General features: G+C 42.7%; 2 protein-coding genes across 2 annotated transcripts; one reads left to right on the top strand and one right to left on the bottom strand.

Moving 5' to 3' along the window:
* The first annotated feature begins 43,799 nt into the window (after positions 1-43,799).
* LOC134347017 (transmembrane protein 215-like) lies at positions 43,800-45,166 on the top strand. Its single transcript, XM_063048997.1, has one exon. The coding sequence runs from the start codon at positions 43,949-43,951 to the stop codon at positions 44,570-44,572; it is 624 nt and encodes a 207-aa protein (XP_062905067.1). The 5' UTR covers positions 43,800-43,948; the 3' UTR covers positions 44,573-45,166.
* A 10,122-nt stretch (positions 45,167-55,288) lies between these two features.
* LOC134347344 (atrial natriuretic peptide receptor 1-like) lies at positions 55,289-125,536 on the bottom strand. Its single transcript, XM_063049738.1, has 24 exons — positions 125,383-125,536; positions 120,948-121,054; positions 118,549-118,654; positions 101,408-101,540; positions 100,253-100,376; positions 98,618-98,722; positions 96,889-96,991; positions 94,646-94,785; positions 94,165-94,237; positions 89,876-90,014; positions 85,855-85,941; positions 83,886-84,029; positions 82,056-82,177; positions 81,547-81,688; positions 79,699-79,747; positions 75,108-75,212; positions 74,444-74,563; positions 72,965-73,058; positions 71,478-71,565; positions 66,186-66,325; positions 64,216-64,368; positions 62,996-63,094; positions 60,996-61,087; positions 55,289-59,627 (listed from the first exon to the last, which is right to left on the bottom strand). Exons 1-24 carry the CDS (start codon positions 125,534-125,536, stop codon positions 59,430-59,432), a joined length of 2,817 nt encoding a protein of 938 aa, XP_062905808.1. The 3' UTR covers positions 55,289-59,429.
* Positions 125,537-129,975: the final 4,439 nt, after the last annotated feature.

Here is a 129,975-nt window from a genome sequence, read left to right as displayed (position 1 = left end):
TCTCTGTATAGTTTTGAATACAGCTTGTTTCTCCAGTTGATCTAGTGAAACAGCGCCCCCAATTACCATACCACCCACGCAGCAATAAAGTTATAAACTCTGTCAGATCCACTCTACACTTCTACTTATTCGTTCATTGTCAATGTCTTGCTGTTGCTGTCCTCAGATCAGTTAAGCTGATCTAAGATCACTTAAGGAGATGATGTCACTCACTCTCACTCACGCGAGAGATTGATAGTATACATCCAGGCGCTGATCCGTGGTCTCGCGAGACTAACGGATGCCCCCCCCCCAAACACACATACTTTGTGCTTTTACAAGCTAGCGTGGGCCTGGCATGTGCATTATTTTGGCAGCGTGAAAAACGGATCGACTTTTAGTGAGAAAACGACCTCATCCAGAGGAATCAGTGGTGTCTCAGCCTGAGACTGTCATAATTGAAAGTGACATGCAGAAAGGAGTAAGTGGGGATGAGGACGACAGCAAATTATCGAAGGAGTGTGAGGGTGAAGTAGAGGAACAAGAAATGGAGCTGGATTTGGAAGAGAATGTGGATGAAGCTGCTCCTAGTGCGAGTGGGAATACTGTCAGCGATGTTAGCCAGCAGCCTGAGGAAGGACCCCGTCGGCCAGCATTGAAAAAGTACCCTTCGCTGCTCGCAACAGTTTGGCAATCAGCAAAGGAGTTTTATTCATGGTTGGTTTGACTTGGCTGGAATATTCGATCACGAAAGATACTACGTTCTGCTTTGCTTGCAGGCATTTCCTGTGTGGAGGACATAGGTTCCATTTTGGGTCTACCTTCACTGTCACCGGTTACCGCAACTGGCGGAAAGCTACAACAGCTTTCAAAACCCACCATGTGAGTGCAGCTCATAAGTTTGTTATGGAGACATGGGCCGAATTCAGTTTGAGAAACAAGACGGTTCAAGATTGGGAAATATGCTTGACAAAGGACATGCAAAGATTGTCCAAGAAAATCATGAGTATACGAGAGCAGTGGTTGAGTCTCTAGAAGGACAGTGAATGACACAGTGGAATTTCTAGCTCGAATGAGACCCTACCGCGATGCATCTATAGATTTATACAAACTAATCTGCATATCACTGACTCTACCTGTGACATCTGCCTCATGCAAACGGAGTTTCTCTTGCCTCAGACACCTCAAAAACTACCTAAGGAATAGCAGCGGCGATGCTCGGAACAGCAACTTGGCCCTGTTGGCCATAAACAGCCGGAGGACCAAAGCACTTGACATCCAGAAAATCATTGATGCTTTCGCCACCAATCACAACAACAGACGGATTGTGCTTCTCTGAAAACATCAATGGTGAGTGCAGTTGATTTTTTAAAAATTTGGGCCAAGACTAATGCTGACTATTATTATTATCTTGTGGTGGATACCCCATAGTCCTTATGATTCCTGCAAATCCCAAACTGTTACATTTACTGCTATTAAGCCTACTGGTTTTGCTTAGACTTCCAAGTGGTGATTCTGTTGATTTTTGTTTTAAATTCAGTAGCCAAATTAATTGAGGTATTGCATGGTCAGAGTATGATTTGTCCAACTCCTGGTAAAGCCTTGCATCTGTTGTTTGCCTTATTTGACTTTAATAATGGTGTATCTTTTGCCACTTTCTGTCTATGTAATGTGAATAGCAGTGGACATTGTGTTGAAAAGCATGCATTTGACGCTGAGTGCGGGATTGGTACGTTGTGCGCTGAGGGTCGGATGCTCTTTTGGTTTGTTTATTTATGCTCTGTGTAGCCCGGGTTGTCTCCAATGCTGTTGAGACTGTCACAGTTCACTTCTATATTAGGTTTATCAATTGCTGTTGCTTGTGAATCAACAGAGGCATTTATAGTAGGCACATAATGCTTGAAACTGACTTTTGAACGCCACACGTCTGGTCTTGCGAATAAATATTACCACAGGGTACGTCCCTCAGCACCATCACTGAATAATTCAGCCCCACTGTAGCACCAGCAAGAAAAAAATCTCTGGCGCTGCCACTGTCCTCTCTTAACGATCTTTTCCTGTACAAATGCTTCCTGTGCTGCCAGATCTTTCAGGATCTCTCTTTGCCACTCTCACTTCTATTTACTTCCTTTCTGAATTATTTGTCACCAATCCAGTTCTCACTTTTGATACTGACCTGACATCTGCCATTTTTTAAAATCTCCTTTTACTCTCTACCTTCTTGAAATTCTTCAGAGCTGTGCTCTAGTTGCCCCACCTTTCCCCCTCATTGGAATGTATCTAGCCTCTACCTGAACTACACTTTCCTTAAAGATCTCGAACTGTTCAAATGCTGTGAGTCTGTTTCCAGCTTACCTCTGTAAAATCTGTTCACACCATGTTGATTTGGCCTTTGCCAACTGACTATTTTTAGTTATTTTTAGACTACTTTTACCTTAGAGCAGGGGGCCCCAACCTTTTTAATGCCATGGACCAATACCATTAAGCGAGGGGTCCGTAGACCCCAGGTTGGGCACACCTGCCTTGGAGTATCTATATCCATTTCCAATTCATTTCTAAATCTCATGATATTTTGATTGCATTTACTTAAATGCTCCTCTAGTGATATTTACTCTACCAGGCCTGCCTCATTCATCAGAACCAACTCCTTCTCCTTTGGGCTAGAAATAAACTCAATGAAGATTTTTCTTCTCAGGGACTCTCACTGTCCAGGCTCTGCTCACTTCCTGATGCTCTCATCAGGCAGGAACTATAGGAGCCAGAAGGCCTGCACCTCCAGGTTCAACAATAGTTTCTTTCCTGGTGACAAGAGGTTTTGAACCAACCTGAGAAACTCTTACACTACATCAGAATACATTTCCTTTTCTCTCAGCTTGCACTAAGGTCATTATTGTTTACTTTGTCATGAAAGTTACATTTAATTTATGCTAATTTAAGTTTATATTAATAGATGCTTCTGTTGGTGTTTATACCTTTTGTACGCATGCCCATGGTGATAAACTTGAACTCCTAAATGCAGTTAAAAGGCCAAGTAGCCAGCCCCTGCTTCAGATGAGTGTGTCTGTGTGCAGGCACTCTGCAGTCGTGCTGGTGAAGGTACTCCTTTCTGGGCTGTGAAACCTGCTCCACTTTCTATTCACTATTGTTTCACTATTCCAGCTTCTGATTTCCCAGAAATGAAATACTTGGAAAAAGCCTTTTGGTTCCTTTAAATCTTCTGTTCTCATGTAAAGCTTTCCTTTTGTTTGCTCTAGAGGAGGCGGAGTTACAGATAAATGGCAAGAGGACCAGAGGGGAGAATTATTTGTGGATGTCAGGGACTTCAGGCCATTACCCTACTCCCCCAGTACATTCCCCACAACGACCCTGTGCAGTGCATGCACCACTGCAGGTGACTTTACTCGACTGCGGGATGAATTCCCAGACCTCACCAAGCCCACATTCTCCACTACAGTCACTAAACACAGGGTCAAGCACCATATTCCCACACCTGGCCTGCCAGTCCATGCCCACGTGCAAAGACTGGACCCAGAAAAGCTGGCAACTGCAAAGGCTGAGTTTGCCAACATGGAAAGACTTGGCATTGTATGCTGGTCGAATACCCCTGGGCTTTGCCCCTCCATATGGTCCCTAAGTCTGATGGTGGTTGCCACCCATGTGGCAATTACTGATACCTCAATGAGGCCAGCACCCCCGATTGTTACCCAGTCCCACACATCCAAGACTTTTTGGCATGTATAGCTGGAAAGTTAGTATTTTCAAAGTTGATCTAGTTAGGGGCTACCATCAGGTGCCTGGGTGCTTGGAGGACATTCCCAACGTAACTGCAATAACCCTGTTTGGCCTCTTCTGTGCATGCTGCTTGGGCTGAAAACACAGCACAGGCTTTCCAACGGCTGATGGACCTTGTATTAAAAGACTTAGATTTTCTTTTTATTTATCTGGATGACATACTTGTCATCAGTGTGTCCAATTCCGAACACATACCTCATCTCAGCACACTTTTCGAGCACTTCAGCCGACACGGGTTGATTATTAACCCTGCTAAATGCCAGTCTGGGTTGTTAACCATTGGCTTTCTCGGCCATCGCACCTCCGCAGAGGGTGTGAAACCTCTCCCATCAAAAGTAGTCGCTAATATGGATTTCTCACCACCTCACACTACTAAAAAACTACCAGTTTTGAGGTATGGTAAATTTCTATCACCAATTAATTCCGCAGACTGCTGAACTTATGCTCCCTTTGCTTCTGGTCGTACTCTTTGTATTGAGGGACTGGGCCCCCAGCACATATGTCAGCTTGCAAGCAGACATTTTGTTTACCTCGGTGAAAGTACTACTATGGTCTCTCCTTTGCCACGTTTGCCAGCGATGGCTCAGATCATGACGGTAAATGCAGAGGAATAGCCTGCATTTCCACATTTCAATGAGGCAAATCTGGGAGTAGGGAAGAGACAGTCGCTCAGCTCTTTACAGACTGTGGGTTTATGGAGAGGGTGTGGAGGAAGATACAGGACCTGTGCCACAGTCCATCCCAAGCAGTTGTGTGACAGAGGTCACTCTGACCTACGGCCTGTTTCCAGGGACACACATGGAGACAAACATCGAGTGCTGCTGGCAGGTCATCAACCCAGTGAAAGACGTCCTCTGGTCTGCCTGGAAGTTGTTGGTCTGTCAGCACATGGAGATGTCCGTGGAGGAGTGCTGCTAAGTGGTGCATTCCAGGCTGCAGGAGTACGTGCTGAGGGACACACCGAATTTTAGCTCAGCCTCTGCAAGGGTTTGCTAGGGAAGAGCCACAGTGTAGGGCTTTTCTGCTATTGGAGAGGGAGGGGCCAGGTTGGGCGATAGACATATCAAAATGGGAATGGGACGTGGAATTAAAATGTGTGGCCGCTGGGAGATCCTGCTTTCTTTGGCAGTCAGAGCATAGGTGTTCTGCGAAACGGTCTCCCAGTCTGCGTCAGGTCTCGCCAATATATAAAAGGCCACATCGGGAGCACCGGACGCAGTATATCACCCCAGCTGACTCACAGGTGAAGTGTCGCCTCACCTGGAAGGACTGTCTGGGGCCCTAAATGGTGTCTATCCATGGCCTCCTCTACTGTCAAGATGAAGCCACACTCAGGTTGGAGGAACAACACCTTATATTCCATCTGGATAGCCTCCAACCTGATGACATGAACACTGACTTCTCTAACTTACATTAATGCCCCTCCTCCCCTTCTTACCCTATCCCTTATTTATTTATTTATTTATTTGCCCCTTTTTTTCTCTCTCTCGTTTTTTCTCTCTCCCCCTCTCACTATAACTTCTTGCCTGCACTTCATCTTCCTCTGGGCTCCCCTCCCTCTTTCTTTCTTCCTAGGCCTCCTGTCCCATGATCCTCTCATATCCCTTTTGCCAATCAACTGTCCAGCTCTTGGCTCCATCCCTCCCCCTCCTGTCTTCTCCTATCATTTCGAATCTCCCCCTCCCCCTCCCACTTTCAAATCTCTTACTAGCTCTTCTTTCAGTTAGTCCTGACGAAGGGTCTCAGCCCGAAACGTCGACTGTACCTCTTCCAATTGATGCTGCCTGCACTGCTGCGTTCCACCAGCATTTTGTGTGTGTTGCTAGAATTTCCAGCATCTGCAGATGTCCTCGTTTGCATTTTTAAATAAATAAAGACATTTTTAAATTACTCCATTCATTCTTAATAGTTCTTAAATGCCTATGAATGTCAGAGACAGAGACGGTTCAGATACTTCAATGCTGGCAAAGCCAAAGGTAGGACTTTATTAATTGTCAGAGTCCAAGACATTTCCATTGCTTGGACTCTAGGTTAGTGAGGTAGGCTTTTTGAATCCAGGTGAATGCGTGTGGGAAGACCATCAGTGGCAATTGAGAGACCTGGCCTCTTGATTTAATAAGTTGGAAGACATGGGTATCCAAAGTAGACTTTTATGATCCAAAGTAGACTTTTATGAGTAATTTAATGGAGGTTAAAAAAAGAGAGGCAACTTAGATAAGTATTTTTGTAAAAAATGTCTAACCTGAAAACGTTGCAGGAAGTGTGTATGAGAGAAAGAATATTTGCTAATAAGCTCTTCAAAAGTCATCAAATAACCATCACAAAATAAATCTGCAAAAAAACAGATCCCCTTATTTCTCCATAAGAGAAAAATGGGATTGGTTATTGAAGGTTTAAATAGAAAATTTCGATATAAAGAGCTAGACAATTTAAATTGTTTGAATTAAAAAAGTTGCAAAACTGAAACCAAGGACTGTTTAATAACAGGGCAGAGATTTAAATTTGGAATTTTAGCAAGTTATAAAGGTAATGGAGTTCCTAATAATGAGGTTAAATGAAATTTTTTGATAGCTTTTAATTCCAAATCAATCCAAGCTGGTTTTTGGCTCTTGTTGAGCCAATATAGCCAAAAATATACTTGTCGATTATTAACGGCCCAGTAATACAATCTTAAATTAGGTAGTGCAAGTCCACCATCTTTTTTAGATTTTTGTAAATGATTCTTATTAATTCTTGGTTTTTTATTATTCCAAATAAAGGACAAAATAATAGAATCAATTTGATCAAAAATTTTTTAGTTAAAAAGATAGGTATATTTTGAAAAATATATAAAAATCTAGGTAAAAACATCATTTTCACGGCATGAATATGACCTATTAAAGAAAGTTGGATACTATTTTGAATATGAATCCTTTAGTGAGAGGTTCCATTGGTAGAATTTATAATTTACTTTTACTACAAAAAGATAACCTCTCACTAAAGATTAAACAAGATTGGGAGAGAGAACTTAATATAACCTTTGCTAATGAAGATCGGTTACAAGTTCTGAAAATGGTCAATTCTTCTTCGATATGTGCCAATCACTGTTTAATTCAATTTAAAATTGTTCACCGTTGTTATTTAACAAAGGAGAGACTATCCAAAATATTTCCGAACAAAGACAACTATTGTGATTGGTGTAAAACTGAAGTAGCCACTTTGTCACTTATGTTCTGGTCATGTTCTTCATTAAAATCTTTTTGGAAATCTTTATTTTCTACAATTTCTAAAGTTCTGAAAATTAATTTAAACCTGATACATTGACTGTTCTATTTGGAATAGATCCGCATCATATTCAGGGTATTTCACCTTCAGAACAACATGTAACTGCATTTGTTACATTGTTGGCAAGAAGGGCTATTTTATTGAAATGGAAAGATACCTCTGTCCCTACATTAATTCAATGGCTTTCCCAAGTAATGTTATGGCTTAGTTTGGAAAAAATTAGTAGAACTTTTGATCCCCGATTCGATTTTGAGAGAAGATAGGGCTCTTTTGCCAAATATTATCATTTAATTTGAATTAATTCATATGATTTCCTTCCAATCTTATTTTATATAAATGTGAATTGGCGGTCGATGATTTTTCTTCTTTATATATATAGATGATTGTAAGATGTATTGCTCTGGGAGTTGGTTCCTAATGTTTTTTTTCTTTTTTCTTTTTCTTTCTCTTTTAGTTTGTGGGTTTTTTCTTTTAGTTAGTTGGGGTTCTCTTTTTTCCTTCTTTTCTTTATTAAATATAATTTTTTTTCATTAACATATGTTATTCTTTTTTGATAAGTTTTTGCTTTCTTCAGCTTTATTAACTATATATCAATTTGTTGAAGTCTTGTATCATTTTATAGCTGTAGAAGATTAGGTATCAATAAAAAGATTTTTAAAATGGAAAATAAGAGAGGCAAAGGTATTTATGGATAGAATCCCTACATCTCGGTAGCTATGGGCAAGGCCACAATGGCAGTTACAACGTAATTAGGAAAATCTATAACTGCACTACTTCATATCAGAATATGACTGGATTTATTCTGCAATACATGTAACTATTTTACCTCGGTTTTAACCATGTTACTCAGAAAATGGCACAAATTCAGCGTAATGTTTGATCAGGTGATCTCTATTGCTTAATAGTGTAAAGTTGTAACTTATTTGTTCCATACAATCTTCCACTTGGAAAGTGGATGGACCGTCTGACTAACATCTGGGCTAAAAGAGAGCACCTCTGACAAAGCCTCCCTACCTCAGTACTACACTGGATTCTCAGCCTCTGCTCAGGTCTTGGGGGGTGGGGGGGAATAATCCATAGCCTTACGACTGTGAGGCAAGAATACAACCACAGTGAATACTTGCTCGTACAGCTTTGATTTGCATTATTTCTGGCAACAAGTATCCTTGTTTGTTTTATGAGTAACTATTGAAACTGTAGCTCATCTTCTACCATTCATTGGGTTCTTCAGAAAACAATTAATTTGATATTAAATTAACTCGATCGTCAATCCTGATGAAGGGTCTCGGCCTGAAGCGCCGACTGTATCTTTTCCAATGATGCTGCCTGGCCTGATGATTTCCTCCTGCATTTTGTGTGTTACTTGAATTTCCAGCATCTGCGGGTTTTGTCATCTTTGATCATTTTTTAATGGTTTTCCATTGCAGCCACTTGGAGCTGGAATGAAATAGACCTCTCATATTCCTCCCAGATTTTTAATTAAGCAGGAGCCTGGAGAGAGGGTATTCAAATTTTTATGCAAGTAATCTTTCCATTAGGCAAGAGTTGGTTACACAGTTCAATTATGCGACAAATGAACCATTTCTGAATCTTGTTTATGCTAATCAGATGCACTATTGTCATCCTCCTTTACTGGCATAAAATCGCTCCCTAACAGTCCTTGGCTTTAAATTAATGACTTTGTTGATTGAACTGTATATGCAATAAAATTGCATATCATTCATCACACAGCCAATAGCCAGTACCACTTGGAGTTGCACTTAAAAACCGATTTTCTAGTAGACGATTTTAGTTCAATCTTCAGAGTTTATGGCAAACATAAATATTTAATTTGAAGTAGATTGGAGATTTTTTTTTACCTACCATCAATAAATTTCTACCTACACAAGGATAAAATGTCCCTGGTTTTTCTGCAGGTTTTCCGACCTTCTTTGATAGAAAATCAGATCAATGACACAGATATGGTTGCTTAGGGGATAAATTACATTTGTACTTTCCTGGTATTTGAAGTGCTGATTTGGAGATATGGTTCAAATCCTACCAAGACTGCTGAGCTGTTCAATTCCAGTTAATTAAATAAAATGGAATTAAAGACTGAGACTGGTAATGTAACCATAAGATGTAGGACAGAATTGGAACTTCTGGCCAATTGAGTCTGCTTTGCCATTCAATCATGGCTGATTTTTTAAACCCTATTCTGTGACCTTTCCCCTATAAACCTTAACCCCTGCACCTATCTCTGCCTTAAGTATACCCAATAACCTGGCCTCCACAATCTTTCATGGCAACAGATCCCACATTTTCACCAGGTTCTGACAAAACATAAGTTCTTCCTCAATGTTCTAAAGGAGCATCTCTTTATTCTGATGGAGATCACAGGTTTGTTGTGAGCACAGATTATTTGCTAATTCCCTTTTGAGAAGGAAAACTGCTCTCCTTACTTAGCCTTGTCAGTTTGTGACTCCATGCCAGTACTTTATGGCATTTCAAATGCCCTATCCAAGACAAACAGTTTAATGGCAATTAGGGGAATACCTGAAATGTTGGTCTGGTCATTATGTAAATGAATAAAGAAATACCTTTTACAATATTGCATTCATGAGATAATTTCACTGGAAACCATCAACACACACAAAATACAGGAGGAGGTGGCATGATAGCATAGTGGTTAGCACAATGCTTTTCAGTGCAGGCAACTTAAGTTCAATCCCTGCTGCTGTCTGTAAGGAATTTGTATGTCCTCCTCGTGACTACATGTGTTTCCTCCGGGTGCTCTGGTTTCCTCCCACGGTCCAAGATGTACTGGTTGGTGAGTTAGTTGTCCTGTGGTCAGGCTAAGGTTAAACTGGGGTTGCCCGGCTGCACGGCTCAATGGGTCAGAAGAGCCTACTCCACACAGTACTGTATCTCGATAAAATAAATAAATTCAGTGGGTCAGGCAGCACCTTTGGAGGAAAATGAACAGTCAGCATTATAGGCTGAGATCCTCGATCAGAACCGTCCATTCAGTCCTATTGCTTTATGCTGGTATTCTCTAGTGACGCTCCTTAGTGATAGGTGAAATCAGATCGGAGGGGATAATGGGTAGATGGAAGCAGGTGAGAAAGATGAAAAACAGATCCTGTAAATCTCAATTTTTTTCAAATAATACTGAGAGTTCCTTTTGTTCCTGCCGACTTAACAGTGATAGAGTTCTTCTGGTCTTTACCTACCACCCCATTAGCATTTGCGTTCAACGCATCATTCTCCACAACTTCCACCATCTGGCCTCTTAACTTTTCTCACCTGCCTATCACTTCCTCTGGTGCCCCTCCTCCTTCCTTTCCTCCTTCACTCTCCTTCTATCACATTCCTCCCTCAATACTGGAACATTATTGCTCCACTGAGTGTATCAGTCTCTATTCAGGTAAATGGTTTATGATTCTCACTTGTACAAAGATACAGCTCAATCTTTGTTTTGCATTGTCATTACTCCAGATAAGAGAATGGCCAGGGTGGATGGGGGGTAGGAGTGTTTTCTTGAAACAGTGAAAAGTGTAGATACAGTCAATGAAAGTTGATTTCTGTGATAAACTAGGCTGTGTTTACAACTCTCTGCAATTTTTTGCAGTCTTTAGCAGAACAGCTGCCACATCAGGCTGTGATGCATAAGGAAAGATGCTTTCTGTGGTGAAGCTATGAAAATTAATGTGGGTCTTCAAAGACATGTCAAATTTTCTTAGCCCTCTGCGGGAATAGAGGTGCAGGTGGGCTTTCTTGGCAGTGTCCTCTATGTGGTTGGACCAGGCAATTTTTCAATCACAAACGAGAAAATCTGCAGATACTGGAAATCCGAGCAACACGCACAAAATGCTGGAGTTCATTTTTCATCCTATTTTCAGGAATGGATCTGAACCAGCTTACATTAAGTCAGGGATGGAACCAAGTGAGCTAAAGTACTCAGCCAAAGTAATTGGTCCTGATGAAAGAGGTTAAGACTGCAACTCAAACAACATGTGTTGTTCAAGATGGGTAAAAGGTGTGATTATAAAAGCATCTATTTCATGATAAGGTACATCAGCAGTTGATCTTAAGTTGTTCTTCCACGTTGCACAGCAAAGCTTGCCCACTGATCAGCTACAAATAAAAAATCATCCATGTATCAACTGGGTACGTCACTCCGAATTCCTCAATGTTTGTCTACACTAGCCAATGCTTTAATGGGCACAAATACCACAGTGCAGTGTACTTTGGACGAGCTGCAATGAGGTGTCCCTGTAATCCCAGTCAGATGGCTCTTAGCATGGTAGTGTAGCTGCTAACACATTGTTTTACAGTGCCTGCTGTAAGATTGAGAATCAATTCTCACTGCTTTCTATAAGGAGTTTGTACATTCTCCTCGTGACTGTGTGGGCTTCCTCAGGAGCTCCAGTTTTTTTAGATTGGATTAGATTATGAGGACACGCAGTCCTCTTTTATTGTCATTTAGTAATGCATGCATTAAGAAATGGTACAATATTCCTCCGGTGTGATATCACAGAAACACAGGACAGACCAAGACTGAAAAACTAACAAAGACCACATAATTATAACATATAGTTATAACAGTGCAACAACACCATAACTTGATGAAGAACAGGCCATGGTCACAGTAAAAAAGTTCAAAGTCCCACATCTCACGCAGGCGGGAGAAGGAAGAAAAACTCTCCCTGCCATGCCCGACCACAGTCCGACTCTGAGTCATCCGAAAACTTCGAGCCTCCGATCAGACCTCTGACACCGAGTACCGAGCACCATCTCTGCCGAATGCTTCGACCTCAGCCTCGGTCGACGGCAGCAGGCAAAGCTGGGGATTTGGGGGCCTTCTCTCCGGAGATTCTCGATCGCACAGTAGCTTTGGCAGCGAACCAGGCATTTCAGAAGTTTTCTCCAGATGTTCCTCCGTGCTTGTCACGTCTGTCTCCATCAAATCAGGATTGTGCACGGCTCCTATTTAACAGATACGATATCATTTCACCGGAGAGCTGCGCGCGCTGCATTGCACCGCCATCTTCTCCTCCCGCCTCATTCCAAATTCCTACGGTTAGGATTAGTAAATTGGGGCATGCTATGTTGGCGCTGGAAAGATGGTGATAGCTCCAGTCTGCTCAGCACAATCCTCGCTGATTTCATACCAGTGACGCATTTCACACGGTACGTTTCAATACACATGTGACAAACGAAGCTTTAAGTACTTTAATCTCATAAGATTGTGATTTTATGTCCCCAGGTCCTTTGCTGAGCATTGAACTATCCTCCTCTCCCTTCTGTTTTCTAGATAAGTTACCCCAGTTTTCCTGGAAAATCTTGCTGTGGTTTGAGTCCACTCTTTTTCAGTAGAATTTTCCTTCGAGAAGCCATTTGCTTCCTAACACACCTCCAGCTCATTTTTAGATGCAGTATTGTCAATAAAGACTTCACTCTTTATGTTCTGGACTCTGATTTTATGGGCAGTTTTAACAACCTATCAACCCATCTACTTTGACACTTGAGATTTGTTTGCTGTACAATGTGATACCATTTTCTGAGCATCAGCAATCATTATGCACAGATCCACTTTTGCTGATTCACCTTATTTAATGTCATACCTTTCAGTTTATGACCACTATTGCTTTTAGAGGGATCTGTGTATTGGCTTACAGCTCTCAATATTAAATGTCATTTGCAATTTATTTGACCAGTTGCTAATGATGCGCTTACTTTGCAGATTTTGTTTCCAGATTAGTGATTGGAAAGTGCAATGTTAAACTGTATGCCATCAGGCAGTACAGAAGAGGCTTTATAAAACTTTGTACCAGTTGCCTAACTCCCATATTCAGCATTCAGGTGATCACCGGATCCTAACTTGAGATCTGACTCACACAAAAACAATTATGCTACATTAGAAGTAGGCATGATGATAACTTTAAAGATTGTACAGTTAACTTAGTTTTCAGATTACTGATGATGATGGTGGTGGTAGCATCCGTCTGCCTCGAAGGACAATGGATAGTGGCAGTAGAGTGATCTCTCCAGGGCACAAACCTGGGTGGAAAGTATGGAGATCCTGGGATGCCCAGGTATCAAGATCCCCCCGTGACCACCCCACCCCCACAGGCCTCACCGTGTAGTCCAAAGGGAAGCAAAGCAACACGCTGATTATTGGCTGTCTGTTGTGCTCCTCTCCTCACGTTCAGCTATATTGACTCCAAAGCAAGCTTCTTCTTGTACTTTTTCCAGGAAGAGAAAGACTTGGTGTATGTGTTTCCCTGAACTGTTTACGTGAGGACTTTGTTACATAGCCGAGTTCCTCCACCATTTTGTGTGTGTTGCTTTGGGTTCCAGCATCTGCAAACTTGTGTTTCTTATTCATCCTTGTACTAATCCTAGTCCTAATGTAAACCTAAACCCACTCAGATAAAATGCCCTTGGTTACTGTTCTCACCTCAATCTTAAACCAGGTTGTTCTTAGAACTGAATAAAAGCAGCAGAAGTGCCCAAGATAAACAAAAGTGACTGTTAACAATGGAACAAGAAAGATAAGCATGCAAACATAAAATTGCTCTGCTGCTTGCAAACTCATTCCCTCTGACATGGTGAGAATATCCGTAAAAGGGGCCAACAATCCTACTTTTAGCATTTCTCTCAGCCTAGCTATAACTGGAACATTTTAACACTAACCATGTTGGAGTTGGAGGTCTGTGCAGCAGGAGGCACCAGCCCCTCTTGGCCGATGAGCCCCAGGGTTGGAGGTCCATCCGGGTCCAGAGGTCAAGACCCAGAGTTTAAAGTCCCATGAAGGGCTAGTCCTGGGTCGAAGCCCGAAGAGTCCTGGGTTGGTGAGTCCTGGGTTCAAATCCGGCTGGTTCCTAGCACACTTTCCATCCATACTAGGTTGAGCATTGAACTCGCAACTCGGCCTCATAAAAATAGACAGAAATGGCAAGGTTGCCAACCGATGCGTAACAAGGCATGGACAGGAACAACAATAACAATGAAAGTCGAGAAGGACATTTTAGCTTCTTAAGCCTCATCTGTGATATAAAAAAAAGACAGTGCATGTTAGATGAAGTAGCAGCATCAACCATTAGTCAAGGACGCTTAGTTTAACGTTCTATCCATTCTCAAAGTATAGCCAACACTCTTGGGGGTTATTGTTAAGAGACATGCAAATAAACGATTAAAATGTTGTCCTTGTAACACACTTCTAAGAGCTGAACTCTAATTATGATCTGAACATTCCTGAATGCAATCGCCCCATTGCATGTAGTCATACCTTCAATTGCCAGGCTCTAGACTTTCAGATTCACTCCTGGAGCTTCCCCATGTCTCTTTCTATTAAACTGCAGTTTGGAGCCAACATCTCTCCAAGATGTTCACTGCTCTACTATTGCCATTGTGTGGCTCATTGTCAAACTTAGCTTGACAGCTCTCCTGTGAAGCCCCTTGAGAGACCTTGGTATATTAAACATACTTTATCAATGGCAGTTTATGATGCTGAATTTCAACTCAACTATGGATTTGACATCTAAGTCAAGATAAAGCTTTAATAATATACAGGACAGTTGTCTTGTTTACATTGAAATTCATGCACTGAATAATGAGATGAGGAATAGTTCGAAGTTAAAAGTACATTTATTGTCGAAGTATGTAACCCTGAAATTCATCTTCCCCACAGTCAAGAAACAAAGAACAACCATGGAACCAACCTGCCCAAAGAAAAATATCAAGCATCAACACCCCTCCCCGCATGCAAAAAAGAATGATGCAAATGGCAACAAAAAACACAGAATATAAAAACACAAAATCAAAAGGCATAGTTCAGTACAATACAGTTTTATTAGGTTTTTCTGCATTGGAGAAAAAATATGGAGGGGGATTTTAGTAAGACTCTTCAAGAATGTGAAAGACTTGGTCACCTAATTGCCTCAACGAGTAGCTTAAATGTATCTTAGGATGAAGATAATTCATTTAAGAGCTTTGAGTTATTAAAGATAGGGTGATAAATACACGTATTTGGTTAGCATGTGATTCTGCACATTTGAATGTATTTAATGCAGAAATAAGTATTGGATTAATTTTCATTATTGATGGAATTTTATAATGATTGGTCACAGTATTTATTGCTGATCAGTGATGCCATACACATAAGCACTTCAGACATTAAGGTTGCACAAAAGAATTTATGGAAATTCAAGTACTCTTTTGATTTAAGGTAATGCAGTTTTTGTGTTGAGAATTCTATACAGCTCCCTGCACCACCTCACCACAATACATTCAATTGAGGGCTGCGTTGTAAAATTGAAAGCTCCATGATTTTGCTTGACCATGGAAATGCAGCAGTACAAATCACAAGTAATGTGATTCCGGAAATAACTGTACTAATTGATCATATTCTAATAATGCCAGGGATGAGATGACAGATGTTGCTCTCATGACTTACGATGTCAGAGTCTCTCAGTAAAATGATGTCTTGCAATTATTCCTGTAGATTCATTGTCAGCAATCAGGCAACTTGATCCAAGGCAGAGCACAGATAAAATGAATATGTAACCTTTATTGGAAAGGCCCTGTCATTCTCAAGTGAGGCATTGTACCAGCATGGCTCAGTAGAAAGGTATTCTGTCTGAATCAGAAATTTATCAGTTCAAATCACAACTGAAGTCTAACCACCATAATCTAGGATGTTTAAACCATTGCTCTGCCTGTTTTTTCAGATGTGTAAAAGATCTCTCAATGTTTTAAAGACGATCCGTTGTGATTTGGTCAATATTTATCCCTAACCAGCAATCAAATGGATGTTCTAGTCTTTACTCAAATTCCTCTGTATGGGAACTTACTATGTGCAAATTGGCTGCCATATTTCTTACATTATAGCAATAGTATTTCATTTTAATGATGAAGAAGATGCAACATAAATGTAATGGAATTGATATGGGCTCAACAACAATAGATAATAATGGATTCTTGAAGTGTTGCCATGGGTGGCAAAGAGTGATAGTTGTTGCATATCCCAGCTAGGATGATGGAAGCCAGGTCAGTGTCACGCATTGGCCATGGGTCTGTACTCACTTAGAATACAGATAAAACCCAGAGCTCTGCTCTTCATTTTGCCAAAGGGTAGAACGGCTTGCCTCTCCCATTAGAACCCCTTCCATCAGATTCCCCACCGCAAGTTGGAAAGACCAATGTTTTTCCATATCCCCTCCTCTTCATCTCATCTCTTCCCCACCCCCATTAAAAATGGAGAGTAAAACTAAAAGGTTGAACATGGTTGGTGGGTCAGGGAGAGTGAAAAACAGAAATAATTTTCAAACAACTCTTGACTAGGTAAGGGTTGGGTTGAACAGTTGGCCATTCAGGACAGAGATAAAATGAAATGATCAAAATTCAAAGTAAATTTATGATCAAAGTTCATATATGTCACCAGATACGTCAATGGGATTTGTTGCAATGTAAAAGGGGGACATAATCAAAAATGGTGATCAATACAGGACTGAAGGTGTTAATATTTAAATGCATGATGTATATGGAATAAAGTAGATGAACCTGTAGCACAGTTAGAAATTGGCATGTACTGTACAACGTGTAGACATCACTGAATCCTGGCTGAAAGATGATCACAACTGGGAGGTTAATGCCTAAGGATACACATTGTATTGAAAGGACAGGGAGGTAGGCAGAAGGAGTGGGGTGGCTCTGCTGGTAAAAAAATGAAATCAAATCATTAGAAAGAGGTGACTCAGGATTAGAAGGTATAGAATCATTGTGAGTAGAGTAGAAGAAACTGCAAGGGTGAAAAGACCCTGATGGGAATTATATACAGACCTCTGAACAATAGCCAGGATGTGGGCTACAAATACAAGGGCAGATAGAAAAAGCATGTCAAAAAGGCAATGTAATGATAGTGATGGGGGGTAGGGGAGAGGGTTAAATATACGGGTAGATTGGGAAAATCAGGTTGGTGCTGGATCCCAAGAGAGAATTTGTAGAATGTCTATCACATGGCTTTTTAGAGCAGCTTGAGCCCACTTGAGGATCCAGCTACTCTGGATTCAGTGTTGTACATTGAACCAAAATTAATTAGGAAGCTTAGGGTAAAGGAACCCTTAGGAGCCAGTGATCATAATATGATAGAATTCACCCTGAAATTTGAGAGGGAGAAACTAAAGTCGGGTGTATCAGTATTGCAGTGGAATAAAGGGAATTACAGAGGCATGAAGTTGATTGGAAAACAACACTGCCAGGGATGAAGGCAGAACAACAATGGCTGGAGTTTCTGGGAGCAATTTGGAAGGCGTAGAATAGATACATCCCGAAGAAGAAGAGGTATTCTAAAGGCAGTGTGATGCAAGTGTAGCCCCCCTGGCCACCCTCAGGGTCGCTCGGCTCGCTGTCGTCTAGGGAAGCAGCCCTCGGCCCCGCCAAACTGGGTAATAGTCTGTGTGGATGCTGTGTGATGTACCCCACCCCGCCCAAATAACAGACAATACACCAGATACAATTAAATGATTTACAGTTTATAGATATTACTGGAACTATATAATTAATAGTGAATAAAATATAAAAGGAAAATAAAAGGCGCCACACTTATCAAAGTTCAATCTCTTCATGCACAAAAAAAGTTGGAGCTCAGGACCCTTCTTCTTCACCCTGCAACCCCTCGGACCACCTCGACCGGTCGCCTGGGACCAGCGACGGTGGTCGACCAGACGCTCCACACGAGTCCATCTCTGTCTCCTTGCCGAACGCTCTGCTCGGGGTCCGACCCCGTTAGCAGACTCACAGCACCTGCTCCATCCTCTGTCTCTCTCTCCTGCCTTCTGCCCCAAAACCCCACGCATACAATATCTTACAGATACACCAAAAACATAACGACTATCGCAATTGGTTCATAACATCTTCTTATCAGTAAAGTGATTCAACAAACTGCCAGCGGGAAGGACTTTCTCAGCGTTTAACATAACAAAGAAGCATTCCCAAGTATAACATAACAAAGAAGCCATTTAATTAGCCTACACAGTAACATAAGAGATGAAACCCCCTTACACAAGCATCACTGACAGGGGAAAGCAAAGCCAACATAAAAGCCAATGAGAGGGCAATAATAGAGTAAAAATAGTGGGAAGTTAGAGGATTGAGAAGCTTTTAAAAATCAAAAGAGAGCAACTAAAAAAAGTCATAAGGAGGGAAAAGATAGAATAGAAAGGTAAGCTAGCCAATAACATTAAAAAGGATACCAAAAATTTCATCATATATACAAAGAGTAAAAGAGAGACAAGAGTAGATATTGGACCACTGGAAAATGATGCCGGAGAGGCAGAAATGGAGGACAAGGAAATAGCAGATGAATGGAATAAGTATTTTCCATCAGTCTTCACTGTGGAAGATACTAGCAGAATGCTGGAAGTTCAAGAGTGTCAAGGGACAGAAGTGAGTTAAGTTGCCATTATGAGGGAGGGTGCTTCAAAATCTGAAAGGTCTGAAGGTAAGTAAATCAGCTGGACCTGATAGTCTACACCCCAGAGTTCTGAAAGAGGCGGCTGAAAGATTGTGGAGGTTTTAGTAATGATCTTTAGAGAATCAATAGATTCTGACCTGGTTCTGGTGGACTGGAAAATTGCAAATGTCACTCCACTTTCAAGAAGTGAGAGAGGCAGAAGAAAGAAAATTGAAGGCCAATTACTCTGATCTTGGTGATTGGGAAGATGTTGGAGTCTATTATTGTTAAAGATCTGGTTTCAGGGTACTGGAAGGCACATGATGAAATAAGCCAAAGTCAGCATGGTTTCCTCAAGGATAAATCTTGCCTGACAAATTTGCTGGAATTCTTTGAAGAAGTAACAAGCAGGATAGAGAAAGGAGAATCAGTGGATGTTGTGTACTTGGATTTTCAGAAGGCCTTTGACAAGGTGCATACTTGAGGCTGCTTAACAAGATAAGAGCCCATGGTATTACAGGAAAGATGGTAACATGGATGGAGCATTGGCTGACTGGCAGGAGGCAAAGAGTGGGAATAAAGCAAGGCTTTTCTCATTGGCTGCTGGTGACTATTGTTGTTTCACGTAGGTCTGTGTTGGGACTGCTTCTTTTTATGTTATATTAGCAATGATTTGGATGATGAAATAGAAACATAGAAACAAAGATAACCTACAGCACAATACAAGCCTTGGGGTTTTCCTTAATCCTGCCCGCCAAGGCCTTCTCATGGCCCCTTCTGGCTCTCCTAATTTCCTTCTTAAACTCCTTCCCATTAGCTCTAGATCTCTAACATTATCTGGCTCTCTGAACCTTGTGTAAGCTTTTCTTTTCTTCTCAACTAGACTTATTACAGCCTTTGTACACTACGGTTCCTGTACCCTACCATAACTTCCCTGTCTCATTGGAACGTACCTATGCAGAACTCCACACAAATATCCCCTGAATATTTGCCACACTTCTTCTGTATTTTTCCCTGAGAACATCTGTTTCCAATTTAAGCTTCCAGTTTCCTGCCTGATAGCCTTATAATTCCCCTTACTCCAATTAAATGCTTTTCTAACTAGTCTGTTCTTATCTCTCTCTAATGCTATTGTAAAGGAGAGAGAATTATGATCATTATCTCCAAAATGCTCTCCCACTGAGAGAACTGACACCTGACCAGGTTCATTTCCCAATACCAAATCAAGTACAGCCTCTCTTCTTGTAGGATTATCTACATATTGTGTCAAGAAACCTTCCTGAACACACCTAACAAACTCCATCCCACCTAAACCCCTTGCTCTAGGGAGATGCCAGTCAATATCTGGGAAATTAAAATCTCCCATCATGACAACTCTTATTATTACAGCTTTCCAGGATCTGTTTCCCTATCTGCTCCTTGATATCCCTGTACTATTGGGCAGCCTATAAAAAACACCCAGTAAAGTTATTGACCCCTTCCTGTCCCTAACCTCCACCCACGGAGACTCAGTAGACAATCCCTCCATGGCATTCACCTTTTCTGCAGCCGTGACACTACCTCTGATCAACAGTGCCATGCCCCCACCTCTTTTGCCTCCCTCCCTGTCCTTTCTGAAACATCTAAAACCTGGCACTTGAAGTAACGATTCCTGTCCCTGAGCCATCCTAGTCTCTGTAATGGCCACCACATCATATCTCCAAGTACTGATTCATGCTCTAAGCTCATCCGCTTTGTTCACAACACTCCTTGCGTTAAAATAGATGCATCTCAAACCTTTGGTCTGAGCGCATCCTGTCTCTATCACCTGCCTATCCTCCCTCTCGCACTGTCTACAAGCTTTCTCTATTTGTGAGCCAACCTCCTCTTCCCCAGTCTCTTCAGTTTGGTTCCCACCCCCCAACAATTCTAGTTTAAACTGTCCCAAGTTGCCCAAGCCCAAGAAGCTTGGCAGCAAACCTCTCTGCCAAGATATTGGTCCCCTGGGATTCAAGTGCAACCCGCCCTTTTTGTACAGGTCACACCTGCCCCAAAAGAGGTCCCAATGATCCAGAAATATGAATCCCTGCCCCCTGCTCCAATCCCTCAGCCACGTATTTATCCCTCACTTTATTCTATTCCTATTGTCACTGTCATGTGGCACAGGCAGTAATCCCGAGATTACTACCTTTGCAGTCCTGCTTCTCAACTTCCTTCCTAACTCCCTGTAGTCTGTTTTCAGGAGCTCTTCCCTTTTCCTACCTATGTCATTGGTAACAATATGTACAACAACCTCTGGCTGTTCTCCCTCCCACTGCAGGATATCTTGAATGCGATCTGAAACATCCCGGACCCTGACACCTGGGAGGCAAACTACCATCTGAGTTTCTTTCCTGCGTCCACAGAATCACCTGTCTGACCCCCTAACTATAGAGTCCCCTATCACTACTGCCTTTCTCTTCCTTTCCCTACCCTCCTGAGCCACAGGGCCAGAATGGTGGGCATTCCTTATCTTAGTATAGCAGTAGTCTAGTGTGTTGGGACCTCTGCTGCAACAGGTTATATGCCGATGGTAATTAGGCAGGGTTTTCTTCGAACAGGCCTGGTTGAAGTTCCCCAACTATAATTTGAAATGCATCAGAATGGACTGTTTCTTGTTTGGAGACGACATCATGTAGTATTGCAAGTGCTTGATCGTAGTCGGCCACTGATGGTATGTAAACTGTGGTCAGGATTATGGAGGGAAGCTCCTTAGGTAAATAGAATGGATGGCCTTTGACCATTAGGCGTTTACGTTCAACTGCTCTCTACTGGAAAATGGTCAATATTTGGGTTCCTCTGCTTAAGCATCCTGTGAGGGCACAGATACTAATTATACTCAAGATGAAGGTCAATAGATTTCTGGATAGTAAGGGAATTAAGGGATATGATGTAATTACGTGACCGTGGCACCAAGTGAATAGAGCAGCCATGATTTTATTGAATGACAGAGCAGACAAAGGGCCGAATAGCCTATTTTGACTTTTATTTTTTATGCTGTTCATGTTTTGTTTTAGCGACCTTTGCAATGGATAAGCAGCCAGCAGCTTCTGCAGTCCCTCTGACATCTATTCACACAGCCTTAGTAGAACGATAGACCAAAGATGTTCGATGGGATAGGTAACCTGGAGACCTGCCAAGGGCCTCATTTCAGGAAAATGACCAAAAGCTTGTTGCACAACCCATTTTAAAGAGTGGATAGAGGTGATCAGCAAAGGAACTCTAAGCCTGTTGAAGAAGCTGTTGCCAGAGCCACCGAAGGAACTGAAGGGAGATGCAAGCCTGATTCCTTTTCTGCCATTTTACTGACGTTTGAAACGGGAGCTGATGTAGGACCAATTAAAACTGACAAGCATGGGAAAAGTACTCTAATGATATCCACATCTTTGATATGGGCTGACAACATTGTTCACTGATGATTCATGAGACAAATGTTGCACCATTTCACCTCTCTCCTCTCTGCAAGGTCCCTCTCCTCTTATGCTAGAAATTTGGCCTTGTAGTCGTGACACAGAGTAAAAAATAAACTGAAATGTAACCACAAGAACTCTCTGTCCTGTGCAATAGGAAAGGCTCATAGCCGAAAGCTGGGACTTGCGCATGCACTTAAAACAGACTTGTAGTTGGCGTGCTGTATAACCTGAGACTTTCAGGATGTGTCACTTGGACTCCACACATGCTAACTAGCTAAGCCAGGCAGCTGGAGACGCCACAAGTCATTTCCTTTTGAAAAAGTCCAGCCTGAAGTAGATACAAGTATTAATGTTTTCTTAAAGGGATATTAGTTTTTTAAAGCATTATTTGACAATACAATTGTAGAACTGGAAGGATAGGTTTAGCAGAAGGTAGGGGAGCACATGTTTGAATTATGTATATCATTATGAGGGGTATAGGTATAGATGGAGTTGACTGTAGGAAACTTCTCCCTTTACTGTATCAGAAGTGAATAAACCTAGAGGACATAGATTACGAATAACAGGTAAGAGCTTTAGAGGGGATCTGAGGAAGACCCCTTCACGTAGAATCCAGTGCCAGAAAGAGTGTTGGAAGCAGAGCTGCTGCCAACGTTTAATGAGTGTCTAAGTTAGCATAAATCACTGGGCATTCTAGGTAACAAAGTCCTGTTGCAGGGTTTCAACAATTCGCTAACTCCCCTCAACCCCTTCCTCAAGATGCTGCTCAACATGCTGAGTTCCATCAGCCAATTGTTTGTTGCTCCAGTTTTTAGCATCTACAGAGTTGCATCTCCCAGGTATAGAAATCCATTGGAAAGTGGTGGAAGATTGAATTAATAGGTCCATGCCCATTGGTCTACAACAGAAGCTTTTCTCCAGGTTGTCTGACTAGGACAACCTGAGTTACCTTGGAATAAGGGTCAAAGGATGAAATGCTACTTCCTGTTTTAAATATCCAGTGATTCAAAAAAAATCAGCAGGACTTTGTGTTATCCTATGTGTACGTAATAAAGAATTTCAGTTTCCAATGTGCAACGTGGGTGGTTCACGTGGAACTGGAAATGACCTTGGTGAGTGAGTCGCATGTGCTCAGTGTGGAGTAGAAGCTGTGTTCTGTTTATAAACATGTTTTAGCATTTACCCACACTGTTTGTCTTTACTAAGAGCAAACATAACATGGTGTTAGAAGTGAGATGAGAACCCTCTCCTCAATTGGAGACCAGAACTTGAGTCTATATTTTTTTTATTACAATTGAAAACCTGTAGAGGTGGCAACACCCTGAAGGGCTAGAGTCTTGAGAAGATCCACTGCACATTGGATTACTGCAAAGCAGAGGATGGGTTAACGTTTTACATATATATTTTGTAAATTTACATTCTGATGATGTGTTTTTGGGCCGATTGAGCGACCTGGTGCTCTGCTGTCTCTGAGGGAGTTCAGGGAGGTTTGGAGTGGACTGTGTGACCTAGAGGCCTGGATGCTTGGAGACAGGGTGTGAGCCCATGATCGACTGCATTGCTTCTCTCTGATTGCGGCACGAGCAAGGTTGAAGTCAACGAGGATGAGAGCCAAGGACGGGCCGGGTGTTCGGCACCATTAGCCCGCACTTGGCCAGTCTTCCTCTCCTTCTCGCTAACCGCTTTCAGAGGAAAAGTGCCGGGAAGCAGCAGGGACAGATGAACCAATGAAAATACTCAAAGAGAAAATACGGAAATGATGACCAAATCACTGAATGACTGTCCCATGAAGAAATGGCACATGTTGATAAGGCTGCAGAAATGATCTACACACCAGGAAAAAGTGCTGCCTTGAGCAGTCAACAAGAAAGAAAAGAGAGACCAAGTGATTAATGTAGATACACAGACCACAGACCACAGATGGATGCCTCTTTTCCGGTATCTCTTCAAAGAACAGAGAAGATCAGGACGGCAGCAGAGACAGATGAAACAGTGAAAGTACTCAAAGAGGCAATGCAGAAAGGATGGTCATCATCTAAGAATGACTGTCAAATGTGTGCTCGGGATTATTAGGCACGCAGAGCTGAAATGTCAGTAGTGGGAGATATGGTCTTCAAAGGGAACAGGTGTGAGATTCCAGTGTCGCTACACAAGGAAATACTCCAGAAGATACATGAAGGGCATCTTGGTGAGGAGAAATGTAAATGCTAGAACATTTTAAATTACAAAACATGACTTCTATTTCACACTGAGTATGCGTGACCTGGTCACCAACATCATTTCCGGTTCCTCCTGAACCACCCGCATTGCCCATTGGGAAATGAAGTTCTTTATAATGTACACACATGATAACACTCCTTCCCCCTTTAAAGAAAAACAAACACAATACTATGTCCTCATAAACCTGCAAGGAATGATAATCCTTTCCAACAAAGATATTTACAATAACCACAATTGAAATGAGCAAATGTGGTCCTTTACTTTCTCATCAACTTTCAATTGGCCTCGGAGGAGGCTTGATATATCCTTTTGGTCTGCTATCTGTTTCCACGGATATATTGCTTGCATTTGGTGCTTTAATATTTGTTTGTTTCTGAGAACTTTGATTAACATGTTCATTTTTTACATCTACTGACCCCTTTGGTGTACTGGCAGGCGACGTGTTGAGTTTGCTAAACCACTTGGCACCTGCAAGCCAGGACAGGTTTCATGAATAAAATATCCTAAATGTGATCTCTAATAGATGTGGGGTATGTGTACCGTAGTTAATGCAGAAGAATGATGGGAAAGGATTGATGAGAGATGAGTGTGTAAATAGTAGATGAACCTCACAGTGATAGGGGCTGGATTATGCTGATGGTGAACCAGCTGAGCGTTTCTCAACCCCCATCAAAGTTGCTGGTGAACGCAGCAGGCCAGGCAGCATCTCTAGGAAGAGGTACAGTCGAAGTTTTGGGCCGAGACCCTTCGTCAGGACTAACTGAAGGAAGAGCTAGTAGGAGATTACAGAGGGGGAGGGGTAGGGGGAGATCCAAAATGATAGGAGAAGACAGGAGGGGGAGGGATGGAGCCAAGAGCTGGACAGTTGATTGGCAAAAGGGATATGAGAGGATCATGGGACAGGAGGCCCAGGGAGAAGGAAAAGGGGGAGTGGGGGGAAAACCCAGAGGATGGGCAAGGGGGTATAGTGAGAGGGACAGACGGAGAAAAAGGAGACAGAGAGAAAGAATGTGTGTATATAAGTAAATAACGGATGGGGTACAAGGGGGAGGTGGGGCATTAGCGGAAGTTAGAGAAGTCAATGTTCATGCCATCAGGTTGGAGGTTACCCAGATGGAATATAAGGTGTTGTTCCTCCAACTTGAGTGTGGCTTCATCTTTACAGTAGAGGAGGCCGTGGATAGACATGTCAGAATAGGAATGGGATGTGGAATTAAAATGTGTGGCCACTGGGAGATCCTGCTTTCTCTGGCGGACAGAGCGTAGGTGTTCAGCAAAGCGATCTCCCAGTTTGTGTCGGGTCTCGCCAATATAGAGAAGGCCACATCGGGAGCACTGGACGCAGTGTATCACCCCAGCCGACTCACAGGTGAGGTGTCGCCTCACCTGGAAGGACTGTCTGGGGCCCTGAATGGTGGTAAGGGAGGAAGTGTAAGGGCATGTGTAGCACTTGTTCCGCTTACAAGGATAAGTGCCAGGAGGGAGATAAGTGGGGAGGGATGGGGGGGTGACGAATGGACAAGGGAGTCACGTAGGGAGCAATCCCCACGGAAAGCAGAGAGATGGGGGGAGGGAAAGATGTGCTTAGTGGTGGGATCCCGTTGGAGGTGGCGGAAGTTACGGAGAATAATATGTTGGACCCGGAGGCTGGTGGGGTGGTAGATGAGGACCAGGGGAACCTTATTCCTAGTGGGGTGACAGGAGGATGGAGTGAGAGCAGATGTGCGTGAAATGGGGGAGATGCATTTGAGAGCAGAGTTGATGGTGGAGGAAGGGAAGCCCCTTTCTTTAAAAAAGGAGGACATCTCCCTCGTCCTGGAAGACTGGGAGATCGCTTTGCTGAAACCCTTCCCCCTTCTCCTTCTCCTTGGGCCTCCTGTCCCATGATCCTCTCATGTCCCTTTTGCCAATCACTCTTCCAGCTCTTGGCTCCATCACTCCCCCTCCTGGCTTCTCCTACCATTTTTTTCATCTCCCCCTCCCCCTCCCACTTTCAAATCTCTTACTAGCTCTTCCTTCAGTTAGTCCTGATGAAGGGTCTCGGCCCGAAACGTCGACTGTACCTCTTCCTAGAGATGCTGCCTGGCCTGCTGTGTTCACCTGCAACTTTGATGTGTGTTGCTTGAATTTCCAGCATCTGCAGAATTCCTCATGTTTACATTTATCAACCCCTACTGCTTCCAAACAATGCATGTGGATCTACAGAACACACAGGAAGTCAGTTGCGGGGAAGGAGCTGAACTCTGACTGTATTTACTACTGAATCCAGGGCATCCTATACCTTATGAGCTAGTTGCTGGGAAACACTTTGCATCTAGCTCCTTGACTATATGTCAGTCATAATAGGCACATCTTGGGCAGTCCCATTCACCTTAAATGGAGTTGTTGGTCTCACAATGATAAGTAGTTGGTTTTCTCAAATTTATTTTAAAAGTTTAACTTGAAATAACTTATGTTACTGCATTTACTATTCATAATACCAATTAGTGATTTGACTTTTAAAATTTCTAATCAGAGATATTTGTAAACAGTGAAAAGCCCTCACTATTAGATGGTAGTGATATCTTAGTTTTGTCCTATCAGTAGCTAGTTGTTTCAGATAAAGGTCACTGCCAACTGGACATTGGAAATGTGCAGTCATAAATGATTAATGTAGCCATGGGGCTAGTACAGCGTAGCAGCTGGTATGGGTGGGAATGAAGGCACCACAAGCCATGGGTAGACTCCTGTGAGTTCTGGCCCATTATACAATGTTCTAGGTGCACAGGAGTCACTATATTGGCTTTTTGGATGAGGATTCCCATTAAAGAAATGCTGAATAGGATTGAGCTGTACTCCAAGAAACTCAAAGGATTAGAGATGATCTTTGAAAATCCTGAGAGATATTGTCAGGGTAGATGCTTAGAGGCCTTTTCTTTAAACATATTCACTGGATAATCAGTCAGCTGTTTGGGTCAGAAATGTGTAGTAATTCCTTTAGGCAGATCAATTACAAGTCTCTGGGATTTAACATCCCAAGTAGCTGTAGACACCTATTTGTTGAGATTAATTGCTATTTAGACACCAAGGACAGGCGGAAATGGGGAAATAGGTTCAATAAATTGGCTTTTTCTGATACAGAAATGAAGAAAATAGATGTATAAATTTTGTGATACAACAAGAGGTACCCTGTTTGAGCAGAAATGAGGCAAATGGAGTCTAATCAAGAGAAGTGTATTTGGGGATATTCAGCAAAGAAGGAACACAGAGACTTCAGAGTATATATCAAGAGTTCCTTAAATATATCAGAGCAGGTCAATAAAATGGTTGAAGGGGCATACAAGGCGCCCTTCTTTCTTAGCCAAAGTTCTGGGTGGTTCTGTTAGAAGCAATACTGGTTAGGCCACAGCTTGAGTCTTAGAGTTCTGCTCACCACATTACAAAACAAACAAAACACCATTGCACTGGAGAGGGTGCAGAGGAGATCTATAAAGATTCTGACAAGACTGGGAAGATTTTCTGTTCTATTTTTGCTTCTGTGGTAATTTGTTCTTGCTGGTTCAGAAGGATTAACACGTTCAGGAAAAGTGTGGGGCAGACTTGGGGTGGGGAGAGTGGAGTAGGGATTTTACATTGAGCGACTTACATACTACTGGGTGTACAGACTGTGTCAGAAGCAAATATTTAAACACTTATATATTGAAAGTTATATTGACAAGAATAGTTCCGAATGAAAACAGGTGCAGTGTTGAATAGCCTTACTGAAGGACTGAAGTTGCTGGTTAATGGGTTAAGGCCATGTGCATTAATTTGAAATTAAATACAGCCAGAGGTGATGAATATAGCCATGATATTTAAAGGAAACTTTTGATTGAAGCTGAGTGGGTTTGATTCCATTGGTTACATGTCCGCTATTTAACTATTGAGATGCCGGAGTAGCTCAAGATGATGTGTCAGTTGTAGCTTTCAGTCAGGGAGCACTCTTTTCCCCTGTGGCGCCTCCAAAGACGTTTCACTTGCACACGTTTTATTTTGGAAGCATCCTTCCCTAGCTTGTGATGTGAAACCGCACTTAGAAACAACAAAGGCTATGGGTGAACAATAGTTTAAATAATGCACGGAGTCACATCCAAGTCCACATGTGCTTCAATGAGTGGGTCATTGGTAGAGTGCCTTGGAAGAAATGATTGCATTGACAGTAAGATCAGTAACCAAGTAGCCAAGACTTAACAGACAAAATTAAAGTGGGCAAATTGAGTAGAGGAAGTATTTTGTATGATTCTTTCACAAACCCAGCATGGGGCAATGGCCCAAATGACTTCTCCCAGTGCTGTAGGTTGACAGGGGCATTTGCTGTATCGATGTTTGTTGGATGGTGCTGCATGCCGATTTCTACACTAAAAACTCTCCCACTAAAATACACGCCCAGTTGAGTTCCCATCATCCTCTAAATATAAATGCCATCCTTTATTTTCCTTATCCCAATTTTGGTGCCACAGTGATTGAAAAGACTTTTTAATTACGGCTTTCATCTCCCCTTTATGCAAAGGCACCACTATATTTATATCCTTAGTTTTAAGTGATTGTTTGGCAAAAAATGTCTGCTGTCTTGTTCCCTTCAATCCCGACATGGGCAGGATCCCATAAGGAATGTACACACAGACCCAGATCCTGCACCCTCAACAGATGTTTTCCAATCTGAAGATGAATGTCTGGCCTACAATTTGAAGTATCTGTTTTAATAGATGTCGAGACCGATAACGAATCTGAGCACAGATGTAGATAAGCAGGATGTACTTCTTCGACCTGTTCCAAGGCTAAAATGATAGCAACCACCTCAGACGTGAATACTGATTCTTTGATCATTTTTTCTTGATAGACGCCTGAACAACCTGTCACTGGATCTTTGTTGGATGGTGTTGCATATATTGTACCATCTATATAGATATGTAAGAAACCATAATGTCTGCCTTGCATATATTGCTGAACTTCCTGTGCAACTGATAAACAATCACTCCTCATCTTGATCTTTTCCTGAAAGCCCAAATCAACCACAGGAAAAGGGAAAAACCATGGAGGAGTGACAGAACTGGGACCACAATCCACACTGAACAGCTCAAAATTTTGTGCCTATTCAGTTTCCATCTACCCAAACCTGAACAGTTTACGAATGCCTGTGTTCCCAACACTCTACTAATGTCTAACGTTGCCAGCATTGGATGTCCTCTTACGCCAATCCAATAAACCAGTGCTAAGTGTAACGTGTGTGGATGTAAAGGTACTTCACCCATTTCTACCAGTGATGCCAGAGCTGGAGATGATTTAATAACACCACAACATAATCTCAATGCTTGAGCTTGAACTTTATCTAGGGGCTTTAAGACAACTGGTGAGCTGATCCATAAGCAACACATCTGTGATGAAAGACAGATTCTGATTAAAGCAATAGATATTTGTTCCAGTCACCTCCTACTCACACCCCAACCACACCCAACTAAGCACCTGTGCACATTAAGGGACATTTCAATAATGGGGCAAGTGAAGTGAAGTTATCTCTTTTGGTTCTAGAGCCTGATGGTTGAGGGATAATAACTGTTCCTGAACTTGGTGGTGTGAGTCCTAAGGTTCCTATATCTTCTTCTTGATGGCAGCAGCGAGAAGGGAGCATGGCCTGGGTGGTGGTGATCATTGATTCCTGCGACAATGCTTTGTGTAGATGTGCTCAATGCTGGGCCCAGGTCAGATCCTCTGAAATGATATCCAAGGAATTTAAGGTTTCTGACCTCCTCCACCTCTGAACCTCTGATGGACCTCTGGTTTCCACCTCCTGAAGTCAACAATCAGCTCCTTGGTCTTGCTGACATTGAGTGAGAGGTTGTTGCTATGGCACAACTCAGCCAGATTTTCAATTTCCCTCCTATATGCAGATTTGTCACCACCTTGGAATTGGCCTAAGACACAGGTGTCATCAGCAAACTTGAATATGGCATTGGAGCTGTGCTTAGCCACACAGTCATAAGTGTCCATCCACATACCTAGAAACTTTACCACTGACTCTTGTTTAAGAGACCTACCATATAATTGAGATCAATTGTGAGTGTAATGTTCCTTTTAGAAAAACAAATAACTTAAATCCTTGCAACAGAAAATTTAAACCCCCATCGACTATTTCATTAATAGCTGCCTGTATTTTCATAACTATATAATTTATATTCCTGCCTCTCTTCGACTTGGCACCATCAGCAGCATAGTGCAATTTAGAAATGTCTGAGCTAATATTTAAGAAAATATTATTGATCATATTAAAAAGGAGTGGGCTACACACACTCTCCTGTGGAGTCCTGTTCTCTATCTCACACTCCCTAGAGAATGTTGTTCCCTCCCTAACTTATATCTTTCTATCATATTAAAAAATTTTGAATCTAGTTGAACATTCTACCAGCTATTCCCATCTTTTCCAATTCAAGCAGCAACCCTTGTGTTCATAACATATCACAAGCTTTCTCTACATCAAAGAAAACTGCTACCACTGATTCTTTATAAATTTGGACCTTACGAAAGTCAGATTCCAGACTTAACACCAACTCTCTGGTCATTCTCCTTTTACGAAATCCAGATCAGTATACAGCTAATTTTCCACTTTCCACAGAATAAGAAAGACTTGCTATAACCCTTCATTCCATTACCTGACATCCATGTGGTTAGCAAAATAGGTCTGTAACTGGAAGGATCTGATTGATCCTAACCAGGTTTCAATATAAGGATAACAACCGCTAATTTCCAGGAAGCAGGAAGTTGCCTTTCAACCCATATTGTATTAAAGAATTTCAAAACCAACACAACTTTCAAATCTGATAATCATGTAAACATATTATAACAAATATTATCTTTCCCAGGTGATGTCTGACCAGCACTATTAGTAGTCCTTTTAAGTTCAGACAATGTAAATTTGCCATCAAAGCAGGAACTGGAACATTCTTCTTCTCGCAGCAATCTGAGGATGCTTGCCAAAACTGTTTTCCTACAAGACCTCTCTTCTTTACTTAAATTGGCTTAACTGTGGACACTAACATATATGATTTTGCTAATAATTCTGTTTTTTCAGGGTCAATAACTGCAATCTTCTCCCTACCATACAAAACTGGTAATGCATCAAGTTTTCTAACTCTCCCAGTTTTCTGTATCAAACCCTGAACTTCCCCTACCTGGATCTCTTTCCCAATGTTATCACAGTACATTCACCAATACATTTTCTTTGCCCTCCTCACTACCTTTCTAACTATAGCTTGAGCTCTTTATATTGTATGCAAGATGAATAGGAGTTCTTCCCCTTCGCAGCTGTTTTACATTCATCCACCGGAGAACAGCTCTCCTTTTATTATCCCCCAACAATCTGGGAATCAATTCCTTAGCTCAACACAGCACAAGGTTATTACTACTCAACTTGATATCCTCCAAAACCAAATGATCAGGTAATCTACTTTCACATAAATCATTAAATCCGTCCCAATTTGCCTTTTTAAAATTCAGTCTGGAGATATGAGAACCTTTACACATCTATTCCTATTGTGCAGATGATGGGTAAATGATCACTCTCCACTGCTGTATCATTATACACTTCCCAGTTACACTCACTTGCTATATCCTCACATACCAGCCTAAGGTCTATTTCAGAAACAATGATGTTAAATAGATTTATCCTTGTACTCCTACCATTATTCAAGCACACCAAACACAATTCTTCCAGAAAATCTTCCACTGCCATCCCATTCACATTTGTGTCACTAAAACCCCACATAGTACCATAAGCATTAAAATCCCCAGATCATAACACCTTATTTTTCCCACTTTACTCTCACTTTCCAATATATCACTTTCACAAGGGTTATATTCTTTCTCCAAATTTAAACCACATAAACAATTCCAACTTCCATTACTCTATTTGCTATCCCATTTTTGACAAAGGTAGCCACTCCTCCTCCATTACCCATTTTCCAATTGTATCTTATATCAACATAACCTTGAATCTTAAAATTTAGACATGATTTCAACCAGGTACACATATAACATCAGATTTATTTGGTAAATCTTTAATTAATTTCTTAAATTCTTGACCATTAGCTAACAGGCTTCTAGCATTGCATTGTAAGATTAGAAAAACAACCCTCCTTTGAAGTCCGAACAATATTTGCCCCTCCTTGTGAGGCATTATTAATAACTCACAGAATTAGGTCTTTGACCTCGAGATGTTTTTCCTGCAGCTTTCAATATAATTTTATTTTTTTCTGTCCTGTTTGTTTGTGCTGTACAATTCACCATATCTGCAATGAAAGTGACAAATGTTAGTTTATCAACTATCACTGAATCCTTTGTTATACAGTTACGCACGTTACACACGGTCTTTAAACTATCTGTAGTCTGGATACGAATAGGTCCTATTGACACTGGTTTTGTACTCTCCAGTGCCTCCTGCATGTGATATGACCACTTCCACCTGACCATACCGCACTTCCACAGCTCTCTTATACAGGACACCCTGCACAAGCAGAGCTATGTTCTTCTTCACAGTTGCTACTATTTAGCTTAACGCCTCCTCCACAACTGCCATAGTCATGTTCTCGACAACACCACATTTTACCCCTACACCCAGCTGCTACATGGCTCAATTTCTGGCATTGAAAACATCTCTGAGGGGGCAGCACATAGACTTGAACCATATCACTCATATAACCTAACTTAACCCTATCCGGCGACTTTTTTCCATTAAATTTAATCAACACTGATAAGCTATCTTTTCCAACTCAAAACCCGTTTAAGCATTTCCTGTCTACAACCTTTCCCCCGACTAAATTATTTTAATTTGATCCATGGATACATCCAGAGGCACTCCAGAATTTACTTCCCAAACGCACTGCCATTTCTTTGTGTTCCTTTTCTTCCTCCCACAGCTTTTAACATCCTAGCTTTCTTGCTTTGCTTGCTATCGTTATGTACCCCTAGGGTTCATATTTTCTGTGGACTGTCAGTTTAAAACGCCGGGAGAATGAGACTGACTTTTGAAGGCGGGTGGGGAGGGGGAGATGGATGGAGGGAGGGAGGGAGGGGGAGAGGGAGAGGGAGAGGGAGAGGGAGAGAAACAGTCTTGTGCACTGAGGAGCTGGCTAATGCAAGAAGAGACTTTAATCTCTCTCTCTCTCTCCCCCTCTCCCCCTCTCTCTCCCCCTCTCCCCCCCTCTCTTTCTCTCATTTTTTCTTTATTTTTTTTCTCCTTTTGGTTAGGTGATTTAAACCAGGACACAATAGTGTGGGATGGTATGCATGTTGAAGTAGTGAAATCTAATATAAACTAATTAAGCTAATAAATCAACCAATTAATTAGAATGGGTGGCTGGGCAGGTTGGATCAGGTCAGCTGTTGTCGTGGCACGCACATGGGAGCCATAATGGCTGCAAGTGTGGCTGCTCGAGGATACCTGACTCAGGGCTGATGAACTGGACTCCAAGCTCTAAACTCTGTAACACATCTGGGAGAGGGAGATTTTACCTAGACACGGTATGTGAGGGGTCAGTCACAACCCTTGGATTAACTATTTCTAAATAGGCAAATGGTCTGGGGCAGGATGCTGTGACTGCAGGAAAGGCAGGTAGAGGGATCCAGAGGATAGTTTCGGAGAAGACTTAGCCTTCTACTCTTTTCCAACAGGTATGAGGTTCTTGCTCTCCGTGTGGTCAAGGGTGGAGGCTGCAGGAAGGATGTACAAACTGTCCATAGCACTATAGCACAGGGAGCTATTCAAGTGGGGCGGGGGGAGAAAGAGGAACATAATAGACATAGGAGACGGTATATTTAGGGGAAGAGACACTGTTCTCTTCCAAAGGCTGTGCTGGCTACTTAGTGCCAGGGTTAAGGACATCTCTTCTAGGCTGAAGAAAAACTTGGAGTGGGAGGGTGAGGATGTGGTTTTGTCATGGTTCACATAGGCACTAATAACATTGGTAAGACTAGGAAGGATGTTCTACTGAGGAGTTTGAGGCAAAACTAAAGAGAAGAGCCACAGTGGTGAAAATCTTCACTTGCAAATGGGCAATGTATGAACAGGAGTAGTGGGATAAATGCATGGCTCAAGGGGCCGAGAGGTAGAAATGGCTTCCAATTCATGGAAAACTGGCATTAGTAAAGGGGAACAAGGGATCTGAGCTTCACTTGAATTGTGCTGGATCAGTGACCCGGCTCATTACATAAAGATGGTTGTAGACAGGGCTTTAAACTAAATGAGAGAGCTCCAAGAATGGGCTGTTTAATTCATCAAGTATTTGCTCATCCTTTTTACTACCTCATTTAGTATTTTGTTTGATTTTGCTCTGAAGAACCCTTGTGTTGTTTACTGGCATGAGTGCTCTAGAAATGCAAACTGTTATTGTTGGGAATGAGAGCAAAATGATTTATGCAATTGGATGAGTCAAAACTTCTCTTATCACGTTCCTCCCCTCTCACCCCTCCCCATTTGAACCCTAGCCAGTGCCTGTGTGAAAATGTGGGTGAATAGAAAGAAGAAATAAATTACAACTCTGCAAAATTCAATAAAAATTTTGAAGCTATGCCATAATGCCTTGCCTTCTATTTGCTACGTGATGCTTTCTGTGAAAAGATGATTGACTCAAGAAATGCCTTTGATTCTAGGAACTGGAAAGAGCTCCTACAAACTCTCGATTCATTTCTCTTGGCAACCCATGTGTCATTGAAGCTACTGCAGCTGAGTGAGAACACATTTTATCACTTGGATGGCACAGCTAGACTACCAAACACAGAAACCCAATACAGTCTTTTCATCTTTCAACCTGTTGGACTTAACTGATCTTAACACATGCCCGTGGGGATTCCAGTCAAAGGAAGTGAAATAGACCCTTGGCAGCAGGGAACTATCCCAGAGGAATATCAGGGTCGAAGAGCGTCCACTTTCTGGTTCCCCATGAATTTGTTCAAACTAACAAAACTTAATGTTTCTCATTTGTGAACATCCTGTGAGCTTATACTCTGTTTGTGGCTATGATTTATAAATCAAAGTCTGCTCTCTGTTTCAGTACTACTGCTCAGACTTTTTTCTCATGATCTTTGGCTATTAAGTCATCATTTATTCTGAATCGCTTTACACCATGATAATGTGTCCAAATATTCAAATGTGAATGTTTCTAGTTTAAGCCTTATATCTAACAGGGGCGGGATAAATTACAGGTTCAAAGGCTCATTTATTGCCAAAGTGTGTATGCAGTATTCAACTCTGAGATTCGTCTTATACTTGATTTTAACATCATTCTGTGAGTTGAAGGATCAAAGTTCAAAGTACATATATGTCACCGTATACTACCCTGACGTTTCTTGCAGGCATTTACAGGAAAATAAAGAAACGTAATAGAAATTATAAAGAGCTATAAGTAACAGACACTGACAAACAACCAATGTGCAAAGGAGGGGAAGTCTTGCAATTATAAAAAAAAGTAAATAGATAGTACTGAGTTGTAGAGTTCTTGAAAGTGAGTCGATAGGTTGCAGAGTCAGTTCAGAGTTGAGGTGAGTGACGTTACCTACCCTGGTTCAGGAGCTTGATAGCTGGAGTGTAATAACTGTTCCTGAACACGGTGGTCAGGGACCGAAGGCTCTTGTGCTCCTGCCCAGTGCTGGGAGTGAGAACAGAGCATTGCTTGGCTGGTGGGGTGCTTGATTACGGATGCTGCTTTCTTGTGGCAGATACTCTTCTTTACTGAAGAAGAGCAGGATACTGGGTTCTACACAGCTCTCAATTAGCATTATGAGTAGGGGGCAGGATGCTGTTCACTACCTCATCAGCCCGACCCTACCTCTGTCACCACACCAGTGATTCCTCAATACTCCTAAGGAAACATTTTGTCTCTCCATGCTGTGGCGGTGGATATTATCCCACATCCTGGAATGTGGGAGACTTTTGCCAAGTCTCCCCTCCTGCACATAGATGACACTGTTCATCTGTTGAACTACCAGGCAGGGGACGAGATTAAGCTGTGCCATTACTGGGGAGAGACTTGCTTTAATTTAGCTCCTTCAAACCAGAGCACTTGGCAGCCTATGAGGTGTGTACACTGCTGTAAGCTAGGAAGTACAGCAGCCAATTTCTGCGTGGTAAGATCCCACACAACCACACCCATGATAACAAGAAGCTCATGAAAGTTTGGTAGCTGTCTTCACAGTGGAGGGGAACGATATTTAAGGAAGAAGAATGTGGAAATGTTGGGTGATAACCAGAGGAAATGTTCATAGATTTAGCATCTCTGAGTATAAATAAATCTCTAGGCCTGGAAATATATCCCAGGTGAATTAAAAGAAAGGATATACATTGTAAAGGCTCTGCCTTTAGTTTTCCATTCCTTTCTCTAAAGCTGGAGAGTTTGGAGTGGCTACTGTTGTTCAAGTGTCTAAATACAGAAGAAGAAATAACCAGAGTCATTACAGTCCAGCTTCAGTGGCTGGGAATTATAGGAATGTATTCTGAGGGACAAGATAGTCCCTCACACAAACCAGCCTTCCCTCCATTGACTCTGTCGACGATTCCCACTGCCTCAGGAAAACAGGCAATATAATCAAGGACTCTTCACACCCCAGTCATTCTCTCCTCCGTAACCCGTTGAAGTAGAGCTGTGCGGCTGTGTGAGTTAAGGCCAAGTGCTCTGCCACATTGTTCATTTTTGTCTTTCCTGATTTCTATAATCTGTGTTTAGTTATGTTGATGGGACAATTAAATAAATAACTTATCTTCTTCAAATACCTTTACATCCACTTGAGAAAGTTCGAAGTATATTTATTATCAAAGTATGTATGCAGTTTACAACTCTGAGATTCTCCCTCCTCACAGACAGTCACAAAACAAAAAAGAACCATGGAACCCTTTCAAAAAAAAAAATCAAACATCAAACCAACCCCCACCTCATGTGCAAATAAAATCATGCAAATGGCAACAAAAAATAGATCAAAAACACAGAATATAAAACACAAAAGGCATGTTTCAGTACAGTTCAGATGGAGCCTTGGAGGATGAGAAGGAGGAATTGATATTGAGTAATGAGGAAATAGCTGAGGCTTTGAATGACTATTTTGTGTTGGTTTTCATGGTGGAAGACATGCCTAACATGCTGAAGAGAGATAATATCGGATGCGATGGGAGGTGAGGACTCGATACAATAAGCTATCACGAAAGAGGTAGTGCTGAGCAAACGTATGGGCCTAAAGATAGACAACTCCCCTGGTCCTGATGGACTGCATCCCAGGGCACTGAAAGAAATGGCGGAGGTTATAGTTGAGGTTTTGGTAATAATTTACCAAAATTCTCTGGACTCTGGGCAGGTCCCGGCAGATTGGAAGAAAGCGAATGTCACACCACTGTTCAAAAAAGGATGTTTGCAAAAGGCAGGTAAATATAGGCCAGTTAATTTAACATCTGTAGTTGGGAAAATGCTTGAAGCTATCATTAAAGAAGAAATAGCGAGGCATCTAGAAAGAAATAGATCCATCAGGCAGACTCAGCATGGATTCAGCAAAGGCAGGTCCTGTTTGACAAACTTACTGGAGTTCTTTGAGGATGTAATGAGTGCAGTGGATAGAGGGGAACAGATGGACGTTATTTACTTGGATTTCCAGAAGACGTTCAATAAGGTGCCACATAAAAGACTTATCCATAAGATAAGGATGCATAGAGTTAGGGGTAAATAGCATGGGTAGAGAATTGGTTAGCCAATAAAAAGCAGAGAGTTGAGATACATGGTCATTTCTCTGGTTGGTAATCAGTAGTGAGAGGTGTGCCACAGGGGTCAGTGCTGGGCGTGCAACTGTTCACGATATACATTAACGATCTGGATGAGGGGACTGAGTGTAGTGTATCTAAGTTTGCCAATGACACTAAATTGAGTGCAAAGGCAAACTTGTGCAGAGGACACGGAGAGTCTGCAGAGAGATATAAATAGGTTAAGTGAGTGGGCAAGGGTCTGGCAGATGGAGTATAATGTTGGTAAATGTGAGGTCATCCACTTTGGAAGGAAAAATAGAAGATCAGATTATTACTTAAATGGTAAAAGACTGCAGCACGCTGCTGTGCAGGCTTGGAAGTGCTTGCGCATGAATCACAAAGCTTTGGTTTTCAGGTGCAGCAGGCTACCAAGAAGGTAAATGGAATGTTGGCCATTGCTAGAGGTATTGAATTTAAGAGCTGAGAGATTATGCTGCAACTGTGTAGGTACTGGTGAGACGGCACCTGGAGTACTGCATGCAGTTCTGGTCTCCTTACTTGAGGAAAGATATACTGGCTTTGGAGGTGGTGCAGAGGAGGTTCACCAGGTTGATTCCAGAGATGGGGAGGGGGTTAGACTATAAGGAAAGATTGAGTCACCTGGGACTGTATTTATAAAATTATGGAAGGGATAGATAAGATATCTAAATATACTTAAGACAAGGTTGGATAGATTTTTGCATAGTAGTGGGGAAAATGTAGGTCGGTGGAAATGAGCCAGTTCAGCCATTATCTTATTGAATAGCGGAGCAGGCTTGACTGGCTGGATAGCCTACTCCTGCTCCCATTTCTTATGTTCTCATCAGTCTCAGTTTAATGCCTCATCCAAAATATAGCAAACCCAAAACATGTGCAAGATATTGCAGGAACAGCCAAAATTCTTGTTGTTTAAGTCCCTGGAATGAACTTAAGGATCAAAGAAGAGAATGCTTTCATGTAAGCCTCTACCATGGTAGAGCCACTGTGTCACTGAGCCTTGTGACACTCTTAGCCTGCTAATTGACTTCCCTGTGCCTTCCTTTCCTTCATGTATTGGGATATCACATTGGCTGTGCTCGATGGTGGTTTAATTGACTACAGTAATTGTCCTTAGATTGTAGATGAGTGTTAGAATCTGGCGGGGGGGGGAATTGATGGTAATGTGGAGAGAACTAAAATAGGATTAATGTAGCATTAGTGTAAATAGGTAGTTGGTGGTCATTGTGGAGTAGATGGGCTGAAAGGCCTGTTTCTGCACTGTATCTCTCTATGACACTTCTGGGGATATCACTTTACTGGAAGATGTTGTGAAACAAAATTCTACAGTTTTAGTAGTTTGTGGAGTCCACGGAATCTGGAAGAAGAGGGGGACAGTGAAGGAGGTGCTCCTTTAGTTTTTAATTAAGGCGCTGATGAGAAAGGAAACAAGAAGATGGGTTTGCATTTCTAAAATGACTTTCACAATCTCTAGGTACCCCAAAGCATTTTACAACCTATGCAGAACTTTCTGGAAGGCAGCACAACCCCTGTTGTAATGCAGGAAGAGCAAAAGTCGACGTGCAAGTTTCCACACACAGGAAGTGACCTGATCATCCATTTCAGTGCCTGGGAACAGAACATATTTCCACCCTCACCAAGGTTTTAAATATATATTGTTTGATTCATTTCAATCTGCTTTCATTTATACATTATCTAAACATTGGTAATATTGGTATTTATATACCAATTTTAAAGTAGTAACACACCCTTTGCAAATAGTCAAATGCAATATGACACTGAGGCACAAAAGCGGATATTAGGACAGATGGCTAAAGACTTGGTCAAAGATGGAAATATTAGCAACCTTTGTAAAGGAAGAAAGAAAGCTAGAGAGGTGTTTGGGAGAGAATCTTGGTGCTTAGGGATCGGCAGCCAATGAAAATGGAGCATGCTGAGGTTGCAGAGGCTGTAGCGAGCGCATGAACAAGCTGTCAAAGGAAGCTGCTGTATTCTAACGCTGACCCATTCATCCTCGTCAGCAATCCTGCTGTCACTGCTTCCATTGTTTCCACGGGCTGCCGTGGGCTAAACAGGGAGCTGAGTTTATTAATGATCCATTAGGCTCAATATCAGGTGACTCTGAAGATGCCAGGCTAGTGACAGAAAGTGTCCCCAGTCAGGGACCACAATAGTTGGAGCAGCAGGCAGGCACTCGTTGTATCTCTGCAGTTGTCAGTAATTAGTAGCAGCAACACGCTGAGTTGGAGCCAAGCACAGTGCACAAGTATAAAATAGACACCCAGAAACTGAATCAGGCAAGTGTCATTTGTGAAGAACTTGCCCTTCCTGCCGTTGTGGTAAAAACCCTTCCTGGGCTGAGGTTTTATAAGGAATTGGTCAGATTGCACTTGAAATATTCTGAGTAGTTTTGGGCCCCTTACCTAAGAAAGAAGGTGCTGGTTATGAACAGGGTCAAGGGGAAGTCCAAGAGAATAATCCCAAGAATAAAAGGGTTAATGTATGAAGAGTGTTTGATGGCTCTGGGCCTTTACTCGCTGAAGTTTGGAAGAAAAGTTGGGGGGATCTCATTGAAACCTATCAGTTATTGAAAGGCCTAAACAGAGTGGATGTGGAGGGGACGTTTCCTCTAGCAGGGGAAGCGAGGAGCAGAGGGCTCAGCCTCAGAATAGAAGGACGTCATTTTAGAACAGAGATGAGGAGGAATTTCTTTAAGATGAGGCCACCCTCAGGGTGGAGGAGCCACACCTTATATTCCGTCTGGGTAGCCTCCAACCTGATGACATAAATATTGATTTCTCCTTCAGGTAAAAAAATCAAATGCTCCCTCCCCATCCCCTCTTCTTCTATTCCAAACTCTGGCCTTTTACCTCTTCTCAACTGCCTGTCACCTCTCCCTGGATCCCCTCCTCCTTCCCTTTCTCCTATGGTCCACTCTCCTCTCCTATCAGATTCCTTCCTCTCCAGACCTTTTTCTTTCCGACCCACCTGGCTTCACCTATCACCTTCCAGCTATCCTCCTTCCCCTCTCCCCCTCCTCCTTTTTATTCTGGCATCTTCCCCCTTCCTTTCCAGTCCTGAAGAAGGGTCTCGGCAGTAGGTCAGGCAGCACCTGGAGGCAGGGAATGTTTTAGGTTGAAACCCCACGCCAGGAATCTACCCATTTTCAAGCTGAGGCTCCTAATGCAGTGTTAGCCCGAACCACTGAGCCCCCTTGTCTGCACAGATGCTGCCTGACTGGCTGAGTTCTTCCAACAGTTTGCTTTTTCACTTTATCCAAGGTCTCATTTCCCAGGCTTAGTTCAATCTACGGTAGGGTGACAGTTAATATAATCGCTTTACTCTCCCACTGTAAGATCGGATTCAATTCCCGCTGCGGTCTGAAAGGAGTTTGTAACTGTGTCAGTTTTCTCTAGGTGCTCCAGACCCCTCCCATGTTGCAGAGACGTGGGTTAGAGGTGGAAAGATGCGGACATGCTATGTTGGCTCAAGAACCCTTCTGGGCTGCCCCCAGCACGTCTCGGACTGTGTTGGTCATTGACGCCAGCAACATATTTCATTGCATGTTCTGATGTATATGATAAGCAAAGCTAATCTTGAACACCCTTTAAATTATGCACTTGTCTAGTGAAAAGTTTTAGAATTCTTCATTGTGCCAGTAAATTACCAGTGCATGAGAAAAATAACTGCAAGGTCATCAAATATATCATGTTTTGGATGAAATATTAAACTGAGGTCTCATCGACCTTTTCAAGTGAAAACACTGAAAAGCCTTGTCCTGAACAGCAAGGATGTCCTTCCCAGTGCCCCCCTCTCACTCCATAACTCAAACAGTTTATCTGTTCTTTTTCACCTTGTTGCCATGGGAGCTACTGCATTTCATATATCACAAAACTGAAATTCATTGGAAATCAAGAATAGACCTGCAGGTGCTGGAAATCTGAAACAAAAAACAGAATTGCTGGAAAAACTCAGCAGGTCAGGCAGCACCTAGAGAGAAACTGTTAATGTTTCAGATCGGGACACTTAATTAGACATGAAACTTTGGAAACAGAGAAGGCAATGCGTTAACAAAAGGATATCTTTCCCCCTTCCTTTCCTCACTTTAGATAACTCACTCTGCCTTTCAGTTTGTTCCGATCTGGTCATCATTAGTCTGCCATCCCATTTTGCTTTTCCTTGCGCAATCTGACTTTCTGGGCATGTCCACTGGTCCACATTGACCAAGGTGCCTTCCTGAGCTATTTGCCTGAATTTGCCCCATATCCCTCTAAACCAGGGTTTCACGACCTTTTTATGCCATGGACCCCTACCATTAACTGAGGGATCCATGGACTCCAGCTTGGAAACCCCTGGTCTCAACCCTCCCTGTCTATGTGCCTGTGTCTAAATGTCTTTTAGATGTTGCAATTGTCTTCTCCTCTACCACTTCCAGCTGCCAGAAATCATGGCTGAGGTGGGCACATTGGCAACATTTAAAACCCATCTAGAGAAGCCTATGGATAGGAGCGGTTTAGAAAGAAGGCTGTGGGACAAACTCAGACAGATGGGACTAACCGGCTGGGTAACACAGGGTCTGTTTCCATGCTTATGACTCTAAATTCCCTTTGTTCCATCCACTGTCCTCCCCCACCTTCTCTATTAGCTTGTTTGTCCCCTCTCAATCTGACCAGACCTCACATGTTAACCGTCTCTCTTGCCTGATCCTCTGAGCTATACCCTAGTATTTTCTATTTTTATTACAGATAAATAATGAATGGGCTGTACTTTAGCAACTTCTGAAGGATCAAAAGGCGCTATAGAAATGCAAATTTTTTTTGCCTATTCTGTGGGAAGGAGATAGTTAAGGCTAACGATTTGGGTCGTTGTGCTGGGTTAAGTAGAAATGCAAGAAATCCTGCCACCTCTGACCACTTCAACGGGACATTGTCCTGCAGCCTGCAACGTCTCGGGATGACCGGCAGCGAAACGCCGGGAGCCCTTCGTCCGAGCGCTATTTATAGGAGGTGCTAGTGCCTCTCGTTCCCCGACTCGGGTTTCACACGGAAATGCTTCGGATTATTAGAAAAGTTGCTTTGCCTAGACGCTCTCTCGCATTCCTCGGCTCGGGAGAAGCCAGATCCGAGATGAGGAAGCGCTTAAAAGAGGAACCGTGTCACTGAACACTTTGGCAAGTTGTCGGTTTGTTTTCTGCACTGAGGGATTGCATAACGACATCCCAGGAGAGGACTCGGTGTCAATCACCGTCATGACTGGTAACTCAGCAACCCGTCGGGCATGGCGCATAACTAATAACGCGGACACCAGTGTGGCTACTAGAGGGAACCACTGCAAATAACAACATATAGGTAACCGCGACGCAAAGTAGAGCAGATTTAAAACACACCACACCCATAACAACGTTACTAAAGCCCAGGTACATACAGAAAATGTAGCCTGATTAACGTAAAGATATTTAAATGGACAAGCGTTTAACCAAAGTTAGCTGGATAATAAAGCTGGATACCCAGCTCTCTATCAGTCCAGCCTCCTGGGGGGTGGGGGTGGGGGGAGGTCTGATATATTTAACGTGAATAAATATAAGTGCTATTTGATACAGTTACTATAAATTAATAGTTTTTTTTCGGAAATTATATAACGCAACTTCTTATAGAGCACAGCAAATAGATATGGCATTTTAAACAAAATGTACTATAAAAAAGGACTTGGATGAAAAGATGGTTCGGATTGCCAAACATTGGTGTGCTGTTTGCAGGCATATGAGAGGTGTCTGATGCTCCGGTGAGGATGGGGAGGGTTTCTAATTACCCTTCTCGAGTTTCTAGCCAGTGATCTTTTCTCCCCACCCCGGTACTCCGAAGAGAGGCGAGGCTTAGCGAGCTTAGTGTCACAGACCATCAGACGGGACAGGTTGGAACCGAAGCCCGGAGTGTCCATCCTTTATCGAAGTGTGCATCTTTTATAAAAGGGTATTGGAGGCGAGAAAGCGGCGTCTACCCGACAGTATATTCTCCCGCGATTGAAGATTCCTGCACTAAGGATCAAAGTTGACACCCTACCATGAGACCTGATAACATCAACCCCAGGACCGGGCTTGTGGTGGCATTCGTCAGCGTCTTTCTGGTCTTTGGCTTCATGTTCACTGTGTCGGGAGTCAGGGGAGAAACGCTGGGCGACATCCCTCTCATTGCTATTGGCCCTGCCATCTTCTTGCCAGGGGTGGCTGTCATTATTCTGGCCAAGAAAACCGACGGCTGCACCAACTGGACCAGATGCAGGGATCTGATCGTCAAGAGGAGTGCCGAGGACCGGCTGTTGGATGGGCCGAGCGCCGGTGGCAGCTGGCAGGATGTGTCCAAGAGCTCGACCAGGTCCCACACGCCGGACGTGGAGGAGGGAGACTTTGGTGTGGACGCCAAGAGCTTGATCAGGAAGAGCGACCAGGAAACAGCAAGAAAATACCTGGAGACTTACTATCCGTCCAATGTATTGAACTACTGCGTGTTCGACCGCCTCTGCTCAAACCGGGACAGCTCGTTCTACGCGAATGTGTACTCGACCCAGGACAGCGTAATCTACTCTCCCCCGGACAGTATACCCTACGGGAGGTATTACTGTTGCTATCCCAGTCCTGGGGAAGCCCGGCACGTTAGGCTTTGCTGGGACTACGAGACCGTAGTGTGAAGCATCGGGCGTCGAACCAGTCGCCAAGTGCAGCCCGCCAACTGAATCGCGACTCCTTCCAAAAATGTTCCACTGCTTAGCCTTCGGTGTTAGCACCACGCCGCGCTGACAGCTGGAGTTTGAGTCAATGAGATTGAAAAGGCATGTACTGTGAATTATAACTATTGTGAATATAATTACACTGTCCTGGTGGTCACCAGGATAGTCTAGCTTTAAATGTTGTCAAATATGAATGTGCGCTAATACGTATTGGCAAGCACCCTGATTTCATCAGCTGACTCTTGACCTCTGCATTGCTTACTGACGCTCTTTATGGCAATTAAATTCCTCCTTGTGTCCTCTTTAATGCCTACATTTTAAGACAAACTCTGCGCGTACACTGGAACTTGTGTCTGGGGAGAGGCTTTGTGGAGGAGAGATGACTGCACAACTCTGTGAAACAAGCACGGAGTGACCGCTCTTGTGCAGCTAGCTGAGAGTGATTTTATGTACAATGTCCGTAAGCATTTTTTTCCTGGAGGATTTTCCCCACTTGTGTTGGTGATGTCGGGGTAGTATCTGTGATAAGTTCTGTTTCCTGGATTCTTTAAAAGGACCCCACTTTTTGAGTTCTCTGTCAGCCGTTTGCCAATGAGTGGTGTTGGATAACCCACACCTCCTCCCACTGGTTGGTTTTCAAGCTGTTGTCAATAGGTAATCTGCCTTACAATGCATATGAGGCTGCAGTTTGCACTACCTAAACCATCAAGAAAGGAAAGAAAGGCACTTATTTTCGTAGAACTTTTCACATCCCTTCACAGAAATCCTAAAACACTTTGCAGCTAATGAAATCCTATTGAACTTTAGTTATTATTGTAATGGACAACTCTGCCATAAAAAATAGGTTTAAAAAAATTATCTTATTGTTTCATTATTTCTTGCTCTCTCTAAGGGATATAGAAAGTTTCCAATTTGTGATGGGAAGCGAGGCCTTTGCTAAACCAGAACAATGTAAAGTCACTGACCTGAAACATCAACTCTTTTCTCATTTGACATATGCTGCCTGACTAATGAAAGGTTTTGGACATTCTCTGACTCCATTTTAAATGCTCAAACACACCGTCTGGAGAAGGGCAGTGACTGGGATTATCGCAATGACATGAGAATCAGAATCGGGTTAAACCAATGGCATACGTCATGAAATTTGTTAACTTTGTGCAGGAGTTCAATGGAATGTGTGATAATATAGAAAAAACTGTGAATTACAGTAAGTTTAGTTAAATTAAAAAACAGAAATAAAAAAGTAGTAAGTGGTGTTCATGGGTTCAATGTTCATTCAGAAATCGGATGGCAGAGGGAAAGAAGCTGTTCCTGAATCATTGAGCGTGTGCCTTCAGGTTTCTGTATCTCCTTCCTGATGGTAGCAGTGAGAAGAAGGCATGTCCTAGGTGATGGGGATTCAGTGAATATGTTCAATGAACTGCTCTTCCAGTATCAGTTAAATATCTCTTGTGTCTCACAATTGAATATTCCTCTGCAAATTTACCTTGGTTATTATTGTGAAAAACGCCTTTAAGGGACAAAACCCCCCAGTGCTAAATGTGTACTAGTCAATGGGCTGAATCTTGGGAAGGAAGTACAGAAGATAACTGATAGGTGCCAGTGATCAAAGACAACCATTTACCTCAATGTGTTTATTTCATTATGGGATGGAGAGGGGAGAATATTTTCATAATTTGCTTGGATCATTTTTCAGTCACATACTGTTCCTCTTCCCAAATGTTTGTGTCTGAACTTGCACAATCTTGACGGCTTGATGTTTGGCCTTCCAATCATACTTCTGCACATTGATCTGTTTAACCAGGCCTCCACTTCCATCTATTTTCTGCATTAGAACTATCACTTCCTCTCATTTGATTTAACAACCATCTTCTCCACTCCCAGATTTAGCAGATACCTGATTTAGTCATTCACCGTCAACCTGGCTGAAATAGATAAACACTACCAAGTCCTGCTCTGTTCTGTCAGAACAGTTCACTATTCCAGGAACATCCTGCAATGCAGAGAAGTTCCAGGCCATTCCCTTCCCTGCAAACTTTCCTGTAATTCTCCACTCTCATTTTCTACAAGTAGGAGCAGATCATGAACCTCTGTGCCTCTGCTGCTTCCCTCCTTCCTCACACCACGACACCCCCTAGACTCAGCTTCAAATCTACATCTTCCCTCTGTTTCTCTTCTGTTTCTTATTGGCTCCTCTCCCACTTTTCTACCTTCTGCTCCCATGAGCCTATCCCTAATACGGAGTAGAGGAAAAACTTTTTCACCCAGAGAGTTGTGGATCTGTGGAATGCTCTGCCTCAGAAGGCAGTGGAGGCCAATTCTCTGGATTCTTTCAAGAAAGAGTTAGATAGAGCTCTTAAAGATAGAGAAGTGAAGGGATATGGGGAGAAGGCAGGAACAGGGTACTGATTGTGGATGATCAGCCATGATCACAGTGAATGGTGGTGCTGGCTCGAAGGGCCGAATGGCCTACTCCAGCACCTATTGTCTATCGTCTATTGTCTAATAGACTGCTTTCCACCCAACTTCCTATCCTGATCCAGGGTTACCTGATGCCCCTTTCATTGGAATCCCTCATCATTATCAACATCAAACTTTGACATCCCACTCCAATTCCAACTTTCCCTTCCCCTGCAGTATCCTGGAACACACTGTCATCTTTTACATCCGTGTTTATCTTCCATGGAACTTTGTGCTTGAATCCCTCCAATCAGGTTTTGGGCCCTTCCATGTTCTTGAAACACTTCTGATTGAAGCAACTACTGACGTACCATAAGACAGTCCATCCTGCCTCACCCACCCTCCATCAGTTTTGGACAGACTGATCACACCACCTCTTCCAACGCCTGTCCCCTGTTATAATGCTGGCTGGGACCACTCTCACTCAGTTCAATTCTGACCTGTCCATGGTTAGTCTTCTGTGATCCCTCTTCCTGCTTCTGCACTGTTACCTTTGTGGCACTCCAGGGATCTGTCCTTGCCCCTTCCCCTCCCATCCCTAATCCACAATCTGACCCTTAAATGACATCATCTGAAAACAGCGTCTCCTTCTCCTGAGAACACCCAGCTTCATCTCACTACAAACCCCAGCTGATCCCCTTATAGACTATAAATTGATAATTTGATTAAATGGCACCCTGTACAGAAGAAGAAATATTAAAGTTTCATGAACACCATTCTCTGATCACCAAATTTATTTTGCACAGTGGAAACTTTCTGAAACCAAAACCACTGGGTAATGTCACAATGTTCACAACCTGTTGACAAATGTAACCCCATGACCTTCAAATGTTGTTTCTATGTCATCTCTAAGACCATCTCATTCAAACTCTTTAATATTGCTGAGTCTGCTTCTGTCCCAGAGCATCCACAGTAAAACCTTCCCCCATACACCTATCTCTTGTAGACTCAACTATTCCAATGCTCACCTGACTTACTCTTACTTTCCAGTCTCCAGAAATGTAAACATTCAAAACTTCAATGATCTTGCACCAAGCCCTCCTGACATATCACCTTATTGTTTGCTGACCTACAATGGCTTTTGACTGACCAATGCCTCCAATTTAAAATTCCCACCCTTGTTTTCAATTCTGTGCTAGAACTCTCTCTCTTTGTAACCTTCTCCAGCTGTTTATGCCTCCCTAATTCTGTACATTTTCAATTGTTGTCACTCCACCAATGGAGGACTTGCCTTCAGTTGCAAAGATGCCAAACCCTGAAATCACCCTCATTCGAACTATTTCCTTGATAAAACCTACATTTTGGGTGGGGATATTTGGAAATTTCCAAAAGGGTGCTGAAGTAGAGTCCATGAATATTTTTAAGGCAGATGGCTGATTAGCAAAGGTGAAAGCAGAGCTGAACTTATAGCCAAACCAGGCGCGATCTTATTAAATGATTGTGCAGGTACATAGAGTCATGTAGGTGCACAGCACAAAAAAACAGGCCTTTCAGCCCATCAACTCCATGCAGACCTTTCTCCCCATCCACACTGATCACATTTACCTGCTTGAATTCATATCCTTCCATGCATTTTATACTTAACTCTTTGTCTAAATGCCTCTTACATGCAGGAACGTATTAGACTTCACTACCTCCTCTAGCAGCAAGTTCCAGATATCAAACGTGCTTAGTGTAAAAAACTTTCCCCTCGTCTCCTTTAAAAGCCTTCCTCTGACCTTCAACAAATCCCCTCTTAGGTTTGAAAAAGATTCTATCCACCTCATCTATGCCTCATTTAATTTGATTTACTTCTATCAGGTCATGCCTTAGCCTCCTTCAGTCCAGGGCAAACAAACCCAGCCGACCCAATCTCTCCCCATAAGTAAAGTTCCCCAATCCAGATAACATCCCAATGGAATTTCCTCTGCATTCCCTCTATACTCAAAGACCTCTACTCCTAAGTTTCGTGTATATATGTAATCTGTCCTTGTAGCTCTGTAATAAAATTTATCCAGTTATTCACTTATTAAGTACCTTCAGGCATGTTACAAAAGGCGCCCTGCAACTGCAAATGGTTGGAGAAAATGTAGACTGCATTTTGTCAGCAAAGTTGGTCCAAGGCCAGTATTAAATAAAGGTCAGTTAACATCACCCTGTTTTCCTCTGAGTCTATGAGAACAGAAATAGACATTCTCATCAGCTTTTTTCCCTACTGGTGGAATGATTTGTTAGCTGGAAATGGCGAGGGTATCAACAACACAATTCCAAGTTAATGTTCAAGCTGAAGTAATTGATAAGTATTAGCACCAATTCACTTTCCGTTCCCCCCTCTTTCTTTCCCTCAGTGACATTTCCATTTTGAGTCAGGTAATATGAGGGGTGATTGATAAGTTCGTGGCCTAAGGTAGAAGAAGTCAATTTTAGAAAACCTAGCAACATTTATTTTTCCTACATTTACACACTTAGTCCAGCGGTCGTGGAGCATACGGATCCCTTCTCTGTAGAAGTGGTCCACAGCAGGAGTGATTGATAGATTCGAGGCCTAAGGTAGAAGGAGATGAGTTATTAACTTCAAACTTTCTGCATTTTCACTCAAAGAGTTGCACTGCAATGTAACGAGAGCAGTATAACTTTCTACCTTGGACCACAAACTTATCAATCACCCCTGCTGTGGACCACTTCTACAAAGAAAGGATCCGTATGCTCCATGACCGCTGGACTAGGTGTGTACATGTAGGAGGGGACTATATTGAAAAATAAATGTGCTAGGTTTTCTAAAATTGACCCCTTCTACCTTAGGCCACGAACTTATCAATCACCCCTCATACAATGAACAATGTGCCCCAGAAAGAGGCCAAATCAAACTAAGAAGAAGGGGATTTTAGCAAAAGTCGCAGAACGCTATCAAGAAGGAATTCTTTCTTGATTACTTCACTTTATGCATTCAAGGAACACAGGAGGAGGCCATTTGGCCCATTGTGCCTCTGATGGCTCTTTAGTCTCAATCCTCAGTGTTTTTGCTTTCAAAATGATCCCTTGCCAATGGACAATAGATCTCTTCCTACAGTTAAAGGCAGCATACCTGAACCTCTCTTGCCATGAAGAAATGCACATGTGCTAAGGATAATGGGAAGAGGTACCAAACCAAAATGAAACAGACTGGTTTGTGGTTTTTGACGAACATCTGCCAATGAAATAAAAATACACTGTTCCAACAAAACAACTGGAAAAGTGGCAGATTCGGGATGGGAGGTGGGACAGTGGTGAGCACACACAACACCGATTGCCCGAGTTATCCTTCTTAATGACCACAATTACACTTGGAACACAGACCTCTGACAACAACCACTCCAGACCAAAATGGTCCATTTGTGGTTAATGGTTGAACAGCTCTGGTAGGACATGTCTTTGGAGCTCTCACCTTGTCCACTTCTCCCTCCAAACCGAAGCAGGACACTTTCATTAAATTAATATGTAGCTGAAAATATTCCCTGCATTTCAGATTGCAATTCATGCTATCATCAGCTCTGATTGCAAATCCAAGCCAAGTGCATTCAACCCTTTCAGTTCAACCTCAAGATGCATTGCAGGAAGACTGTTGCAGCAACGGACCCCATTCCCCTGCCACATGGAGAGACAAGGGCAGTTGATGTGTGGGCACCCCAATACCATAACATGTCCTTCCAAATTGTGGACTATAGTGACTGGAAAAGTATTGTCCTTCCTTCCTTGTCACTGGGGCAATATCCCAGAACTTCCTGCACAACGACATTGTAGGTGCAGCCTGGGCAATGGACGGATTCTTTTTTTTTTTACAGTCATCTATAAGTTAATTCTATCCATAAATCAGAACATACACAAAAATGACTCGATACAGTAACCATTTCTCCACAATATTGCCATGAATGGCATCAAAAGCACCGAAGACTGATGAGAAAGAACAACTACTAAAACTGATGAGAGAAAGGAAACTAGTTTTGCTGTCCTTAAGAACAAACTGACGTATGTACATTGAGCTCTTGACTTCAATATTCTTGTGGGAGCTTGTTTGTACATAGATGGGCTGTTCATAATGTCCATATCCTGAGGTGACCTATACTTTCAACCAAAGGACAACAACCCATTAATGAAAGTATTCCTTTGTGGTGTTGGACAGGAGGAGGGCTGCTTGTCACTACCTTCTCAAGAATACTTAGGGGTAGCTATTAAATGTTTACCTTCCCATTGAGATTTGCATCATGCATATGAACAATATAATTGAGATATTAGATATTTGGTTCAATGCTCGATGCTTAGCAACATTATGTTTAGGTTTAGGTTTAGGGCCATTTTCTTTCAGGAGTGCTATATCAACATGGCATTCACTCATTCACTCACTTAAGCTTCCATTCTAGCCAGTTCTGTACACGTTCATATTTCTGGAGAGGGTGATAGCAGTTTCCACCCACTGAAGTGAGTGTGTCACATTTGCAGGAAATGGAAGAGTACTTTGGGATTAATATTTGAACTACTAGTTTCTGATTGGGTACTTGATTTTCACACCAGGGAGAACGATTGCAATAGGAACAGGTCAGGACTGTCACAAGCAATCACGAGGAGATGGGAAACATGAAACGCAGGAAGTGGATGGCTTTTCCTGTGAGACTGTACACGATATTTGAAGAAACTAAAACACAGCCTTTCCACAGTCAGAAGTGATACCTTCAGAAAATATATTTGATATTTCTGGAAGATATTTTCTCTGTTCCATTTCCTTGACTTCGCTGGAACAAGAAAATTCACCATCACTTTTGGTGCATCAGCACAAATTTTGTCTTTTCCAAGAAAAGAGAGCTTGAAGCAAAACACCAATCCCGGCACAAAGCTCACAGCCTTCCAGACAGGAGAAATCCCAGCCCTTCTGTATGTTGTTCAGACTGAGATTAGCTACAACAGACACCTCAGAAACTGTTCAGTGGGTCATAATTGGTGTCAGAAGGTTTTGGGTTGAAGTTCTGATTCCCCAGTGCAATGCTGAGGGAATACTGAACATTAAACGGAAAACATTGGAGGAACTCCACAAGTCAGGCAGCATCTATGGAGAGGAATAAACAGTCTGTGTTTCTCCTTTCCAACAACGCTGCCTGACTTGCTTTGTTCCTCAAGCATCCTGTACTTGTTGCTCTGGATTTCCAGCATCTGCAGAATCTCTTGTGTTTACGAATCGATGAGAGAATACTTCACTGTTAGAAGGTACCCCCACCCAGAGGAGATATTAGAATAAGGCTAATATAATCTCTAGTGCTATCTGCTCTCTCTGTAATTGTAAAAATAACAGCACAGTTTTCAATTAGAACTAAGAAATGTCTTGGCTAACATTTATCGCTCGGTCAGAATACCCGAAAGGGACTTCTGGTCATGACCATGTTGTATGTAAATTGGATGCAGCATTGCCTGTATTACAATTATACTAACACTGAAATGCATGTCTTTGGCTAGAAGTTGTTTATGACATCCCAAGGACATGAAAAGTTAAAAAACTGAAAATTGTTAAAAATTGAAGAAACACCACTGAATTTCTACTTGGATATTCTTTTCAATTTATTTCTACCAATTAAAAATCTGTGTTGACAAGCAATAGAAACTACATAGAACTTGTGCTTTGCTTTCATAACATTGTACATAATTTCCAAAGCACACTTGTCTCTGGTCAGAGGTGGAAACAAAAACCAGAAGATCAAAATGCAGGTGGGAATAGGGCGTAAATTAAAAGTGTGTGGTTATGTAAAAAGAAAAGTTTATTAAAACCACAAGAGATTCTGCAGATGCTGGAAATCTTGAACAACACACACAAAATGCTGGAGGAACTCAACAAGTCAGGCAGCATCCATGGAGGGGAACAAAGAGTCAACATTTCAGGCCAAGACCCTTTATCACGACTGGAACGGAAAGGGGAAGAAGCCAGAATAGGAAGGTGGGGGGAGGGGAAGGAGCACACGCCAGCAGGTGATGCGTGAGACCAAATGGGGGGGAATATGGTTGGGTGCAGGAGGGGATGAAGAAGTTGGTTTGTGATACGTGAAAGAGCAGAAGAGCTGAAGAAGGAATCTGATAAGAAAGGACATTGAAACATGAGAGAAAGGGAAGGAGGAGGGTTATTAGAGGGAAGGTCAGAGAGGAGAAGAGAGCTGTGTGTGGGGAACTAGAATGGGGAATGGAAGAGAAGGGAGTGGGGGGAGAAATTTTTGGAAGTTTGAGAAATCAATCTTAATGGCATCAGATTGGAGGCTACCCAGATGAAATATGAATTATTGCTCCTCCTACCTGAGTGTGGCCTCATTGTGGCAATAAAAGAGGCCACAGACTGACAGAATGGAAATGTGAAGTCAATTTCATTAGGTGGCCACCAGGAAATCCCAGTTTTCGTGGTGGATGAGGCAAAGGTGCTTGACGAAGCTGTCCCCCAACCTACTTCAGCTCTTCCTCATGTAAAGGAGGCTGTACCATGAGTATCGGATACAGTAGATGACCCCAATAGACTTACAGGTGAAGTGTCACCACACCTGGAAGGACTTTTTGGAGCTCTGAACAGTAGTTTAGGGGCAGGTGTGACACTTGGCCCACTGGCAAGTGTAAGTGCCATGAAGGAGATCAGTAGGGAGGAACGAGTGGACCCAAGTCTGAATGATTTTGATCTAGAACAGTGGTTCTGAGCAGAGTTTTGCTCTAGAACAGATCTTGCTTGAGAACAGTGGTTCTGAGCAGAGTTTTGCAAACAACATTCAGCGTTCAAACACACAGATGGCAGTGCAAGTCCCTCTCTCACTGCTGTTTCCACTGCTCTTTGCATTTCTTTCTAATGGCCATCATCTCTTCACTTTCTAAATACTGAAGCCTGGTCCTGACCTGAAATGTTGACTACCCCTTTGTCTCCACGGATGCTGCCTGACCTACTGAATTCTTCCAGCAGTTTGTTATACTCCGGGTTTCAGCACCTGCAGCCGCACATTTACCTCAGTAGATTGAAATGTTCCAAACAAAATGGCTGACAGAATCACTTTGCGTTAACCCCATCACCAGGCAAAACTGCCAAGCAGACTCGCTTCATCTGATTGAAGAAAGCAACAGTGAAAATGTGTGAAGACCCATTTATCTTCTTAACAGAAGCAGATTTTTTTCACACCTTGTGGCACATTAGGCGGCATTTTTGCCGTTTCTGTGGCACTTGACCGTGTTTTATGAGGCCGAGTTGCTCGCTTGACACTCAACCCAGCAGGGACGGAAAGCGTGTAAGCGACCGGCCAGATTTGAACTCAGGGCCTTTTGCCTCGAAGTCCAATGCTGATGCAGCACTACTGACGAGCTGAGAAGCAGATTGCAGGCCAACCTTCATCATGAAATCTAATGTTGTTCATTTATTTATGTATTTATTTTTATTTTTATTGGGATACAGCGCGGAATAGACTCTTCCAGCCCAACAATCCCCTGATTTAATCCTAGCCTAATCACAGACAATTTACAATTAACCCACCAACTGGTACATCTTTGGACTGTGGGAGGAAACTAGAGCACCCGCAGGAAACCCGCACAATCACGGGGACAACACATAAACTCCTTGAAGGCAGCTTCTGCCATCGTGATGAGTAGATCTCAAATCATAAAATAGCTTCACCATTGTTTGCAGAATCAGTTTACAGGCACGTCACATCAACCCATGATTTGGTTGCTCTTGCAGAGAAGAGACCAGAAGTTCATGCAGCTCATTGCATGAAGATTTTTAATAACCAAAATAACCCAGCTTTGTCCATAAAGCTCATAAGAACCAAATACCTCCCAAAAGAACCATGAATAAAAGGTGAACGTTTCAAACCTATCAAACCTATCTGAAATATGCTTAAAATGTTTGGATTAAAGAGGAATCCAGGGCTTGGGTAGAAAGTGGAATTGAAATCAAGATGAGGAGCTCAGGCATGATCCAATTGAATCGTGGAGCAGACTCAAGTGGCCTGCTCCTTCTACATTTTCCATGTTTCTTTTAGTACTTGGGAAGGTATAATGAAGGCTAGCTACTGAATGCAGTACAAGATGCTGGACCTATATTTTGCTTTCCTTTTTTTTGTAATTTATTTTTTATTGAAATTCAGCATCATACAAACATTTCCGTAAGATGTATTTCAGATACTGTATGTATATATCATATATTCATGTTTGCCACAACTCTCCACATAGTATTTATCTGAAGTTTACAGATCCCCTGATTGTTTACTGAAGTTGAGGTCCAACGGTCAAGAAGGCGGTCTCTGCAAGCGTCGTGGAACGTGTAGAGCAGGACAAGACACAGAAGATGTCCTGGTCATCCACTGCCTAGTCCCATCTCCAGCCGTCTAGACTCTGTCTTGCCACTGGACCCAGATGGGAATTGGGAAGAGAGAGTGAGACTGACGCTGTGCAACTCTCCCTCACTTAAATCCAAATCACGCGCTAGTCTCGACACCATCATTATGGTGTTGAGGTCCTCATCGATGTCAACGATGGACGAACAACACTTATAGAAAAGAAAAGAAAGAGCAAACAAAAGGAAAACCATGTACTAGCAGGGAGTGATTTTTTTTTGCAACATAATCATTGATTTGTGAGAATAAAATCAGGCTTATGGGGTATTATGCAGTTAAATCATTTTTCCCAGTATGAATCAAATTGTTCCAATTTATGATTGACAGATGCTGTTATCTTCTCCATTTTATAAATGTCCATTGTAATTTCCATCCATGCGTTTAAATTTGGGCTCTCCTGTGATAACCATTTCCTGGTCAGAGTCTTTTTACCAGCCACCAGCAGTACATTCATTAAATATTTATCTCTCTTCAACCATTCTTGAGGTATATACCAAAAATATATGGTCTTACTTTCTAAGGGTATTTCACATTTAAAAATGTCTTGTAGGGCATATACTTCGCTTTCCACAGGATAGGGGCATGTTAGGCTTTGATTTACAGTAGAAGCAAAGTAAGAAGCAATACTGACAATAATTCAATGAAGAAACTTTATTGTAATCTTTCGAATGACAAATAATGGCCGAGCCAATATTTCACAATTAGCATCGTAGAAAGATTAACTCATCAGGAATTGGTTAACATGATCTAGTTGTTCCTTATGAGATCTTGCTGTGCACAAATTGGTAGCTGCATTTCTCTATGTTGACACTCATTGCCAGGAAGTGTTGTTCTGAAAAAAGACTAAATAAATGCGACCTAGCTTTCTAACATAGGTGATTTTTAAAATCCCTCTCTGTGTGACTGAACATGGTTCCAAATAGTTGCAGCAAAGGCACAACCCAACACTCACAAAACATATTTTCAGAATCTAACGTGTTGATGATATTAGTCAGTTTTTAAATAAATCAGGCTCACTTCTTTTCCCCAGAGGATGGCGGAATACCTAAATCTACATCCAAATGGATTCTTTCTCAAACAAGAGAAAATCTGTAGATGCTGGAAATCCAAACGACACACACAAAATGCTGGAGGAATTCAGCAGGCTGGGCAGCATCTATGGAAAAGAGTACAGTCAACATTTTGAGCCGAGACCCTTCATCAGGACTGGAGAAAAAAAGATAAGAAATCAGAGTAAGAAGGTGGGGGAGGGGAGGAAGAAACTCAGGTGAGAGGTGAAACTGGGGGGGGGGGAGGAGGGGTGAAGTAAAGAGCTGGGAAGTTGATGTGAAAGAGATACAGGGCTAGAGAAGGGGGAATCTGATAGGAGATGACAGAAGGCCATGGAAGAAAGAAAAGGAGGCGAGGACCAGAGGAAGGTGATGGGCAGGCAAGGGCCTACAGTGAGAGAGGTAAATGGGAATGGGGAACGATGAAGGGGGGCATTACTGGCGGTTCAAGAAATTGATGTTCATGCAATCAGGTTGGAGGCTACCTAGACGGAAAACAAGGCGTTGCTCCTCCAACTTGAATACTTTATACTTTATTGTCGCCAAACAATTGATACTAGAATATACAATCATCACAGCGATATTTGATTCTGTGCTTCCTGCTCCCTGGAGTACAAATCAATAGTAAATATTAAAAATTCAAATTTAAATATGGCCTCATCGTGACAGTAGAGTGTACCCTTTCTTGGGTGGGTTCTCACAATAGTCTTAGGGTGCTAGACTTACTTCTGGACTGAAGTAAAACCCAAAGTAAGAGACTGGGTAACTAGAGTTTTGAAGAGAGAAGGGCAATGACTTTAAAAGGAGTAAAATCCCTACTGGTTTAGAGGCCAACAAGTACTTTCCACTGGCTGCATAGTCAGGGACCAGGGTTTAGTGGTCTCGTGTGAACGTATGACTGCTTGGAATTGAAAGATGTAGCATTTTCTTTGCACTTGGCATTTAAACCAAGAAAATTCTCAACCCCATTGGATTGCGGAGGCTCAAGTGTTAAGTACTTTCAAGAGGGGGTAATACGTTCGTGCGCAATGTGGGAATCAAGAGGTCTGTATCTGCAGACTGGGCATGAGGACTGAAGATTAGCCACAATATTGCTGTTACAGGAGTGCAGCAAACTCTAAGGGCTGAATAGCCTACTCCTGCTTTGTTTGTAAGTACACAGAACATACTACCTCCACCCCTGCTCTACTTGCTTTTATACTTAGGACTGTGAGGCTAAGTACAAATCCAATACCATGTTTAAATTTGCTGATGACACCACTGTTGTTGGTCAAATCAAAGACGGTGATGAATCAGCCTATAGAAGTGAGACTGAAATTCTGGTTGACTGGTGCCACAACAACAACTTCTTACTCAGCGTCAGCAAAACTGAAGGGCTGATTATTGACCGCAGGAGGAGGAAACTGGAGGTCCATGAGCCAGTCCTCATCAGGGGGCCAGAGGTGGAGAGGGTCAGTAACGTTAAACTCCTTGGTGTTATTGGTTCATAGGGATCTATCCTGGAACCAGCACGAAAGTGCCATTACAAAGAAAGCACGGCAGCCTTTACTTTCTTAGAAGTATGCAAAGATTTGGCATGTCATCTAAAACTTTGACAAATTTCTGTAGAGGTGTGGTGGAGGGTATACTGACTGATTACACCATAGCTTGGTATGGAAACACCAATGCCCTTGAATGGAAAAGTCTACAAAACATAGTGGATACAGCCCAGTCTATCACAGTTAAAGCCCTTTCCACTACTGAGCACATCCACAAGGAGCGCAGTCATCGGAAAGCACTATACATCATCACAGACCCCCACTATCCAGGCCATGCTCTCTTCTCACTGCTGCCATCAGAAAGGAGGTACAGGAGCCTCAGGTTCCACACCACCAGGTTCAGGAGCAGTAATTAACCCTCAACCGTTAGGCTCTTGAATCAGAGGGAATAACTTCACTCAAATTTACTCACTTCACATCTAAGGACTCACTTTCAAGGACTCTAAAATCTCATCTTCTTGATATTTGTTGCTTATTTATTTATTATTATTACTTTTCTCTTTTTTGTATTTGAACAGTCTGTTGTCTTTTGCACATTTTTTTTGTCCGTCTTTGTTATGTGCAGATTTTTTATTGATTCCATTAGGTTTCTTTGTATTTACTGTGATTGCCTGCAAGAAATTAAATCTCAGGGTAGTATATGGTGAAATTTACGGTAGGTACTTTGATAATAAATTTACTTTGAGCTTTTCAACTACTAAATGGTTCTTCAATACATGAGTGACATTTATACACAGCAAGACAATGACATGGTAACAAGATTCAAATGACCAGAAGTGTTGCATTGGGATTGTGATATTGGGAAATGTACCTCACCAAGGCAGTTGTGAGGGGTAGTTTTGAGTGGTCGGAGGGTTGTGGGGTTCACATCCTATTCCAGAGATGGGAGTACATCAGATACACTCGAGGGAGTGCTGCACTGTCAGTGGAATCAGATTTTGGATGAGATGTTAAACAGAGGTCTACCCTGCCTTCCTATGTGCTCCCAAAGAACAGAGCAATTCTCTCCGTGGTACCTTGGCCAATATTTATCTCTCACTCAACACTACTAAAAGAGATTATCTGGTACCAGCAACCTACTGTGATCGGGGAGCCTGCTCTTCACAAACCGACACATATTTCCTACATTACAACAATAAACACGTTGTAAAATACTTCATTAGCTATAAAGCACATTGGATGCTCTGAAGCTATGAAAACAACAATATAAATACGAATCTTTGCTTTGCAATGTGGTCCCTAACATTACAAGTGTGTTTCATTGTCCTGTCCTTTAATTAACTACTTTGTAATCGCTCACTGTCCAGAGAAATGGTGTGAGATTTAAATTTATGAGCCCTGCTCCTCAAAAAGAACCTGAATTGCTGAAAACATTAAACAATGTCTAATTGGTGGTCTCAAACTCTAGATGTGTGGGCTACCAGGAGGTTGATTGGAGATCAGTGTCCAGTAACCCAGGAATAGCACAGTACATCTCTTGCTCTGACTCAGGGATGGCGTTGATATTTTCTGGCTGTGCTTTGTTCATTGGGGGCTTTGTCGGTGCACTTGCTGTTATGTTTGATGACGAACTTTGCTTCCCTTCAAGCCAGTAGGTTATCATGTTGCCCTTTCCCTGCAAAAGGCAGATTACATAAAATCACATCAAACGAACAGCACAGAGGCCATTCTGCCCAAATAGTCTATACTAGTGTTTTGCTCCACATGAATCTTATCCATATCTTCTTTGTCTTACCCCATCATTATATTCTTCCATTTTTTCCCTCATGTGTTTTTCCAGCTTTCTGTAAAAGCATTTTTGTTGTTTACTTCAATCACTCCCTCTAATCACCCTCTGAGTAGAGAACTTGCATCTGAATACCCTATTGGATTTATTAGTGACCATCTTGTATTGTTGGACTCCCCTCCATAACTGTATAGTCTTTCTCAGTGAAATACAGCAGCATTCTGCTAATCCACTGTTCAACAATTTGGAAGATCCTGTTGGCTCAGCATCTGCTTCACCACATAACTTTTCACCTGCTCCCTTCCTGTCACTGAGAGTCTGGTTTCCATGTGCCCTTCCAAATTCCTGTGGCTTTGTTTCCCGCTTCCCTTCAAGCTACCTGGGATTAGTTCCTGTGTTCCCATTTATCTCATTTCCCATGCTTTCTTTAAACTGGGCAGAATCCCATTCCCCACAGTCTCTTTAAAGGTAGCTTTAACTGGGAATTGCATTTTAGTACTATACAACATACAAAAAAGTGAATTAATGTGTTCGAGTGTCTAATAGTCCTGAAAAAATAATTGATTGGTACCACAGTCCCCAGCATGCCAGATTATTGGAGTTTTTAGTACACAATAAATTTTTTTTTATAAGATAATGTTATTAAGTTTCCTATAGCATTCAGTTTCTGAGATCTTTCAGTCAGCTTGGTTAAAAACAACTCTGAAGCACAAGTTTATAGTTTGCATCAACCAATGAGTCACTTGTCCAAGTTTCTATCACATTAATGTTCATTATTCATTACAAATAAGGTTGTTCTAAACTGATTAGAATACAGATTCAAGCTGGCAGTGGAGAATGGCAAGTCTTTGCAAGTTAGCTTCAGCAGATCCAATCACTGCACTACAATCCTTCCACTCTCAAATCTCATTCTAAGTTGGTAAGAATTATTGTTCTCTTAAATATACTACAGGTCTCGTGATCTTCCAGTCATCTGGAGGGACCCGATATCAGACTCGTAAATGGACCTCTCATATGCTAAAAGAATATCTCATCGTAGTACTTGCACTTCATTTGTCTATCTGCACTGCACTTTCTCTGTAATTGTAACACTTTATTCTGCATTTTGTTTTTTCTTTCCGACCTCAGTCGATTTTTGTTTGGCATGATCTATCTGGATGGCGCATGAAACAAACGTTTTTCATTATATCTTGGTACAATAAACCAATATATACAGTACATTGAATTTGTTCATAATATAACACAAGATTAACATACCTTTATTTGAAATGAACCACGGCATATTAAAATATATCTTCCAAACTGTTCTAGGAGACTATAGGTGCTGGAACTGCACTGTATCTTCAGCGCTGAAATATAAGCAACCAAGCAGTTAAGGACCTAGTCTAAGATGGGACAGAAGGAATTCACTTAACCCATTGTTTGTGCCAAATCTTTGAAAGATCTCAATTAATTTCAAACACCCAATCCCTCCAAGATCTCACCAACACCCTCCTTGGGTACTGCAAGCCTGCTCTCATTCCACCATTCCTTAGTCCACTTCTTGCCCCTGCTTGGTGGTACTTGAATGAAGTTATATTCTCCTGCAGTTAGCACTTGGAAATGTGATCACAGTGTCCACACAGATTATGCTGAAGCATATTCAGGACATTGCATTTAGATTCGAAAGGGGTAGGTGGGAGGAGGGTGGGGTTCTAAATCTGAAACAAGGATCAATAAGACATAGGAGCAGAATTAGACTGTTTGGCTCATTGAGTCTGCTCTGCCATTCTATCATGGCTGAATTAGTTTCCCTCTCAGCCCAATTTTTTTGCCTTCTCCCTGTAACTTTTAACACCCTTACTAATCAAGAAACTAGCAACCTCCATTTTAAATACAGTATATACAATGACTTGGCCTTCAGGGCCATCTGTGGCAATGAATTCCACAGATTTCTTACCCTCTGGCTAAAGAAATTCCTCCTCATTTATATTCTAAAGGGATATCGTTGTATTTTGAGGTTGCGGCTTCTGGACCAGATACTCCCCAACTATCGGAAACTTCCTCTCCTCGTCCATTCTATCTAGGCCTTTCTATATCCAAAAAGTTTCAATGAGATCCCCCTCATTTTTCTAAACTCCAGCAAGTACCGACCCAGAGCCACCAAAAGCTCCTCATATGTTAACCCTGTCATTCTCAGGATCATTCTCATGAGCCTCCTCTGGATCATCTCCAATGCAGAAACATCCTTTCTTGGATATGGGACCCAAAACTGCTCACAGTACTCCAATGTCTCACAAAGCCTCAGCATTACGTCCTTGCTTTTACAGTCCTGTCAAAATGAATTGAATTAACTTTATTTCTTACATCTTTCACATGCTAATATTGCATTTGCCTTCCTTACCGCCGATTCAATCTGCAAATTAACTTTTAGGGAATTCTGCACGAAGGCTCCCAAGTCCCTTTGCACCTCTAATTTATGAATTTTCTCCCTGTTTAGAAAGTAGCCTACGTCTTTATTCCTTCCACCAAAGTGCACGACCAGACACTTTCCTACTCTATAATCTATTTGCCGTTTCTTTGTCCAGTCTCCTAAACTGTCTAAGTCCTTCTGTAGACTGCCTGCTTCCTCAAAAACTACCTGCTCCCCTACCTATCTTCATATCATCCATAAACTTGGCCACAAAGCCATCAATCCCATCATCCAAATCATTGACACATAATATGAAAAGCAGCAAGCCCAAAACCAAACCCTACGGAATACCACTAGTCACCACGAGCTATCTAGAAAAGGCATCCTTTATTCCCACTCTTTGCCTCCTGCCAGTCAGCCAATCTTCTACCATCAAGGTAAGGCAGTCTAGCATGGAATTTGGGACAAATGTCTTTGCCCAGAGAGTGCAGGGCATGCAATTCATTCCCTCAAGATGTACTTGAGGCAAATAGCAAAGATGGAGTTAAGGGCAAGCTGGTAAACACATGAAGGAGTAAAAGGATAAAAATAGGTTGGGGAGGCTCACACAAACTAAATGGGCCGAGTGGCCCGTTATGGTGCTACAAATTCTATTGCCCAGGATTGAGACATGTTACAACATAATTACAACTTCCTCTTTCTGCGTTGCGTCTGTGCCAATGGTAACTGGCAGCTTCTAATAACACGAGGTACAATTGACAAATCCCCGTGAAGCTGCAGCCGATGTAATAGAGGAGAAAATCAAGAGAAGAAAGATTAACTGGAAACAAAGTGGAAAAATGAACATCCACAGAGCGCAGTCTACCTTCACTTGTTGATTCCATCCTTGAAGCAGTGTTCACCGTGTCACCAAACAGGCAATAACGGGGCATCTTTGTCCCAACCACACCAGCAACCACAGGTCCTACAGTTACCAAAACAAGAACCACATTCCAACATCTTGGTAGTCACAGACACTACAGTGCAATCGAATAAGACAATGGGTCATAGAAAACAATTTCAAAGGGCTTCATAATGGCCTTCTTTCAAACACTGCAACTACTGAACCCAGGACTATGTGAAGAGAAGAAGCCATCACAACCCCTCCACATGTCTCTGATGGTCAAATAGATCTGACTTTGAATTCCATTTTCCCATACTCTCTGGCTGTATATGAAAAGAAAATTATTATGAATCCTTTTGGTAGTGTTCTAATGATATATTCGATTCCCCATATTTCTTGAGTCTCTTAGTGTTCAAAGAAATTTCCATCTCAGCTTTAAATATATCCAGTGACCAAGGATCCATCACCCCTGGGATAGAGAATTACAACTTCTTGAGAAAATCGGGGATCTTCTATTCATGAAGGTAAGGCAATCTAGCATGGAATTTGGGACATATGTCTTTACCCAGAGATCTGTTCATCAGTGGAACAATCAGAGGAGAGTTAATGTAGAATATGTTCATTTAGTGGGGGTCTGGAACTTGCTTATGTCAATAGAGTGATTAAAGGAAGAAACACCCAGACAATCACTTGAAGAGCTATCAATTAAGAGCTGGGTAGTGGGATTAACTTAAAATCCATGTCTGGACTCAAGTGTGCCCTAAATTTCTAGGATTCCGAAGAGAAATCACTTCAGTTCTAACAGCTCATCTTCTTATCCTGTGATTACACTGCCTGGTTCTGTACTCACGGTTCTCTCAGCATCCCCCTCCAACTCATTGCAAAATCTTGCATGTCAGTAAGATCGCATAAACTCCAATGGTAGCAGGCATATTATACTGAGCGCTCGCATCCCTCTCGTCCCAGGAAGCAATCATGTTTCCAAGGTTTCCTAGTAACGTACACTAAAACTACACCTAGCACTAGTTGTAAAATCAGCAAGACATCACTATGCTTGTATTCCAAACTCCTTGCAATGAAGGCCAACATTTCATTTATCTTCCTGTTGTAGCTGCATGCTAATTAACTTTTTGCCCACTGTCTTAATGTCCCTTTGCAAACCCCAGTGCCTTCCCAGCTCCACAGTACTTGCAATGCATTACCTGAATGGATTCCAGCCCGGATCTTGAGCTTAGTCTGTGGTTTGTGTGGAATTTTGAAAGTATTGCACACAGCTACCAAATCCAGGGCCATACTTGCAATTTGACTTGCATGAGCAATGCCATTTTCCTTTGGCACTCCGGAAACCACCATATCTACCACATGAAAAATAAAGGGAGAATTATACAGAGCTAACACCAGAGGAGTTTTCCAACCTCATCCAATGGAGCTGAATTTTAGAAATGAACACAATGTGCATCTGCTACTAAATGCTTCACCTGAGTAACTGAGGCCACACTTCACACTGGAATCTCTGCTCAAGTTTGACAACCCGAGCGCAGCGGCAGGAAAAGTTGTGGTATTTGCTCTCAGAGTTCTATTCCACTTCTTCAGCTGGCCCCACTCCACCACCCCACCCTTCTGCCTACATTTGGCTGTTTGAGGGAAGTTAGTGAGGGAGGTGGTGGAATAAACCCTGGAAGGTGCCTTGATGCTCTGCCGTGAGACCTACCTGCGTTCCACTCCAGCCACACACAAGCTCCACCGGAAAGGTAACAAACAGCAAGCACGCCTATGAATCCCCTGGGTTTCAACTGGAATCTACAGTAACTTCGGAAAATTACTATGTCTCTCCTATTTGGAGTGAAGTCACAGTCAATGCAGATCAAAACATTTCCCAACCCCCTTACCCCACCCCAAGCATCTTACATACATCCAATATCACAGCTTAGTATGGGCCTACATTGGAGCCTGTGTTTCATTGGTCTCACTACAAACTACAAAAGTTCATTGGGATGATATCAAATTTCAAATTCACCATCAATTTGTGGCCCAATTACTGGGTTGCATCAAATCAATTTTGAAATCTCAGACTATTCATATTTTCATCAGAGTTGCCTGCTTTGTCTAACTTACTGAAGGAGTCGATATGCGATTTCCTGCCTTTGACAGTACCTCTCAATTACAGAATACTTAAAGAAAAGAATTCTATTGTACTTGTAAATAATAAATAGAAACATTCAAAGAAAATACACATTATTTCCAATCATCCGTCTCTCTGGCAGCTCACTGAAGATAAACCTATAATTCCTGGAGACACTCCAAGACAATCATTCAATAATTGTGTACTTATTTGATCAACCCAGCCTTGTACCGCAGACAGAATCAACATGTTGCATCTACGTATAACCCCCTTGTGCCTGGGATTCCAGCATCCACCAAGATCAAGGTCATCATCTACAACTCCATGTGATTGCACTGTTCCCATATCTTTTGATGTTTTCAATGGTCCAAACCAATCAGTCTCCATAGTTAAAGAAATAAGTGACCAATCTCCACAACCCTTCAGGGTAGAGAACTCCAAAGATTCACCACCCTCTGAGTAAAGAAATTTCCCCTGGTTTCAGTTGTAAATGTCCTACGTCTTGTTCTGAAACTAGAGAATTCACAAACCGAGGAAACACCATCTCTAACTCCAGCCTGCTAAGCCCCGTCATAATTTTGTAAGTCTCAAATATCTAATCCCTTAGCTCAGAACCATCAGGAGCAGACTTTAGACTCGGGGGCTGAGGGAGGTTAAGCTGATGTGGAAGGTTGCAGCACACTGACCAGTGCACTGTAATTCACTGAGGTCTCTCTATGGTCAACAGTAGTATCTGACCCATGTTGTCATTATGTGGTTAGCTGTCGCATGGAACTTCAGGACACTCCCGTGGAGCATCATGGTACATTTAAAGATACTGTTTCGTGCCAGTTGGTATCCACAAGTCACCAAAACGAAGTGCAACCCACTTCCAAAACTCACACTCATTGTCTCAGTGGAACTTGATTTTGGAGATTCCTCTGCAAGGTGCACATGCAATCAAATTCCACAATGTACCTTGTGCAGAAATGTCCTAATTTCATCTCAAAAACTGTTTTAGATTAAACGCTCAACTCCTTCGATTAAGAAAGTGCTTTTTGCTATACTTACATGCGTCTCCTATAGTTTCCACTTTGTAGACATCATAATTGTCTATGATTTCATCAAAGGTTGTGTATAATTTGTTTAACAATTCTACAACTTGATATGGTGTACTCATGCTTGACAGCTGTGTGAAGCCTTCTATATCACTGCAAGAAAGTGGAAAAATATATTAAAATGAGAGAGACACTACAAAATGGAGTCGTTGAGATGACTAGCATTATTCAGCACATAAAGTTCGAAAGGCAGGAATTCTAACCCCACTTCCTCACTACTCCTCTTTCCTCCCTCAATTCACCCCTTAAGCCCTGTCTCTTAGCTTCTGATCATTTGTTCTAAGATCTCTGTATTTGGCTAAGTTTCAAATTCTATTTGATGACATTCTGATAGGATATTTCTCAGTGTTAAAACTGCCAGTTTCTATTGTGTTAACCCATTTACTTTAAAGAAAATTAGTGTGGCCAGTTTAAATACAGTAAGAAGAAATTTAATGCAAATGTATCAATCTTCAATGTGGTAAAATCTGGGAGATCATATATACATCACATTGCAAACAATTACATTGGTCTTACATTATATCTCATGCCCATACTTGTCACAAAGATTACTTGACATCTATACATTAAGACAGAATTTAAGACTACACTTAATTATAATTCTTCCAATGCCTGGAGATTTTCAAACCTCCAAATAAATGGACATCTGTCCTGCGCCGTAAATGGCACAAAATGATCGGAGAGCCCCCCCCACCCCCACAGTCCTAGGACAATAGTTATCCTACGGCCAACACCAATGAAGCAGCTTGTATATTTGCTATAACACTGCTGTTTAATTTCCTGTGTGAAATGATGCTACAAAAATGGCAATACTTCCAAATATTTTTCTTTTGATTGCTACTAGAACCACCCATACCACTCTAATGACTTTTCCCTTGACTATATTAAGTAAAACTGCTTTAACGTCAGGATTATTTATTTATTTATTGCAACTCCGGTAAGTACAGTTAAACACTAAGTGTCAGCAGATTCTATCATTTCTGATAATGGAAGATGAAAATGCAACAAGGTAAAATGTGCCGTTAAATCCAATACTGCATCAATTATCCACTCAAGTACTTTATTTGCTAATTAAGTAACATCAACAGTTAATGGTCCAGAATTTTCTACCACAAAGTCTGAATGATGTGGACTCAAGAATTGGAAGTACAATGGAAGAATTTGCAACGTGTTCCAAACTTGTGCACAATGGTGTAGGGGAGTACTGTGTCCAAACTGAAGCAAGATGTCCTTCACCTGGCAAAAGACTTCCAATGTAGACACAATGAAGAGTATATCTGGACCGAAGAGGTCTGCAGGCATGAATAAGCAATCACTACAATTGCAAGACGGATGACAAGGGCCATTACAAAAGCAGCAGAGCAGTGAAGCAGAAAAATAAAATGAAAACCTGCAGCTGCCAGAAATCTGAAAATAAATTTTTTTTTAACTCCCAGCCATTTATTGGTGGAGAATGTTTATTCCGGAAAAAAATATTATTCTGTGTAATATCTTAAAAAGTATGTATTCAATGTATGTTGTGGTATTACAAGGAGTAAAATCCAATAGTCTGGAAAATCTACCAGTGCAGCATGTTCAAAGTTACCTAACCTATCCAAATTGCCAATCAATTGAATTTCACTAAGTCCTGACGAAGGGTCTCGGCCTGAAACGTCGACTGCACCTCTTCCTATAGATGCTGCCTGGCCTGCTGCGTTGACCAGCAACTTTGATGTATGTTGCTTGAATTTCCAGCATCTGCAGAATTCCTGTTGTTTGAATTTCACTATACCCTGGTTTTGAATTTTTTTTCCACTGACAGACTACAATGCATTGGTAAATTGTTTTTCTTATTGTCACATGTACTGGGATCGAGAAGGACAATTTGTTTTGCACACTCCCCATACAGATCAACTCATTATAACAGTGTGTTGAAGTAGAACAAGATAAGTTCTCCCCCTGACTGTGTGGGTTTCCTCTGGGTGCTCCAGTTTCTTCCCACGGTCCAAAGACGTATCAGTTGGTAGGTTATATGGTCATTGTGAATTGCCCTGTGGTCAGGCTAGGGTTAAATCAGGTGTTGCTGGCCAGCATGGCTCGAAGGGCTGGACAGGCCTACTCCATGTTGTATCTCAATAAATCAATAAATAAAAATAAAGACTACAGAATAAAGTGCTACAGTGTGGAGAAAGGGCAGCACAGGTACACGGTGAGATGCAGGGTTACAATAAGGTAAGTCATGAGGTCCATGAGGTCAAGAGACCATCTTACTGTATTAAGGAACCATTTGTTGTTGTTGTTCGTCCATCGTTGGCGTCGATGAGGACCTCGACACCATAATGATGGTGTCGAGACTAGTGCGTGATTTGGATTTAAGTGAGGGAGAGTTGCACAGTGTCAGCCTCACTCTCTCTTCCCAATTCCCATCTGGATCCAGTGGCAAGACAGAGTCAAGACGGCACCATTTAATGGTCTTCTAACAGCGGGTTCTTGAGCGGTGGTGCACGCTTTTGGGCTTTTGTATCTTCCGCCTAATGGGAGGGTGGAGAAGAGAGAATGTCTGGAGTGTGTCTGGTCTTTGATTATGCTGGCTGCTTTACTGAGGCAGTGAGAAGTATAGACAGACTCCATGGAGGGGAGTCTAGTTTCCATGATGTGCCGAGCTTTGTCCATCACTCTCTCTAGTTTCTTGCAGTTGCCGTATCAAGCCATGAGCCATCTGGATAGGATGGTTTCTGTGGTGCATCAATAACAATTGGTTAGGGTCAAAGGGGACATGCCAAATTTCTTTAGCCTTTCGGGCAAGTAGAGGCGTCAGTGAGCTTCCCTGGCTGTGGCATAGATGTGGTTGGATCAGCACAGGCTTTGATGATGTTCATGAAATTTTGAACCCTCTCAATCACAGCGTTGCGACATGGAGAGTGCTCCACCGACTCTCCCGAAGTCAATGACCGGCTCTTTTGTTTTGCTGACATTGAGGTCAAGGTTGTTGCCATGATATCATGTCACTAGGCTCTCTATCTCCTTCCTGTACTGTGACTCATTGTTATCTGAGATACAGTGGCATCATCTGCAAACGCAGATGAAGTTAGAGCAGAAACTGGTCATGCAATCATGAGTCATGAGTATACAGCACGTTTAACGCTACGACTGTGGAACAAGTTTCCAGACAGCCATGCTTACAATCAATATGTACAATAGAAAAGTCTTAACTAAAAGGCTCAAGATCCCAGCTTTATAATCCTCACTCTGTGATATCACTTTAGTGATTAGGATTTAGGATCCATTTAGGATGGATTTTCCTCTCTACTCTGCTGGGCATGAACCATCATTGGTGAATACAGAGGTATCAATTCATTAGATGCATCAATTACCGGTGACAAATAACCAAATGAGTCAATGTTACATTACAGCCGATTGGCAGAATTGAATGGTTTACAGGAAATTTGTGGCAGCTGGTCAATTTAACTTCAATGAATTTATTGGCTGGTATTTTGTAAGGAGAAGTTACCAGAGACTTTAAAGTGCAATCTGGTAGACTAATTTTCTTTTATGGAATGGTCCCTTCTTGACAGATCTGTGATTTTAAACCTACAGCTAGGTGGTCAGCTCTTCAAAGGCCTGCAAGGCAATTAGACTTTGGTTAATGAATACTGGCCTTTCATATCTATGTCCTGAAAATTTAAATAATTGCTATCAGACAGGCCTGTCCAGATCCTGTAAGGATTCAAAGTACGTTTATTATCAAAGTATGTATACAACCTTGAGATTTGTTTGCTCACCAGCAGCCACAAATAAGAAACCCAAAAGAAGCCAATCTAAAGAAAAGAAAGACCAACACCCAATGTGCAGAGAAAGAGAAAAAAAACCACAAATCATGCAAACAATAGATGCAAGCAACAGCATTCTGAACCAAATTGAGTCCTTAGATGCAAATCCCAGGAGCAGCTGGAGTAGGCCCGAAGCCTCGGTCTCAGTTCATCATATTAGTGGGGCAAGCCGCCATGAAGCTCGCAGACACGGAGCGCAGCAGCCAGGGCAATCTCACAGCCTCAGCGTCATGGAGAGAGAGGAGTGAACATCATGGGAGAGTGAGTGAAATTGGCTCAACCCTTGCCTCCAATCCCGATCCTGCCTTTCCAGTCTATTTGGGGTGGTGTTTAAATTGTCCAAACACCTGATCATGCCTCGCGTTATGACCCAGGCCCCACAGCAGCAATATGCTCTGGGCCTAGGCCTCACTGCCCAGCACAAAGCCGTTCTTGACCTCTCCAAGTCAGCTCAGTGCTTAGTACGATCCAACCTCACACCCAGGTTAGGTGGACAGGCATAGAAACTCCTCTGCTTTGCTTTGATTCCTCTTCTCCGAATCACTCACTCCAACTCCATCTACGACAGCGACGCCATCTCCATCTGCGACTCCATCTCAGACCCGTTGTGCTTTGACTTTGCAACGCACCAGCATGGCTCATCCCTCCAATCGGCTTCACCTTCTCTTGCCTCTTCATTGTTTGCAGTGATAGTTTACCACAATTTACTCCTGAAAAGGTGTGATTAATAATGTTCTGGGTGGAATTTCTTGCCTTTCAAACTACCAGTAAGCTGTTGTTCACCTTCAGTGGCGCCATTTTAAACCAGAAGCCTAATCACCCAAAACACAGCAACATTTTCCCTTTATACCACCAAATGAAAATGCAGCTCAGGCAGCATCTCTTAAAATTTCAGGCTGAAATTTGTAAGATTTATTTTAGATTTCCAGTATCTGGAATGGTTTCCTCTATTGTCTTGTTTCCCCTTCACTAATCACTCAGCTTTAGCATTTGGAACATTTTCTTACCTTCTAATCTAGTTCTTCCAGCCCTCTGCTCTGCCTCTATGTCTCTCCTGTTTAAGCACGAGACAGAACTACTCCAATCAATCTGCTCCGCATGATTCTTCAACGCAGCAGTGACGTTGTCAGGATTGCTTGCTTGCAATGCAGGAAAAGGTGCTGATGATGAATATATAATTATACAATAACACTTCCCATTTTTGGCTGAAGATGGTACATCGAACAGCTTGCTGACTCTTTGCTATTCAAGTTCACATGGGATACATTGGCCCTTTTTATAGAATCCCTCTCACTTTACAATGCTTTGCCCTGATATGTGACATCAATGAATGGCAAGTATCCCCATACAGTAGTTTACAGTGAGGAAGACTATGTTCATTTCTGACCATCTCCCTCAATTTCTGAATTTGCCACTCTCAACACACAGATATTTACCTAAAGAATATTGTGGCGCTTGTATAGTTCTGGGCTTGAGTCATGATTCCTTGCCTTAGATCATCAGCTACTTGCTTTGGTAACATACCTGGTGTGGGGACACAATTTGAGACACATTAGACTCGTTAATGACACATAAGCACAATGCAACACCCTCCTCTTCTGATGTCTTCTAAGGGTTAGACACTGTGACCCAAAAGACAAAGACTGCATTCTGAACAGCTTACAGTTGTTCCTTCAAATCTTAATCAAGCAGTGCCACAAACAATCTGCTGTAAGACGTTAGCGGGTCGAGCAGCATATATGGGCAGAAAGCACCTGTCCATATTTCCAATCAAAGTCCTTCATTACTGCCCTAATGTAGGACTTCATCCCCAAATGTTAGCAATTCCTTTCCTCCAGCAGATGCTTCACAACCTCCAGAAGACTGTTTGTTGCTCCAGATTCTGGCATCTGCAATCTCTTCTGTCTCCTCAATCAGGCAGAGTTGGGTGAACTACTACATACTGCATACAGGTTAAAAATATGAAAATCATAGATTCATAGGCGAAAATTATAGCGTGCTTAAGATGACTATGTTGTGTTCTAAGCACGAAATGTGGAATACGAGGGGTGATTGATAAGTTTGAGGCCTAAGGCAGAAGGAGTCAATTTTAGAAAACCTAGCACATTTATTTTTCAACATACTTCTCTCCTACATTTACACACTTAGTCCAGCGTTCGTGGAGCATACGGATTCCTTCTTTGTAGAAGTGGTCCACAGCAGGTGATTGATAAGTTTGTGGTCTAAGGTAGAAGGAGATGAGTTATTAACTTCAAACTTTCTGCATTATCACTCAAAGAGTTAAACTGCACATGCATGTAATGACAGCATCTTGGACCTCCAGGTGGTCCACAGCAGGGGTGATTGATAAGTTCATGGCCTTAGGTAGAAGGAGATGAGTTATACAGCTCTTCTTACATGCACGTGCAGTTCAACTCTTTGAGTGAAAATGCAGAAAGTTTGAAGTTAATAACTCATCTCCTTCTACTTTAGGCCATAAACTTATCAACCACCCCTGCTGTGGACCACTTCTGGAGGTCCAAGACACCGACTTCTACAAAGAAGGGATCCGTATGCTCCACAACCACTGGACTAAGTGTGTAAATGTAGGAAAAATAAATGTGCTAGGTTTTCTAAAATTGACTCCTACCTTAGGCCACAAATTTATCAATCACCCCTCGTATGAATTTCATACAAGACAGAGGCTGACATTCTTGTCATATTAATGTTATAAAGTAATCCTGCTGCTAAAACAGAGAATGCATTGATAACACTGGACATCACTTGAGCTCAAAATTGCTATTGTCAACTTCTAGTAATAATCTGGTCCATAATCTGTTTTATTCAGAATTATGCAGATTGGGAAGGATTTCTTATAAGATCTGATTTAATAATCACGGTTCCATTCATGTCAGCATGTGAAAGGGCTTTCTCAAGAACTTACTGTAAAGCAGGCGGTCAGTTTTCTGTTTCTCATGGACCAAGTCCTGCGTTCTCTCAGCCACCAAAGTTTCCAGGTGTTTGCTGTACTTCTCCATCTTACAGACGAATGGAGAAATCAGTTAAAAGCTATCCTATAAAGGAGGCAAGTCCTAAACTTAGAGCTGGAAGTGAGTTCTGAACTCATTTTCTGGACTGTGCCATAGGCTTGAAGTGATGATGTCTGCTGTCTAGGGTTGGGGTCATAATTCACGTCTATATCCTAAACATGGGTCATAACTACTATCTGCCTCACTGCTGCCCGCTATCACCCCACTCCCTGATGCATGAAGAATCGGCCACTTCCTACCAGAGGCCCAGCAAACTTACCCTAGTTAGCGCTTTTAAATGGTCAGGCAAGTTTACTTTCACACTCTTCCCACAATCATAAACACGTAAAAGTGTGCAGATGCTGGAAACCCAAAGACACACACACACACACACACACACACAATGTTGGAGGAACTCAGCAGGTCAGGCAGCTTCTGTGGAAAAGAATAATCACTTGACGTTTTGGCCCCTCCTTCCCACACCAGGTTGGTTACCCCTTAACATGGTTTGAAGGTTCACAGGGAGTGGCTGAGGTCAATTTTAAACACCAGAAAAGCAAAAGGAATAGAAGGACATACTCAAGATGAAAGGATCTCGTGATATTTTCTTCAACATTTTGCTTTTAAAGCAGGGACGCAGGAAATACGGCACTAATTAACTGGATCTTCTTTCAAGCAACACACATCAAAGTTGCTGGTGAACGCAGTAGGCCAGGCAGCATCTATAGGAAGAGGCGCAGTCGACGTTTCAGGCAGGTTTGCCCCATTTCCTTATTAGATTTATTAGGACCATCTTTAAACCTGGGACTCCAGTTCTTGCTACCCCCATAAACTGAAGTGCCATCACTTTGAAATCTCTGTTTGATCAGTGACAAATTTAATTTTAACATTCCCAATTAAGAAGACAAGAACAGGAGCAGGAGTAGGTCAATGGGCCACTTGATCCTGCCCTATCGTTCAATGTGATCATGGCAGATCTATGCTGGCCTCAATCCCTATTTTATGCTGTTTCCTTATCACCCTCAATACCTCAAATATTTATCTGTGTCCACCTCCACTATTTCTAATGATCAGGCATCCATCATTGTTGTGAGCAGAGAATTCCCAACGAGTTTTTGAACAGCGGAATTTATCAGAACAAGAGGCAAGGACAGAGCTCCCTGAGTTACAGAATGGATACGTGAAATCGAAGGATGGGTTGAGAGGATGAAACGGAGAGGAATGTGAATTAGCCCGTGTGGAGTGCAAAGACCAGCACAGAACTGTTAGGCTGAATGGTCTCTCTGTATAATAGAAGCTGAATTTCAAGAGAAACCAAGTATAACTTTGGACTTTCCATCTTCATTTACGAAGGATAATGATGTTTGCAATGAATTCCCGTTTCCTTCCCATACCAAAGTCATCATCATGTCCACAGGGCTGACTTTATTGGGATTAATCCTGTGCAGGTACTTCTTGACTTGTTCGAACGAGGGCCGGTAATTTGGATTCTGTGCACGGCACTTCCTAATCAGCTGCGGAACGAAAGGAAGAAAAAAGTTCGTAAAAAGTCTCTGATTTCCCTGCCAAGCCATTTACTAACTCCTGGAGCATCCGTCCGCTGGAGGAGGTCAACGGTCGAGCAGCGTGTCATGTCGGAGAAAGGTTTTGGGTGTGAGAGTTGGGAAGTGAGACGGCCAGTATAAACAGAGCAGGGGAGTGGTGAGGAGGAAGTCCGAGGTGACAGAGGATGGGTGCAAGTTGGCAGGCGGGTTGTTCCAGCTAGGGGATATTGGGCTTACATCAGCAGACATTGAGCTAGAAGACAGTGGCAGGTGAAAGATGGATAGAGGCACCCAAGGAGCAAATAGACTGAGGTATAGGGGAGTGGTGTGTGAAGGTTGGAGACAGCTGCTGGAAGCGGATAGGCAGGAAGGAAGAGTTTACAGTAAAGGAGCTGATAATGGGAGCCATTAGGAAAAAGGCGAATGGCTGATGGGACCAGAACCAGGAGGGGGAGGGGGATTCTAATTTCTGAGTTTGCCCCAGACATGGCTTTCCTTGCACAGGCTCATTTACCATGACATATTCCGAGGGACAAGGACAGGCGTTTTCTGATTTTCCACTTATTAATTCCGGTAAAGGTGGGCACCTCCCACATTCAGTCAAATTTCCATCTTCCCTCTGAAATATAATTCAAGGACACAAGTTAAACATTAATTTAGTACAATATTTTTTGTTTAAAAGTCGTCAGAAAATCATGTTCTTTTGCAAAACATGTCAGCGCTATCTTTAAGTTATACGTCTACGTTGAAGGTTATGGGAAATAAGATACAGACTAGAACTGTGGCTGAATGGAAAATGACTGGGGTACGGATTTTGAAGGGTATAAAAAGGGGGCTACTACTTTATGCAAATTGTAATTGGAAGGAGGGGTCAAGGAGGAGAGAACGAACTGTAGAACAGGCTGTTGGGCACCTGAGGTTACTTCTAGTATTGTATTACAGTAGATCATTTGATTGTTGATAAGTACTCTTTACTTCTGTATTTTAGTGAAATGGCTGATCAGTAGTCTTTATATAATCCCACTGTTTTCTTTTTATAGTGCCTCCTACATTTGCAAATACCTTTTGCTGCTGAAGCAGGAAAGAACAAGGAACAAAGTTATAAAACAGTGTCTGTCTGCTGTTAATGATTACAGCTTGGCATTCAATGCTATCATCCCATCCATACTAAGCTTGAGCCTCAGTACCTCTGTCTGCAGCTGGATCTCAGAAATCCTCATTGGGAGACAACAGTTGGCATGGATTGGTCATAGCGTCTGCTCCTCACTGACAATCAACACAGGCACACCTCAAGGATGAATACTTAGCCTACTGCTCTGCTCTCTCTACATTCACGACTGTGTGACTAAGGACAACTTAAGCACCGTTTATAAATTTGCAGATGACACCATGATTGTTGGTAAAATCTCAGACAGTGACGAGAAGGCATATGGGAGTGAGCTGGACTGGCTGTTTGAGTGGTGTTATAACAACAACCTTGCACTTAACATCAGCAGGACCGAGGAATTGATTGTGGACTTCTGAAAGAGGAAATCAGGAGAATCTGTGCCAGTCCTCCTTGAGGGGTCAGTGGTGGAAAGGGTGAGCAGCTTTAAGTTCCTTGGTAAGAATAACTCCGAGAATCAGTCCAATGCCTAGAGCATTGATGAAATCACAAAGAAGGCAGATCAGCAGATCTACTTTGTTAAGAGTTTGAGGAGTTGTGGTTTGTCAACAAAGGTCCTGTGCATTTCTATATACAGAGCAAATTCCTAATTCCCAGAGTAATCTCATGAGAGTTCAGCTTTCTGCAAGGTTTTAGATTCTCAGTCACAGGACCTATTCAGGGTTGAAACTGATGGACCGTAAATACCGAGGAAATTAATGGGTATGGATTGGAGTTGGAGCTGAGTTAGAAGATCAGCCAATGTTCTCATGGATTGGTGGCACAGGCTCAAGGGGTCAAATGGTCTGCTCCCACTCTGATTCTTTATGTGAGAATTTGCTGGACTTTCTGCCCATTAATTGAAGCATCTCCAAACAGGGTAAATATATTACAATGCTTAAAAGACATTTGGGCAGGTATGTGGATAGGAAAGAAAGGTTTAGAATGATATAGACCATGCAAGTAAATGGGACTACCTCAGGAAGGCAACTTGGTTGAGCAAAAGGGCCTGTTTCCAAGCTTTATAGCTCTCTGACCTCCATGTCCCTCGGCCACCTAGGAATATCTTCCCCTGCATTTCCTGACAACAGTTACTCTAGTCACCATTCTGGGGCTAAGCATGGTTTCACTCATGAGTTTTGGCTATTTCCTTATGGATTAAAATTGATCAAAAGAAAAATGCTGGTAAAGTTTATCTGCACTATTTTTCCCCCAAAAGTTTAAAGATCATAGTGGAGAGAATGAAAGCTTGTTAAACTTAACAGTGACCAGTAACAGCTGAATGATATTGGAGTTGAAGAGTCTAAGAAATGAGGAGGGGTTGGGCAAATAAGGGAAGTATCTTTTTGGTGTAGAAGAGTAAGGATACTATTACAGTGTTTATAAAAAGTATTTACCCACTATGGAAGTTTTCATATTTTATTGTTTTACAACATTGAATCACAGTGGATTTAATTTGACTTTTTTTGATGCTGATCAACTGAAAAAGACCTTTGTGTCAAATGAAAACAAATCTCTACAAAGTGAGATCAATTAATTACACAAAATAATTGCATAAGTTTTCAGCCCCTTTAAGTAAGTATTTATTAGATGCACCTTTGACAGCAATTACAACCTTGAGTCAGAGTGTCTATATCAGCTGTTCACATCTGAACACAGTATTTTTTCCCCATTCTTCTTTATAAAACTGCTCAAGCTCTGTCAGATTGCATGGGGATCAGGAGTGAACAAATATTTTCAAGTCCAGCCATAAATTCTCAGTTTGATTGAGGTCTGGACTCTGACTTGGCCACTCCAGGACATTAACTTTGTTGTTTTTAAGCCATTCCTGTGTAGCTTTGGCTTTATGCTTGGCATCATTGTCTTGCTGGAAAACAAATCTTCTCCCAACTCACAGTTCTCTTGCAGACTGCCTCAGGTTTTCCTCCAGGATTTCCCTGTATTTTGTTACATTCATTTTACCTTCTACCTTTACAAGTGTTCTAGGGCCTGGTGCAGTGAAGCATCTCCACAGCATAAGGCAGCCACCACCATGCTTCACTGTATGGATGGTGAGTTCTTGATGATGTGTGGTGTTTGGCTTACACCAAACATGGCATTTAGTCTGATGGCCAAAAAGCTCAATTCCGGTTTCATAAGACCATAGAACCTTCTTCCAGCTGACTTCAGAGTCTCCCACATGCCTTCTGGCAAACTCTATCCAAGATTTCATGTGAGTTTTTTTCAACAGTGGCTTTCTCTTTGCCACTCTCCTTTAAAGCTACAACTGGTGAAGCACCCAGGCAACAGTCATTGGGTGCACAGTCTCTCCCATCTCAGCTACTGAAGCTTGTAACTCCTCCAGAGTTGTCATAGGTCTCTTGGTGGTCTCCCTCACTAGACCCCTTCTTGCACAGCACTCAGTTTTTGAGGATGGCCTGCTCTAGGCAGATTTACAGCTGGGCCATATTCTTTCCATTTCTTGATTGAATTACCTGTACTCCAAGGGATACTCAGTGACCTGGAATTTTTCTTGTATCCATCTCCTGACTTGTGCTTTTCAATAAGCTTTTCGCATAGTTGCTTGGCATGTTCTTCTGTCTTCATGCTGAGGTTTTTACCAGGATACTGACCCTCCAGTAGTTGGACTTTTCAGATACAGGTGTAGTTTAACTACAATCATTGAATCACCTTGACTGCACACAGGTGATCTCCATTTAACTAATTATGTGACTTCTAAAACCAATTGGCTGCAGCAGTGATGATTTGGTGTGCCATATTAAAGGGGGTGAATACTTATGCAATTAATTATTTTGTGTTTTATATTCATACTTAATTTAGGTCACTTTGTAACCTGTTCAGTTTATCTGCATTAACCTTAATCAAATCAAGAAAATCAGAAAGTAGACAGGATATTTTATTGGAGATTCTATGCAAGTTATATACACTGACCAAAAATGGGGCAGAAGTAAGCTTCCTTTGGGTTCCTGCTCATTGTGGAGTGGAGGGTAATGGTGGATAGTATGGCTAAACAATCGCTCAAATCGTCTATAATAGAGGTCCAGATCCCCCTTAGCAAAGCGGAAGTCAAGAGCATTATTAAAACATGTATTGAGGAGATATGGCACAAGCATTGGGATGAGAGTGAAACAGGGAGACAACTGTACAAAATACAGAGGCAAATCAGATATAAAAGATTGTCAAGTGATCATCAGTTGTTTGAGAATTGGACACACTAGTCTTAATTACACATTACACAAAACAGGGAAACATCCAACTGGGTTGTGTGAATACTGTAATCAACCAGAAACAGTTGAACATGTATTGATAAAATGTAAGAAGTATCAAAAAGAAAGAGTGAAGATGATAGGAGCACTTAAGATAAACAAAAAAAAAACTGACATTGGTATAGAAGACATTTTAAGTGGGAATTCAAGAGAAATACAGATCTATATCATGAAGTATCTGAAAGGCTTAGGTTTATTATGTAGAATTTAGGGAATGCAATTCTTTTCCCTTCTCCTGTTTATCCAATGATCCACACTCCAGTCTAGCAGGTGGCAGTAATGCACCTTAAAGCTGGTTTGCCAACCGCCATAAAACAACGCAAGAGGAAGAAGAGGATCACTTTGTAGAGGTCTGTTTTCACTTTGACAGGAAAGAGTCTTTTTCTGTTGTTCTGTGTCAAAAAGCCAAATTAAATCCACTGGGATTCTAAGTTGTAAAATAATAAACATGAAAACTTCCGAGGGGGTGAATACTTTTTTAGGCACTGTAAATGAGGTGGGTAAACAACTTGACCAGATCAGTGGAAGAATCTATTTCCTCTGGTGAGATGTCCAGTTTAAGAGGTCACAATCATAAAAGGAGCAGTAGGAACATAGATAATTTCCTGTTTCTTATAGAACTGTAAGTATAAAACAGGGTTCAGATCAAAGAATATCAGCGTTGGAATCTGCCTGGCTTTTTAAATTAATCTTACCGGCACAGGGTCACTTCTGGTCGCAATTTGCAGTAGAATGATGGCATAGCTGTAAAAATTTTAGAAAAAAATTATTTAAGAATAATGTCCAACTGGTTCAAAGCTTTGATTCTGTACACAAAATTATAACTCCTGGTCTACTCCACTGCAATCACACACTGCTTCAGTTTGTTTAGATTGTGCTGTGACTCTAGCCCAGTTAAGAAGGGACCCAAACTACCCTTCTTCCAGCGCACAAAGTCGGCACAGGAGATCCAATTATGTTGGGACGTTGGCTTCTAGGCAGGTAGTACATACATCATCTCGCCCTTGAGCTTGAGAACAGGTGGGACTTCCAGACGTGATGTTAGAAGTAGAAGAAATTGGGGAGGGAGTAGCCTCGCACTGATTGGCCTCTCCGTGGCTGGACCGTGTGGCACCTCACCACTGGAACATTGAGCCATAAGACCATTAGACCATCAGATGTAGGCGCAGAATTAGGCCATTTGGCCCATCGGGTCTGTCCCACCATTTCATCACGGCTGATCCATTTTCCCTCTCAGTCCCAATCTCCTGCCTTCACTCTCAAGAATCTATCAACCTCTGCATTAAATATACCCAATGACTTAGCCTCCACAGCTGTCTGTGGCAACGAATTCTACAGATTCACCACTCTCTGGCTTAAGAAATTCCTCCCAATCTTCATCCAAAATGGACGTTATTCAATTCTGAGGTTGTGTTCTCTGGTCTTAGACTCCTCCATTATAGGAAACATCCTCTCCAAATCTACTCTGTCGAGGCCTTTCAACATTCAATACGTTTCAATGAAATTCCCCTCCCCATTCTTATTAATTCCAGTAAACGCAGTAAGCCAACAAGCTGTAAGAGAAAGGATATTGCTTGCAAGAAGGAGACATATATTGCCTATGCCTGTCTGACACCTTACCAAATGGTAGAACCCTTGAGGCTCTTCACACAGAACCTTCAGTTCTATTGCCCTTAATACCTAGCAGAGTTTATCAGTTTTCCTTTGCTTGAAGCCATGGCATCCACTTGACCAGAACCATCACATCTGAAAGCCACTGCTCTAAATTTGTTCAGGCATTGGAAAGCTGGATTTCTCTGCATGCTGGAGTTGGTAGCTGGCTTACTATTGTCACATGTACCAAGATACAGTGAAAAGCTTCTGTCTACATGTCATCCATTCAGAGTATTCCATACATAACATCGAGGTAGTGCATGAGAAATCAACCAGAGTACAGGATATAAAGTTGCGTTTCAGAGAAAGTGCGGTGCAGAGAGACAAAGTGCAGGGGTGATGGCGAGGTAGATCAAGAGCTCTGAAGTTCATATTTATCATAAGAAGTTCATTCAAGAGTCTTATAACAGCAGGATAGTAGATGTCTTTGAGCCTGTTAGTAGGTGTTCTCAAGTTTTTCTTTATCTTCTGCAAGGTGGGGGGGGGGTGGTGAGAGAGAACAAGCAGGGTAGGAGGAGTCCTTGATTATGTTGGCACCTTTCCTGAGGCAGTGGGCAGTGAGCATGGAATAAATGGAGGGGAGGCTGGTTTTAGCGATGGACTGGGCTTTCCACGGTTCTCTGCATCTTTTTACAGTTTCGGGCCAAGCCGTTGCCAAAGTAAGCAGCAATGCATCCAGACCAGATGCTCTCTGTGGTGCATCAGTAAAAACTGGTGAGGGTCATTAGAAATGTGCCACATTTCCTCAACCTTCTGAGGTTATTGGTCATTGCTTCCCTGTAGTTGGACCAGGACCAGCCGTAGACATCTGAGCCTGCAGCCTTTAACTCAAAAGAGTGCCACTCACTGATATATGACTTAATGTCCATTGAGGTTATTCTGCTGGTTACCTGTATACATCTGCAGCAGGAGTGGGTTCAAAGTTCGATGCCAGCTGGGCCTCCGGAGGTAAGTATACTTGAATCAGCCTCTGTCGGTAGGTACTAGGGGGATCAGGAAAGTCCTCTTTCCTGTATATTGGCAAGCAGAAATCTGTTGGAAAAGACAAGAAACTTCATTAACTCATGACAAAGATCTGAGGTAGGAAACATGAGGAACTTTCTTTAAGCAAGAATTATGGTGATCTGGAATGTGCCTGAAAAGGCACTAAAGCAGATTAGAACACAAGACATAGATCAATATAGCACAAGAACAGACCACATGTCTAGTCCATCAATGTCTCTCATAATCTAATAAACTTTCATCATGTCTGCTGACACAGAGCAGTGGAATCGGACTGTTCGAATTTCATTGCTGTGATTAATGCTGTAGAAGTCGATGACAGCACATTCAGAGTTCACATGTCATTGGAAGCCTGCTGCCCCTCTGTTTTTTTACTTGATGGATTACCATTGCTCACCTGCAAGTTTGCAAACCCACCGGTCATCGATCACTGCATTGGTGGACTTTAGCCTGCCGTGGTAAATCCTACGTTGGTGAAGGTAGGCCATCCCTCTGGCTATGTCAGTTGCAAAAGAGAACCTGGGCAAAAGCATACAGAGTTACCGAACAGTTGTCCTGAAACTAAAGAGGTTCCAACACAATGCAATCAGTAGTGTCTCAGCTCTGGGATCTGGTGGTATCGGGTACTGGGCCAATTATCCACAGGACTGGACGAACGATCTGGAGACAATTTAAAGTCTTATCATTGTAGCAAAGCAATGGAAACCCAAATAATTTAATTATAAGTAGCTCATGGCATTAAAGGTGATCATTAAACTTCTGGACTGTAGCTAAAATCATTTAATTCAGGGTCCTTTAGGGAAGGGAAGATGCATTCCCCATTGGGTCCCCATATTATTCAATACTCACAGTATTGTGGCCCTCGTTATATGCCCTCTGCAACAGCACGGGAAGATAGCGTAAGGGCAATTGGGAATGGGTAAGAGATGGAAGCCTTGCCAGTGATACAACATTGCCCAAAGGAATGAGAAAACTCCTCCAACTCAATCCAATGAAACCGTCACTGTGTTTGCTTATGAAGGAACCATCAGAAAGTGCTGGAGGAACTCAGTAAATCAGGCAACATAGATGCTGCCTGACTTGCTGAGTTTATCCAGCACTCTGTGCGTGTTCTTCAAGATTTCCAGCGTCTGCAGAATCTCTTGTGTTTATAAAGTACACATCAGGACAGCTTTAGTTGTGCAAAGCTAATTTTGTACAATACTAAACAAAATAATCTGCAGATGCTGGGTCAAAGCAAAACTCAAAACACGCTGGAGGAACTCAGCAGGTCGGGCAGCGTCTGTGGAAACGATCAGTCAACGTTTCGGTCCGGAACCCTTCATCAGGACTCAGGGTTCTGACGAATGGTTCTGGCCTGAAACGTTGACTGATCGTTTCCACGGATGCTGCCTGACCTGCTGAGTTCCTCCAGCGTGTTGTGAGTGTTGCTTTGTATGATAGTACTGCACTAAGCAAGGGGCAAATGCAGAATCTACATTGTCCAATGACCAGAGAACAGGCATAATTTGATGTTACTGTGAAGCACATTGACAAAGCACTTCTTCAAGCGTGGTCACATTTGTAAGGAAGGCTGCAAACTTCTGTGACAAACTTTGTATTAAGCACCAGATAGATTATTGTACATGATGTTTACTGAAGGATAAGGAATGACTCATACCCCATAATAACTCCCTGATCTTTGAAATAATTGAGGAATTTAAATTTTTGATGACGGAGCAGATTATTATCTTATCTGATGTGCTCTTGTCTTGAAATTCATTTCCGTTTGGTAGCACAAAATAAATGGCATAGTCATGCAACTACGTTCTGCCCTGTCACCAAACTTTATTTTATTAATGGCTGAAAAAATGCCAGAGGCAATTTCAGAGGCAGGCACATGGAAATGACTATCATTCCCCAGGACTGAAGTTCTGAGGAAGCACTTCCAATAGACCAACCTCCTCCCTCTTTACTGGATTGAAGCTGGGCTCAGGTCTCTGCAGTGCAGGCAGTATATGAGAGTGACTGGACACTGAATGAAGATAGAAATGGGCATCATTGTGATAAATGTGTACGTCAAACAATGAAGCTTCACTGGCTGCCAAGGTCCACCCCTGCCACTTGAGTGAGACATCTTTGCTGCTGGAAACGTTACTGAAGCACAGCATTAATTCAAGGGCCTGGGGACAACTGGAATGAGGAGAATGATCAGAAGGAGGTGTAATGTTCCAAGTTCAATCCATACCTGAAGCCCCAGTTTAATGGGATGTCTTCATTTAGCAACACGTCGTTCAAGCTGCCTTTTGGGCAGTATTCTGTTATTATCGCCACATTTGGAAGTTCAATGCAGCCACCGATAAACTTGCAGAGGTTTGGGTGATCAAGTTCCCTGTCAAATCCAAACACGTGCACGGAACATAAAGTTTCTTTGAGCTCTTGTAGAAGGCACATTTGTGCAAAAGACAAAGTACATTTCAATAGCCCCTTTCACATCCTCAGGCCTTGGCAACATGTACATATAACAAAATAACTCTTGAAGTGTCATCATTGATATAAAGTAGGAAGAATTGGAGCTGATGTGTGCACAGCAAAATCACACAACCTGTAAAATTATAATAACCATATCATCTGTTTCAAGTGGCTGGTGGAAAGATAATTTTTGACTGGATTCCATTTGTCACTCCTCAGCCCAACATCCCAGATGATCTGCATCCCGCTGTATCCTTACATAACCTCTTTTCTTATCTACACCTACACTAATTTTTGTGTAATCTGCAAACTTAATAATCATACCCCTTACATTTTCATCCAGGTCACAGAGATATTACAAACAAATGTCCCAGCAGCAACCCCTGTGGTGCACCACGCATGGCAGGAAAGCACCGTTCCACCGCTACCTCCTGACACAGAGCCAATTTTTAATCCACTTTACCATCGGGCCTCTGACCCCCTATTCCTTGACTTAGTCAACCACGTGGGACTTCGTCAAAACCCTTACTAAAGACTATGTCTGCTCTGCCTGTATCAGTTTTCTTCGTCACTGGGATTCTTTATTATCAGAGTGGATGGAGAGCCCCCATCATATTTTAACGATGCTGGAGGAAGATTTCCCACCCTCCTGCCTCCTTTTGCCACAGGTAGGAGCTTGTCTCGGAGTGCACCTGCGACATTAAAACCTTGCACTTTAAAACCCAGGGCAGTGACACCCAATAGTTTAACTTTTCAAAGCTCTCCTTCCAAACACCTCAGCATAGAAGATCCATGTGACTTTCTTTCACCACTAACAGCATAGCCCAAAGGTGCCAGACTCCACAACAACTTGTGCTGCTCCCAGTTATAAAGCCCTTTTCATTTGGAGAAGAATCTCAAAGCAGAGGATATGAGTGTACTCAAAAACTGACACCAAACCAAATGTGGTAATACTTGGGAAACTGACTAAAGGCTCAGTCCAGTGAGCAGGAGCTAAAGAACCTTAAAAGTGAGTAAAAAGAGATGGAGACATTGATTGGAAGTTCCAGAGCCTCTCTCTCTCTTTTGATGATGAATGAGAGCCTGTCAGTCCTTGGGTCCGGGGGCTCGGAGAAGCGACACGGCAGACTGTAACATCGAAACAGTGAGTTGTTGTCCCATTCTTGTTTGTTACAGGAGTGGTAACTCTCTCTCTCCTTGGCTACTGAGAGAGAGCTTGTCTGAGATGTTGAACTGTTGGGGTGGACAATAGCTTCTGATCGACTCCAGATCATGGTCTCTTGGGGGCTTTGCTATTGCTTGCATGGAGGGTGGTGGGGATGGTGATTTTTGCTGGAGCAATAGGGGAGAGTTGATGCTTTACTGCTACTTGTGCTTGGGAGGGGGAGGGAAGTTTTGGGGTTCTAATGTTTTCTGTCAATTATTCTTTGTTTTTTTCCCCCCTGTTTTGTGGATGTCTGTGAAGAGTAAGAATTTCAGGCTGTATACTATTCACATTCTCTGATATTAAATTGACCCATTTGAACCAGTTGAGTCTCAGGTTGAGACAGCTGAGGCTGACGTAACATTTTGTGCTGGAGCAATTGAAGTTTTTGGTTGAATGAGATCCAGTGTAAGGTAGCAAGTGAATGAGAAGGAACTTGACACTACACAGAAAGAAAATCATTTCATGTACATTTGGAAAGTAATTGAACCCTGCTGAATGCAATACAACAAAAACAGAAATGTTACTGTTTGCAACCCACCGGATATGCTTCACCTCTTTGCGAATAGATTTTGAAAGGGTGAAAGTTCTCTTCTTTACCTTCTTGATGGCAACTGTTCGGTCATCGCTGGAATGACAGAAAGAGTAACAATGATGGATTGCTATTTCACATACAATTTCTGTCCTGTTTCTCAGATCACCATTTCAGACCTCATTGCAGACATTGAGGCCTATTACAAAGTTGAGAAGATATATTAAAGGCAAAATAGTTTCAAACACATAGTAAGAAGGGGTGGGAGAATAATTGCGTTTAACTCATTCACTTTTTGTGGATATCATTGGCAAGGTTAGTATCTATTGGCAATGTTCTGGTTTGGATAAGTATTTAGACTAAGGGTTACTAATATGAATAAGACAAATGATCCATGGATCAGGAATGTTAATTCAGTCGAGAGACCTAACCTAATGATTTGAATTGACCTGAAGGTCTGCCTCACCTTCCCTGAATCAAGGCCAGTGAAGTCCACAGCCAGCACCACTGATCTCCACCTGCCCAAAATTGTCTCAGTCAACAACTGCTCCTTTGGATGTGCTCGCCCTCTCCGACTGAACACTGGAGGGAGATGTACTGGTCCGGCTTCCTTGTGGGATACATGGAGGCGTAGTGGTCCGGCTTCCTTGTGGGATATGTGGAGATGTAGTGGTCCAGTTTCCTTGTGGGATACGTGGAGATGTAGTGGTCTGGTTTCCTTGTGGGATATGTGGAGATGTAGTGGTCCAGTTTCCTTGTGGGATACATGGAGACGTAGTGGTCCAGTTTCCTTGTGGGATATGTGGAGACGTAGTGGTCTGGTTTCCTTGTGGGATATGTGGAGATGTAGTGGTCCAGTTTCCTTGTGGGATATGTGGAGATGTAGTGGTCTGGTTTCCTTGTGGGATATGTGGAGACGTAGTGGTCTGGTTTCCTTGTGGGATACGTGGAGATGTAGTGGTCTGGTTTCCTTGTGGGATATGTGGAGACGTAGTGGTCCAGTTTCCTTGTGGGATACGTGGAGATGTAGTGGTCCGGCTTCCTTGTGGGATATGTGGAGATGTAGTGGTCCAGTTTCCTTGTGGGATATGTGGAGATGTAGTGGTCCAGTTTCCTTGTGGGATACGTGGAGATGTAGTGGTCTGGTTTCCTTGTGGGATATGTGGAGACGTAGTGGTCCAGTTTCCTTGTGGGATATGTGGAGACGTAGTGGTCCAGTTTCCTTGTGGGATATGTGGAGATGTAGTGGTCCAGTTTCCTTGTGGGATACGTGGAGATGTAGTGGTCCGGCTTCCTTGTGGGATACATGGAGACGTAGTGGTCCGGCTTCCTTGTGGGATATGTGGAGATGTAGTGGTCTGGTTTCCTTGTGGGATACATGGAGACGTAGTGGTCCGGTTTCCTTGTGGGATATGTGGAGATGTAGTGGTCCAGTTTCCTTGTGGAATATGTAGCCCCACACAAGTCGCCTTCCCTCACTTCTCCCTGATATGCTAGTGACTGCAAAGGTGATGGATTAAGGTCTTTGCTGCCCTCTGGACTAGGTGTACAATAAACAGTTCTCAGGTGTTTCTTTTACTAATGGAGAGTCCTTTCCAGTGGTGATTTTGCTTCTGCCATTTCCACCTCCACAGATCTGTTTGCTGTTGTAACACTTGTCCATTACCAGTCACTTTACCTTGCATCTGCAATTTCATCAATTATTCAAACATCTAATTGCTCTATCTTAGCAAAGATATTTCTTTCCTTGCCGCTCTCTTTTCTCTCCCCACCTATTTAAAACAGATACATTTATTTATTTATTGATTGATTGATTGAGGTACAGTGTGGAACAAGCCCTTCCAGACCTTCGAGCCACATGGCCCAGTGATCCCCAGATTTAATCCCAGCCTAATCACAGGACAATTTACACTGACCAATTAACTCACCAGCCGGTACGTCTTTGAACTGTGGGAGGAAACCAGAGCACCCGGAGGAAACACACACGATCACAGGGAGAACATACAAACTCCTTACAGAAAGTAGCAAGACTTCCCCAGGTAATGAATGGGTTCTATTTTTACAGACATTGGTAGATTGATTTTGTTCACAAGTTGGATAAGACACAAAAATCACTTTATATGGTAAACACACCTTCACAATATTGTGATGAATGGCATCTAAAGACTAATAAAAAAGAACAGTTACTAAAGGTGAGGAGAGACAGGAAGCTAGTTCTACCATTTGTATATAAGTAGGTCAGAATCTTGGGTTTAGTAAAACTGGGAGCTTGCGCAAATGGTGGGGGTGTCCATAAATTGGGGAATCAATATAAAGAGTGTGCATGTGTGTGCGTGTATGTGTGTGTGTGTGTGTGTGTGTGTGTGTGTGTGTGTATGGTTGTGTGTGTATGTGTAAATGTATGATCATGTGTACTTTCTCTCTCCCTCTTCACAGCTGCTGCCCAATCTCCTGACAATTTCTGGAAGGTGTGCTTTTCAATTTAGAAACATAGAAAACCTACAGCACAATACAGGCCCTTCGACCCATAAAGTTGTGCCGAACATGTCCCTACCTTAGAAATTACTAGGGCTACCCATAGCCCTCTATTTTTTTAAGCTCCATGTACCTATCCAAAAGTCTCTTAAAAGATCCTGTCATATCCACCTCCACCACCGCCGCTGGCAGCCCATTCCACGCACTCACCACTCTCTGCGTGAAAAAAACTTACCCCTGACATCTCCTTTGTACCTACTCCCCAGCACCTTAAACCTGTGCCCTCTTGTGGCAACCATTTCAGACCTGAGTAAAAGCCTCTGTCTATCCATACGATCAATACCTTTCATCATCTTATACACCTCCATCAGGTCACCTCTCATCCTCCGTTGCTCCAAGGAAAAAAGGCTGAGTTCACTCAACCTATTCTCATAAGGCATGCTCCCCAATCCAGGCAACATCCTTGTAAATCTCCTCTGCACCCTTTCTATGGCTTCCACATCCTTCCTGTAGTGAGGCGACCAGAACCGACCACAGTGCTCCAAGTGGGATCTGACCAGGGTCCTGTATAGCTGCAACATTACCTCTCGGCTCCTAAACTCAATCCCACAATTGATCAAGGCCAATACACTGTATATCTTCTTAACCACAGAGTCAAACTGCGCAGCTGCTTTGAGTGTCCTATGGACTCAGACCCCAAGATCCCTCTGATCCTCCACTCTGCCAAGAGTCTTACCATTAATACTATATTCTGCCATCATATTTGAAACAAATTTACATGAGATTTGGTCATTCAGCAACCTTTCCTCACAAACACATGAGGTAATTTCTCCTTGCTAGCTCGGAGATGATGTCTACAGCTGTTCAGTTGTAGACTTGGGAAACATGCTTTGCTGCCATCCAGCAGTATCTGTGGAGGCAGAGTCAGTTACAAGGCTGTGATTAAACCAATTACCTCAGGACCAATGTGTTGAAGGGACAAAATGAAGTGTGATGGAAAGATGTTTGTGTCATGAACACCAGCACAAACCAGTTGGGTTGAAAAACCGTTTCTATAGTTTCTCCTCAGGAGCAATTAAAGGGGTAACAGAGTCAACAAATAGTGTTGATGCTGTGGAACTACTTGAAGTAAAATAAACTTGCAATTTTCCTTTTTTCTTCCTTTGCTTGTCCCAGGATTCCCAGAATATCCTAAAGCCACTGAAGTACTTTTTGGGGTGTGATTCGGTTATAATGTGGGAAATGCAGCAGCCAATCTGCAGACAGCAAGCTCCAAAAATAGCAGCAAGATAATTATCAGAATGATGAAACAGTGTTTGGCAAGGGAATGCCCCCCCAAAACTGGGAACGAAGGTTGGAAGGTCGTGTAAGGACCTGGTTTAGCACTTCACCTTCAAGATGGTATGGCTGGCTTTCAGCACCCTAAGGTGATGCTTCATTACACAAAATAAGGGACAAAACAAGCAGTCATTAAACTAAGTGTCACAGTGGAAACTGAAGACTTTCTTGCCTACACTTTTAGTCATGGATAAATCCATGGCTGTGCTTCACTTACAATATTCCTATCTGGGTGAAGTGCTGCTTCCTTGATGCATTGAGAGCTCCCGTACAAGAGCTGATGGTGGTGACACAGCTGGCATTGGAATCGCTGGCTCCATTAGGGATGCTGATGGCACTGCCCGCCATGGTCTGGTCTGCAAAAGTGTTCAAAAACATGGCATCAAGAAGGAGACAGGAGAGGTTCTGCAGATGCTCGAAATCTTGATCAACACACACAAAATGCTGGAGGAACTCAACAGGTCACATGGCATCTAGGGAGGGAAATGAACAGTTGACATTCCCTCCATAGAGTTTGCTTGTAGAATTTATAGTTTATTTTTACTACAAAAAGATAACCTCTCACTAAAGATTAAACAAGATTGGGAGAGAGAACTTAATATGACTTTTGTTAACAAAGGTTGGTTGTGAGTTCTGAAATGGTTAATTCTTCTTCGATATGTGCCAATCATTGTTTAATTCAAGTTAAAATTGTTCACCGTTATTATTTAACAAAGGAGAGGCTATCCAAAATATTTCCTAATATAGACAATTATTGTGATAGGTATAAAAATGAAGTAGCTACTCTGTCACATATGTTCTGGTCATGTCCCTCATTGAAATCTTTATTTTCTACAATTTCTAAAGCTCTGAAAATTAATTTACAACCTAATACATTGACTGTTCTATTTAGAATAGTTCCGCATCATATTCAGGGTATTTCATTTTCAAACCAACATGTAATTGCATTCGTTACATTGTTAGCAAGAAGGGCTATTTTATTGAAGTGGAAAGATACCTCTGCTCCTACACTAATTCAATGGTTTTCCCAAGTAATATTATGTCTTATTTTGGAAAAAAAAATTAGAAGTAGAACTTTTGATCCCCGAGTCGATTTTGAGAGAAGGTGGGGCTCTTTTGCCAAATATTATCATTTAATATGAATTAATTTATATGGTTTCCTTCCAATTTTATGTTATATAAAAGTGATTTGGCGGTTGTTTTTTAAAAATCTTTTATATATATAGATGATTGTAAGACATATTGCTCCGGGTGTTGGTTCCTAATTTTTTTTTGTAGTTAGTGGGGTTTTTTTTAGTTAATTGGGGTTCTCTTTTTTCCTTCTCTTTCTTATATAAAATTTTTTTTCATTAGCATATGCAAGTTTTTTTCTTCAGCTTTATTAATTATATATATACACTGATTTGTTGAACTTTTGTAGTTTATTGCTGTAGAAGATTATATATCACTAAAAAGATTTTAAAAATGAAATGAGTTTGCCTGACTTGCTGAATTTCCCCTGTATTTTTTTGTGTGTTGCTCATGGCATCAAGATGGGTGGTTTGGTCTCGACACAAAACCATTGCAAGGTTTGTTTTATCCTTTTGCGCTAAATATTGATCAATTGCATAAACCTTGGACAGCATTTGAAAGAATGGAATAAAGAGAAAGGAAACAAAGAAAGAGGAAGAAGGACCTGGTGTTATGTGAGGTCTACTTATGTTGATGAGGATCTCATTGGCCGAGCCCAATCCCAGCAGATTTTCACTCGTTCTGAGCTCAGTAACATGCCCCTTCTCTTGTGTATCTTTGATCCAAATAATTTTCATCTTATGCCTGCTTCCACACTGACCAGGTAGGTAATCGCATTTTGTGAGGTTCAGTCCCACAAAGATCCTTTCTTTCCTCAGGGGACTTGGAGGAATTGAAATAATATGGAGGTGGCAGTCAAGATCTGTCCTCAAACTTATGGTTGGTATTCACCTTCATTATCTTTCTTACTAATTCTTTATCTCCTCACTGGGTCATTCACTCTACTACACTCAATTTTCTCTGTAAATAGTTAGCAGGGTAGAACAAAATCTATTTCCTCTTAAAGACTGTTTCATATAGATGCTGTTGATTTGAAATTTACTTTCATTCTTAGATTTCATTTGTGAAAATATATTATGTGGAGCAGGGAACATATTAGTCCAAAGTACTTATGATGATATGGCAGATTCTGTGAACCATTATTAACTAGGATGTACTTACAGGTGACTTTGACTGAGACCAACTTAACTGAAGTTCAAAAGGTTACTGCAGTTTAAGATATAACGGAAGGCTGACTGGTACTAGACCAGTCCTGTTCTAACAACCCCGGACATTTTCGAGAGTCTGATTAGGGAGGGCAATCTGTCTGGCCTATATGTCACTCTAGTGACATGATCAAGTCCTCACTGCCCTTTGAAATGGGAAACTACTCTTTCATTGTAAACTATAATAGGACCTCAACTGTAGTGGTTCAAGAAAGTGGCTTTCCTTCTCCTTGTCCCGGGTGGAACTAGAAATGATCTTTCAAAAATCATTGGACTCTGGCATGGTTGCAGAGGATTGGAAAATTGCAAATGTCACTCCGCTCTTTAAGAAAGGAGGAGGGCAGCAGAAAGGAAAGGTTATGGACTACTTGGTGTCACAGGACAAGATAGGACAAAGTCAACGTGGTTTCCTTAAGGAAAAATTCTGCCTAATGAACGTGTTGGAATTCGTTGAGGAGATTTCAAGTAGGATAGATAAAGGCAGTGGATGCTATTTGGACTTTCAGAAGGCCTTGACAAGGTGCCACACATGAGGCTGCTTACCAAGTTACGAGCCCATGCCATCACAGGAAAGTTACTGCTTAATTAGAGCATTGTCTGATTGGTAGGAGGCAGTGATTGGGAATAAAAGGGTCCTTTACTAGTTGGCTGCCAGTGACTCGTGGTATTTCACAGGGGTTGGTGTTAGGACCGCTTCTTTTTATGCTCTATATCAGTGATTTAGGTGATGAAATAGATGGTTTTGTTGCTATGTTTGCAGATGATACGAAGATTGGTTGAGGGAACTGGAAGGCTGCAGAAGGACTTACACAGATTAGGAGAATGAGTAAGAAAGTGGCAAATGAAATATAATGTTGGAAAATGCATGGTCGTGCACTTTGGTAGAAGAAATAAATGAGCAGACTATTTTCTAAACAGGGAAAAAATCCAAAATTCTGAGATGCAAAGGGACTTGGGAGTCCTCGTGCCGAAGACCCTAAAGCATAGATAGGTAGAGTTGGAAGGCAAATTCCATGTAAGCATTCATTTCAAGAGGTCTAGAATACAAGAGTAGGGATGTGATGCTGAGGCTTTATAAGGCACTGGTGAGGCCCCACTTTGAGTATTGTGAACAGTTTTGGGCCCTACCATCTTATAAGAGATGTGCTGGCATTGGAGAGGGTCCAGAGGAGGTTCACAAGGATGATTCCAGGAATGAAAGGGTTATCGTACGAGGAACGTTTGATGGCTCTGGGTCTGCACTCGCTGGAATTCAGAAGGATGAGGGAGGATCGCATTGAAACCTTTCGAATGTTGAAAGGCCTAGACAGAGTAGATGTGGAAAGGATGTTTCCCATGGTGGGAGAGTCTAGGACAAGAGGGTACAGCCTCAGTATAGAGGGGCGCCCTTTCAAAACAGAGATGAGGAGAAACTTCTTCAGCCAAAGTGTGGTGAATTTGTAGAATTTCTTACCACATACAGCTGTGGAGGCCGGGTTGTTGGGTGTATTTAAGGCAGAGATTGATAGGTTCTTCATTGGACATGGCATCAAAGATTACAGCGAGAAGGCCGGGAACTGGAGTCGGGGAGGAGAAAAAAAAGGATCAGCCATGATTGAATGGCAGAGCAGACTCGATGGGTCAGGTGGCCTAATTCTGCTCCTATGTCTTAAGGTCTACTCAAATGCCAGCCCTCACCGGAATATTCATGTTCTAAAAATACATATTTTTAAAAGGTTAATAATTGCAGTAGGCAGAGCTTTGGTGAGGAAATACAATTCCATTGCAGACCCCTGTGGGAATGTACATGGTGCATGTTTGACTGATGATTTCACATGAGTGCTCAAAACATCCTGATGAAGTGGACGTGTGAGGTAATTAAATGATTCAAGGGGGTGACTTTGCCTTATATCATTGGTATCAATGACCAGCAGTCGTACTCGTCTCTGTAAATTCAAGTCTTCAGTATGACAAAGCATTTGCACACAAATACAACTTGTGGCCAACACCTTTCTATAGGTAGCACCATGACGAAAGCCCAGCCCTTGCCCTGGAACATCCTTGCCAAGGCGAAATCACAGTTTCTCTGTGGACGTATCAAGGCTGCACACAAGGTCCATGGGTTTCCGCAACTTTTGTATTCAGCCAACTATGTATTCCGTGCAACTTGCATGGACAGTTTCAAACAGGGACTACCAGTGTCAGCAAAGACCCAAACAATAACGCGTCAGCTTTGTGATGTGGTACAGACCTTGCTTAATTTGATTGAAGTCAATTATCCAGCTTTCATCCCACAACATCTTTTGCTTTTGATACTGGAACCACTGTGAGTGATCAAAAAAAAATTACGAGCTGGAGTAGGCCATTTGGTCCCTTGAACCTGTTTTCCCATTCAATAAAATCATGACTGACTCACTTTCCTGCCCAGCCTGCATGTCTTTCGATTTCCTTAGTACCCAAAAACCTTTTGACCTCAGCCTCCAATACAGTCAGTGACTGATTATCTTCAGCCTACAAGGGGTCACAACACGCAGGTGGAAGAAACCCCTCCTCAGTGGTTGACCCCTCACCATGAGACTGACCCCTCCCCCCACTCCCTCATTTCTAGACTCCCAGCCTTTTGATGATTAGACAACCAACCCCAATGACCTGCGTACGAACACCAGGTCGGCATTCACTGTTGTTAGATTTTGCGTTGTGAAGGTTGTGAGGAACATCAGAGAAACACCTACCGCAATGGTGAGGATCAGACCAGTGCAGACCAGGGAGATGGGGAAGCTTATGGCAATTTTGATGGTGGCAGTACAATCCCCGCAATCTGCCGGACACGTGGAGCATGTTTCATCTTCATCGCAGTTGTCGTCTCCACAGACTCAGCACAGAAAGAGACATTTATTCATACATTGCAACGTTGCTCACACTGAACAAGAGTTTCAGGTACTACACAGAAGCTACAGCACAGTAACAGAGCAACATAAACTAAATGCTGAAGGAAATCACCAGGTCAGGCAGCTTCTACGGAGGGAGATGAACAGTTGACGTTTCAGGCCAAGATTCTTCATCAGGACTGGAAGGAAGGAAGGCAGAAGCCAGAATAAAACAATGGGTGGAAGGGGAGAAGCACCACCTTGTGTACGATAGGTGACCCCAGGTGAGAGGAGGAAGGTAGGAAAGTTGTGGGAGGGGTGGAGGTGGGAATGTTGTGAGAAGCTGGGTGGTGATAGGTGTGACGTTGTGTAACTTCAAAACATTAAACTAATTCAAAGGAAGACACGGGAGCCCGAAATGTGAGTCTAGCTTTGTGTTCACTTTAAGTGAGGCACATACATATCACATGAATTAATAAATTATTTAAACAAACAAACAAACAATGCTTAATCAACAAATACTAAACACACAAAAATAGGTGCAAGAAGCAAAGGGCTGAACAAGATGTATTCTGACAGGAGAGGACAGTCGACCATGGAATAAAGGGAAGGAGATTGGGAAGCAGCAGGAGCAAGGTGTGGCTGGTTTCTGCTCTCTTTCTTTCCAGTCATGATGAAAGTTCTCAGCCCAAACTAACAACTGTTCATTTCCCTCCATTGATGCTGATTGACCTGCTGAGTTCCTCCAGTAATTTGTGTGTTGTTCCAGATTTCCAGCAGTCTTTCATGTCTCTACTATCCAGTCCATCCTCCAGATGAATCTCCTCTCATCCCTCTTCACCCCATCCTATCAACAGATCCTTCCTTTCTTTTTTTCCAAATGTTTCCGCAACTTCTCATTTAAACCCAACTCTGCTTTGTGCTTCGACCAGTCCTTATAGGAATGAGACCTGCACTCCCAGCAACTTGGGGTGATTCTGAATTCCCACTGGACTTATTTACAGCTCTCTTATAATTCTATCGAAATAAGCAATGCTCTTTAAATATCGACCAAGGTCACTAAGAATGGAAATTGTCCATAGCTGTATTCAGGAAAAGCATCTTGTTAGTGGCGAGTGTATTGTTTATAATGAGAGCTCCCAGATTTATGAGCCTATCAGAGTGCTGCATTCACAAGGGTACAACATATTTCACAATCTCAGTGTTGAAGTTGCAAAATATACCAGGAGGAGGCCAATGTATGCACAACAAGCTCTCACAGCAGCAAAGTGCTAACGTCCAGATTATTTGCTTTGGTGATATTTGTCTGAGGGTTAAATATTAATCAGAACTCTGTCCTTTAATGCAAAAACACAGGCAACTCAGAAGGTATTTAGGCCACACATACAAAAAATGCTGGTGAACGCAGCAGGCAAGGCAGCATCTATAGGAAGAGGTACAGTTGACATTTGGGGCTGGGACCCTTCATCAGGACTCTTGGCCCGAAACGTCGACTGTACCTCTTCCTATAGATGCTGCCTGGCCTGCTGCATTCACCAGCATTTTTTGTGTGTGTTGCTTGAAATTCCAGCATCTGCAGATTTCCTCATGTTTAGGTATTTAGGCCATTGTGTTCAGAGCAGCAGTGGAAAGATCACACTTTTGACTGTGCAGTAACAGCGGGCTTTTAGAGCAGTGTAAAGCAAATCGGGGTTGGCAGCTAAAATTCAGCCACGTTGTGTATGCAAGTGGGATTTTTCTGTGAGATGATGTTGTAAAATTGTTCTGGTTTTATTGGTCCCTGATTTTAGTTTGTAAAAGCTACTCTCATTACCACCAATAAGGAGGAGGTACGGGAGCCTGAAGACCCACACTCAAAGTTTTAGGAACAGCTTCTTCCCCCCGCCATCAGATTTCTAAACAGTCCATGAACCCGTGAACCCCATCTCACCATTGTTCTTTTGCTACATTAACTTACTTACTTTTATTGTAACCTACAGAATAGTTTTTTTTTGTCTTGCACTGTACTGCTGCCACAAAACAACAAATTTCATGACATATGCCAGCATTAGTAAACTCAATTCTGATTTTGCTTCAGGTAATGCACAGTCCAACTTCTTCTGAAGTACCTTTTGCAGGTAACACCAAGGTTTTCGCCTCCAGTGCAGCTTGCATTCGTCCAACTTTTATGTGAGCTATTAGGGACGTTACACCGAGATGGACTAGGACCACCTATGTACAGAGGACACAAGAAACTAAAATCAGCACATTCTTACACCCACACATCTTTCAAGGCCGTGATAAACTGTGCACTGCTCACAAAGTAACTAGATTCCTCCAGAGTTGGCAAGAAAATGATGACGTAAACTGATTCCTTTCAGTAATATGTGTTTAAACTTACTATAGAGACTGAGAAATTATTATTAATGGCTTGTGATCTCCAGGGTGCTGATTTTGATTGACTAAATTTAACTATCATTCTGTCCTTTACTCCAGACAAGCACATATTGCCCCAGATATTTTCCTGCTTTTTATCGTCTTCTCATCTTGATGAAGGAAATTCCATAGCTAATTTGAGCACAGCAAACTCCCACGAACAGTCACATAATAATGACCAAGTAATCAGATTTTGTAATGTTAATAAATGAATAAATATTGGGCTCAGGACATTGGGAATAGTTCTTGGTTCTTCTTCTAAATAGAATTCAAGGATCTTTTACCCTGACCTATAAGATGTGGCGTGTCATTAGTAAAAGTCAATATAAGTTTATTGTCATATGCACAAGTACATGGATGTACAGGTGCAGTGAAAATCTTACTTGGTACAGCATTAGACAGACAGCATTTGGAAGGAAGACATGAAATCAATTATCCAAGAAAAACACAATTAGAACAAATATAACAAAGTCCAATGTAATGCAAAGTGGTCAGCGTGCTGTTATACTGATTTAGTGATCGGGGTTCTGCAAGTTGGTTCAAGAGCTGGATGGTAGAAGGGGAGCTACTGCCCTTGAACCTGGTTGTGTGGGAGTACAGGCTTCTGTACATGCTACTGAATGGTCGCTGCGAGAAGATGGCATGGCCTGGATGGAAAGGATCTTTGGTGATTCATGCTGCCTTTCTGAGGCAGCGTCTTACTAAGTAATCTCGGCGGTAGGGAGGGACATGCCTGTGAAGATGTGGGCTGACTCAATACCTCGCCGATATCACTGACTAAAGTGTTGAAGGAGATTGAAATAAGCCACGCTACAGACTGTAACATTGAAATAACGAGCTGTTGGCCTCCCTTCTCGTTGTGGCTGGAGCGATATCTCTCTCCTCCTCGTTAGTGAGAGAGAGGGCCTGATGAGATATTGGTTAGGATGGACAGTGGGTTTTGATGGTCGCTGGTGGCTTGCTATTGTTTGCTGAATGGTGGGGGGCTGCTGCCTTCTGCTGGAACATCTGGGGGGAGGTTGATGCTTTGCTGCTGCTTGTGTGTGTGGGGGGGAGGGGGCTTGGGGGCTCTAAGTTTTCTGTCATTCATTCTTTCGTTATTTTTTCTCTGTTTCTTGGATGTCTGCAAAGAGTAAGAATTACAGGTTGTATACTGTGACAATAAACGGAAACATTGAACCGTTGAGTCCATTGCTCTCTGCAGCTTCTTATCTTCTTTCCAATTCAGATTGTTGTACGAGTCCATGATGTAACCAGCTCTACATCTCATTCTGTATGTGTCTCACTCCCAATATGCTTGCCCACATCTACCTAAACTCAGTCTCTCTATGTGACTACAGCCTACAGCCACAATATCATACCGATAAACCCATGCAAACAGTGCAATGATCAGAGGGATCTTTTCCGAACCGTTCAACTTACCTTGGCAGTCCAATTCATTTGACTCATCTTTCCTGCTGTTGACACAGTGTGAGTTACTATCTGACCATCATCTGGGATCCAAGGACCACAGATACCCTCTTTCACCTTCAGAGAAGAAAACTGAATGAATAATAACCCATTTTCATAAGACCATAAGATATAGGAGCAAAATTAGGCCATTCAGCCCATCAAGTCAGCTCCACCATTCCATCATGGCTGATCCTGGATCCCACTCAACCCCACACACCTGTAATTTCGCCGTATTCTTTGACGCCCTGACCAATCAGGAAACGATGAACTTCCGCCTTAAGTATACACATGGACTTGGCCTCTGCCGCAATCTGTGGCAGAGCATTCCACGGATTTACGACTCTCTGGCTAAAAAAGTTCCTCAAATAATTTCAATTGAAACAAATTTCAATAGCTCGGGATACTTATTTAAATATTTCAACAATAAAAGCTCATTCTGCCAAAGGCTTTTAAAATATTTGAAAAAATAGACTTTTAATCTCCAAATGCTGTTACTTAATGGAACCACATTTTGGAACTGGCCTAGGTGCCACTGACATTAGTGTCAGGATCTGTGGTCAAAGAGGGAAGTTGTAAGGAGGAAGGAATTTCAAGATCCTGGGCCACAAGTTCTTGAAGGCATTGCTACCGATGGTGGAGTGATGTTATTGGGGTTGTAGAAGATGGAGGAGCCCAGAGGTCATAGACAAACCTGTACTATCAGACCTGAAAGAGAGAGATAGGCACTTCTGCAACATCCTTCACATCACGTTTAGGTATCTCCAAGCATCTTACAGTCAATTAAATCAGTCCCATCACATAGGAAATTCATCAGCCAGCTTGTCGAAAGCAGAATTCCATAAGCAGTGATATGTTGGTGACCACACAGTTTAATTTGTAGGAAAGCTATATAGAGAACTACAGATTAAATCTGAAATAAAAGCTGGAAATACAGGAAATACTCGGTGGATCAAACAGCATCTGGGAATGGAGAAATTGAATTGATCTTTCACTGGAAGTGAGAAGTGTTAGAATGAAAATAAGTTTTAGGAGGGCGAGGCAGAGAGACAATGAGGGGAAGGGTAAATCTGTGTGAAGCGGACAAGGAAAGATAGTGACATGAGTGGAGGTGGTGAAGGCGATTGAATAAGAAAGGCACTTCTTGGGGAGGATTGAATATGAAGTGACCAGAAGATAACAGAAGGAAACACCTGGAAACTGGTAGGTGGAAGTGACAAAAGGCTGTAAAACCTCGCTGTGCACACACTGGTTGGCGTACTTCTCCACTGCAGTGACTTCATGATGTTATTCTCGAGCCCTTTGTTACTTCCACCCATCATCTCCCTACTTTTGACATTATGGCAACACTCATCTGCCTATCATCCCCTTCACCTGGATCCATCTATCACTTATCAGCTCTTACTCCACCCCTTCCCTCCTCCATTTTATGCTGGCTTTCACTCTCTTTCTCTCCAGACCGGTGAAGGATCTCAACTCAAATTGACGCTGCCTGAGCCACTGAGTTCCCGAGTGTTTTTTATGTTCCTGCTGATGCTCTGCTTCCCTTTTCAGTGTAAGGTAATGATCTCAAAGTATCTCACAATTGGTGGGAAACCAGGCACTAACCATGAATGCCAATGGGCAGGAGTGAATGTTGGCATGATGCACACAGCAGTTGTTTTCATTTGCATCCTTCCAGTTCGAGGGACACTCCTTCTCTTCACAGAATGCCTTTGCTTCTTCAACATTACTGTCCAAAGCAAAATAAATTGCATGGGTTAACTGCAGAAGACAGGAAGATATTTTCCCCAAACAGATTTCAATCTTCGAAAGAAAATTCTTGATTAAGCTTGCAATATGGAAAAGTTATCTGTTGAATTTCAGATTAGTCCTGTTATCCTCTACAACCATGCTCTTTAATCCTTTCTGATGAGGGGTGTTAGTGTTAAGTCATGGAAGTCTTTGTTCTGAACACTCAGTACTTGTGGATATGGTCATCATTATCGTTAGGTGCCATGTTGTATGACGTGGGCAATCATGGTCTTTGACCATGATTGTTCTTGGCATATTTTTCTACAGAAGTGGTTTGCCATTGCCTTCTTATGGGCAGTGTCTTTACAAGACAGGTGGCCCCAGCCATTATCAACACTCTTCAGAGAGTGTCTGCCTGGCACCAGTAGTGGCATAGGCAGAACTTGTAATATGCACCAGCTGCTCGTACGACCATCCACCACCTGCTCCCATGGCTTCACGTGACCCTGATTTCTGCGGGGGGTGGGGGTTGGCTAAGCAAGGTGCTACTCCTTGCCATGGGTGACCTGTAGGGCAGCAGAAGGAAGGGGCACCTTACAGAGACGTATCTCCACTCCGCCAGCCGTGTGGATATGGTATCTCATGATAAAGCCTACAGTTATCTCTGCTCGCACTCTCCCAGTAATGCTTAGCAACCTCAACTAAGCACTTTTTTCAACAAAGCCCTCTCCTGCTGGAATGTTCTGTCTCCAGCCCCTAGCTTTCAGACGTGGAGCTTACGTATTCAATACCTGAATCACCATAAACCCGCAGTCTCCAGCATTTCATTAGCGTGTCACAACCAGATTGACAGAAAGGACCGGTCTGCTCAAACCACAATCCCAGGGGCTGGAGGATGAAAGAGAGTCGGCTTGAACGTCTCGCTGATCCATACTCCCCTTCTCGTCCTGCTGACAGCTGGAGCAGTAGGACCCCATGGACACATCCATCAATACCAGCACAAGCAAGTGGCAAGAATGTAGCACCCACCCATGTGAGAGAACACCAGTCTCCACCGCCCAGTGATAGAAGTGATTGTTCACTGTCACTGCGTAGGTCACATTGAATTCTTCACCACTCAGAACCCTCTCTGAAGGTCTCTGTACCCAAGTCATCTCCAAACCTACAGATGAAACACAAGGAATAGCTTACATTTTTAAGGATTTGATACATTTTATAAAATTGATGTCAAATTTTACTAAGGAATATCCTGCATTTCTACATCAGAAAGTCACAAATCAATTCACTGCTGAGAAAATGGTTTTGAAATTTAGAAGAATGAGAGGAAAATCTTAAAAAGTTTGACAGCTTACAAAGTTAACAGCTTGACAGATTGGATGTGGGGAGGATGTTCCAACTGCCTGAGGAGTCAAGAACGAGGGTCATTACAACTTAACCATTTTTGGCCAGGTACCATTCCTCTGATCAGTCTTATGTAGGGCAGGGAGTTCCTGCTCTGCCGCACTGTCATTGAGAATGAAACAGCACAGGAGAGCAGCTGATCTGAATAAGGGGGCAGACGTTTAGCATGGAACTGAGAAGCCACTTCTTCAAGCAGTGATTAGTGAGGTTTTGGATTCTCAAACCTGATATGAAGAGAGGCGGGGATTGAGGTTACTGCAGGATAACTGGGCTGAGCTGGGTGTTTGCCACAGTCTTGCTGAAAGCCAGAACAGGCTCAAAAAGCAGGTTGGTCGACCCCTGCTCCCATTTCCTATGATGTTCCTATGTAGAAACTCAGAAAACACACCAGATCAATGCTCACAAAAAGCTCAATTTAAATTTCTGTGCTTCCTTCCATGATTGCAGGTCAAGTATGTTACAAGTAATGGTTTTGTTTTTAAATATAGTCACTGTTGCAATGCAGCCAATTTGCGGACAGCAAGCTTACACAAACACCAGGAGTAACTTCCTTGCCACTGTTCCCTTTTAGCTGTGTGGGTACACAGCCACACAGTAAACGAAATGCTCCTACACACATAGCCTTTGCTGCCACACGGCTGGAATTTTCTTTTATATAATATTAATATAGCTGTGAAATACCCTTAAATCAATTAAAATACCCGCTCTGATCAAGACGTCAGTCAAGACAGCACCTGCGTACAATGCTCCTTTGGTCGACGTCTTCCGGATAGATTATGAACCATCTTTTTCACTTCTTTTATGTCTTTTATGTTTGTTTCTCATCTTGAATGTGATCCTGGAACCACTGGAGCCTGACTTCTGTTGTTCAGTGCTTTACAGTCTCCGGGAGGATTCCGGGAGGCAGAGGCGGTGTGAGCGAACCTCATAGCAGGTGGGCTGCAGGATGGGGTGCAAGCCGATGTTTGGCCCCATTTCGCTGATTAAAGCTCCCAGCGTCTGCAGATTAAAGTGACGAGGGAGATTGAAGCAGCGGAGCGAATGCAGAGGGTGAGCGCCGGCTGCTTGCCTTTTGATCGGATGCTCAGTACCGGAGAGGGGAGAGACTGCCGCCACACCTGGAGAATGTTGCCCAGGTTTTTCTGTGTTTTGGATGTGGACTGGGACACTTTTTTTCAGTCTTATAGTTTTTACATTCTGTGCTTTTTCACCCGATCTTCTCGGTCATTTTTAGTGCAGGGTGGGGGATTTGGGGATCGATGTGCCTGATCTGTTTTGTTTGTCTTTTTGTACAGGAGGGGGGATTTGGGATTTGATTGCTTGATCCATTTTGCTGATTTTTTTGTGCAGGAGGAGGTTCTAGCGGGGTTGATATGCCTGTTCCTGTTGTTTTCTTTTTTGCGGGGAAGATTTGGGGGTTGATGATCGAGCTGCCTTTCTTTTCTTTCTTGGTTTCATGAAGAAAAGGGCTTGTACAAAATTTAAGGTATAATGGCTTTTGCAACTCATAGATAGAGGTGACATTTTTACATATCAGGATACTGGCAATGTTGTATGCACCATTTGTGCAGAAGCGAAAATTAGGGGTGAGTTCAGTAATGGAAAAAATGGGAAGAATGGAAGTTAGGTTACTTAAAATGACATCTTAACCAGAGAATTCATATAGATGCAGTTACCAAATTGTGCAAACAGAAGACATGTGCAATTTTGTGCACGTTAACAGAAACTCCAAAACAGTGTGAAGCAAGAGTGTGCTAAAGATAAAGTCTAACACTATTAAAGATGTCTAACACTGATATGGTCAAAGCGGTCATTGTTAACAATTTCTTAGCAATTCAAATTTATGCTTCTATGAATTACGTACAAGAAATTCATGCACATGTGGCTGAATGCATCGATACACCAGAGAGTTGGTCCAGCAAAAACAATGCGTTTGAATTTGCAAAGTGCACCAGCTTTGTGCTTCAGAAACAGATAATGGAAGAATTTGGACATCTGCTTTCCTACACTCATTTTCTACACTCATTTTCTATTTTGTGTTTCCACCGGCAAATGAAATTTCCAATAAGACTGTGCTCGTGGGTATTTGAAAACTAATTTCATGCGACAGTATCACAATTGTTGAAGCAGTAAAAAACAATTTTATTGCTTCAACAACAATCTCGATATTCAAAAGATGGTAGCACAAACAAGAGGAAGTCTGCAGAATCTGGAAATCCAAAGCAACACACACAAAATGCTGGAGGAACTCAGCAGGTCAGGCAGCATCCATGGAACAGAGTAAACAGTCAACGCTTCAGGCTGAGACCCTTCGGCAGGACTGGAAGGAAAGGGGAGAAGTCAGAATAAGAAGGTGGGGAGAGTGCAAGGTGGTAGTGATAGGTGAAACTGAGGGTGGGGGGGCAGTGGGTGAAGTAAAGAGCCAAGAAGTTGATTGCTGAAAGAGATAAAGAGCTGGAGAAGGGGGAATCTGATAGCAGAGGACAGAAGTCTGTGGAGGAAAGGGAAGGGGGAGGAGCATCAGAGGGAGGTGATGGGCAAGTAACAAGATAAAGGGAGAGAGTGAAACAGGAATGGGAAATAATGAAGGGGGGTGGTCATTACTAGAAGTTCAAAAAATAGATGTCCATGCAATTAGGTTGGAGGCTACCCAGACAGAATATGAGGTGCTGCTTTTCCAGCCCGAGTGTGGCCTCACCCTGGTTGTCAAGGAGGCCATGGGCTGACACGTTGGATTGGGAATGGGAAGTAGAATTGAAAAGGGCAGCCACTAGGAGATCCCACTTCCTGTGGCGGATGGAGCAGAGGTGTTCAGTGAAACAGTCTCCCAATTTATGACAGGTCTCACCGATATACAGAAGACCACACTGGGAGCACTGGATATAGTAGATGACCCCAAAAGACTTGCAGGTGAGGTGTCGCCTCACCTGGAAGGACTGTTTGGGGCTCCGAATGGTAGTGAGGGAGGAAGTGTAGGGGCAGGTGTGGCATTTTATTCTGCTTGCAAGGATAAGTACCAGGAGGGAGATCAGTGGGGAGGGACGAGGGGACAAGGGAGTCGTGTAGGTAGGTGATGTCTACGTCAGACAGTCAAATGCTCTGCTTAGAAAGAATAATGGTGTGGCAGCAATCCTTTACTGAAAAATAAACTTCTGTCTAAGCAACATTGTGTTGTACACAGAGAAGACCTGGGACCTGACAACACATGGAAATCAGTATCTATTAGGCAGGATATGGAAACACCACTGCAAACAGTGCATACAATGTTCAGCAATTGGTCTGTTAAAAATGGAAAACTAGAAGAATTAGCTAATGTCACAGGATGTGATGCTGGGTCATTTAGACTGCTAAGCAAAATAAGATGGCTGTAAAGACATTTTGCCACTACTGCTTTGAAAAAAAATTCTGAAGTTTTGATCCAGTATTGCAATGAGCAAGTTACTGAATGAAACAAGCAAATCAGCAATACTACCTGACCAATCCAGAGTACCGAGTAGCATTAACTGTCTGTAACGGTGTTTTAGAAAATACAGTCGTGGACTCATAGAAAAGTACAGCACAGCAACAGGCTGTTTGGTCCAGCCAGTCTGTGCTGGACCACTTACCTGCACGTCGACCTGCACATAGTCCTCTCTACCCTGTCATCCGTGTACCTATCCAAACTTCTCCTAAGTGTTGAAATCGACCCCCCATCCACCATTTGTGCTAGCAGCTCATTCCACACTCTCATGAACCTCTGAATGAAGTTGTTTCCCCTCATGTTCTCCTTAAACTTTTCACCTTTCACCCTTAACCCATGACCTCTGTTTGTAGACCCATCCACCCACAGTGGAAAATTGCATTTACCCTATCTATACCCCTCATAATTTTGTATAACTCTATCAAATCTCCCCTCAATCTACTACATTCCAAAGAATAAAGTCCTAATCCACTCAAACTTTCCTTATAACTCAGATCCTCCAGATCTGGAAACGTCATTGTAAATTTTCTCTGTACTCTTTCAGCCTCATTTACATCTTTCCTGTGTGTAAATGACCACACAATACTCCAAATTAGGCCTCATCAATGTCTGATACAACTTCATCATAACATCCCATCTCCTGTACTCAATACTTTGATTTATGAAGGCCAATGTGCCAAAAGCTTTCTTTACGACCCTATCTACCTGTGACACCACTTTCAATGAATTATGGAGCTATACTCCCAGGTGCCTTTGATCTACCACAGTCCTCAGTGTCCTGCCGTTCACTGTGTAAGACCTAATCTGGTTGGTCCTACCCAAGTGCAACACCTCGTACTTGTTGGCATTAAATCCCATTTGCCATTTTTCAGCCCATTTTTCCAGCTGGTCTAGATCCCGCTGCAAGCTTTGATAGTCTTCCCTGCTGTCCACCACACCCCCAATCTTGGTGTAATCTGCAAAATTTGCTGTTCCAGTTAGTCATGTTGCCACGCAGATCATTGATATAGATGACTAACAACCACCGACCAAACACTGATCCCTGCAGCACACTGTTAGTCACAGGCCTACAGACAGGGAGGCAACCATCTACTACCACTCTATGGTTTCTCCCACAAAGCCAATATCTAACCCAATTTACTATCTCATCTTGAATGCCAAGTGACTGAACATTCTTGACTCCCATGCAGGACCTTATCAAATGCCTCACTAAAACCCATGCAGACAGCATCCACAGGCTTGCCTTCAACAAACTTTACTGGGAACTGAATGAATACTTTGCTTCAGTATTCACTATGAAAAAGGATCTTGGCGATTGTAGGGATGACTTGCAGCAGAACTGAAAAGCTTGAGCATGTAGATATTAAGGAAGAGGATGTGCTGGAGCTTTTGGAAAGCATCAAGCTGGATAAGTCACTGGGACCAGACGGGATGTACCCCAGGCAACTGTGGGAAGCGAGGGAGGAGATTACTGAGCCTCTAGTAATGATCTTTGCATCATCAATGAGGATGGGAGAGGTTCTGGAGGATTGGAGGGTTGCAGATGTTGTCTCCTTATTCAAGAAAGGGAGTAGAGGTAGCCCAGGAAATTATAGGCCAGTGAGTCTTACTTCAGTGGTTGGTAAGTTGATGGAGAAGCTCCTGAGATGCGGGAGTTATGGACATTTAGAGAGGCATAATACAATGAGGAATAGTCAGCATAGCTTTGTCAAAGGCAGGTCATGCCTTATGAGCCTGATTGAATTTTTTGAGGGTGTGACTAAACACATTGATGAAGGTAGAGCCGTAAATATAGTGTATATGGATTTCAGCAAGGCATCTGATAAGGTACCCCACGCAAGGCTTATTGAGAAAGTAAGGAGGCATGGGATCCAAGGGGATGTTGCTTTGTGGATCCGGAACTGGCTTGCCCACAGAAGGCAAAGAGTGGTTGTAGATGGGTCATATTCTGCATGGACGTCGGTCACCAGTGGTGTGCCTCAGGGATCTGTTCTGGGACCCCTACTCTTCATGATTTTTATAAATGACCTGGATGAGGAAGTGAAGGGATGGGTTAGTAAATTTGCTGATGACACAAAGGTTGGGAGTGTTGCGGATAGTGTGGAGGGCTGTCAGAGGTTACAGTGGGACATTGATAGGATGCAAAACTGGGCTGAGAAGTGGCAGATGGAGTTCAACCCAGATAACTGTGAGGTTGTTCATTTTGGTACGTCAAATATGATGGCAGAATATAGAATTAATAGATAGATAGATAGATAGATAGATATATGTACTTTAATGATCCTGAGGGAAATTGGGTATCCCGAGGGTAATGGTAAGACTCTTGGTAGTGTGAAGGATCAGAGGGATCTTGGGGTCTGAGTCCATAGGACACTCAAAGCTGCTGTGCAGGTTGACTCTGTGGTTAAGAAAGCATACTGTGCATTGGCCTTCATCAATCGTGGGATTGAGTTTAGGAGCCGAGAGGTAATGTTGCAGTTATATAGGACCCTGGTCAGACCCCACTTGGAGTACTGTGCTCAGTTCTGGTTGCCTCACTACAGGTAGGACGTGGAAACCTTAGGAAGGGGGCAGAGGAGATTTACAAGGATGTTGCCTGGATTGGGGAGCATGCCATGAGAATAGGTTGAATGACCTTGGCCTTTTCTCCTTGGAGTGACGGAGGATGAAAAGTGATCTGATAGAGGTGTAGAAGATAATGAGAGGCATTGATCGCGTGGATAATCAGAGGCTTTTTCCTAGGGTTGAAATGGCTAGCATGAGAGGGCATAGCTTTAAGGAGCTTGGAAGTAGGTACAGAGGAGATGTCAGGGGTAAGTTTTTTTAACGCAGAGAGTGGTGAGTGCGTAGAATGGGCTGCCAGCGGTGGTGGTGCAGGTGGAAACGATAGGGTCTTTTAAGAGGCTCCTGGATAGATCCATGGAGCTTAGAAAAATAGAGGGCTATGGGTAAGCCTAGGTCATTCTGAGGTAAGGACAAGTTTGGCACAGCTTTGTGGGCCGAAGGGCCTGTATTGTGCTGTATGTTTTCTATGTTATATGTTCTATGTTCTCACTTCCTTGAAAAGCACTATAAGATTGGTTAGACACAATCTGCCACCAGAAAGTCATCCCTAACAGTTCCTGTCTATCCAAATACTCATGTTTCCAGTCCCTTAGAATACCTTCCAATAACTTTACCTCCACTGATGTCAGGCTCACCTGTCTATAATTTCTTGTCTTAGTTTTAAGAGCCCCATCTGACTGAAGTGACTGGTTTTAAGGTGCTAGTAACCCATCTTTGCTCCTTCTCCTGTCAGTAGAAGTGGTTCCGCTGAGCTGAGTAGCTAAGCCAGACGCGAAGACCAAGAGCTGGACTTGGTTGTCTGTAACCACTTAAGGAGCATTTAACAGGTGGTGTGAGCTTGTCCCCATTGTAAACCCCTGGCTATAACAACCTCAAAGAATTGTGCTTGGCAACTTATCTAGGTTATGGAAACTCTGATCTGAAACCTCCATTGCCTTGCAGCTTACACACCCATGGGGAAGACTTTAGGAGTAAACCCTGAGGAAAAACTCTGCATCTGGAGTCCCTTGGGCATTGAGTTCAGTGCTGACTGGCAACTCCTGCGATGCTGCTGGTATCAAACTGTATCAGTCTCAGCCGTTCCTTTGGGTTCATCAGATGCGTGTAGAGGAGGAGCTTGCTACATGGGCAACGGCTTGCTCTCCATATTGTACAGCCCAGGTTTGCAAATCTAGACAGCTAGGGCACAACATCCATGGTTGACCTGACTGAAGGAAGCCTCACTCACTCACTCGTTTTTAGAGACTTTCTTAAACAGCGGAACAAGATTAGCTATCCTCCAATCCTCTGATCCCTCACCTGTCGCTAAGGATGTTTTAAGTATCTCTGCGAGAGCCCCTGCAATTTCTGCACTTGCCTCTTGCAGAATCTGAGGGGATAACTTGTCAGGCCCTGGCTGTAATCTGTATAGAGTCCATGACCTTGCCGTTGCTTTGCCTTACTTCTATAGACTCTGTGCCTGTCTCCTGAGTAAATGCAATGCAAAAAATCCATTTTAGATCTCCCCCATCTCTTTTGGTTCCATGCATAGATTGCTACTCTCTTCTAGAGGACCAATTTTGTCCCTTTCAATCGTTTTGCTCTTAACATATCTGCAGAAGCCCTTAGGATTCCCTTCCACCTTGTCTGCTAGGGCAACCTCATGCCTTCTTTTAGCCCTCCTGATTTCTTTCTTAAGTGTTCTCTTGCATTTCTTGTACTCCTCAAATACCTCATTTGCTCCTACCTGCCTATACCTGCTATGCACCTCCTTTTTTCCTTAACCAGAGCCTCAATATCTCTTGAAAACCAAGGTTCCCAAAACACGTTATCTTTATCTTTTACTCTGACAGGCACATACAAGTATTGTACTCTCAAAATTTCACTTTTGAAGGCCTCCCACTTACCAAGTACACCTTTGCCAGAAAACAGCCTGTCCCAATCCACACTTCCCAGATCCTTTCTGATACCATCAAAATTGGCCTTTCTCCAATAACGAATCTCAACCCACAGACCAAACCTATCTTTTTCCACATTTACTTTGAAACTCATGGCATTACGATCACTAGATGCAAAGAGTTCCCCTACACCAACTTCTATCACCTGCCCTGTCTTGTTCCAAAATAGGATATCAAGTATCATTGGGACTTCTATGTACTGATTAAGAAAACTTTCCTGAACACATTTGACAAACTCTATACCATCTAGTCCTTTTACAGTATGGGAGTCTGAGTCAATATGTGGAAAATTAAAATGACTTAATATAACAACTTTATGTTTCTTGCAAACAAGAGAAAATCTGAACAACACACACAAAATGCTGGAGGAACTCGGCAGGCCCCGCAGCATCTATGGAAAAAGGTACAGTTGATATTTCGGATGAAACCCTTCAGCAGGACTGGAGAAAAAAAGCTGAGGAGTGGATTTAAAGGTGGGGGGAGGGGAGAGAGAAACACAAGGTGATAGGTGAAACCTGGAGGGGGAAGGATGAAGTAAAGAGCTGGGAAGTTGATTGGTGAAAGAGACAGAAGATCACAGAAGAAAGAAAAGGGGGAAGGAGCACCAGAGGGAGGTGATGGGCAGGCAAGGAGATAAGGTGAGAGAGTTATGTTTCTTGCAACCGTCTGTGATCTCTCTACAAATGTGTTCCTCTAAATTCTGAGGACTGTGGGTGGTCTGTAATATAGCCACATTAATGTTGTTATACCTTTCTTATTCCTGACTTCCACCCATAAAACCTCACAAGATGAGTTCTGCAGTCAGTCTGACTGAGCTCTGCTGAGACATTTCCCCTGACTAGTCATGCTATTCCTCTCTCTTTAATCCCTCCTGCCCTACCACATCTAAAACAATGGAACCCTGGAATACTGAACTGCCAGTTCCGCCTCTCCTGCAATCAAGTCCCAGTAATGGCTACAATACCATAATTTCAGGTGCTGATCCATGCCTTGAGCTCATCTGCCTTTCCTACAATACTTCTTGCATTGAACTATACACAGTTCAGGACATTAACTGCACCATGCTCAACCTTTTGACTTTGTCTGAGGTCTAAGCAACACCTGTCTCCTGAATCTCTCCACTATCTGTCCTGGTGGTCAGTTTCCCATCCCCCTGCACTCTAGTTCAACACCCCCCCCCACCCCCACCCCCTCCCCGTGCAGTACTAGCAAGCCTTCCTGCTAGGATATTAGTCCCCTTCCAGTTCAGATGCAAACTGTCTCTTCTGTACAAGTCCCAACTTCCCTGGAAGAGAGCCTAGTGATCCAAAAATCTGTTGCCCTTCCTCCCACACCAACTCCTTAGCCACGTGTTAAACTATATGAACTTCCTAGTTCTGGCCTCACTAGCATGTGGCACGGGTAGCAATCCTGAGATCACAACCCTGGAGGTTCTGTCATTTAACTTAGCACCTAACTCCCTGAACTCACTTTGCACAAGCTCGTCACTCTTTTTACCTATGTCGTTGGTATCTACATGGACCATGACCTCTGGCTGTTCACCCTCCCACATAAGAAAGCTGAGGACCCCAGCACCCGGGAAGCAACGTACCATCAGGAATCTCCTTCTCATCGACAGAGCCTCTTTTCTGTTCCTCCAACTAACAAGTCCCCGATCACCACTACTCGCCCCTTCTCTTCCCCTTCCCTTCTGAGTCACAGAGCCAGACTCAGTACCAGAGATCTGACTACTGTGGCTTTCCTCTGTTAAGTCATCCTGCTCAACAATATCCAAAGTGGTATACCTGTTGTTGAGGGGGATGGGCACAGGGGCACTCTGCACTGGCTCCTTAACCCCTTTCCCCTTCTTGACTGTCACCCAGTCTCCTGTGTCCTGCACCTTAGGTGTAACTACTTCTCTATATATCCGATCTATCACCCCTTCAGCCTCCTGAATGATCCAGAGTTCATCCAGTCCCAGCTCCAACTCCTTAATGTGGTTTGTTAGAAGCTGTAGCTGGATGCACCTCCTGCAGGTGAAGTCATCAGGGACTGTGGAGATCTGCCTGCCTTCCCACATCCTGCAAGAGGAGCATTCAGCTAACCTGCCTTGTATTCCTATATTCTCACTGTGCAAATATAAAGATATATATATATAATATATATCTGGCATCTGTAAATTCCTGCAGAAATACTGCTTGAATACAATTTTGCACTGTAGTATACAAAAGCAAAATTTATCAAGTTATGGTCACAGTATCTTGGTGCCTATTATTCGATTCATTCAATGTGTATGTAATCGCTTGAATAATAGATTTCCTGACAATGAGTTAAGAGAATGGCAAGCTTTTGACCCTGTTACTATTGCGAATGCAACCAATTTTGCACAATTGACAAAAAAATACTCAGCTTCTATTACAAACTGTGATGCAAGAGTTGCTTCAAAAATATCGCAGCAATACTGTGATTCAAATTTGTTGTTTCTGAGGAAGTTATGTCTGGTTCGATTAAGACATTCTCTGAAATGTTGAACCACAGTGCTTAGAAATGAAGAATTTGAAGAACTGTCCATTCTTGTTGACATCGCTGGACCATATCAAGCTTCTAATGTTAACTGCGATCATGGATTCAGCCTTATGAATTTAGTTAAATATAAATCCAGAAACAGACTAGAAGTGGACATTTGGATGATCTAATTGGAATTAAGACGTATCCTTCATCTGGATGTGAAGTTACTCTGTACGGTGTTTATAGGCAATGGATTTGTAATAAAAACACATGAGAAAAAGTTCACAAAACATGAAAGATTCTCCTTGTTGTATATCATTATACCTACCAATTAATAAATAAAATCAAAATTAAAAGTATGTAATTTTTCAATTTTGATTCTAAATACTGATGGTATGCATATTACAAAACATCATTTAAAGCTCCACATGGTTTTCAGGCTGTGTAAAAACTTCCTGCTCAGAGCAATGGTTGGTCCACACAGCTGTAAAGAAAAAATAAAGGGAACATTGCTCCCTGTCCTTTACCCTACTGAGGGGTCCCCTTTACTTTGCAGTTGTCTTTCAGTCTTACAGCATCTGCAATGTTTGGATTTTCTTTTCCCTCTCTCTAATCATGAACAGCAGCCAAAAGCTACAACAGCCTAACCAATGTGCTCAGGAGACACAAAAGACTGCAGACACTGCAATCTGGAAGAAGACATGACATGCTGTAGCAACTTCAGCACAAGGGAATAAAGATTCTCCTGGAATCGATCTTCATGTCAGTCTCCTTCCCTGCCTCGGGTCTGCTTGATGTCAGTCAGTCAGTCAGTGGGTGCCGTCTCGAATCTGGGGTTGGCGGCTATGCACCTCCATCTTCTTCGATCTTGCGACAGCACCGAGTACAGCCTCTCCTCCAGCTTGTTCTTGCTGGCCGCCTTGGCACCGCCCACTGCCGCTGCCACTGAACTCGAGCCAGAGGCCGTGTTGGCCTCCAGCCGCGGCCGCTTCTTCGAGCTTGGCCCTTCCATAGGTGGAGGCCTTGGGCAGGTCCAGGCACACGATGCAGCCCCAAGTCATCATCTCTTCTAACTAGGTGCATAGCATAGGATTCGTAGATACGTGGTGAGGCTTTAATCTCTTCCATGGGAGATGGCCGTTGGCTCAAGGAGCTCATCGGCCCTTTGTCTAGTCTTATTTTTTCAGTCCTGCTGGGTGTCCTCACACCCTCCTCACCAAACTAAGTCCGGAGGGGGAGCCGGCCAAGTTGCCGACCACTTGACCACGGCCCCCAGCCGAGCGCCGGGCACCCGCCCCCTGCCGAATCTCTCCGAGTTCCTGGTGTCCGACCGAATACCATGCTTGATGACCATGGCTATTACTCACAAGTAGGTACCTGCACTTCCAGTCTTCTTGCACCCTGAAAGATGCTTAGAGGGGGATCAGAAATTCCATTAATGCACTTTTTCTTTTCTAGACAGTAACACTGGTTCTTTGCAAAAAGAACACTGATTGATAACACCCTCCACAGATAAGTATAATTCTTGTGAAAGTTTATTACTAGCTTAATTCAGATACGAGTTTATAGGTTTTAACAAGTTCTTGGCAGTGCAATGGACAAAGAGCAAAGGAGTAGGACCAATTAACTAACTCATTCATAGAGCTTGTGAAGACTGAATGGTCTACTCCTGTGCTATTTTATTCTTAGAGTGGTGCAGACCTGGAACTTCCTGTCCTATATGAACAGGCAAATGACATCGGGCTGAAAGGCTCAAATTATAAGGTTGCATAGCCATGATTGTATTTCCTGGAGTGAAAAATATTAAGGACTGATAGGGTGTGTGCAGCAAAAGCTATCTCCCCTGGTGAATGGCAGTCCAGTCAAAGGAACTATGACATTATAATTATAGCCAGGACATTCAGGTGAATTTTAGGCAACATTCTTCACACAAGATTCTGCAACTTCCTCCTTCACAGCTGTTCAGAGTGGAGGGTCAATTTGAAATGTTAAATCTATTGAAAATTGTTTTGTACATCAGGCTATCTGGTAATAGAATCATTGAGTTATAAAACATGAAAATGGGGCCCATGCTGGCCAAGGTGTCTCCTGATCTAGTTCCATATATGGAACCAAGATGGCTACTTGAAGCCAAAGTATATGGAGACTTCATCTAAATGACGAGATCGTGTTCAGAGCAGGAGAACATAAAAGTGAAGGGAATGGAAGCAGGAATGATCACATCCCCTTTAGCCTGTTCCACCATTCATCAATGTTGTAGTTGATCTTCCGCCTTAGAGCCACATTCCAACCCTAACTCGTATCTTTTAAATCCATGTTTAGGCATCAATTGAACTCTGTTCTGAATGATCACAATAACCAAGTATCCACAGGCTTCCAGGGTAGGCAGTTCTGTTGGCCAGAAGAAACTACAGGCTACAAGGAGTGAATTTGATGAATCTAGGACAGTGGAAGCAGACAAACCTTGTTTCCCCCCATTTTGTGGACTCTGATCTGATTCTTGCTCTGGGATAATCTAATCAGAGCAATTGAATGTGGACACAAGGAGCTTCAGGTAATGACCTGCTAAACCTGAGATAATTCTTAGATGAGTAGCTATTTATTATGTAAAATGTCAGATTTACCAGAGAAGAAATCTGTAATCTCATTAGACTATGTCTGGGTCACCTCATCTAGCTGGTTTGTATCAGTGAGAGTTGAAAGACACAAATACACAAGACTGGGGTGGGCAGAACCATGAAACAATGTTGGTTGTAGCCCTGGACTAGAATCAGTAAGAAGGTGACACAGGTAGGTCAGGTGACCCATGGAATGGAGATCCACCAGTTCAACTGATGAGGAACACCCTAAGACTCAAGAGTTCCAAATATGCAGGGGTGATAATGCTCCAGCAACCAGAGACCAACTATCATGGATAAGGAGGACCCCACGGACACATGGAGATCAGAACCATGAGAAACGCTCAGTCAATGTCGACTGCTTTCCCGGGTAATACCTTTTCACTTCATAGATGATTCATGGAGGGTCAGGGATTCTAGTGAGGTGCACACAGGTAGCTAGTTTGTGAACCCACGTGTGTTTTAGTTGAGACAATAAAGATAATTTGTCAGTAACTACAGATTCTCTGTGCCTCACTGATCAGTATTACAAGGGGTGGTTTTTGTAACAGTTCCAAAGGATTAGCACCCTCATAGCACTTTCTAGATCCCACCGTTGCTTGTGGGTCTGGCATAATTTGTAATGATCAGGTTTATTTAAGAATGTTTGGCCAAACTTGTTTATCTCCTTAGAGAACTCAGCAAAGGATGTTTTCCTGTAATCTCTCTGACTAATTGTACTCTGACCATGGGCAGACTTGGATGGTGCTTGGCATCTCGATCATAGCCTGTGCACTTGTCCAATCTACTTTGCATTTCTACAGCACCTTTCACAGCCTCGGGATTTTGCAAGCCTTTTGCAGCCAATGAATTTGTGTTATCAACATTATAATGCAGACGGCAGTCAGCTCTGCATAATAAACTCCCACAAACGGCAATATCAGCACAAGAGATTCTGTAGATACTGGAAATCTTCAGTAACATAGGATCAGGAAGGGTTTTGGCCCAAAACATCAACTGTTCATTTCTGACCATGAATGCTGCTTAGCCTGCTGAGGTCCTGAAGCACTTCGTGTGTGATAATCATGACTATATACTCTGTTTTAGCCACATTGAGTGAGGAATGAACAGTGGCTTGCTGTCACACTTGGTGACGCAGTCACCCCGAATGCATAACAATTGTGCATTTGCCTGTTCAATATCCTCTGTCTATTAAGGATTCTGTTCATCCAAACCCCTGGCTTCTTTTCAAACAAAGCATAACTGATCACGTAGACCATGAGGGGTGGGTGGATTGTGTTGGAAGAAGAAACCGCAGATCATGAGAAAGTTGAGCCGAACTTCGCCAGATCATTTTCACTTTTGACAGTCGCACATTTGTTCTTGGAATTTTCTAAATTGGTGTCAAATTCAGCCTGATCACAGCCAGCTGATTAGACTCAAAGAAAACACATTCATTGGAAGGGATTTGGAGCACATTTTATACAACCATTTGTGAAGGAGGAGAGGGTTTGTAGCCCTGGTGTTAATTCTAGCATAATGCTTCCTCTCCCCTAAATTTATTTTTCCACCAGAATAATGGGTTCCTCATTATCATTTCCAATAGTTCTAGTGTTTTATTCGGACATAATTTGTCTTTTGCATTTTCTCAGTAGCTGATTAACATTGTCACTTTTAATTCCCATGCTTTATAACCCATAGACTGAAATCAGTAAACCTTAACCCCGCTAAATGGTGGGTTCAATCTTTGGGTTGCCACTCATGGAGACATAGAGCACTACAGCACAGAAATAGGCCCTTCAGCCCATCAAGTCTGTGCCAAATTGTAATTCCACCTGGTCCTATTGACCTGCCCATGGACCATATCTCTCCATGTTCCTCCTATCAATATACGTATCTGAACTTCTCTTATAGGTGAAATCGAATCCGCATCCCACCACCCTTTGAGTGAAGAAGTTCCCCCTCAGGTTCCCATAAATACTCCTGAGTTTTTTTCAAAGTATTGTAGCCTGTTGAATGTTACCTGCAGCTTTGATCCTGTGGATAGTAACACATTAGTACCCATCACAGGAAATGCCTCTTACATTATCAACAAAAATAGATGTTATTCTGAAAGCAAATGGAAGGAGCAGAGACAAGAGACACTTGGGGTGAAATTGTCCACCAGTGGGGGCAGGGAGGATTTCACATTTCAAAAAAAGTTCTAATATTACCGGGAAAGAGAAGTAGAATTTATTCACCCTTCCTCTAGCTCTCCACATTTGGACACCAATCTGAATCCAGATTGTTAAGCCTCCAGCCTGGAAGGGAACCAGCAGGCATGAATCAGCTTTCATCACTGACTGATTGTCTCTGAATGTGCTACACTGCCCACAGACCGGTATGTCATTTACGGGCGCCAACAGTGTATAAGCATAATTCATAAACTTAAAAATGGGGATCAACATGCGGGGTTTAATTTAGAGCTCCAGTCATGGGTGCTTTCACTTCTGAGCAGTTCTGCATTATTTTCATTAATACCTGAGAATGATTTTTATTTCTGGCAAAATATTTTATTTACCTGGACGTGAAAAGCTCAATTTTGCATTGAAGTTCTTTGTCAGTACAGTCATTCCATGTAAAGAATGTCAAAAAAAATACTGGGAATACAGAGGGCAAACAAAAGCCCTCTGTATTCACTTGACAACTGATCAGGTGGCAGCAATTCTGCTCCAAACTATCCATAACGTTTTCATTTATAGCTCAATAGAAAATGACAAATCAACAGGTCGCAGTATAAGAGAACAGGCAATATTGTACAGCTTAGGAAACCTGAAAGTGGCAGAGCATGTTAAGAGAGTTGTTAGTTAAACAAGTGTAATGCTGGAGCTCATAGCCAGAGGCAATAGGCCACAAAAAGCAGGGAGGTTATCTGGAGCATTTCTATAACACTGGTTAGGCTACCACTGGGGTCGCCCAGAGATCCAGTCAAGGGGCTTCAGGCAGGACGTGTAGGTACTAGAAAGGATGCAGGAAAGTTTCATCAGAAGGAGGAGGGATTTGAGCCTCAAGGTTAGACTGGGGGAGCCAGGGTTGTTTTCATCAGAGAGAAGAATAAGATTTAAAGGAGGTGTACAAAGGTGTTATGTGTTCAGATGGAGGAACTAGATGGAAGATGCACATTCCCTCACCCGGGACAGTTTAAAATGATGTATCAATGATGGGGGGGGGGGTGGGGGAGGAAGTTTGAAAGGGAATGCTTTTTATGAGGATTGTGAAATAGAACTCTATTGAGGTGGAAGCAAAAACAATCAGGGCCTCCAGGAGGAAGGAGTGGAAATCTGAGACAGATTAATGTGTAGGCTGTGGAGAACAACAGCCAGAGGAAACTGCTGGCATTGCCAGCACAGAATTGATGAGCTGACAGGCCTCCCTCTGTACATACTCTAGAGAGTAATATACTATCTAGTTTTAGATTTGGTCTTTGTATTTTAAAAAATGATAAGAGTAAGATTGAGAGAAATTTTACTGAGTGGGTAATTCCAGAGTCATTGTCTGTTAAGGACTGTTTCAGCAGTAGAGTTCAGTGGGGAACTTTTAAAGGTTTTAGGGAGACGGAAGTGAGAATAATGGGCTGGTTCTAACAAATTAACCAGCAAAGGAACAAGGGATGAATGGCCTCTTTCAATGCTGTCATCAGTGTGTTGAATTCCAAGCACTGGCAAAATATAGAAAGGAACTCACCCTGGCAGTCTATCATGTTGTACTCATGTGGGTTTTCCAATGGCCAGCAGTCGTATTCGGTGTTGTCCAAATCATGCCACCCTTGTGTACTTTTAGTAAGGATTGCCTTGTGGGGGGGGGGGGAGAGGGAGGTGGGGGGGGGGAGAGAAGAAGAGGGAGAGGAAGAAAGGAATGGAGAGAGAGAAGAAGAGGGAGATGGAGAGGAAAGAGAGATGGACGGGAGGGGGAGAGAGAGAAGAAAAAAGAGATGGAGAGGGAGAGAGATGGAAAGGGAGATGAGGAGGGAGAGAGCGAGGGAGAGAGAGAGAGGGAGGGAGGGAGGGAGAGAGAGATTAAAGTCTCTTCTTGCATTAGCCAGCTCCTCAGTGCACAAGACTGTTACACTCAACAATTTACTGTATTTGTTACGAGTGGCCGAAATCTATTCTATTTGTTGTGTAGTCGAAAGTTTTATCATGGCAGGCTATTTCGATTACCTGTACAAATTGGTCTCCACAAACGAAATCCGTGCATTTTGTGACTTCCTAACTTTTTAACAACAGTCTAATTTATAAATAAATCTATTTCACGCAATTCTGGATTGGTTTACATATTAAAATAATCTTTAGGTGCAGAGTCTGAAGATTGTTCTCGAGGAGAAACAGCATTGAAATATTGTTTTTAGCTGAGTGAAACCTACCAGCAGATAGGAAATAACGAAATAAGACAATCTATCCGACTTCAGTGTTGACGTAACCCTCCACAACGCTGTGCAAAGCCACATGAATCCAGTCGGTAGTGATGGACAATTTATATTAAAAAACAACAAATAAACCTGCTATTTCTTTGACAGTGGGCTGCAGCGCAGAGTGCTCCCGGGTGAGCATGCGTCAAAGTCTGGAACCTCTTTCGATCGGCGGGGAAGGGGGCGAGAGTGAGCGAGAGTGGGAGTGTGTGTATGTGAGACAGAGAGAGATGGGCGATGGATAAAATTACCTCATCCTGTTCAGTTCCTCAAGGTGTTCCTCTGTATCCCAACCGTTGGAACATAAGATCCAGCTATTTCACCCAAACGCCTTTTTAAAATAGAAAGTCTTGATGTGCGTGGTCCATCAGATGCAGAGTTTGACTAAAGTTCTGCCTTGGGGTGTATCTAGTATCTATAGTTCATTGTCGGATAGGCATTCTCTGTTCAATAACACGTTTCCCACTAGGAGGACGTGGGGGAAAAAAATGATTGTGGGCATCGAAATCCTGTTGTACCGTTACCTTGGACTGGATAGTAATATCCCAAATCACATCTCCTATTAGAAACGGGAGAGTAGAACCTAATTTAAACTTCTTTGAACCTTTATTTAGGGGTGGAGACATTAATGGCAAGACCAGTGTTTGCTGGCCATCCGTAATTGCCCTGGAGAAAATGACAGCAAGCCGCCTCCGTTATTCACTGCAGTCCGTCAAATGAAAATATTCCCACAATGGTGCTCCCGGATTTAGACCCAGCGGAAATGAGGAACAAGGAGAGATTATGGCCGGGGAGCTCTGTGAACTTGTCCGTCCACACGCACCCCTGCCCTTGAGCTTCATCGCGGTGCAGTTGTCGGGTTGGAAGGTGTTGGAGTATCTTGGGCAAGTTGCTGTGGTGGTGGTTGTCCATCATGACCGATGATGACAAGCAACCTTTGCCGAAGTGTTTTTAAAGCGGAAAGCCGTCGCATTGGGGGCAGTTCTACTCTGTTGACCTCAGGAGTCCGGGTTCAATGGCGTGAACACGCGTCGCAGACTGGGGGTTCCCTGGTTGCAGTAGATGACCACGACATCTTCCGTGCCTTGCCATGCCCTTCGCTCTCCGTGGATCGCTGCAATGCTGTCTACCTGGCTGTTGGATAGATCAGATCCGCCAAGTCCGCCGGGGCTGACCACACGCTAGGACAGGTATGTCCCTATCTCACTGGGGTATGAGGCCGCCGGCTACCCTCTCCTGGTTTCGCTCGCCGTCGAAGCAGTGTATCCCGGGCAGGGCCGCTGTCGCATGTACACAGTTACTTGGAGCCACAGGTGAGAGGAGGGTCCGGTGGGGATGAAAGGTGAGCGAGTTGCCCTGGAATGGACATGACACGCCCTTTCACCAGAGGTGCTACCCCTCCCTAGACATCCTGTCCAAGTAAGAGTAGAGCGCCTGTAAATTGCAAGCACGGTGCCAGCGGCGAAGGGAGTGAGCACCAGTTGTTGGAAAGGAACAAATCAAATGGACTGCCTTGCCTTGAGGAGCGCCCGTGTTTCTTGAATTGCCTTTCCAAAAGCAACGTTACTCGATTAGCTATTTCTTCTTTGATTACTGCCAACGACAAATAATTAACACCACCGTAGTTAGCTACTCCATGTCTTTCTATTTCCTTGAACAGTGGAGTGATACTTACAGTTCTCCAGCTCACTGATGACTTCCTGCAACTGTTGCTACAACGAGTTCCGTTGTCTCCGTAGGGAAGCCTAGTGGTTAGCGCGACGCTACTACAGTGACAGCGCCCTGTGTTCAATTCTCGCCACTGTCTGGAAGGAACTTATACGTTCTCCCCACGACTGCGTGGGTTTCCTCCGGGTACTCTGGTTTCCTCCGACATTCCAAAGACCTTGGTCGATCACTTGGGAGTAACTGAGCAGCAGAGGCTCGTTGAGCCAGAAGGGCCTGTTACAGTGATGTATCTCTAAATCTAAATCTAAAATCTAAAAATCTCTGCAGCCACCTTATTTAAAACCTTGAGATCATGCCTGGACACTTGTCTGGCCGCAGAGTCCCCCACTGTGAAGATCAATCCAGGGCACTGGTTTATCTGCCATTGCATTTTCCCCAATATTAATTCTCCAATCTGACTATCTGGGTCCCACACTTACTCTAGCTTCCTCTTCATTGTTTATAAATCACAGTAAACTTTGATATTTGTTTTGATTGTATTTGCCAGTATACTCGCAGAGCCAATTCTCTCCCCCATCAGTCTCTTTTAAAATTCCCTGTCCTCTGGACTACCATTAACCTTGCCACTTTTTTTTGCTCTAGTTTTTGATTAAATATTTTCCTTGGTTCCCTTTGTTCTCCACGGGTGGTTCATTTTCCTTCTGTATTCCGCTTTCTATTTGGGATACATTTCTACCAAGCTTTTAAATATCTGTTATTGCTTTTCCTACTGACTTACCCTTTTGCCCCTTTACCCAGTCTACTCAGTCTTCAGCGCCATTGTAATCTGAGAACATTGGTGATAGACCCAACTGTTCAATCTCAGATCTGTTTGGAATTTTACCATGTTCTACTCACTAATCCCTTGAGGATTCTTAACCACAACATCTTTTATCAATCCCACCTCATTGCACACGATCAAATCTAAAACAGCATGCTCCCAGTAGGTTATATAACAATCCCCGATGCAGTCCACAAATCGCTCTTCCATAATATCTCCACAAACCTGAATACTTTGATTTTCATTTTCTTCCTCAATAAAACTTTGTGGAGTCAGGAAGTGGGTCACTCACCACAGGATACCTATCCTCTGACCTAAATTTGTTAGGGTAGCAGATGGAGATATATCTCTACCAAAGGTGGTGTAAGGCATTCCTTCCTTCTGCTAGCCTGCAGGTCACCCTTGGGCAAGGTGCCACACCTGCTTAGCCCCGCGATCAGGGTCACTTGAAGCCATGGAAGCAGGTGGTGGATGGTCATATAAACAATTGGTGCATATCACAAGTCCTGGTTACGTAGCCACTGACGGCAGGCAGACAATCTCTGAAGTGTATGTATGGGTAAAGGCTGGTGTCATGGCTTGTAAGGACACTGCCCAGAAGAAAGCAATGGCAAACCAGTTCTTTAGAAACATTTGCCAAGAACAATCATGATCATGGAAAGACCATGATCGTCTACATCATATGCACAGCACATAATGAATAAACAATTTATGTAGCTGGTTTAATAGTAACATGTAATATGTGGAGGATGGAAGACCTGGCAATAGCAAAGTAACTGAATCCCAAGGGTAGGGATGATTCAGATGATGATTGCTGGCCATATTTGTGGGGTGGTATTGGTCTATTATGGTCACCTGTACTGAGATACAGTGTTTTGTGTGCCATCCCGACAGATCATAAAGTATAGGAGCAGAATTAGGCCATTTAGCTAATTGAATCTGCTCTGCCATTTGATCACGGTGGATCTATTTTCTCTCTGAAACCCAGTTTTCTGCCTTCTTCCCTGTGCAGAATGTAGCATTACAGTTGCAGAGAAAGAAGAGTCAGGTAGATAAATAATGAGCAATGTCTATAAGAAGGTAAATTAGGAGATCCAGAGTTAGAGTTTACCTTTTAGTGTATGAGAGGTCTATTCGATTGTCTGATAACTGGGGGATAGAAGCTATCCTTGCTTTCAGGCTTTTGTGTGTTCTGCCTGATGGGAGAGGGGAGAAAAAATAATGGTGGGGGTGAGAGGTGGTCTTTGATTAAATTGCTTAGCTGCTTTCCCAAGGCAGCAGGAAGTGCAGGCAGAGTCAATGAGAGAAGGTTGGTCTGTGTGAGGAGTTGGGCTGTGTTCACAACTCTGCCATTTCTCACCATCTTGGGCAGAGCACTTACCATACCAAGCTGTGTGTATCCTGATGAGTTGCTCTCTAAGGTGCATCTATAAAAAATGGTAAGAGTATTTGTGGACCTGTTGAATCTCCTTAGCTTTGAGTAATGTGGAGGAGCTGTTGTGCGTTTTTAACCACGTCTTCCACAAGGCTGGACTAAGAAAAAATAGCAATATTTACACCTAGAAGCTTGAAGCTCTCTACCATCTCTACCTCATCACGATTAGTGCAGACTTATCAGCCCGTGCCTGAATGTTGTTCAGGTCTAGCTATATGCGGGCATGGGCTGCTTCAATTTTTGGAGAGTTGCAAGTGGAACAGAACAATGGGCAATTATCAGCAAATATCCCCTACTTTAGTTCTTGTGATAGAAGGAAGTTCGGTGATGAAGCAGTTAAAGACGGTAGGACTAGGACATTGTCCTGTGAAACTTCTATAGCATTATCTTAGCACTGGAGTCATGAACCTCCAATAAACACAACTACTTCAGGGTGAGATAATGGAGCAAATATCCTCATATCTGCAAACACAACAGGAGTGTCATTGCAATAACTTATGAACATACACAGCTTAAACAGCAAGTTGTAAAGTTATTCTGGATGGTCTACACTGCAGTGGTTCCAAACCATTGGTTCAGGGCCCCTTGCTTAATGGTCTATGGCATAAAAGGTTTGGGAACCCGATCTACAAGTAAGCCAGCTAAACTAAAGAAGCTCTGAATCCAAACATATCCTGGACTCGCCTCCTCCAGCTCTGTGATCGAGATCATAGTTTTTACTGCCATCTGCTGGAGAAGAAACAGTACAACACAAGTTTCTTGAAGTACAATTATGCTTTTTGAACGTTGCAATTGTAAACTGAGGAAGGTGTTAACAATTTTAAAACTGAGAAGTGCAGTTTAAGGAACAATTTAAGGTTCTTATTTAAAAATACTTTTTTTTTATCAACGTGCCAACTTTGGATTAATCAGTAGGTGCCTTTGCCGCTGATTGTGGCATGGGTCAAGTTTCACTCCAGATACCACAAACACGAGAAAATCTGCAGATGCTGGAAATCCGAGCAACACACACAAATGTCGGAAGAACTCAGCAGGCTAGGCAGCATCTATGCAAGAGAGTAAACTGTTGACGTTTTGGGCCGAGACTCTTCACCAGGACCGAAAATGAAGGGGAGAAGTCAGAGAAAGAAGGTGGGAGAGGGGGAGTACAAGGTGGTAAGTGATAGGTGAAAGTGGGAGGGAGGGAGAGGTGGAGTAAGGAGCTGGGAAGTCAATTGGTGAAAGAGATAAAAGGCAGGAGAGGGGAATCAGATCGGGGAGGGTGGAAGACCATGGAAAAAAGGGAAAGGGGAGGAACACTCCAGATATCTCGCCTGGCATTTTAAGTACAGTCGCAGTCACGTGCTGCAATATCACATTTGTTGCCGGATTGAGGTGCTCCCAGGTTGTTATAGTTAGTTGGGGGTACAGTTGTGGCTCGTTCACTGCTCTACGGTTTGGAAATCACCCGCGCCGTCTCCAGGTTCATCGGGGGTGGGGGTGGGGGGAATAAACCTGTTTCGGCTTCTTATTCTGGGATGGGTTGAGTCAGATGGGTGATAATGCACAAGTCCCTGGTCATCAGGGGCAATATTTAACCGAATGCCACCTTCGAGTGCAACTGCATTAGGCTACTTGTGGAAGGGAAGTACATAGGCACTATATATATATACACACATACAGTATCTATGTGTGTATGTATCTATATATATACAGTATCTATGCCTGAGACTAGGCACAGTGTTGTATTCTTGTATACTGTATCTTTTTCTTACGAATAAACTTCATTTTGTTTTTAAATTTTGTCTCTTTGGAAGATACTTCAAATGCAAGTCTCTTCTTTCCCAAGGATCCAGCACCAGTTTTAAAGACAAGTGGGGGAGATTTACCATGTGCCGGAGCCAACAATTATCCTTTAACCCCTATTGTTAAGTATTTGGTGATTATGATGTATTTGTTGGTACTCACTTTTGTAGGTTTTCGGAAATGAAACGAAGCAAGATGTCTCATGTTTAATGAAACTCGCAACATATTTTATTGAATTCCAAAACCTAAGTATAAAAACGAGCTAAAAAATCCTTGCGTAGCAATGGCATCATGTCAGACCAGCCTCTTAAAAGAAAACCCCAACTCAATGTCGGTGGTTGTGAATTATGTTACATTTCTCCCAGTTACGTTACCCTACACGCCACCGCCCCCCCCCCCCACCCCAGAATTCACTAAAGCCAACGTGAAGAGCCGGTCTGGAGCTCGGGTGTGCGCACACTCGGGTCGTGTCCATGGCTGGTGGAACCGCAGGTACCTCTGGCTCATCCAGAGGTACGTTGATACACTCATGGTCCTGTTGTGACGCCAGGGGCATGGTAGCGGAATACTCCAAATCTTGGTTGGTCAGGTTAAGGCGATCTATCGAAATATGTTCAGGGCTACCACTCTTATCTATGATAAAAGTCTTTCCTTTCTGTTCCAAAATGCAGAACGGGCCTAAGGGGATGTTGCTGTGTGTCATAGCGGACAAAAACAAACGATGTATTTTGATCCCAAAATTCCGATAGTTTCAAAGTGACAGCGTTGGCCGACATATTCAATAAGTGTGGAATCGTCCTAAAACATTGGGGTTACCAGATCAGGTTTTCGCAAATAAAATGAAGTGAGGCGTTTTATGTTTAATGAAACCCATAACACAGTGTTTCCCAAACTGTTATTAGCCCAACGCCCCCCTCCCCCGCCGAAAACACTTTCATACCTGTCAACGCTCTCCTAAAACACCTTCATACTCGCCTTAGGCACAATAAACATGTCTACCATATGATAGCTTGAGAAAAATGATTCTACTTTAAATTTTTATTTGTCTTTAAACCTATCTTAAACAGTACCTGTGCATTGCACAGCAGCTTCGATCTCAATGTGATCTTTGAGTTTGATGGTTTTTAGCAAGAGTTGAAATATCTGGTTCAAATTGTGACAGCAAAAGCCTTAAGTCCCCATTTGTAACAACGTCCACACAGTTTCTTTTGTTTGTGACTATGTGGTTCACTGCACTGAAGCCTCTTTCAAAAAGGTAGGATGATGGAAATGAAGACCAGGAAACTTCGTGTGACGGTGTAGCCACATAACACAAAAGCGACGTTTTTGAAAAGAAATTTTGCTGCTTTGCCATTCTGAATTTCAATAATTTCTTCTTGCAGGCTGTCTTCCTGCTCTTCCACCTTGCAAAGAAATGAGTTAATTACACAGTCCAGAATTTCCTGATCGTTCATATCCTTGAATCGATTCTGAAAATCCTTTTTCAGTGACTGCACATGTAAGCAGTACTCTTGCAAACCATACAGATCAGCTGGGTATGACACAGCTCCACACAGAAGCTCAATCTTCTTTCCCAAGCTCTTGTCGTCTTTGAGCAAAAATTCAACTCGTGTCAAAAAGATCAAAAAAGTGTCAAAAACAGCACCCTTTTGCAGCCACATACTTCAGTGTGAAGAAGCAAGCATTCAAACTCTTCATCGTTATCTTGGCAGAACTGGTGAAATATTCTGCTATTTAATGGATGAGGTTTATTTTGTGGATAGCAGATATTACAAGAATCATGCTTAAAAAAAGTCGCCGGCTGAAGGTTTTGGTTGACGTTGACACAATGGATTGCAAACAGACTTGGGATTTCTTTCTTCACAAACGCACTAAACCAGCATGGCGACCTGTGCTCCATTTGTTGCACAAGAAATTATGTTCCTAATCAGAATACTTTTATCCTCAATATATATTTTGAGCTTATTGTAGATTCATTCTCTGTTGATATTTTTAACTTTTTACAAAAAAGATTCTCTTTATAAACGTAAACAACAGGAAAAACGGTATATATACCATTAGCAATGCCTCATTGTCTCGCACAGTTGACTCATTCAGTTGTATCCTAAATTTTGTTTTTGTAGCTCTGTACATAGTTGATACTCAAGTTCTTCACTCATTCCATCAATACGACAAACTACAGAGTTATTACTCAGAAGAATTGATTTTAAAGTACTGGTTTCTATTTTGAGAACAGTGGTGTGCGCTTCTGATATAGCAAGCGTTATTAATCTCTCACCAATTGTATGAGATTTTCCACATTTTGCTATCATTTTGGAAATGTTTTAAGAAGCACTGAGACCACTACCTAGGTCATTTTTAGCTTTCTTGACAAATGACTTGAGTGTGCAATGCTTTTCAAATGCTTCTTTCATCTGCTGGAACTGAGTAATACCATAAGAAGTCCTTTCAGCGTGTCTTTACGGAAGTGTTCCCGCAATCTTGACTGTTTCATGGCTTCATTAGTCAGTACAGTATTACAAATAAGACACGTGGAGTGTCATTGACCTGATGGAAATGGAATAAGACCATACTCCATGTATGTAACATTGTATTGACACACTTCCTGTAGTTTCTGTTCCTTAGCAAGATTTGAATTCAAGGCTTCGCCGCCTTTAGACTCATAGAGATCGCACCCTATGTATTTATCCGTCATCGACAGGGCTAAATTAAAGTTAAAACAAAAACACTAACTGAGAATGCCTGTCGGATGTTGATGACGGCAGCGAGTTGACATGGGTGGAACGATGGTAATGGCGCGCAAAGGAATGGCGAAGCGAAGATGAAGACGATCGCAACAATGAAAAGTACGTTGACAAGGATTCAGATTCGAATCTCAGTGTTAGTCGGGATAGAGCTAGTGTTCGGCAAGCTACCTTTATACGGTGCCAGTTAGCGCGATTGACAAATCACGTAAAGTATCATAATCCCCAAAGATGGTTCTTGATCGCATATATGAAGCCGAGGTCGCTTCGAACACCTGAAGAGGAATCCTCAGGGTCGGCAGGTTCACTGATAGGCTCTATTTCACCGTTTGGGTCCGCCCAGCGTTGTATCGTTGCGCAACCTGTTCTTCGTAGAGAAAGTTGAGAGTGTGTATTTGACTTACCAAATGCTAAATTGCATGAACTCGTTCCGTGCTGCGAGTCCAGGGTACTGTTGGGCACCCTGGTTGCTAATTTCTACATCCTCAATAATATCCGCTTGGTTGGTAAGGCCGGATAAGATTGCCGAGTTTCAGACTCATAGCGACAAAGAGTGCTCACCACCCGCAGAGCTATAGTTCTTCCTGTGTTCTAGTGCCTCATTCTGTTTTTGGAGGCGCCTGCTCGAGTAAAGGCTGGTTAGGTCTCATTCCTCAAGTTAGGGTGCCCCTTACCGCACCCCCAAGAATCTTGAATGCTCACCCCCGACGATTTGTTTCCTCATGACACGTAACCGCCCCGTTGGGAATCACTGCCGTAACATGTTTTATTGAACTCCAAAGTCTCAGATGGAGACAAGTGGGCCTACAGGAGCGACAAATGCTAGCTAGTTGAGCGGTGTCGCAGTAACAACCGTGTACTCAATGTCAGTAAGACCAAAGAGCTGATTGTGGAACACGAACCAATCTACATAGAGGGGTCAGAAATGGAGAGAGTGGGCAATTTCAAGTTCCTGGGTATCAATATCTCTGAGGATCTATCCTGGTCCCAACATATCGATGCAGCTATAAAGAAGGCAAGACAGCGGCTATATTTCATTAGGAATTTGAGGAGAATTGGTTTGTCATCTGAGACACTCGAAAACTTTCAGCGAGATTGTTCTGAAGGGCTGCATCACTGTCTGGTATGGGGGAGGGGTGTTACTGCACGGGATCGAAAGAAACTACAGGAAATTGTAAAATCACTCAGCTCCATCTTGGGCACTAGCCTCCGTGTTATCCAAGACATCTTCAAAGAGCGGTGCCTCAGAAAAGCGGCGTCCATCATCAAGGACCCCCATCAGCCAGGCCATGCCTTCTTCTCGTACAGAAGCCTGAAGGCACACACTCAGCGATTCAGGATAGTTTCTTCCCCTCTGCCATCCTCATGGGACATTGAACCCATGAAGACGATCTCACTTTTATTATTCGCAAACACGAGGAAATCTGCAGATGCTGGAATTTCAAGCTACACACATAAAAATTGCTGGTGAACACAGCAGGCCAGGCAGCACCTCTAGGAAGAGGTACAGTCGATGGCATGACCATTGACTTATCAAACTTCCGCTAATGCCCCTCCTCTTCCTCGTACCCCATCAGTTATTTATTTATTTATATACACACATTCTTTTTCTCTTTCTCCTTTTTCTCCCTCTGTCTCTCTCACTATACCCCTTGCCCATCTTCGGGGCTTCCCCCCCTTTTCTCCCTAGGCCTCCTGTCCTATGATCGTCTCATATCCTTTTTGCCTATCACCTGTCCAGTTCTTGGCTCCATCCCTCCCCCTCCTGTCTTCTCCTATCATTTTGGATCTCCCCCTCCCCTTCCCACTTTCAAATCTCTAACGAGCTCTTCTTTCAGTTAGTCCGGACGAAGGGTCTCGGCCCGAAACGTCGACTGTACCTCTTCCTAGAGATGCTGCCTGGCCTGCTGCGTTCACCAGCAACTTTTATGTGCGTCACTATTATTATTTCTGTTTTTGCACTATTTTTAATTTAACTATTTAATATACTTACTGTAATTGAAATACTTATTTCATATTTTCTATATTATTATGTATTGCATTGTACAGCTGCCGTTAACAATTTTCACGAACAATTTTAAGTTAACAATTAAACCTGATTCTGATTCCAAACTCAAAAACGCGCTAAAACTCCTTATGTAACAACGTCATCACGCCAGACCAGACTCTTCAAGCGAAACGTCGGTGATCGTAAATTATGTACATTTTCCCCAGTTACGTTACCCTACACTTTCCGCAAAAGAGCTGCTGT

Source organism: Mobula hypostoma, chromosome 5 (genome assembly GCF_963921235.1).
Source record: "Mobula hypostoma chromosome 5, sMobHyp1.1, whole genome shotgun sequence".
NCBI classification, from domain to species: domain Eukaryota; kingdom Metazoa; phylum Chordata; class Chondrichthyes; order Myliobatiformes; family Myliobatidae; genus Mobula; species Mobula hypostoma.
Note: the sequence above shows the minus strand (reverse complement) of the source record. Positions and strands in the feature narration are given on the sequence as shown.

Bases quoted from the DNA above. Each gene is read 5' to 3' on its own strand.
- LOC134347344 (XM_063049738.1), bottom strand. From the start codon at position 125,536: ATGCCCCTGGCGTCACAACAGGACCATGAGTGTATCAACGTACCTCTG. The intron at 100,377-101,407 runs GTGGGTGCTACA...TGCTTTGGACAG, and splicing joins ACTGGTGTTCTCTCACATGG to TAATGTTGAAGAAGCAAAGG. The intron at 84,030-85,854 runs GTGGGTTGCAAA...TGGATTTGACAG, and splicing joins AAAGAGGTGAAGCATATCCG to GGAACTTGATCACCCAAACC.
- LOC134347017 (XM_063048997.1), top strand. From the start codon at position 43,949: ATGAGACCTGATAACATCAACCCCAGGACCGGGCTTGTGGTGGCATTC.